The sequence below is a fragment of the Peromyscus leucopus genome, chromosome 12 (assembly GCF_004664715.2).
Source record: "Peromyscus leucopus breed LL Stock chromosome 12, UCI_PerLeu_2.1, whole genome shotgun sequence".
Taxonomy (NCBI): domain Eukaryota; kingdom Metazoa; phylum Chordata; class Mammalia; order Rodentia; family Cricetidae; genus Peromyscus; species Peromyscus leucopus.
Genome location: NC_051073.1, coordinates 35,810,924 through 35,955,102, shown reverse-complemented (window position 1 = coordinate 35,955,102; position 144,179 = coordinate 35,810,924).

Sequence of the window (144,179 nt, the reverse complement as noted above, 5' to 3'; positions counted from 1 at the left end):
TGTAGTGATGGAAGAAATCAGGATGCAAGTTCTCTCTTTTTAATTTGGCTGAAGATTAATTTTCATTACTATAAGTAGTTGAAGTAGAACTTTGAAAAGTAGAAAACATATACAGCCTTACATTTATATCTTTATTTTCTATGTGTAAATTTCTATTCACAGTACATTAACTCAAAAGTCAAAATCTAAATTAAAAAAAAAAAACCATAATATATTAAATGAATCCTTTTAGGAAAAATTCTATAAGTGGTTATTTTATAAAAATTCCATAAAATATTTTATTTGTTTGCTCAATAATAAAAGAATTAAAATGGGCCAGAGGTATAGCTCAGTGGCAGAGCAATAACATAACATTTGCAAATGCCCTAAGCTAAATAGCAGCTCTACAAAAAATGAGGGAAAAAAATATAAAAGGAAAATGTGTGACTTAAATCTCTAATCCAAGCACTCTAGAATGTGAAGGAGGTGGATCTTCACAAGTTAGAGAAATGTGACTCATATTGAATTCCAGGCAACCCTTCACTGTAGAGTGGAATGTTGTCCCAATAAAAGTAAAAAGAAATAATATTTACATACATGTCGCAATGTAATGAGTCATGCAAATCCATGTGAGAACACTAAAAGGTAAGAGTAACTGCCAAATATTGATATTATCAAACTACTTTTTATGGAATTTGCAAATGTTTCACTTCATTAATTAAGAATGGTTGACGTCATTTATAATCACTAAACCAGATTATAATTGTAATATAATATTAATAACAACAAAAATTAAATAATGGACTATACTTAACAAGAAATTAAAATAACTTAAAAGGAAATTTCAATTTTCTCTCAATAGCTAATCTTCTCACAGCTTATTTACTGAACGTCAAAAATCCAAATTAAGTAACATGATATGTTACTGAAATTTACTTTTTGGAAAAAATTACAGGCCGGAATTTTGTGTATGCTACTATACACCATTTGAAATCCCCAAATATTTTATTTATCCTCTCCTTTCCAACAAATTATCTTCAAGCTCTTTAATGCACAAGGAACACACTTTCTCAAGTAATTATGTCTAATAAACTGGGTCTTGAATATAAACTTAGAATTTTAAATTGTTTAAAAAAAATTATTTTCACTAACACTAAAATCATTATTTAGGTTTTTATAATATCATTCTTTAATTCAAATGTCTCTGATATACCCACACAGTTTCAGACAGAACCTGGTGAGAGGAAGCAGGATCTCTCATGGCACATTGCCCATGCCATGAAATGTCTTCATCAGACCTTGCCTCAAGGTTTTAACTTTCTAGAGCTACAGTCGTTATTTACTATCCTTCAGAGAATTGAAAATTAGAACTATGACAAAGCAGCTGTTCACAGAAACCAGGGGTTATTACTGACATTCTCAGTGCAATAATTACGGTATCATGTGCTGAATTGTGATAAAAAATGGGAAATTCTCTGCTGGGTAGGGAGGGGTGACGTGATATTTGTTTTGAAGAATTCAGTTCTACCATATGGTAGGTTGGATAGAAACAGAGATATGAGAATGATTATTGCAATCAAGGTAAAAGACATTAAATCCCATTGCAGGCGATCAAGTTTGACATTCATTTATCAACCTAATGATAAAACCTTTAGTCTTAAAAAAATGAAACATACAAAGGATTGACCTTAAATCTCTACTATTTTCAAAGATATATTGTTATCATTACTAAGCATGTATTAACTGTTTTTATTTTGACAAAGAAGAGAGAGTTGAATTAACTCATCCTATGTATTAAAGAGCTAAGTTCAAGTTTGTTTTCTATTATTCAAATTGTATTTCAAATATATGATGAAAATAAAGAACATAAATTATTGTAGTTTCAAGTTATTTTGAAGTTCTAAATGCTACATGCAATGAAAATAAAGACAATAATGTAATATGTATTTGGTCATGTAATATTTGTAATTATATTCTACAAATTCATATTTTATATGTGCTTTCTAAAATATGATTAAACAAATAGCATTACTAAAATGATTAATGTGATTGTATGTATTAATACAGATTAATTCTATATAATACTTCAAATTAATCAAGGGGTTGTTTTTATTTGGTGGTTAACATTTTCATTATATCAAAATATATAATCAAGTTTCACTGGTGGTCTCTGGATCATCCTAAATTTTTTCTTTGACATATTATTACACAGCACATCTTATACTGCAGAAAGTGAAATAAAATAAAATCCATATGCTACATTCTATTAATGATCAGCTTTTTAATATATTAATTCTTGATTCATAAATTCATAAAATAATATCACCAAGGTCATTTCCCAGCATACATTACAGGGAACAGATTCCCATAAGACATTTTAAAAATAAATCATAGTAATATAAAGTACAAAGTAGTTCTACATGAGTGCAAAGGTTAAGAAAGCCAACCCTTTAATGACTATAGACATTTAGGACTGACCAACATATATGCTATTTAAAGGAAAGATATGTGTCACTAATTTCTAACAGTCTTCCCACTATTTCAAAGTACTCAAAGGTAAATGATGGAATACAGCCACTGCCAATTCAAGACAACTAAATGTCTCTCGTTAACTTTCAGCTGGTATAGAAAAATGCTTATGTGTCTTGTGTCTTCCAACTGTCTCCTGACTTCATTTCATTGAAAATTCACAAAACACATCCAGAAACTGAGTGGCAAAGGAATCTGGCATGTATATTACTGGTGATCTGTTCTAAATTGTTTTATGTCAACCAGAAACACATTATAATCATCTGAGAGAGGGAACCTTGATTAAGAAAATGCCTCCCGCTGGGCAGTAGTGGTACAAGCCTAATTAATCCCAGCACTTGGGAGGCAGAGGCAGGAGAATTTCCATGAGTTTGAGGCCAAATTGGTCTACAGAGCAAGTTCCAGGACAGCCAAGGCTAGACAACCTGTCTCAAAAAAAGAAAGAAAGAAAGCAGGAAGAGGAGGAGGAGAGGGAGAGAGGGAAAGGAACAGGAAGAGAAGGGGGAGAAGGAGGAGGAGGGGAGAGGGAAGAAGAGGAGGAAGAGAAGATGAGAAGGAGAAGGAGAAGATGCATCCCAAATAATAGCCTGTGGACTAGCTGTAGAAAATTGTCTTAATTGGCGATTGACGGGAGAGGGCTTTGTCCACTGAGGATGGTGTCATCACTTGACTGATAGTTGTGGGTTCATTTAAAAAAAAAAAAAAAACAGGCTGATCAAGCCATGAGGAGTAAACTAGTAAGTAGTACTCTTTCATGGGCTCTGCACCAGCTCCTGCATCCAGGTACTTGCCCTGCTTGAGTTACTGTCCTGGATTCCTTCAGTGATGAAAGTGATTCAGAATACTTTCCTCACCAAGGTGCTTTTGTCATAGTGTTTAATTGCAGCAACCGAATCCTTAACTAGGACAGGCCCCTGCCCTGGTCAATCGGGTGACCACAGAGAATATGAGGCATCAACAAGAAAGGGAAAAATAAAGAAATCATAATTAAATGTGTCATTAATTCTCCCTTGTTGCAGTGATTTAAGAAACCCATCACAGAAGGATTAGTTCTTGTTTTTGCTTGAGGCATTACTAGGAGTGAACACTTTCCAAGTCAGTGGAATCACAGGAAAACAAATGGTCGACACATCCCAGCAATGAGCGATCATTGCCCAGTAACTAGTTCATTGTACAGGACTGAAAAATCATATGTCATGGGCAAGACAAGGAAGAGCAGTATTAGAGAGCCACACTAATCTGTACCCATAGTGATAAGAATCTAAAGGGAAGTTTGACATTATGTCCTTTTAGCCAAATAGCTGTAGCAGGTCTATCCCTGGAGATGATTACTTCTCAAAGCATGGTCCTTGAACAGATTTAAAGTAAGGTCTTCCTCTGCTTTAACAGGACTTAAATCCAGTCAGAAAGAGGTTCAATATAGCTATAATGTTCTTGTCAGTCTTGCACCCATGGGCATACAACTATCAGTGATATGAGAGCTAGCCAACAAGGGAGCTCCCTTGTTTTCTCCACTGTAGCTAGAGTTTTCCTGCCTTGCCCACAGTCAGGAGAAATCTTTGTCACCCACCAGTCTCACAGCCGCTCAGACCCAACCAAGTAAACACAGAGACTTATATTGCTTCAAACTGTATGGCCATGGCAGGCATCTTGTTAACTGTTCTTATAGCTTAAATTAATCCATTCCCACAAATCTATACCCTGCCATGCGTCTTGTGGCTTACTGGCATCTTTTCATGCTGCTTGTCAGGGTGGCAGCTGGCAGTGTCTCCTTCTGTCTTCCTGTTCTTTTATTTCTCCTCTCTGTTAGTCCTGCCTATACTTCCTGCCTAGCCACGGGCCAATCAGTGTTTTATTCATTGACCAATCAGAGCAATTTGACATACAGACCATCTCTCAGCACAGCCAAGTGCAGACCATCTCAGACACCTGCACTCAGGACCGTGGTCCTAATCATCCTCTATGTGGACCTGCTGGGTAAAGCCACCAGGAACCCGAGAATGGGCTCTCACAGGACATACAGAACATCCCACATCACTCCACGTCCTATGAAAAAAGTTTATGATGTCTTCAGAAATGGGGCCTTACCTCCAAAATCTGGTTGGCAGCCATTTGATAACATGGGTTTTACTTGTAGGGATAATAGGGAAATAACTACTATAACCAGAATATTCAGAAAGCATGCAATCACATATATATCTCAAGATTATAATCTGTCTTCCTTCACATTCAATCTGTATCTATTGCTTTTTCTGCAGATGTATAGTGCTTTCCTCAATGATTTTAAATTTACTTATTCAATGAAAAGTTTAGAATATTAAGTATTAAAAACACTGTGTTTTCTGAACATTTCATTTTTTCTTTCATGCATACACTTCAAATCCTGCCTGTGTCAGTTTACGGAATAAAAGAAACTTGCTTAAATTAAATTGTTAAACTGAATGGCACTGAAATGTTTGAGTAACCAATGCATTTTTAGCTAGTTTGAAATAAAAATGAATATTTAGAACTTGTTAAAAAGCAGTAGGGAAATGTAGCATGATTTTTATTTGTGTGAGATGGCAAAGAATTAGCCCACAGCAAACAAACATAAGTATAATCCTAACCAGAAATAATTGCTCACAGACTTATCCCTCTTGGAAATTTAAACAACTCTTTTAATAATGGAGAGAAAAATTTTGGTGCTCTATGATGCTGTATAGAATAAATAAGTCTATGCCTATAATATTATCATTTTGCTTCTTGATCACCATTACTGAAGATACATGTGACGCTGCCCTATAGAAATACTGACTAATTCTAGTTTCTCCAGCTTATAGGAGAAAATCATGATTGAATGTTCTGAATAATATGGCTTAAGAACCAGACAGTGTCACACTGTAGAACCCAGGCTGGCCTTCAACACTTTATTGCCCTGCTCAAATGTATAGAGTGCTGGAATGAAAGAGATGCATGCTCCATTATGCAAGGCTTTTGTGTGGGATGTTTTGGGTTACTGTTTAGAAAATGGCTAGCATGCCAGATCCTGCATCTATTACCATGTTAGCAGTCTTACTCGGATTGTGATATAGCAGCATGCACAAGGATGAAGGCACGGTAAGAGTTATTCAGTGTGTTGAACTCTTGCAGGGAAATTTCTCCCCTTTAATTCTCCACAAGCATGGGTGAGAACCATGGCACTTTTCTATCTTGGCTCTTTGGTGAGTGTTTGGTAGTTCTTCAATCCTGTTGGAATTCATGGCTATGTAAATGTTAATTATAATTTTTTCTCATAAGACAATTGACTATTTGTAAATTTTCAAATATTTTCTCTAGTTTTTAACTGCATTCTTCCATTTATTCATGATCTCTTTACCGTTATTTATGTACTTATTCTCTAATTATTCGCAATATTAATTTTGGAAATGTGTGGTTTCATTGTATTGAATAAGTCTCTGGATTTGTAATTAATCACATGATAAATGGACACCTAAATGGATTAGACTACTTTCCAAAATAATGGTCAAGAACACTCCCTCTGGGATTTCTGTATTGTTTTCTAGCAGTAACACTGATGATTTTTTTTTCAACAATAAAATGGGAAAGTAACACTGAACCTTTATCTTCTCATGTAAAGCCACACTCTCCCAGTTCTGGCAGATAAGTGACTCACTTACAATAGTCCATAATTTGGACAGTATTAATTAATCTCTCGTCTCACTCAGATTCACTGTTTAATTTCTAATGGAGCTATATCATGTAAGAAATTGTAAATGGAAAATTTACTTTCATTTATACCTTATTGTTTTACTCCCATACTTTATTTCTTGCATGGCTCCAGACATGATACATAGTAATACTCTCACCATTATGTATACTAACACCTTAAAATTTATTTATTTCCATATATTAAGATTAGATGCTAGAGTTTTGTATATTTTTATCCATATTTGGTTATATTTTTAGTTTTCTTATCAAATATTGTGAAACATTTAGCATACTTCTTTTTTATTTAAAACTCATTTTTAATTTAAAATAGTTTTTTTCATACAATATACTCTGATTCCCCCACACACTCCAAGATCACACCTATTCCCCACACACCTAAATCCATACAATTTCTCCATCAGTTAGCTTGCGTTTAGAAGAAACCTTCTGCCTCCTCTCAATTTGGGAGTTACAGGCATACATTATTATGCCTATCTTTTAAATGATGTGTGTTTAATCCCTTTTGCTTTCACAGTAAACAAGCATTCTTGCTTACTGAATCATCTCTGCAGTCCATATTGAGTATATATATATATATATTACATTGATCCTCACCTCCTAAAACTCAGTAAAGAATAAAATTCATAAATCAGTTTTAACAATGTCTGCCTTGGAGCTGTTTTCGGGGATATATTATAAATGTGATAAGGAGAAATTAAAGAAAAGACACATAACTCTCCATTATTATTATTTAAAAAATTAAATGGTATACTCAATCAAATGGCCATGTCAAAATGATTACAATGAAGGGAATTTTTAAAAGAAAACATTATGCAAAATGAGAGTAAAGCATGAGTAATTTTGAACAGCTAAATCTGTTTAATATGCAAAGAGTATTGGAAATGAGGCTGCATATTAGAAAATTACAAAGGAGAGAGATCACTCTATGAAATCATTTTTATGTATAACATTAGAAAATGATTCTATAACCGGGCGGTGGTGGTGCACACCTTTAATCTCAGCCCTCGGGAGGCAGAGCCAGCAGATCTCTGTGAGTTCGAGACCAACCTGGTCTACAGATTGAGATCCAGGACAGGCACCAAAACTACACAGTGAAACCCTGTCTCGAAAAACCAAAATGATTCTATGATATACATTGAAGAATGAAGTTCTTTTTATTCTTAATTTTTTTTTTAAAAAAAAAGGCATTTGCTTTGAAATATCTCATAAATGCCAAGAGCCATCATGTGTATTATGTATCAGGTTTTCTCTAGTCTTTAGCAAAGTTTCAGAATGCAGGTAAATATTCATTGAATGAGTGAAAAAATTAAAATTGAACAAAATAATGATTGATATAGGACTTGGAATTTTTCAAAATGATCTATCCCTAACTCTAAAATTAACCATACAAAATGCACAAAAAATCTAATCTAGATAGAAACCATGCCTCATAATTGAATCTTAATGAAATCAGGAATATTATTTGAAACCTTTAAATTAACAATTTGATTAGATACAGAAATTGTCAAGAGAGTCACACTGATCACAACGAACCACAACTCCAAATTGTACACATCAAAGGCAATTTGAGACACAGTTCTGACAGATAAGAAACCAGGGAAACAAAAATGGAGGTGACGATCTCACCCAATTCAGCAAACAGCTCAAAAGGATAAAGTGCATCTTCCCTTCTCCTATTAGGGGTATCCTGTTGGCATTGTAAACATTTTTATAAACATGTCATGGAGTTATGACTCACATTGCCACCAGCTAACCATCAGTGATTCCTGGGGAAAGCTCATAGAAAATTATTATTCACTTAGACAAAAATTGTCAAGGTATATCTATCACTCTCATGCAATATAAAAAGGAAAATTGACACATGTGAACGTGCACATATCCTCAGTGAAAACAGAATGGTGCATAATGATATCTGTCTTTATCTCTCAATATGCTTTTATCTATTAAAAATTAAAAACCACCCAGTTTTGTAATTTAGAGGCTGATTCCATTTTGTAAAAAGAAGTGTGCCTGCCTTATTCTCTAATTCCGTGTTTTAGAATATTGGCACATAAAGGTATTTCAAAAAGCTGACTTTAATTTGGTTAAACAGTAGGACCAGTGGGCTTGTGGTGGTTGTTTATTTTTCATCTTTGTGTTGTAGTAGTTGTTTGGTTTTTTTTTTTTTTTTTTTTTTTTTTTTTTTTTAGAATTATGAGAACCTATAAATGCCACAGGATTATTTAATCATCTTCAGAATTTACTATCCTGAAATGAAAACACCTCCTTGTGTTTTGAAGGGTTACAGTCCCCTCACCTTTTCTTCGTTGTACTGGGTAGATTTCAGGGTTTCACGCATGTTCAGGATGCATTCTTTAACTGAGCTGCATGCCCAGGCAGACCCTTTTTTCTTCCTCAGAAATACTCAACCTCTCCTGCTGGATACCAGCTACATCAGCCTCCTCATAAAACACTCTGCAAAAATAAGCCCCCTTAGGGCTAAGATAACTTATATTTCTAAAAGCTTTAATCACAACATATACCAGAAAGAATGTGCAGTGAAATGATGCCAGGTCATACCATGTTTTTCTCCCCACAGTAAATCACAACTCCTTCCACAAAGGTGTAGATTTTTGCATTTCTTTCATAACGCATTCCCCACCCTGAAATGATTTTCTTAATACCTTGGTCTTGGCAGCTTTAATATAAATGTCACTTTGAGTGTTACCCCTCTCTAAATCTTGACATCACAGATGCCATTAGAAACTATGAACCAAATATTTCTATATACTGAAAGTCATGAAGCAGAAAGGCTATTGCAGGTAGGTAATTTGTTTTTACCTTCCTGTTATGCTCTGTATTTTTTTCCATAATTAACCCTATAAGACTCAGAGTCAGTGACATATTTTAAGATTGGTTTGTTGGTACTTTTATGGTTCAAAGCAACAGAATACATCATACTCCAAAAAGAGTTAAAGAAATATGGTCTATCTATCAGGTATCTGAAAAATACAGTATATTTAAAAAGTCATAGGTTATTGATTTTTTCTTCTACTGCTTTTCTCTCCACCCTTATCTAAGAAATATGAATACTTGTATATCATAAAAAATATATACTTTATTTTCACATATTGATATTTCAGGCTAGTTTTAGTAAACAATGTTTGTTTCTTCTCAGTATATCATTTTTTAAAATTAAGATTTCTAAAGAACCTCAGACTTTCAATGGATTATGTTGGTTTTACTTCACTGTTCCTTGAACAAAAAATATGACAAATAGAGACCTTCTATCATTTTCTATGTTCCTTTCCAGTCAAGCATTATGCATCATGCCAGTTTGTCAGTTTAAAAGACAAAAACAGAACTGTTATAAACATATGGTTGACTAACCAGGGCAGAAAATTTTTACATGCTATTAATTACCCCATGATTTTAGGTACCAACATACTTTCTTCTACAAGTTTTACCTATTAACTTTATTCCCACAAGAAATATGTGAAATTATTTGCTTAGTATTAAATAAAATCACTTTGAAAGACAAAATACTTCACAGAACTATTTCCTTCCATTTCTCAAAGATGAGGTCATCATGTAACTTTTAAATGTTTATATTTATTATTCATTCATAATTCCTCTCATCACATCACTTCTGAATTCAGGTCCATCTCTGATCCTTTATTTACCAGTTAATTTGCGGAGATTATCTTTAAAATTTTGAACAGCTTAGTCACTAAAATATTAGAAATCATCCATCTATCATGGACTATTGAGCCTTCCCACTTTTGCTACCATATCATTCACCACATCTTCATCCCACTATAATTTCCAAATCAGATACCAAAATTTCCAGTGGAAAATTTTAATGATATGAACTCCTTAATTCTCTCAATATTATTTTTCTCTATGACATCATGGTGGTGAGCTGTATTAGTTTGCTCTAATGTCTATAACAAAGTGCCACATATTGTGTGACTTAAATAATGAATTTTTGGTATTAGAAGTGAAAGATCAAAAGGTCAGAAGTTGGGATCCTACCAAGGCTATGTTCTCACTAGCTCTTTCTATGGCACCAAATTTATACTAATACTTTCTCGATGCCTGATTTGCATACCTAAATTTCCTCTTCTTCTAAGTTCCCTTGCAGCTTTTTATAATCTTTCTCTGTTGGTTTAGTGTTGATTATTATGTGCCAATGTGAACCTATTTTCTGGCCCAGTCTATTTGATGTTCTATATGATTCTTGTATTTTGAGAGGTATCTCCTTCTTTAGGTTAGAATTTCTGGGCTGGATAGATGGCTCAGAGGTGGGCTGGAGATGGCTCAGAGGTTAAAAGCACTGGTTATTCTTCCAGAAGGTCCTGAGTTCAATTCCCAGCAGCCACATGATGGTTTACAACCATCTGTAATGAAATCTGGTGCCTTCTTCTGGCCTGCAGAGACGCAGGCAGAACACTGTATGCATAATAAATAAATAAAATATTTTAAAAAATAATTTTTTTCTTCTATGAGTTTATTGGAAATCGTTTTTGTGCCTTGATATGGGTTCTTCTCCTTTCTCTATTCATATCCCTAGATTTAGTCTGTACATAGTGTCAAGGATATCCTGAATGTTTTGTGCCAAGAGATTTTTGTTTTGTTTGGTTTGGTTTTTATTTTTTTGTTTTGTTTGTTTACATTCAACATTTTCTTTGACCAAGGTATCTATTTCTTCTATTGTGTCTTCAATACTTGGGATTATCTCTTCCATTTCTTATATTCTATTGGTGAAGTATGCAACTGAAATTCTTGTTCAAATTCATAACCTTTTCATTTTCAAGTTTCCTTAAATTTGGGTTTTCTTTTTAAATTCTATGTCCACTTTCAAGTCTTGAACTATTTTATTTCCTTCCATGGTTTGCTTGTGTTTACAAGGTTTATTCAAGAGATGTATTTTTCTTTGATGATGTCTATAATATTTTAAAGGCTATTTTATGGTGTTTGTTTTGTGCTTCAACTACATTGCAATTCTGAGGAATTACTGTGGTAGTTTTCATGAGCTCTAATGGAGACATTTTTGCCCTGGCTTTTATTTTTGTCTTTTTATGCTAATGGCTATGCATCTGGTTTTGGGATGATTGTAATTTTTTTGGTCAGTGCTGATACCTGGTGTTTTCCTACTGGGTGGGTGTTTTGTTATCTGATTTCCTTTGCCCTGTCTTTTTCTTAGGAGGGTAGAGTAGTTGAGTGTCATCTGGTAGAGATTTTTTGGGGAAATCTGCTTGATGTAGACACTAGGGTTTCAGGTAAAATATTGAGAGCATACATTTAGGAATGAGCGTGGGCTGGATGGGAGGGGGTGGGAATATTAGGTTGTCCACAGGCGAGAGGGCAATGGGGTATTCCACCAAGATCTACTTAGTCTTCTGGGAATGGAGGCAAAGAATGCAGAGAGGTCACAACACAAAATCTGCTACAAAGTTGGGGATGAGACTGGAATGTTGGATTTGGAGTTGGAGGCTGGGATAACTGGATGAGTGTGGAGGAAGTTGGAAAAGAAGTGCTCTGTGATCCTCTGAAGAATGGGACAGATATGAGCAGAGGTCACAGCAAGTGGTCTGCTACAGAGTTGGGGGTAATACAGAGTGGATTCCACATGGTGGTAGAAGGAAGAAGTGAAAATCCATAGTTAGGCTACCTACTTCCCTGGCTGGAGTAGCCTGCAGGTTCCCAGGAATGCCTGCGGGATTTGAGGATGATATCAAGGAATGAGTAGAGGGAAGGAGGTTAAAAGGGAAGATCTCTCAGATCCCATGGAGATCAGAGTTGGGGTTGCTCTAACTGAGCCTGCTATAGAACTTGGGGATAAGAATCAGAGGAGAGGAGGGAGACGTGAAGATCTGAAGGTAAGCTGCATACTTCTTTAGCTGGTGTTGTACTGAGTTCTCCGGGAATCATTAGATAATGTTAAAATGACACACCTGTCTCCAAATACAATCATGTACTCTGTTGCATTGAGAAGTAATGCTAAACATATGAATTTTGAGTGATACATTTCATCCTCATAACACCATTTTATTAACCTTTCTACAACTATATGTTATCTTCTTGTTCCAAAGAAAAATACATTATTTCAGAAATATTTCTGATTCAAATTTCAAGTTAGTTTTAAACCACAAACAAAAATCTCTGAAAAAAAAGGGTAAAAAAAAAACACACAAAATAATCTTGGTGACAATAGTGATTGGGCAATAATTATTGCTTGCTAAGTGATCTCTTGTATTAAAACCTGAAGAAAGGAGATAATATTGGTATATTTTAAATAGATATAACAGAAGTGAGTTAGTGTTGTGGAATGTTTAACCCTGTAAAGTGGTGTTACATTTGTTTATACTGTGAAATAATACTTTAACTGTGTAAAGGTATGATATATTTGTTTCTGCTGCATTTTTTTTTATTATGAAAAGATGTGTTGCTGTTTTACCTTGCCTGCCTAGGGCTTCTGACAGGTCTAAATGAAGGCTGAACACACAATAACTAGGCAGAGCAAGGATAGGCAGGGCTGGCAGGCAATGAGAATAAGTAGGAGAAGAAATCTAGCCTCAAAAGGAACAAGAGGAGAAGAATACAAGGGAGAAAGAGAGGGAGATACTCAGGGCCAGCCAGACAGACAAGACTGAAGAAGCATAAAAGTAGGACATACAGAAAGAAAAGGTAAAAATCCCCAAAGCAAAACATAGATGAAGAGAAACTGCTTAAGTATAAGAGCTAGCAAGAAAAGAGTTAAGCTAAGGTCAAGCATTCCTAACTAATAATAATTCTCCATGCCATGTTTTTGGGCTGGTTAGTGGCCTGAAAAAGAAAAAAAAAACAAAAACAAAGTCTGGTACAAGTTAGTGATAGAGAGATGGTTCAGTGGCTGAGTGTGGTTATATATTATTTGTGCTCTAACAAATAAAGCTTGCCTGGAGATCAGAGGAAGAAGCCAGCCACTATACTAAACATAGAGGTCAGGCAGTGGTAGCACATGCTGATAATCCTAACATTTGGGAGTTAGAGATGCATTCAGATATCTGTGAGTTCAAAGCCACACTGGGAACAGAGCCAGGAGTGGTGGCACATGCCTTTAATCCCAGAACTAGTTAACCATAGAGGTCTGGAGGTCCGTACAGACAGATAGAAATTGATAGAGCTGGGCAGAAAGAGGAAGTGATGTGGCTGGGCAGAGAGAGGAAGTAAGACGGCAGGGCACAGAAAGGTATATAAGGTGTGGGTAAACAAGAAGCAGCTCTCTTGGGCTGAGGATTTCCTAGTAGTAAGAACTTGTAGCTGGCTTGTTCTACCCCTCTGATCTTTCAGCTTTCACCCCGATATCTGGCTCTGGGTTTTTTATTATAAGACCTGTAGCTTGAGTTTTCCTGCCTGGCCCACAGTCAGGACAATTCTCTGTCACCCGCCAGTCCCACAGCTGCTCAGGCCCAACCAAGTAAACATAGAGACTTATATTGCTTACAAACTTCTTGCTAACTGTTCTTATACCCTAAATTAATCCATTTCTATAAATCTATACCTTGTCACGTGGCTTGTGGCTTACCAGCATCTTCACATGCTGCTTGTCATGTCGAAGCCTGGCAGTATCTTCCTCTGCTTTCCTGTTGTCTCAATTTTCCTCTCTGTTAGTCCCGCCTATACTTCCTGCCTGGCCTGACCAATCAGAGCAATTTGGCACACAGACCATCCCACAGCAAAGACCTTTTAAGATTTGTGTTATAGCTGAGTATTAGTTTTACAATCATGGAGCCCTAAATTCTAATCCCCAGCATTTGTATAATGCTGGTCCTGGTATCACACATCTGTAACTCCTCCACTGGGAAGCAGATCCATGAAGCCAATTGCTATTCAGCCTACCCAAATCAATGCACTTCAGGTCAGTGAGAAACCCTCAAAATAAATAAACATTCAAACAATAAACCTAACAATAACATGTAGATCTTTGAAGGTAGATGTCCATTATCAGTTCATTGTCTCCTGTAAATGAATGTACACATACATCTGAGGGGTAAACAAGCATGCAATTCAAGTACGTGCACATGCACACATAGTACACATACACAAAGGGAGATTTATAAATGTGAAAAAAGTAGCTTAAGTTCATGTACTATACTTAAGTGAATTAAATGAAGTAAGCAAAACCAATCATGTTCCATGTGTCAATGAGATAAAAATGATAAACAAGATATCTATTTCATAATGTGAAGTTCTTTTTCATTGATGTTAGTAAGGACTGTAAGAAGATTTGGAGTATGGAAACACTTGCCAGCAATTCTGCAATAAGAAAAAAAAAAAAGAAATTGCTAAGTTTTGGAATTAAACTTAAATAATTTGAGAATGAACTCTGCCTCCAATTTACACTCTTCTAAAATTTCTTTCATAATAACTTTGATCTAAAACTCACATGGTATTACTACATTCTACAGCCACATACGTAAATGTCCTAATTCAATTATTCTTTTTCTATCTTTCGAAACCCTTTTGTTTGTATGGATACATGTGTCTGAGTGTATGCAAGTATCTACTGTTCATGTGTGCATGGAGTCAGTGGTCAGCCTTGTATCCTGATCTCATATGGTTTCTACTTTGTTTGAATGATATAATGTTTTTCATTGGATGGAAGCTTGTCAAGTGAACTATGTTGACATCCCAGAGAGCCCCGAGATCTGCCTGTATCTGCCTCCTCGATGTCAAGATTACAGTATGCACCACCATACCTAAGTTTTCATATAGATTCCTAATATTGAATGAAGATCTTCAAGTTTATAAGGCAAGCATTTTATCAATGAAGCATTCTCTTCCAGCCTTTCCTCTTACTTTGGATGTATATTAATTTCTTTCTGGGACTGGCTGAACGTTGAATTAGAATATGCCTCTAATTTTATCATTAAAATTCATTTGACAAAACAAATATGCAATTGTTTCAGCAGTAACCTTAGCATTACAATAGCCTAATATGATCCTTATCAACTCTTGGAGTAGTAATAAGAAAGTAATCGAAAAATGGCATATGTTAATTCAGTAGTCTGTTTTTACTGTCAGGCCTCTCCATGATTCTGAACTCCACACTAGATGTTCATTGTTAAAAGGAGGGAGATATCAAATCCAATAAGTGACACTTTCTCTTGACATGTGTGCCTCGGAGCACTATACAGTGCTTTTTATTTTAACTGAACAGTTTCTTCAGTCTCAATACTAGTGACCCTATTTTCACAGGGGATGCACACTAATCAAGAACTCCCCCTGGTACGTCTCCATGTGCTCCTACACTAAGTCTGGTATATGTATTGGTAAGAACTTCTACTCACTCAGATGAAGTTCACTGATCATCAAGAAGACGTAAACAAAAGTAATAAATCATCTGTGGAACTTCCCAGGGGAACTCTAGAGTGGGAGAGAGGCAACACATCTACCAAACAACTCAGAGAAATGAAAAATATTACAACCAGATCTCCCTTTGTGTTTTGAAGGTATTTCAGGTGAATTTTATGAAAGAGAAAGAGAAAAACCTCAACAGACTCTCAGCTTTGCGTGCGCGCGCGCGCGCGCGCGCACACACACACACACACACACACACACACACACCTCACTCCCTTTATACATTTTAAACCTGCTAAAGTTTAAATCCTTAGAAATGGTCGTGTTCAATCATCACCAACGTTCCTCTGGTTGCTCTTTGATCCTTTAGAATATTTGTGGTAAAAAGGTTCTCCTCTTATATTAAGTGTAAATGTTATTCTTCCCTCACATCAACCCCTGAGCATAACATCCTACATATCTGTTAGTACTTCTTTCCATCATTGTTCCCTTTTACCAAACCAAGGTTTTAGATACTAAGAATCACTCAGCATCCTCATCAAATATCATAGCCCTTTCTTACTGCTGCAACCATAATTGACCGAACTTAATACATAAATATAATTCTATATCCATTAAATATTCGTCTATATCATTGTCATAGGCAGAGAATGTGTGAACGATTTGCTCAAATATTAGCATTTTTGACTAACATTTATCACTTTTTTTTCCTTCTTTAGAAATCATATTCAGTTACATCATTTCTGTCTCTCTTTCCTAGGTCCAAATCATCCTATGTACCCACCCCTTGTTGTTGTCTTTCAAATCCTTGGCATTTTTCTTTCATTAATTGTTGTTACATATAATTATGTGTGTGTATATGTATATATATATATATATATATACATTTATTACATAGGTATGTATGTAATTTTATATCACTTTTAATATACATGGATATGTCTTTTCTTACCTACAAAACATATAAGAAATACTATAATTTTCTTTATTTCATTACTTATAATTCTTTATTTTATTACATTTATTTATTTGTTTGTTTGTTTGTTTATATGACTATTTATATATATATATGGTGTGTGTGTGTGTGTGTGTTATAGTGTGACAAAGCTCATGAGTAGATGTCAGAGAGAAATTGGAAATTTGCAGGAGTCATGCTTTCCCATCTTCTCTTTGAATGTTGGAAATTAAAATTGGAATGTCAAGCATGGCTTCAAGCACATTTACCCACTGAGTTGTCTCAACTACTGCCTGGATACTTCATTTTTGTTGAACAACCTTTTAATCCCTGACTTATTTATTTCTGTGAGTCATATTTCTTTCTGTAAATTATGTAAGCATCACCAAAATTATATCTATGATATTAATAGTAATCTTTTCATTTTTTATTTTCATGTATCCAATTCCAGAACTAAAATAAAAGAGAGGTACAAGTAATACATTCAGCCTTTATATTAAATGCAAATGTATTGATGCTAGTATTTTAGTATTTTCCTACCCTGTGACTTTTCCCCAGCACACATGGAATTTATATATTTAATAATGATTTTTTTCCAAGAAAAAGAAAGTTTTTGCAAAAATATACGCTAATTTGATTTCCTTGAGGTAGTCTCAATGTACCTGACAAGACTAGAAGTCTATGATTACATAGGGGAAGACAATGTGAATTAAAATTGCATATTTAATTTAATCTTACTAAAACCAGGAGCATATGAATCTAACATGATGATATTTAATATTTTAATTCAATGTTTAATTTTTATTGGAAATTTAAGTAAATGAACTTTCATTTTACTGGCAGTAGAAACAAATTAGATAGAGTATAGAAAATTTAATGAAATTTCTAAAAATGTTAAAAATTAAAATATTCCTTGAATTTTATAATGCTTTATTTACATTCACAGGAAGTTTATAGGCAAGATGTATCAAAGATGTTAAAAATTAACCATTTATATTTTGTGTGTTTTAAGGTAATAACTGCCATAAATTACAGAGCTGTTTAAAAACTCTTTTATAGTAATTGAAAATGATTTTTTCCTTCTTGTGTTTTAACAGCCAGGAATTCTGTAGGTGTGTTCATACCCACTGACAGCACATCACAGGAAGCAAAGGCCAAGTCATGCTAAAATGAATTCTAACAAAACATCACTGAGCTCCCACGCTGAAAATGTCAACACTGAATAATATAGTCAACTGCAAAAAAAAATTTGTATTTATTAATACAGGCTTGAGAAAATCTCACAGTTCTTGCTTTTTTTTTAAAAAAAAAATATTCTTAGTAACCATATCTGCAGGATTTTATTAAAAACACTGGAGCAAGAGATGCCTCTCCCTGAAAAGTCTGCATTTATTTCTTCTAAAAAAGGCAACATTTAGCAACTCTGGATTTTTAGATGAAATATGCTAAGAAAATCAGGTAATTTGCTGTTTATTAAATAAATCCCAGTTTTATCAAGACAGATGAGAATGTTGTCAAATTTTGTAAAACATACAAACTGTGGGAGGTGGTTTTGAAACACCTTGAATCTGAGCAAAGAGTTAGTTTTACCAAAAACTAGAAATAAAAAAAAAAGAAACTCAATGTCTCTGCTCGATCATGATATTTTTTAGACAAATTTTAAGTTGAGTTTTCAAACTCTTGTTCAAAGAAAACAGGACAGATGTATAATCCATATTTCAACCCTACATTCAGTAATTGCTTTTTATACACAAAGACAGAAACTCAATTAAATGGGAAAGTGAAAAGAGGTATCACTTCATAGCTAAAAAAATGTAGTTCTTGGGCAGGAATGCCACAAATGCATTTTTTGAGTTACTGGATCCTTTCCGGTACTGTGAGGAGTTTTCAAGCCTGTACACAGACAGATGAAGATGCAAACTTTCCACTTAACATGTAAGGTATAACTAAATATCTTAAAAAAGAGAAAAAAAATCTAAAGCTCATTTTCAACAGAGTTCAAACCAGTAGTATTTTCTGTAGTAATTTGATTGTAGTTAGCAGTGATATAAAAGATGGCATTTAATAATGGATATTTTATACTTATAAGTATATTTTAAGTGAAAAGACAGTAAAGTGTGATTTCATATATACCATTTTTTCTTTTAAAGTATTCATTCTGATAGTGGTATTCAGGGGGGATATTCATATATCTAAAAATACTGCACTGATTATTGTACAGTGAATTATGACCAGGATGAGACATTAATTTGAGGGAAAGATCATTTATTTAGTATACAATGCACTTGTTTTTCTTTGTCCCACTATTATTGAACAATCAACACATTAATCATATTATTTTAGAAATCTTTTACCATTTTCTAACATTTTCCTATATAGTACAGGGCTGTTATTAAGGTCTCACAAATCATTTGGCTAAGGGGAACCATTCATGAGGATGCAGTCAGTTACCATGAGTCTTTTTTGAGTTAGTACATTTTTATTTTCTCTTTGGAGTTCTCTCAGTAATTGGCATGTGTTCAGGACTTTGAAAAAAATAAAATGATAAGATAAAAAGGTAGAATATTGAATCTAGTTTTAAAAAGCAACTACTAGTTTTAAATATTTTACATTGGATTGGATTTTCATGTATTGTATACATATTCTGTATATTAATACAAATTTGAGATTAATTTTGTTGGAACATACTGTATATACACTTCTAATCTTATTCAAGTTCATCTTATATAGTTCATTTAACAATGTCATGCAAATTTCTAGTCTTTTAAAGTTATTATTATCAACTAATTAGGTTGTAAATAAATGCAAGTTAGTATTTAGTCACCTATTACAATCAAACTTTTAGTCAGGTTAAGTATGTCTTTAAGGTCAAACAGATATGTATCTTAGATAGACAGGTCATCTTCAAACACTTGAGGAATCTACAAAATATGGCATTTAAATGTTTTAATAACATAGTCTTATGTTTTTGTGACAATGAAACATGTCTGCTCTTGGCAGCACCAATCTACTTTAGAGAAGATGATGGGCAGCAAAGAAACTCCATAAAGAGTTTACTTTCTTTGTGGCATAAATTAGCCACTGGGCAAGAAAGTGTCCTTGCCTTGACTGCTGACAGTATATTGTCAAAATGGACAAGCAGGGCATAAAAGAAAGGACTGCTGAACCTTACTAAGGCAAGGTAGAAATGCCCTTTAGAAAAATCTAGCCTCAGAGATAAATCTGTCAAATACGCTAGGCCTATAGGCCAAAAATAGATGCCCCAATTTTGCAGGAGAACCTCGGGTGGCTGTCCAGGCAGCTAGCTGTTTCTGTCATTTCTTACATTTTTGGAGGTCAGTTGCTCACACTTTCTGCTTACTTAGGTAATATTATTTCCTTCTTGAATCTCTAAGGGAGTTGAAGACTAGATAGTTATAGTTATAGTTTTCCTTGTTAACAAATTTAGAAAAGAAACTCACTAAAGAGGTGTAAAGTATGTAAGTATGAAAGACACTAAAAGACAGTTTTCAGTTGGCAATACAAGATAGGATAAAAAGTGAATTAGGTACATTTTGGACTCATGAAAAAAGGATAAATAATGGAGTTTTTGTCTGAATTTGTTAAATGTTAATGGACTAGACATTATTAATGTAATTCTTGACTGTATATATTGGATATACTTACTGTATATAGTTTTTCTTATATTAGTTGTAACCTTTTATTATTTTAGACAAAAGAAGGGAAATGTGATGATACATTGTGTACCCTATTTTTTCTTATTATTAGATCAGAGAACAGAACAAGCCACTAGATAAAAAAAAAAAAAAAAAAAAAAAAAAAAAAAAAAGCCAGGCAGTGGTGGCACACACCTTTAATCCTAGCACTTGGGAGGCAGAGATGTCTGAATCTCTGTGAGTTCAAAGCCAACCTGGATTACATGAGATTGACTCTTTCTAGGACAGAAAAAGAGCCAGGAAGTGGTGGCACACACTTTTAATCTTAGTACTTGGGAATCACATGCCTTTAATTCCAGCACTTGAAATCTTATGCTTTTGCTTAGGAAGCACATACACCTTTAATCCTGGGAAGTAATATGGCAGGGCAAAGAAAGGTATATAAGGTGTGAGGAGACGGGAACAAAGGCTTTTAGGCAGAAGCATCCCTTTCAACTAGAAAAACTTTTCAGTGGAGGAACTCCTTTCAGCTAGAAGCCTTTTGGTTAGAAAGTTTTTCAGAATGAAGAGTCCTAGAGGTAAGACATGCCTTGTTCCTTTGTCTCTCTGATTTTTCAGCATTCACCCCATTATCAGGCTCTGGACTTTTTATTAATAAGACCTTTAATAGCTCTTTGGCTGAAGAAGCTCATTCAGCTAGAGAGGCATTTCAACAGTGGCTCTTTCAGGCTGAGGAGTTGGCGAGGTAGGAGGTGGTGGCTGTGGCTTGATCTGCTCCTCTGATTTTTCAGCATTTGCCCCAGAATCTGGCTCCAGGTTTTTTATTAAAAGACAATTTAGAATTTGTGTTACAATTAAACTCTATCTGAATGAATAATTGCTTTGCCTGTTCTTTGTCAAACCAACAAACAATTCAGACATTTTTTCACAAAGTTCTGCATTGGTTTTCAGATATCTCTCCCACCTCACAAAATATGATCATGGTTAGAGTCAAACCTAATTGGAATTGATTAACATATGTAACATTTGAAAAATAAAAGAGATCAATAGATAATTTAAAGTTATGAAAAATGGACTGGCCTTCTTATTTACAATTACAATGTTAATTAATATACTTTAAAATGAGAATCCCATGAATTAAAAAAAAATGGTAGGCAAGAGAGTAAATAACAACCATAACTAAGCCTGAGAGAGTGTAGAGGTGAGGAAAGTTGAGCCAGATAGAGAAGCAAGCTGTGGATAAATCCAGTTCCCTTGGTCATGTTAAACCACAGAAGATAAACTGGCTTCTAAGATGCTTCTGAGATTTGGGTAGTTTCTAAGTGAATCTGAATACTGGGCACAAAAGGATTCAAATTTTTCCCTCCTTATAACCATTTCTTTAATAATTTTGCATATAAGCTGTTTCACAATTTGCAATTTGAACCAAATGAAATATTGTCAAAAATAAGCATTCTGTAATTGTAGTTTTGTCAATGAACTGTGCAACTTTAATAACATACACATGAAAACACCACTCATTTTCAATCAATACACATTTTGTAAGCAATCTGAAAGAAAAGATTTGTGGATTCTCTGAAAATCTAATTTCTTAGCTTTACCAGGTATAAATAACTTTAATTCCTGCCTTTATCATTCTGATTCTTTTCATTATATTTAATCATCTAATTAATATTGATTTATAGTTTATCCTCACTTGGCCTGCTGGGTAGACAACTCAAATCTTTATTTAAAGAATTTTGCCCATCAGCTCAAAACACAATAACAAAATGATAATAAAAACAATAATAGTAAGTAGTATTTGCCAGATAGATACGGATTTCCTTATTAACTAATAGATTTGATTCAACTTAAAACTATTTGGTCTGAATACTACCTTAAGTACAGACAAAGGACTCTATTAATAGACAAATATTTGAGCCTATTCTTCTTTTGAAAGTATAGAGACAAAAATGAGCTCTCATGAGATCCATTGAGAATAGACACTGAGCCTGGTCAAGTGTCCTGAAAAGTAGTTTCACATGAAAAAGTCCCCACAGAAAATAGACATCAATTTGGGGTAATTGTCTTGGAAACAACTTGCATAAAATTAAAAAAAAAAAAAACTCAATATTATGGGTAAGCCATATCTGACCTTGTAGAAATACATCTGCAACTAGATTTTTGATTTCAAAATTCCCAAAGGCTATTTGCTCCTCCTGGGTAATTTTTGGCTCTTCTTAGATAAATGATTCCAATTTCCCTGCTCAAAACTCAAGTGCTTTTGCTCTTCTGAGAAAGATCTTGTTAAGCCTTTAGAGTTGATACACCCTCTCTTTTTGCTCAAATTCCAAAGTTTGTTTTGTTTTAGTAACAATAGTCACATTTTGTGTCCATTGTTCCTAACATACTCTTGTCAGAAAATTGTTGTGAAATATTAGTTTAAAATATATTATATTCATTTATGCTGTAGAATATTTGTTTAATGATGCAAAGATGTGTTGCACCTTTTATGTTGCATTTGTTTAACTCTGTAAAGCTGTATTAATTTGCCTGTATAAAACACCTGATTAGTATAATTAAAAAGCTGAATGGTCAATATCTAGACAGGAGAAAGGATAGGAAGGGTTGCCAGGTAAAGAGAATAAATAAGAGGAGAAATATAGGCTTGTGAGAAGAGGAAAAAAGAGATGAGTGAGAAAAGGAGAGAGGAAGCCAGGGGCCTAATCACCTAGCCATAGAACCAGCCAAAGAGTAAGAAGAAAAGAAAAGTATATAGAATAGAGAAAGGCAAAAGCCCAGAGGCAAAAGGTAGATTGATAATTTAAGAAAAGCTGGCTAGAAACAAGCCAAGCTAAGGCTGGACATTCATAAGTAAGAGTAAGTCTCCATGTGTTTAGAGTGGGCAGCAGGCCCTCAAAGAGCAATAAGTAAAGAAAATCTCCAGAAAAATCTTCTTTATGTTTTATTGTACATATAAACAGAATATCCTCATCCGGTCTAGATGGTTAGATATGGTGGAATATGGAGTTTCACATATTCCTTCAAGTGTCAGCTTTTCTATATTAGAAACGTGGTATCTAATACTCAACTCTATTATATACTTTTCTCATTCGTCTATATGCCTGTCTTCCATAAGCATTTTTACTCAATGCTGTCTTTAGCCATAACCATTATAATGGATGCAATGTGTCCATCAATCTTAACTCCAGGGAAATCATCTCTACCCTATACCCAGTTGTCAAAATCAATTTATATCAACATGAATGTTAAAACTTTTGTATTACCTTCAAAATGAACCTTCAAAAGAACTTTAAAAATTTTCTCCTACTTTCTTCCCTTCCCTTCTCCCACCTGTTGTGAAATCAGGTTTCATCAATTATGGCCCATTTTACATCTAATTTGAATTCATCACCAACTAATTTAAAAGTTTATATTTTGAAACTTTATGAAAACATGCATGTCAAACTTTTCTGGCATATACATCCCTGTATATATTTAAATTGTTAGGATTAGTTTTTAAATGCTATATAAAGACAGTCATCACAGGCCTCAACATAGAAAAGCTCAGAGGTAATTCAATCTCTTCTTCAGAAGGAACTAAATCTGGCAGAGGCAGGTGGAGCTTTGTGAGTTTGAGACCAGCCTGGGCTACAGAGTGAGTTCCAAGAAAGGCACAAAACTACACAGAGAAACCTTGTCGAGAAAAAAAAAAAAAGGAAAAAAAAAAAGAAACTTAATCTAATCTTAGTAATGATAGTTCTACTGAGTTAGTATTGGTCTCAAAAATGTCAATAATTGGTTCATCAAAATGTACTTTAGTGAGGGATTATCCACAGACACAGTAGTTATTTTTCTTTAAGTACCAATGACAATAACAACTTGCCTATTAGAAATCACTATGTACTTACTATATGGAAAGTTCCATTATGTTTATATTTATCATAAATGAAGATCAGAATAAATATAAAAGTGGTACATTACTGTCTACAAATATAACAGATTCATCATGGAAAATTCAACATCCAATGAAAAAGTTTTCATTCTAGTTACTCTTCTATGATATGGTTTTATTTCATGAATTTTAAATTGGATTTAAACAGATAAGTTTATTAGCAAAAACTACATCTCTCCTTGTTTTAACATATCACATTCAGAGTTTGTGCATTTTGCTTTTAAATTACCCTCATTCCAAACACTATCCCAAAGCATTAATTACATGAATCAGTTTCTTTGTGAAAATACAGTTTCTACTGCCCAGCTGTGTTTCTAAACACAGCTTATTTTTTCTGCTACAGTCATTTGAAAATTAATACTACAACCTTCATCTTACTACTCTCCTGTTAACTCTGTTCAAACTGTTATTGATGACTGATTTTCAAGTCTTTGTCTGCTAAAGGTAAAATTCTGAAATGAGATAGTAAGGAAATGTTATACTACAAAGTATTAAATGTTTAGTAATAATCTTTGGTGCTATGGTAGGCAGACACATTTCTTTCTACTACTATAAAAATAGAGTTTGAATCTGTTATACTCAAAAAAGATTTTGAAAGTTAAAAACAGAAATGTTATCAATAGTCAATGGATTTAAGTCATGAGGTGAAAACAAACATACTGTTTATTCCTTATCTTTAATAACAAAAATATAATTAAATGAGCTGATTTCTTTCTAGAGATAGTCAACAATTCCTTTAGATAGTCTGAAGTGTTAATCCCCACTTCTATGACATTGAATAATTGCTGTGGATATTGCTTTATATAAATAAAACACTGATGGTCAGTGACCAGACAGAAAATATAGCCAGGACAAGGAGAGAGGAGAATTGGAGAAACAAAAAGAAGGAGTGAGACACTGCAGCCACAGCCAGGACAAGCAGCATGTAAAGACACTGGTAAGCCACAAGCGACGTGGCAAGGTATAAATTTATAGAAATGGGTTAATTTAAGATACAAGAACAGTTGGCAAGAAGCCTGCCACATCCATACAGCTTATAAGTAATATAAGCGTCTGAGTGATTATTTTAATACGTGAATTGTGGGACTGTGGGGCTTGGTGGAACCTGGAGACAAGCCCTCCAGCAAAAAATGGCACCCAACGGCTCAAGTTTCCATCTTAAACCTGAGAATATTTAATAACCAATTCTAAACAGAGCCAAAACCAGGTTCCTGCTTCTTGTCTCATACGGGCAGGTAGAGGCCACAAAATGCAGGTTTGAACACTGGCGGGTTCCTGGCGTGTGTGTTTGACCAGCAGTATGGCGGGAATGAGGTGTCTGCCAGAGACACATTACGCTGTGTGGTAGATTTAGTCTTTACTAGTATTAAAAAAAAAAAAAAAGAGGTTTCTGGGCTACACACTGCTTTGATAAGAAGCATAGACCCACTATTTCTGAGAATTGATGGCTCCCAGAGCTGGTGGAAAACTTACCACCACCATGTTGGGAAGCTGAAGTGGGCAGAGCCAGCAGCCACAGTGCTGTTTCAGGCTTAGAAGGCTACAGTTTAAAGCAATAGGTTCGCAATAAGAATGATTCAGATGAAATAGTTTATAATGCATGTAAAAATGTGCGTAGCTTAAAAAAAATATATATATAATATATGTTATATAAACAAATAGTATCTAAAAATAAAGTATTTAAAAAACAGTAAAGGTAATAAGCAAGGTAAAGATGGCTATCACACATAAAATCTCGATTATGTTGTCTTTGATATTCGTAACTAAAGAAAAACATTTGATTGTAAAAGCTGTTCAGTTATGCCAAAATGTAAATTTTAAATGTACCTTGACTTCAAAATTTGGATATAAGGATATGTTACTTTGGAAAAGAGGTTCTGCTTTTGTTTCCACAGAAAGCCAGAGGCTATGGATTTGTTCCAGATTAAGATACATCAGGTTTGACCAGCCAAGACCACCTGAAAGGTCTCTGATGACACCATGGCCCAGATGATCCAATATCCAGAATCGTTTCAAGGCAACTGGCTCACACAATACAGCCTCAAGGACTACCCCATAGGCCTAAAATTTTCTTTGTGTCCCCATAAGATACAGCGCCCCCCTCCAGCAGGAAGTAGTAAGATGATATGCCCAAATTCCCAAATATACCAAGCTGGCTTTAGAGGTGGAATTGGCTAACTCCCCCTCAAAACCCAGACATATTGCTTTAAAAAAATGGTTAAGAGATTCTTATGTCCCAAATCAGAAGAGCTCTCTGATGTGGGGAAGAGAAAAACCAATATTTTTATTTAAAACAGGTTGATTATAAATGCAATTTCTTTTAAAAAAGAAAGGGGGATATGATATAGATATATAATATATAGAGATGATAAGATAAAAAGATAAACGAACCTACTTTTAAAGAACAACTTGTTTAAAATGTTTTACACTGGTATAGATTTTAGTTTATGTTTAAAATGTTTTACATTGGTATAAATTTTAGTTTATTGATACAAACATGAAGTTAATTTTGTTATACTGTATATATATTTCTATTCTTATTTGAGGTATTATGTTTATGTAACTCATTTAAAATTGTAATGGATAATTAAAAATAGATTAATAATTAGTCATCTATGATACTCATATTTGTAGCCATGTTAGTTAAGTCTTCTAGGTATACACAGATATATTTCAGACAGATAGGTAATCTTCAAACACTTCATAGACCTAGAGAATATGGCATTTAAATAACTTAGAATTCTGTTGACATGAGACACAATTGCTCCTGGCTGCACCAATTTGATCCCGAGAGAATGTTGACTCCTAAGACATTTCCACTTGGAAGTTTGTCTTCTTGGCACAAAATGGCCTACTGGGCAAAGAACTGCCCTTGCCTTGATGGCTGACAGTACGAATACAATGCTGTCCTTTCTGGACAAGTGGGACACAAGAAAAGTGACCACTGTACTCTGCCAAGACAGGGTAAGATGGTCTTTCAGAATTCCTGCTTATGAAAATGGTCTGTCAGATACTCTAGGCCTGTAGCCAATTTAAATGCACCAACAATGCTGAGAAACATTAGGTGACTGTCCAGGCTACCAGCTGTCTTGGTCTACTCTTACAAGACTCCTGAAAGTTGCTTGCATCCACCTACCATTTCTCAGGTACCATTATGTTCCTTCTCAGGTCTTTGACATGGTTAAAGACTAGATAGTTGTAATTTCCTTAGTTATGATAAAACATAAGTTAGATATAAAACCTTAAACTCATAAATATAAGATAGATAGGACATCTTTAATATTGTAACTGTAATTCTTGCTCAATAATTGTTTTGTTATATGTAATTTTACCATGTTAAAGTTAAAATCTTCCTTTTTAAAAAAAAGAAGAAAAGGAGAAGTGCTGTGGATATTGCTCTATATAAATAAGACACTGATGACCAGTGACAGACAGAAAATATAGGTGGGACAAGGAGAGAGGAGAATTGGAGAAACAAAAAGAAGGAGGGAGAAACACTGCAGCCACAGCCAGGACAAGCAGCATGTAAAGACACATGTAAGCCACAAGCGATGTTGCAAGGTATAGATTTATAGAAATGGGTTAATTTAAGATATATGAACAGTTAGCAAGAAGCCTGCCATGGCCATACAGTTTATAAGTAATATAAGCAATTATTTTATACGTGGATTGTGGGACTGTGGTGCTTGATGGAACCTGGTGAGAAGCCCTTCAGCAACAAATAATTGTTTGACAATTTTCACTTTTTATGGACTCTACATAGTGAAATAATCATACAAACCCAGGAGTAAGCTCCTCTCTTTCTACCCAGGTTAGGAAAAGGTGCTGTCTGCTCATTGTATCCTGTGATAACAGCACATGGATCCTGAGAGGCACACCTGCAGCACCCTGTGTTCACCATGTGGATGATGAAGAAGCCCAACCCATACAGTGCCTCACACAGTTTGCTTAGCAATTTCTCAATGGGAATGTACAGATTCTCAGAAGTAACTACTAATAATTCAATGAAATTTCCTGGCAAGATATTGAGAAATATTACACAAGTTTGGCTATTGCTTGCCATTAAATAAAATACAAATAAATTAAGAAATCACAGCTTCAAGTCCTCTAACCAACTCATAGTATGTTAGAATCTGAGGTTCAAAAATTTCAGCTGTGCTTAATGAGCTTTTATATTTAAATTTTAAATATTATATGAAGACTGGGCAGTTTGTGATCCAATGATTAAAACAAAACTTCAAAGATATGAAAAACTTCAGAATGTGTGTCAAAATTTCTAAAACTATTATTTTTATTCAAACATTCACTATCATTATTTTAACACATAACTTCATTTCCTAATATTCTTATTTGCTCCTTCTGTTAGCTTGCTGTATTAAAGTATACTTTATTGTATGAAAGAGTAGTTTGATAAGTACAAAATATATAGAAATAAAGGTGTAACTCGGTACCCTTCATTAGCACGTTTTTATGTGTTAATACTGTAACAGAAGTATTGATTTCTTATGAAATAATTTGAAATACATGTTTTATTCAAATTCTGTGATGTTGTCACACAATAGAAACATTTCCAGTCAAATCAGTTAATTTTTCTCTTATGAAATTAGAATACTGTCATCATTCCCGTTCCTGTATGCCTTTTGACACGTATCATATGACTTTGATTGAAAGCTATTACCTGTCAAACAAAACTGATGGAAATAGAATTGAAACAAAGAAAAAAATGTTCCACTTTAACAAATTGGCACAGATCTTAACTAAGACCAAAAAGAAAACAGACAGCTATTTAGATGAAGTTCTCCAGAAGCTGGTGAGATGGCACAAAGAGCACTTACTGCTCTCTCATAGGACCAGAGTTGGATTCCCAAGACCCACCACAAGTCAGTCACAACCCCTGAATCTCCAGCTTCAGGATAGCCACTACTTTCTGGCCTCTGCAGAATCCTGCACTGATGAGTGCATAACTACACACAGGCACACATGCACACACATAATTTTAAATAAGATAAATCTTTGAAAACATCAATAAAACAAAAACTTCTCATTTGAATTCCAAACTGATAATTATTTTTCCTAAATTATGAAATGCTAAAATAAAACAGCAAAAAAAGCCACACAAAACTATTGAAGAATATTGCTAAGAAAATGAGCAGGGAGTCATATTTCATAACCAATGAATATTGAAGTTTTTAAATTAGATTTTGATTGCTTGAACATTATTTGGCGTATGTTACATGAAATAAGGGCAAGCACCTACAGAAGAATTATGGGGAAAATATTATATACAAACAAAAATTTGCAGTAGATAGAGAACCAAATCAAAGTTTATGGATGCAGCAGAGCCTTTGAGGGTATTGTGCAAAATTAGGTCTTCTATCACCCTTACATTTTCATTGATGTTCTGCTAATTTTGCATTTCATTCTTTATAGATGTACTTTGCTGTGGATATTGTTCTATATAAATAAAACACTGATGGCCAGTGACCAGACATGAAGTGGAGGTGGTACAAGGAGAGAGTAGAATTGGGAAAACAGGAAAAAGGAGAGAGAGACACTGCAGCCACCACCGGTAAGCCACCAGCCACGTGGCAAGGTATAGATTTATAGAAATGGGTTAATTTAAGATATAAGAAGAGTTAGCAAGAAGCCTGCCATGGCCATACAGTTTGTAAGTAATATAAGCGTCTGAGTGATTATTTTATACGTGGATTGTGGGACTGTGGGGATTGGTGGAACCTGGAGAGAAGCCCTCTAGCAACAAATGGTGCCCAACGGCTCGAGTTTCCACCTTAAACCTGAGAATATTTAATAACCAATTCTAAACAGAGCCAAAACCAGGTTCCTGCTTCATGTCCCATAAGGGCAGCTAGACACCACAAAACACGGGTTTGAACTACTGGCGGGTTCCTGGCATTTGCATTTGACCAGCAGTATGGCGGGAATGAGGCGTCTGGCAGCGGCACATTATGCTGTGTGGTAGATTTAGTCTTTACTAGTATTTTTAAAAAAAAAAGTTTTCTAGGCTACACGCTGCTTTGATAAGAAGCATAGACCCACTATTTCTGAGACTTGATGGCTCCTAGAACTGGCAGAAAATGCCATGTTGGTAAGCTGAAATGGGTGGAGCCAGCAGCCACACAGCCTTTTCAGTCTTAGAATGGTGCAGTTTAAAACAATAGGCTCAAGGTAATATAAAAAATAAGCTACGTAAACATGGCTACTACACAGAGAAACTGGATTATGTTCTCTTTGATATTCCTAACTGAAGAAAAACATTTGATTGTAAAAACTGTTGAGTTATGCTAAAATGTATATTTTAAAGGTACCTTGACTTCAAAATTTGGATTTAAGGTTATGTTGCTTTGGAAAAGAGGTTCTGCTTTTGTTTCCACAGAAAGCCAGAGGCTTTTGATTTGTTCCAGATTAAGATACATCAGGTTTCACCAGCCAAGACCCCCTGAAAAGTCACCATGGCCCAGATAATCTAACATCCAGGGCAGCAGTTTCAAGCTACTGGCTCACACAATACAGCCTCAAGGACTACCCCATAGGCCTAAAATTTTCTTTGTGTCCCCATAAGATACAGTGCCCCCCTCCAGCAGGAAGTAGTAAGAGATGCTACGCCCAAATTCCCAAATATACCAAGCTGGCTTTAGAGGTGGAATTGGCTCACTAACCCTCAAAACCCAGACATATTTTTTAAAAAAAAATGGTTAAAAGATTTTTATGTTCCAAATCAGAAGAGCCCTCTGGTGTGAGACAGAGAATAACCAATATTTTTATTTAAAATAGGTTGATTATAAATGCCATCTCTTTCTAAAAAAGAAAATGGGATATGATATAGCTATATAAGATATAAAGATGATAAGATAAAAGGGGAGATTAATGAACCTACTTTTAAAGAACAACTTGTTTAAAATGTTCTACATTGGTATAGTTTTTAGTTTATGTTTAAAATGTTTTACATTGGTATAAATTTTAGTTTATTAATACAAATTTTGAAGTTAATTATACTATATATATATATATATACAGTTTGAGGTATTATGTTTATGTAACTCATCTAAAATTGTAATGCATAATTAAAAAGTAGATTAATAATTAGTCATCTATGATAATCATATTTGTAGCCATGTTAGTTAAGTCTTCTAGGTATACACAGATATATTTCAGACAGATAGGTAATGTTCAAACACTTCATAGACCTAGAGAATATGGCATTTAAATAACTTAGAATTCTGTTGACGTGAGACACAATTCCTCCTGGCTGCATCAATTTGATCCCGAGAGAATGTTGGGCTTCTAAGACATTTCCATTTGGAAGTTTGTCTTCTTGGCACAAAATGGCCTACTGGGCAAAGAACTGCCCTTGCCTTGACGGCTGACAGTACAAATGCAATGCTGTTCTTTCTGGACAAGCGGGACATAAGAAAAGTGACCACTGTACTCTGCCAAGACAGGGTAAGATGGTCTTTCAGAATTCCTGCTTATGAAAATGGTCTGTCAGATACTCTAGGCCTGTAGCCAATTTGAATGCACCAACAATGCTGAGAAACATTAGGTGACTGTCCAGGCTGCCAGCTGTCTTGGTCTACTTTTGCAAGATTCCTGAAAGTTGCTTGCATCCATCTACCATTTCTCAGGTACCATCATGTTCCTTCTCAGGTCTTTGATGTGGTTAAAGAGTAGATAGCTATAATTTCCTCAGTTATTATAAAACATAAGTTAGATATAAAACCTTAAACCCCACAAATATAAGATAGACAGGACATCTTCTTTAATATTGTAACTGTAATTCATGCTCAATAATTGTTTGGTTATATGTAATTTTACCATGTTAAAGTTAAAACCTTCCTTTTTAAAAAAAGAAGAAAAGGAGAAGTGCTGTGGATATCATTCTATATAAATAAAACAGTGATGGCCAGTGACCAGACAGAAAATATAGGCGGGACAAGGAGAGAGGAGAATTGGGAAAACAGGAAGAAGGAGGGAGGGACACTGCAGCCACCGCCAGGACAAGCAGCATGTAAAGATGCCGGTAAGCCACCAGCCACATGGCAAGGTATAGATTTGTAGAAATGGGTTAATTTAAGATATAAGAACAGTTAGCAAGAAGCCTGCCACGGCCATACAGTTTGTAAGTAATATAAGCGTCTGAGTGATTATTTTATACATGGATTGTGGGACTGTAGGGCTTGGTGGAACCTAGAGAGAAGCCCTCAAGCAACAGTAGTTAGTATCACTACAGGTCCACAGACAAGCAAATCATTTGTATTACAATGTGAAATGTTGACTACAATAGAGTCAGGCAGAATCTGAGTAGCATAAATCCAGCTCTAGTGAGAAAAATTTATGTTAAGCACAACACTGATCCTATACCTTGCAAACCAACATTCATTCTCCTCATGCTGATCTAGGATAAAATGGTTATGAATAACATAGTAAATGTGAATATTTCAATATCTCTAATAAGTCTAGTCAGCATCATTTTCATTTAAATGTCATCTTTTCCTTGAGTCTTTATTTTTATTTATTTATTTATTTATTTATTTATTTTTTTTTATTTATTTATTTATTTTTTTTTTTTTTTTTTCGAGACAGGTTTCTCTGTGTAGCTTTGCGCCTTTCCTGGACTCACTTGGTAGCCAGGCTGCCTCGAACTCACAGAGATCCGCCTGGCTCTGCTCCGAGTGCTGGATTAAAGGCGTGCACCACCACCGCCCGGCTACTTGAGTCTTTATACCTAGAGAACAGCACTTTATTTTTTTTTTTTGTATTTTAAAATTTAATTTAATTTTACATATCAGCCACAGAATCCCTTGTTCTCCGCACCCCCCCCCCGGCTTCCCTCCAGCCCACCCCCTATTCCCACCTCCTCCAGGGCAAAGACTCCCCTGAGGATTGAGTTCAACCTGGTAGATTCAGTCCAGGCAAGTCCAGTCCCCTCCTTCCAGGCTGAGCCAAGTGTTCCTGTATAAGCCCCAGGTTTCAAACAGCCAATTCATGCACTGAGTTCATGACCCAGTCCCACTGCCTGGATGCCTCCCAAACAGATCAAGCTAATCAACTGTCTCTCTTATCCAGAGGGCCTGATCCCGTTGGGGGCTCCTCAGCTATTAGTTCATAGTTCATGTGTTTCCTTTCATTTGGTTTTCTCCCTGTGCTTTATCCAACCTTGGTCTCAACAATTCTTGCTCATACAGACCCTCCTCTTTCTCACCAATGACGTTATGACTCAAATGAACTTAATCAATATCTACAGAACAGCACTTTCTTAACAACCACAGAATCATATTGCCAGCCACAGTCATAGTATGGCTCAAACAGTTTAGGATGGATATTTAGATGCAAACCAGTATCTGGAACAAAATGAAAGTATGAGCTTACTTATTAGAGAATCAGGGAAAAACTGTGGTTAAAGGTAACTGACCTGGGTGTTTTGCCAGCTTTTCTGACGTGTGTCACGCTATAATTCTGTTTTTATTTGCATTTAATATCATTTTAGTTAAAGAATGTAATTGAGACCTTTGCAATGAATTTTACCATAATCGTGTTTTAAAATTTTCATTTCAAAAACCAAGACATAAGACACTGTGTTTTGTGGTTCTCAGAAGCATATCTTTTGTGAAGAGGGGAACTTTTCAGAAATCTAACACAAGGGCTTACATATTTTTGAATATATGCACATTATACTAGCATTCTCTGTCCCTACTTGAAAGTCAAGAAAAGAGGAAAATAAACATGATTGCTGTCTTTCATTTTTTCTTAATTACCCAAAGAAAGGGGATGATAATGAGTAAAATCATGAATTAAGTAATGCTAGTTTAATATTTTGTTGTTATTGGTGCTTGTTGAAATATTGTGGTGTTCCTTTGGTATTCAAAATTAACTCTGTCCTAAAATGTAGCTCTCAGGAAAATCTTTGCTCCTACTAACTCCACCATAGACGTGGCATACTTAGCATGTACCTGGTTTGCTTCTCACAGAACTGCCGCAAATCTCTAATTATTTTTGGAATCTTATGTTTAGAAACATTATAAACTATACATGAATAATGTAATTGCTAGGATCCTGGAGAAGCCCCAAAGAAGACTACCATCCATGTATGCAATCAACTAGAGCATTTTTATTATTCCAGCATGTGGGGTCTGCCATCCCACACAAAGACAAGATGGCAAAGTCCATGAGAGGAAAATGAGGGCTCTTTTTAAGCCTAGCTAAAGAGGAATGTCCAAGGAAGTTAGCTCATCTTAGAATGATTGGCTTATGTGAGTGGCAATTTTGTTATTAACTTCTAGTGGCTATGGTTAGCTAGGGTTTTGCTAGAGCTATAGTTTCCCATTTGGGAGCAGGCCTGGACAAGTCCCAGGTGTTTTCCTTACTTGGTTATCACCTTGAGCTTGTTAAATATGATTCAGGCCTGGTATGTACCTGGCCTCTTCATCCTTGCTGTCTGGGGTGTTGGAGACTGATTGTCCTTTTTTCTTCCTCAGGAAACTGCTTGCTCAGTCACAAAAAGCAGGGACTGAGGCCTAGTTCTTAACTGAGTTATTAGGGCAAACTGTCCTGATATTTACCTGACCCTCCCAGTCACAAGGAAGGAGAGGATGTGGAGCAAGGGGAACACTCCTCCACTGTTGGTGGGAGTGCAAACTTGTACAGCCACTTTGGAAATCAGTATAGCCACTTCTCAGAAATTGGAAATCAAACTACCCCAAGACCTAATGATACCACTTTTGGGCATACATCCAAAGGATGCTCAACCATACCACAAGGACACTTGCTCAACTATGTTCATAGCAGCATTATTCATAATAGCCAGAATCTGGAAACAACCTACATGGTCCTCAACTGAAGAATGAATAAAGAAAATGTGGTACATATATACAATGGACTATTACTCTGCTGTAATAAACCATGAAATTTGCAGGCAAATTGATGGAACTAGAAAATATCACTCTGAGTGAGGTAACCCAGACTCAGAAAGGCAAACATGGTATATACTCACTCATAAGTGGATAGTAGCTATAAAGCAAAAGATAATAAGACTATAACCCACATCTCCAGAGAATCTAGGAAATAAGAAGGACCCAAAGAGGGATGCATGGATCACCTTGGGAAGGGGAAAGAGAGGAGATCTCCATGAGTAAACTGGGGATGGGGAGGCAATAGAGTGGACGGTATGGGGGATGAGAACATGAAGAACCTGGATAGTTAAACTGGGGGAGGGATGGAGTGGGAGAGCAATGAAAGAGAGGGAGGCATTGTGGGGTAAGGTAGAAACTGGTGCTGGGGAAATTCCCAGGAATTCACAGGAATGACCCCAGATTAGACTACTAGCAATAGTGGAGAAGGTGCCTGTACTGGCTTAACCCAGTAATCAGATTGGTGACTACTCTAACTGTCATCCTAAAACCTTCATCCAGTAACTGATGGAAGCAGATGCAGAGGTCCATATCCAAGCACCAGGCTGAGCTCTAGGAGTCCAGTCGAAGAGAGAGAAAGATTATATGAGCAAAGGGAGGTCAAGAACATCATGGGGAAATCTACAGAGACAATGGAACTAAGCTCATAGGAACTCATGAACTTTAAACTGATAGCTGTGGAACCTGCACGGGACCAGACTAGACCCTCTGCATATGGGAGACAGTTGTGTATTATAGTCTCTTTGAGATGCCCCTGGCAGTGTGATCGGGATCTATCCCTGGTGCATAAGCTGGTGTACTGAATCCTATTACTTGTGGTGGGACCTCTTGCTCATCCTTGATGCATGGGGGAGGGGCTTGGTCCTGCCTCAGCTGAATGTAGCAGGCTTTGCTATCCCCCCCTGGGAGGACTTACCTTCTTGGAGGTGGGGTGGCGGGATGGGTCAGGAGGGGAGGCAGGAGGAGCAACTGGGGGAGGGATTAGAGGGGGATCTGTGGTTGGTATGTAAAATAATTAAAAAAAAATTGTAAATAAAAAGTAACAACAATTTTTTTTTAAAAGGAATTTCAGAATGGTAGCAGTAGAGCACTAACTCTGTGTCAGGATCCTTCTTTAGAATAGGCTAGATGACTATGAATCTGGTTTGGTCTCATGATAATTCTTCCCCAAATATTTTCCAGTGGTTTTCCATCTCATTTCATGTGGAGTCTTTATCTTTCTGAACTCTGGGTATGAATACTACAATTTCAGGACTCTAAAGAGTTGAATTTTATTTATATTTTAATTTTTTTCTTTAATACATATTGTTTTCATTTTGGTTTTTATTGCTGTGAAGAGACACCATGACCATGGCAACTCTTTTAAAGAAAACATTAAATTGAAGGTGGTTTCTTAAAATTTTAAAGGTTCAGTCCATTATGATCATTAAGAGGAACATGGCAGCATGCAGGCAAACATGGTGCTGGAGCTGAGACTGCTATATTTTGCAGGCAACAGGAAGTCAACTGACTCACACTGAAAAAAGCTTGAGAAATAGATACCTCAAATCCCACCCCTAGAGTGACACATCTCCTCCAATAAGACCACATCCCCTAATAGTGCCACTCTCTTTGAGGAGCCATTTTCTTTCAAACCACAACCACACACACACACACACACACAAACACACAAATACATATATATATATATATAGTCATATCATGTATATTTAATATATTATATATAGATTAATATATACTTGTGTACTTGTAATTGTATACAATTAATTCTTATATATTGATATGTATATATAATGGTATATATAATATATTATATGTGAGTGGTTTTTTGAAATGAAAATATAATATTAATTTCCCTCTTTCCCATTCCTTTCTATAGGACTTATCATATATACCCTTCTTATTCTTCCTCACATTTACAGACTCTATGCAACCTGCTCAGTACATATAATGTACTTCTTTGTATATTATTTCAGGGCTGATCACTTGATATTGGATAAGCAAGTAGAGAGTTCTTCCCTGGAAAGGACTACTTATCCTGTACTCAGCATTCATTTGTTGCCTGCAGTTCTTTGTCTAGGGTTGGGTCCCTTTGAGAATTCACTTTTCCATGCTAGCATGTATAATTATGGCGTCCATGTTAGGTTGCTGCACTCAGGTGACTAGACCCGCTTAAAGATGTCTAGGATCTGACTACACACAGAGTCCCTGTGGTTTAATGTTCAAATAATACTTATGGTAGATGGCCTAAGCTCCAAATGTCTGACTCTTGTCCAAAAGGCCCTGCCTCCATCACAGATGGTTATAAAATTTTTAATCCAATATTATGGGATCTCACATTTAAGATATTGCCTTGAATCTCAGAAAACATTAGTACAATGGTATTGGAAATGTTAAAGAAAGTGGTTACTTTGAAATTGGACTAAATACATTTGGCATTATGAGCAAGCCATGAGCCTATGGTCACAAGTGAAATACAATGGCCTAAAAGGGAAGTATTTGAGCATTTAGTTGACAAGTGTTGGGATTTCAATATTATATACTGTCAGTAGGACTGGGTGTAGACTCACCTAGGAGACAACCTCAGGGCATACCTGTGGAGGTTGCCAACTTTAGGAACATTGGAAAAGTCTTTAGCGAATATACAGATTAGGTTAATTAAGTTATAAAAACCTATCCTGAGTGTTGGCCCTACCATTCTCATCTAGGACTGGGGTGCTGAACATCATAAAATGGAAGAAGTGAACAGAAGAGGAGGATTTACTTTCCTCTTATTTTAAAAAAAGATATGAACCCCACAGAGTCACTAGGTGATTGTGAGGAGGTGAACATAATTTCTTTGTACAGTATGTGTGGAGAATTATGGCCAATATGGTAAGCTAAGTATGTTTTATCTTTCTGCCCTGTATGTGGTAAAACTCTTTTCTGAAAACACTATACTCTTGAGTCATAGAACATGGAAAAATCAAACTGATACTGCTTCAGAAACTTCTTCCCCATCGCCTAGCTGCCATAGTGCAGAAAGGACCTAATCCTAGAGGATGAGAAAAATAATACTGAATCGTAACTACCTATAAAGGCATGACTACTTGTTCAATAATGACAAAACATCATGAGAGTAACCAAAAACTTTCTGATTACTTTTAACACCTACTTCACACATGGAATCCATATCATGCTCTATTATCTGAGCCACGACCTGTACCTAGACAGGACATAAGGCACTTTATGAGATCTTACTATTACTTGTGGAAGCCCACAAAGACTCCTACTTGTGGTTTGACTCAAGGTCAGAGAGTCATAGTTTATCTTGCTCTCCAACTACATAATAGGGCACAAAGGCATGGTTACCAGGTGTCTTATACTTCAAGGCCTAATGACAAGATGCTTTGCTGTTGGGCATGTTTACCAGGTGTTTTGAAGGGTCTACACATGGGTGTATGTTGTGTTTTTGATCTTGAAAGGGGGAGGTCTTTTGCTCCTCCCTTTGCTAGTGTATAACAAGCCCATTTGAAATAAACTCAAGGTCTCGAGGCTACTGGGCCTTCCAGAAGCTATCCTGTGTCTAAGTCTTTCTCTCCATCTCCTTCTATATTTTCTATCTATCATTTTTCAGTTCCTCACTCCTCCCTTCAAAGGACCCTTTGATAGGGGCTGGATCCCAACACTGGGATCCGACAAATAATCTGCTAATGGTACACAGTGTTAACATGATTCCATGACTTATTCTACCCATGTATCAATGTACTTCTTAACTCTCACCAGAAAAGCTTTGAATTTTAGTAGATGACAGTAAACACATAGTCTCAAAAGTGGCCAAAGTGCAGAGAATAAGAAATTTTGAAGTTCTCAGTTCTAAATGGGACATGTGTCACACCCTTCCTCTGAAGGCTCTGGGATAAGTATCTAACAGAGAGAAGAAAGATTTTAAGAGCCAGAGAAGGCATATGACTACAATGAAGCAGTGTTTCTGGACACAATTAGACAGTTATACACACGATATCACAATGATTGTGAAAGCTTTCACAAGACCTGTCCAAACTCAAGCCAAAGTCCAAGCATAGAGAGAGGAGTTAATGAAAATGTCCTAACACATGGAGAGCAATTATAGAAAATTTACAGCTGTTGGGAGAGGGAGTTTCTTTAAGAACATAGATTTTTTTTCACTACCTTTGTTAAAAAATAATGTTCCTTTATTTCTTTGGAAAGTAATGGGCACTGCCCTACAGATTTCCAGGTGAAGCTTGGTAAGTGAATGTTCCCCTAGTCTTTGGGTTGGAGTATTATGGTCCCAGGTTCCCAGGGGCCCATGAGCAATACTGGGCCCCAAATCATCTGAAGGCTCATATGAGGCCTTCTCTCCTGACCACCCACTTTCCAGATCTCTCCTGGCTCTCCCTCTGTGTGGGGAATGTCCCTGGTCTTGTCCTCACTTGTGAACAGAACAGGTTCCAGCACTGGTATGGGAAAAAAGAACATAGATTTTTGGTAGTTCTGGCTACATTTGATGGCAACACACACATAAATCACTAACTAGATAATGGACTAAAAAAATGAGAACACGAAATTTTGTGTGTGCAGAATGACAAGTGGATCTGAAAGCAGTTAGAGAAGGGAATGTTTATGAACAAAATACAATGTATAAATTCTCTATGAATTAATAAAAGTGTCTGTTAAAATATTCTATTTTATTGTAAGCATTTATAAAAACATATGGTAATGAATTTTGAAATAAATAATACATATGTCATTTCAGAAATTCTCATGACTGTCCCTAAAATTATATACATATATTAGTCACAGTTTATTAGTCACCTACTGCTACAGCAATATGGTTAACTGCCAACTTACTCATTGGAATTGTATTATTTTCTTGCCCAAATTCTTATCTGTGAGTTTGCTGGTCCTGTGTCTTGGATGCATGATTCCTATTTGTTCTTGTGTCTTTTTCCAGTCATTTCTACTATGAATGTTGTCATGGTAAAATGCATGTGAAGCTTCTCTTCTAACTATACTCTGCATCATTCTTTGAACAAAATAAATTAGATGTTGTGGTATAAGGCAGTTCAGTCCTTCATTTTCCATGGTAAGTGGAAGTGAGCAGAGACTGCAGATGAATTGAACCTATCACATGAAGGAAATTGTACACATATATTATCACTTATTTACATGGAAAAGAGGATTTTAAAGTGAAAATTAGTTAAATTTGCACATACCTAATATATTAAGTCTTTAGATATTTAGATAGTTAAATGATAAAGAAATGTATTTTCAAACTCTGAAATATTTTGAGCACATGCCAGAGAATCATGTGGGCTCTACAAATAATGGTAATTTAATCACCAGTTTGTCACTATTAGAAAAATATCAAAATATAAAATTGTAGCTAGAGTTTTTCTGCCTTGACCACAGTCAGGACAAATCTTTGTCACCAGCCAGTCCCACAGCCACTCAGACCCAACCAAGTAAACACAGAGACTTATATTGCTTTCAAACTGTATGGCCATGGCAGGCTTCTTGCTAACTTTTCTTATAGCTTAAATTAATCCATTTCCACAAATCTATACCCTGCCATGCGGCTTGTGGCTTACCGGCATCTTTACATGCTGCTTGTCCTGGCAGTGGCTGGCAGTGAGTCCTTCTGCCTTCCTGTTCTTTTATTTCTCTTCTCTGTTAGTCCTGCCTATATTTCCTGCCTAGCCATGGCCAATCAGGTTTTATTTATTGACCAATCAGAGCAACTTGACATACAGACCATTCCCCAGCACAGCCAAGTGCAGACCATCTCAGACACCTACACACAGGCTTGTGGTCCTAATTATCCTCTATGGGGACCTGTTGGGTAAAGCCACGATGAACCCAAGAATGGGCTCCCACAGGACATACAGAACATCCCACAGCACTTCCTCCCCCTTTTTCTTTTTTTTAAAAAAAGGAAGGTTTGAACCTTAACAAAGTAAAATTACATATAATTTGGGAATTTTGGTGTAGCTTCTCTTACTACTTCCTGTTGGAGGGGGAGCTGTATCTTATGGGGATATAAAGAAAATTTTAGGATTATGGAATAGTCCATGAGGCTGTATTGTCTGAGCCATTTGCGTTCAAACCATTCTGGATGTTGAATCATCTGGGCCATGGTGTCATCGGAGCCCTTTCAGGGGGTCTTGGCTGGTCAAACCTGATGTATCTTAATCTGGAACAAATCAATAGCCTCTGGCTTTATGTGGGAACAAAAGCAGAGTCTCCTTTCCAAAGCAACACATCCTTAGACATAAATTTCGAAACTGAAATATCTTTAAAATATACACATTGATTTAACTGAGCAGTCTTTATAATCAAATGTCTTTCTGCAGTTAAAAATCTCAAAGACAATATAATCCAGACTCTCTCTGTAATATCCATCTTTATGTGGCTTATTTTTTATATTAATTTTAGTGTCTCTTTAAAGACTTTATTTTTTAAAAACTATTATTTTTATATATATATATATATATATATATATATATATATATATATCCCACAGGATAAAATGAAAACATTACAATGACTTATTTACTATTTTTGTTTTACTAAATCCTAAAACAGAGCTTTTACTTCTAGAGCATTATAGAATGAAATGCTGAAAACAGGTTTTTATTCTTTTTTAAATTTTTTTTATTATTAAGAAATTTTCTATTCATTTTACATACCAACCTCAGATTCCCCTCTCTTCCTTCCTCCAGCCCTCCAACCTTCACAACCCAACCAACCCACAATTCCCACCTCCTCCAAGGCAAGGCTTCCCATGGCGAGTCAGCAGAGCCTGGTACATTCAGTTGAGACAGGTCCAAACCCATTCCCCCTGCACCAGGGACGGATCCTGATCCCACTACCAGGGGACCTCCTAAACAGTTCAAACTAAACAACTGTCTTGCTTTTGCAGAGGGCCTAGCCCAGTCCCATGGGGACTCCACAGCTATTGCTCCACAGTTCATGAGTTCCCACTAGTATGGCCTGACCTTCCTTTATGTTTCTCCATCTCTATGTCCCTTGCTCATAGATTCCTGCCTCTCTCTCATTGATTGGACTCCTGGAGCTAGGCCTGGCACCTGGCCATGGATCTCTGCATCTGTTTCGATCAGTTACTGGATGAAGGCTCACATAAGCAACACAGTTGTTTAGCTTGAACTGTTTAGGAGGCCCCCTTACAGTGGGATGCGGATCCATCCCTGGTGCGTGAACAGGCTTCATTCTTATAAGAGAAATCAAGATTGGATCCCAGTGGAGTTTGTCTATGTCTGCATTGTTCCGTGTGGTTTCAAACAAATTCATTTGATGATTATAGTCAGTATGATGTCCAAGGTGCATAATTTAGTGTCCAAATTCTATTATATACTGTGAAACATTATGGTCGAAGATCTTAATAATAACTATATGAGACTAGGAAAAAAATTCAATCGACTCTGTGATCCATAATGAACATGAGTGAAAAACAATTACAGATATATTTTCATTGAGGAAAATTAAATGTTCAGTATAATTGGTTCTTTAAGACTTACTACTTAGTGAACATCGATAGGCAACTATATCCAACCAAAAATATTCATGGGATAAGTTTTACTAAGATGTGTTCATGGTGACTGATCCTTGCTGATAAATATCAGTAATTAATTATCCAGGTGTGGGTAATTTACTAGACATAGAGAAGTTTATCTACTCAAGCATTCAATCAGCATAAATCATACTCCTTTTAGAAATTTGTTTTCAAAACAGTCTGAAATGCCAATTTATGGATTTATTATTTTTCTACAATCTAAAGTATCCAAAAGTAAAAGTAGCTCAGAATATTTTTAAAGTTTAAAAAAAATAAGGTGTAGTACAAAGCCATATAAACAAGGTCAGCAGGATAGCGCCAGAAGTAAAGGCACTTCCTGTTCAGGGCTGACCACCTGAGTTCTATCTGTGGGAACTAAACAAGGGTAGATGAAAACTGAGTTAACCAATTACCTTTTGACTTCTGCATATGATGTGGCATATGTTCCCTGTGTCTTCTATGTGTCTCTGTCCTCACTGATGACTATCATACACACACACACACACACACACACACACACACACACACACACACACACACAAACACAAACACTGAAGTGGAAATCTAGTTAAATAATTTCAATTATTTAAATCATGAAATGCTTATAATTCATATGCTAGGAAAAGAAACAGCCTCTTATCTCACCCACACCAACGTGAGGGTTGAGTGCTCTTACGAAAAATTCTTTACAGACAAAAGCACATTAATTCACTATAAAGTTCTGTCTCTGATTCCAGTAAATAAAATTTTGGTGTGATACTCTCCTAAGGTCTGTTTTCCAAATTATTAAACTAAATTATACAGACAAAGCTTCTAATTATAAATTTACTGTCATTGGTTCATGTGAAAATTTAATGTATTTTATAAAGAGAAATGTAATATAATATTCTGATATATATATATATATATATATATGTATATATATATGTATGTATGTATATATGCATGTAGCTAGTGTTTTCCTGCCTGGCCCACAGTCAGGACAAATCTTTGTCACCCACCAGTCCCACAGCTGCTCAGACCCAACCAAGTAAACACAGAGACTTATTTTGCTTACAAACTGTATGACCGTGGCAGGCTTCTTGCTAATTGTTCTTATAGCTTAAATTAATCCATTTCTATAAATCTATACCTTGCCACGTGGCTCATGGCTTACCAGTACTTTACATCTTCCTTGTCCTGGTGGCTGCTGCAGGCAGTGACTTTCTGCCTTCCTGTTCTTTTATTTCTCCTCTCTGTTAGTCCCTCCTATACTTCCTGCCTAGCCACGGCCAATCAGGTTTTATTCATTGACCAATCAGAGCAATTTGACATACAGACCATCTCTCAGCACAGCCAAGTACAGACCATCTCAGACACCTGCACTCAGGCCCGAAATCCTAATCATCCTCTATGCGGACCTGCTGGGTAAAGCCACTAGGAACCCAAGAACAGACTCCCACAGGACATACAGAACACCCCACAGCTATTATGGATTCTTATATGTTGATACAAATGTAAACTATTTTTATATTCCTGTTTAAGATAATTTGTATATTGATACAAATACAGAACTATATTTGTTATAATGTACATATATCTCTACTCTTATTTGAAATATTTGTATATTGATACAAATGTAAATTTATATCTGTCATACTTTATGTATGTTCTACTTCTGTTTAGGATATTTGGTATATTGATATATATTTAAGATTATTGTCATACTGCATATCGCACTATATATTCCTACCTCTGTTATAAATATCTTGTGTATTGTCACAATTTTGAAGTCATCGTTCCTTACCATACATTTGCTTATAGACTGTTTACCTTGTTTACATGAAACCTTAGTCCTTAGGTTGTTTCGGTAGATAAGACTTATAGATTTATAGTCACCTATGCTTGTCATCTCTATAGTTACGTTAATTAGGTTATCCAGATTTACAGATACATAGGTCAGATGGACAGATAATCTTCAAACACTTCATAGACCCAGAGAATATGGCATTTAAATAACTTAGAATTCTATTGATGTGAGACACAGTTGCTCCTGGCAGCACCAATGTGATCCTGAGAGAATGTTGAGCTTCTAGACATTTCCATTTGGAAGTTTGTCTTCTTGGTACAAAATGGACTACTGGGCAAAGAACTGCCCTTGCCTCAACTGTTGACAGTACGAATGCAATGCTATCCTTCCTAGACAAGCTGGACACAAAGAAAGCGACCACTGTATTCTGCCAAGACAGGGTAAGATGCTCTTTCAGAATTCCTGCTTCTGAAAATGGTCTGTCAGATACTCTAGGCTTGTAGCCAATTTGAATACACCAACAATGCTGGGAAACATTAGATGACTGTCCAGGCTGCCAGCTGTCTCGGACTACTCTTGCAAGATTCCCAAAGTTGCTTGCATCCATCTAACATTTCTCAGGTACCATTATATTCCTTCTCAGGTCTTTGATGGGATTGAAGATTAGCAGTTATAGTTACAACTTAGTATATATATATATATATATATATATATATATATATCTTAGAAAGAACATATTAAGTATTAGATTTGGGTTCTTTGGGATAGGACACCCTTTGGAATGATCTTTGTAACATACCATTTACCTACACTTTAGACTTCTCTGCATTTTAGTATGTGTTTTTTTGCTTGATATTGTTCGCATTGATTGTAGTTCCATCTTATCTAGGTCATTATCCCTCATTACTTCTGGACAATATTTAATAATCATTCCTTTGTATATAGTCTTGTATTAAGTTAGAATCTTCTTATTTAGACAAAAAGAGGGACATGTAGTGGGTAGCCATTCCAGCTTTGGTCTGGAAGTTCCAATCCCCACTGAGGTTTTGGTAACTATCATGCCCACAAGGCGGGGCCAAGGGAGGGTCTGAAGACCCAAGATTGGGATGTGCTGTGCTCTCTTGCTGCTGGGAGCCCAGACGCTAGAGGTGGACAGAGGAGAGTTCTCCAGAGAACATCACTGAACTACTGCTGCGTCTTTCCCAGAACCCTCGACCTACCTATTCCTTCATTTGTAAGTTATGCCATTAAATAAATCTCCTTTTAACTACGTGGAGTGGCCTTAATAATTATACCAATATATGCATGTATATATATGTGTGTGTATGTATGTATGTATATGTATACATGTGTGTGTGTGTGTGTGTGTGTGTGTGTGTATAAAATCAGCAATGCCTAATTTTCTAAACTGAACATTAACACTTCACATTTAGAATGTTCTGTCTTTTGTTTTGTAAATTTGCTTTTCATTTACACCCTTCAAAACAACTGAATTTAGGACAAAGCTATTCTTTATAAAAAAATAAATAAGACATATTAATTCATATGAATTAAACAAGGATACTAAATAAATTCTGAATAATGTTAACTGTTCAGCCATTCTCTGAAGCACATGGTCACATGACACACAGCTTTACATTTCTGAAATCAGCTCTGTAATAGTAAGCTGTTCCTCCATGATCAGCTGAATGATGAATGTGCAGATTTCTTCACTGCCCAAGTACTGATGTATGTCAATAAACAAGTAAAGCAGATGTGATTCAAGTTGTCTCTAGAGGCAGGAACAGATGGGCTCTGTGCTCTGTGAGAGTACAAACACACCAAGGGCGTGACTCAAAGAAGGACTTCGCTGTCCAAATTTATTGTAAATTAAGACGAAAAATTAATACATAAAATGTAAAAAGGAACCCTAGGATTGAAAAAGCTTTGTAAACAAGAAAAGTAAAATAACTGGTGCACTGTACAAAACCTACCATGTCACAAGGATAAAACAACATGCAAATCTACATATGGCATCAGTACTAAATAGTCACAAAATATTAATACCATCTTTTACTCATTATTATGTGCTTTGTGCCAATGAAGATCCTACTTTCAAAAGGTTAACAGCAAATACCAAGCTCTTAATTTTAATTAACCCAATGTATGATGTCCCAAACTGAATTTACACTAAACACATGCAAAAATTTAAGTAGCATACTGTCTCTAAGTACCCAATCCAAAAATCAGAGAGAGAGACAGAGACAGAGACAGAGAGACAGAGAGAAAATATGGCCAACATACAAAATCTTTTACAGAAATAAACCTACCAGTGTATAAGTCTCAATTTTTTCTTTAATTACTTTAGCATTTCACATATTAAAGTACACATAAATTAGGAATCAAGGAAACAACCTGTGATTTTTTTCCATCTCGGTCATTTCTCTTTATGTTGCCCAATCTAGACGTAAATGCTATGGTGTTCCTGCCTCCACACTGACAGTGTTGAAGTTACAAACACTGTGCATCTTGGATGGAATTGGTTTGTGCTTTCAGAGCTCTCTGTCCTCCTGCCTCATCTGTCTACAGTTTATAGTCTGTGATCTCTCCTCAGTTTCTTAGGCTTCATCTGAGGCAACATCATCTCCTTTTAGACCAATTCAATTTCTTTATGAGGTCTTGTCAAGACTCTCTAAGCATTGTTGTCTTCTTTAATAAGGATCAGAAGGTTAAAAGGATTCAAAGCCAACAACTCAAAGCACAGAGAATCCCTGATGCGCTAACCTGAGAAAACTGTACTGAGAAAAAATATTTTCATCTAAAATAATAGTTGATATTGAGAAATATTGAATTATTTCTCAAATATATTTCTAGTGCAAAGGAAAATTTTATTATTCTTAGTTATTTTCTAACCTTACTAATGATATTCTGCTTTATTAAATTTGGATAATTTTATATCATTGGATAATTTATATAGTTTGTTTCCAAATAACATTTTATTAGTTTGCTACTTATATTGTAAAGTGTGTATGGTCCAAAATGGGAGGAGAGTTCAATACATATAAAATTATGTACAATTGAATTTCAATACGATAAATATTTTTTCTTGACAATTTAGATACATATTTAAAGAATATTATAGCCAGCTAAATAGCCAAAAATGAATTTGTAAATAAAGGGAAACTTAAAAAGCCATTGTGTACCATGGCATAATTAAATAAAATGGAAAATATCCTAACTTTATAGTGATATAAAAAGCAAGTTGTTGGGGAATATTATTTTAAGGTGTGTTATTTACTTGTATTTGTTTAATTCTGTGAAGTTGTGTTACTGTGCCTGTCTAAAACACCTGATGGTCTAATAAAGAACTAAACAGCCAGTAGCAAGTCAAGAGAAAGGGTAGTCGAGGCAGGCAGGCAGAGAGAATATATAGAAGGAGAAATCTGAAAGAAAGGAGTAGCCAGAGAAGGAGGAGGACATCAGGGGCTAGCTACACAGCTATACAGCAATCCATGGAGTAAGAAATAATTAAAAGCATACAGAAATGGAGAAAGGTAAAATCCCAAAGGCGAAATCTAGATGGGACAATTTAAATTAAGTAAAGCTAGCTAGCAACAAGCCAAGCTAAGGCCAGACATTTAAAATTAAAAATAAACCCCTCTGTGTGATTTATTTGGGAGCTGGGTGGCAGGTTCCTCAAAAGAGTAAAAACAAACAATAACACAACTGAGTTTTAAGAAGTTGACACATTTATTATGACTCTATTCTATTAATTTATATGAGAAATAGACAAACTAACAATAAAATATTCCTTAGTTCTTTTACTATATGAAATTACATTGCTAAAATGATATTTGGAGCACAAGTAAAGCCCATGATTTGTGTACATACACCAAAATTTACAAAATGGTGCATCTATAAAAATGTATTATAGCTGAACTGTGGTTGTGCACACCTTTAATTCCAGCACATGGGAATCAGAGGCACATAGATATCTGTGAGCTCAAGGCCAGCCTGGTCTATAGCATGAATTCCAGGACAACTAGAGCTATTCTGAGATATCATGTCTTGAAAATGAAATAAAAGTATTAAAGAGTTGAAGGCTCTTTCAATACTTTTAATTAGATCATACTGTAGATCTTGTGTACTTAGTATACTTTATTCTTAGGATCACTGGTTGTCAACTCATCAGGAATTGATGCTAAACTGTAATTTGCTCAAAAACACTCTTATCTCTAGAAAAAAATTAATAGTTATTACATAAAACCTGATAATTAGCAACTACTACATGTATCTTATTTTTTTTCTTGAATGACATACATACAACTTTCCTGTTTTAAGAGGTTTAAATAGCATAATGAAATATATAAGGCAAAACTAGAAAAAAGGAGAGAAAGCTAAGAAGTGTAGAGAAAAAAACAAGGAAGGGTTGAAGAAACGTTACAGTTTTATCTTTCAGGATGTGTATTTCATACTCTTAAGGGAATGAGTGTTTAAAATAAAGTTATTGTTTGTAGCTAATACTAGCCCACTCAGATAATGTGCTGTCATCAGAAAAATACATGTTTTGTTTCTTCCATTGTATTTTGAATAAGTTGAAGTGACGACAGATTAAAGGAAGAAAGGCCTCTTCAGTGGTTAGCCAGTTAGTCACTGTTTGTTTCTTTCGATTTAACAATTAATCTGAATGCCTGGGAAAGCAAGCATTTGTGTCTGTCATCCAGAATTGAGCTGGAAAGAGATTATACCTTCTCTTTACCTTTGAAACAGTATTAAATTTGGTTCCCTAAGGTTTTCAATGAGCTGAATACATGTTAAGCCAGAGTTGAATACCATTTAGAAGACAGTTGAAAGTGCAAGTTGCACACAGCATGTTGCCTAAATAAATCCGTAACCTTATAATCAGGCACCACTTGCAGTCTTCAAAGGCCAAATATCACTGCTTCACAATTGGTATGATTTTCCTCTCCAGTAAAATTCATGATTTTTTTTTCAAGTGCAGATTTGTAAGAGCACTTAGAAAGACAATGTTCAAGTCTGCTTCCCACCATATAATCTTCTTGATTGTAGGTTCTATTTAGCTCTTTCCAAGTCCTTGTCTTGAGAGATTTAGTTGTTAGGAAGGTGTGGAAACCTTTTAAAATTTAATTTGTCAGGATGAAGCACTGATTATTTTTCCATCACACAATGCCCCCTTTAATTTTTAAAAATTGTCAAAAAAATCTACCTTAATGCAAGCAATTTGAGTTCATTAGGGTGGTGTAAATCTGTTGGTAAACTATTCTCTTATGATCTGTATACAAAGCTGGGACAAATGTTAAATAAGTGATAATTCCCAATAGTCATTTTGCTGAGATCCTGTTCACAAAAGTATTTCCATAGCCTCACCAACTCTCCTAAAGAAACATGATTGTCCATTTCACCTACTGCTCTCTCATAATAGAGATTAAATTGAAAACTGTGTTCACCTCTTTCTAGGCCCAAATATTTTGTATCACGAAAGAAAATAGACATACTCGTGATTGGTTTTACAGTTTAATGAAATAAATTCCAGTTATACTTGTTGAAAAATTCTCTCAATAAATAAACTCTAACATTTTATTATCCTTGAAATTAAAGATAACTATAACAGAATGATGAACCAACCCATGTCCTTCTACCTAAATTCATGGAATATTTATAAAATTAAAATTTTTATAGTAAGAAGCAAGGTCCTCAAAATTTTATTTTCTTTCTATTCTACTGTATATTTTCGTACATTCCAAATAAAATATTCCTATTAAAAATACAGAAATGATTTAAAATAATATTGGTATATTCAGATATTATAATTTATTCTAGTATTAAGTTAATGTCCCAAATGCAAAAAAATAATTTCTGTGAGTAATGGTTCACACGATCTTATATGTGCTCTCTGTAAGAAAATAATGTTAATAAAGTAGGTAATGTAAATCAGACTTTTAATGTTTATAAAACAATATTGTTTGCCTAAAATCAATAATAATTAGAAATATTTTAAATTAATTCCTTATGTGTGTCTTTACTACTGATTTAATATTAATCAGAAATTGTACTTTATATATTTTTAGATTTATCCAGTTTATTTTAAATCTATCAAAGTATTGGTTTCCTGTATGTCTGTGCAACACTTATGGTATGCCTGGTACTTGTGGTTTTCGGAAGAGGGTGTCAGCACGTTTGGAACTGGAATCAAAGATGGTTTTAAATACCTACATGTGTACTGAGAACTGAAGCCAAGTCACCTCAAAGAACAAGTGCTCTTAACTGCCAAGCCAGCTCTTTATGAATTTACTCTTAAATCCATTTACTTCACTGATATCTGACATTAAACCAGAAACAATGAAAAAGTAGGCAAGATGAAAGCAGTATTCTTCCTAGGAAAGTAAAGATGGTGAGTAAAAATGGCAAGAAGGTAAAATCAAATGAATTTTTGTCTTATGTCCAGATTCCTCAAAGTGTTATAAAGAGCTACCGTTTTTCATAAAATCAGCTCTGACAAAAATATTCAAAAATATTGAAAAACATACTTATACACTATTTATTTGAGCATTACTAACAATAGGGAAGATGTAGATACAAGCTGTTCTCATAGACTGATGAATGGATTTCAGAAATATGTGTTGTATATAGGGAACATAATATAAATAGCCTGTTAAGAAAAGAACACAGTGAGGAAGGTGAGGGGAGTGTAGCAGAGGGAGTGGGAATTGTTGTAGGTATGTAAAATGGAAAGAAACTTTTAAGTAAAAAAGAAATATTTCAATAATTAATCAGGAATGATTTTCTCAACACATTTGATCTTTTTCAGTGCATCTAAAAGATTAGAATAAATCTTTGTATCATGTCTAGATTAGAAGAAAGAAGAAGAGGAAGAGGAAGAGGAAGAGGAAGAGGAAGAAGAAGAAGAAGAAGAAGAAGAAGAAGAAGAAGAAGAAGAAGAAGAAGAAGAAGAAGAAGAAGAAGAAGAAGAGAAACAATACTGCATGCTTTGTAGCTGGAGAACTTCTCTCCAGGTCCCACCAAGCCCCTGCAGTCCCACAACCCACGTATAAAATAATCACTCAGAATCTTTTATTATTATGAACTGTATGGCCATGGCAGGCTTTTTGTTATCTACTTTTTCTATTTTAAATTAAACCATTTCAATTAATCTATAAGTTGTCACGTGGCTCGTGGCTTACTGGTACCTTACATCTTGCTTGTCATGGTGGTGGCTGGCAGGTCTCTCTCCCTCAGCCTTACTGTTCCCTCAGTTCTCCTCTCTGTTAATCCCGCCTATACTTCCTGCCTGGCTACTGGCCAATCAGTGTTTTATTTATTAATCAATCAGAGCAACACATTTGCAACACAGAACATCCCACAGCAGCATGCAATACTGGACTTTTTTATTTTAATGTGGATGACATTGTACAAAATAAAGCATTTTCATCACAGGACAAATATTGCTTATTTTACTTTCATGTGAAGCACAAATATTTGAAACATTTATAATTACATGTAGAATAATGGTTTCCAGAAGCCAGAGTTGGAGAAAATGACAAGTCAAGGTCCAATGTATAAACACAGCTTTAGTTACACAAAATGGTAACTTGTAAGGATTTGATGAACAACACAATGATTATTCTTAAAATTCTGTTTAATAACAACTTGTAGTAAGGGTAGTGCCCTACGCTGTGTGTTCTTAGAGTCAAAACAGACAGAGAAAGAACATGTCATCCAGATACCTGTGTTAACACCTGGTAATTATCACGCTGCATGTATAATTACTGCTTCACTATTCACTGTAGCTTGCCCCACCTGCTCTGCCCGGGGCTTTATTAGTCTCTTGATTTGTGCTTGATTTCTGTCTTTCTTCTTATGCATACACATGTGCATAAATTGAAACATATATATATATATATATATATATATATATATATATATATATATGGAAGCAAAACTCACACCAATATGCTCATTTTTCAATAAATATATCTTTTAGTTTAGTAGCTAAAGCTGGTAGATTTACAGTGTGGTCCTTGTTTCAAATGGAATGCTAGCTTTGCTCCAAATGCAGTAAGTTTTATTACTCTATTGTTTTTTTTTTTTTCCCTGAGGTTGCTTTGACTCTGTATTCATTTCTAATCCAGTGTGATCAATTGTACTGTTAATGAATCCTAATACCACATTTAGTAATGATTAGCTTAGAGACTGGAATAAATATGATGGCAATAAAACTCAAAAGTTGGGATCTTGGAGAGCTTGGTCAGTGGTTATTAGGACCTGTTGCTTTTGAAGCAGACCAGAATTTGTCTCTCGGCACTCCACAGAGTGGCTTACAGCTAACAGTAACCTCAGTTCCAGGGAAGCCACCACCCTCTTCGTTCTCTGCAGGTGTCAGGCCTGTGCATGGTACACTTGCATATATGCAGACCAAACATGCATACATGTAAAATAACAAATAAATAAATCTAAAAACCTTTTAGAAATGAAACTTCCTTTCTTTCTTACTATGTCTGCATTCTATAAGCCTGACACCATTCAGTCATTTTAAGTGTCCAAAGATGATCATTTAACTTATTATTTGATTGACTATGATATTTTAGTAGATTAGGATCCTCTGGGAATTACAACTAGTCTCCATTTAATCTTAATGGTTGTCTGAGAAAAGACTATGTTCTTAAAATTTAGATCTCAAATAAGCAGAATTTCTAGGTTATTCCTGATACTGCCCCTTCATAATCTGTTGACATTGCTAAATTTAAAGTTATGGCCTTGGGGATGGCCAGATAGGTTACTGGTTAAGAAACTTTATTGTCCTTGTGGACCAGGGTTCTATTATCAACACTTACATGACAATTTACATCCAACTGTAATCCTGGTTACACGGGATGCAATGCCCTCTTCTTGCTTCTGTGGTACCTGACATGCAAGTGGTGCACAGATATACATGTTAGAAAAAAAACTCACTCACATAAAACACATAACTGTAAAAAGGAAGTTCTTATTTTATGTACTAACAAATGCTTGATTCTAGTAGGTTGATAAGATTTAATACCTAGCTGTCCTTTGAAGACTTTGTACCTAATTCTGTTTCAGCATAGCATCACATTTTCTTGCTTTCTACACAAAACTTACTCTATATATCACACTGTTGTGGTGGAACTATTTCATCAAATTGAAACATTTCCTCCTGGAGGGAATGGGAAAGTCATAAAACTTGGAAAGCGTGAAACATGTTCGGGTGAAGGAATTCAAGAAAGTTGTGTGAATCAAGAGACCCCACCCTGAAGTATAGAAGCAGAGAACAATTACTAGGAAAGTGGAGAATATTATCAGTGGTGTTCTCTGCAACTTTATCAGGGGCCTGAATGGATATAGCTTCATGAACTGTCACCCATAGTGATGTGGGCCTTCATGTTAATGTGGGCTTTTAGTGAGTAACCCATGCTCATGCATATAAGCCCTCATCCATGATCCTGTATATAACCACATTTAACTTATTGATTCACTAAATAATTTGAGTGAGACTCTATCTTTGGTCTGAAATGGTGGTTCCAAATTTGAGGTGAATAGTCTTTCCTTCATGTCTTTCTGGGGGTCTTTTGAAGTTATCATCTTAAAAATCAACAGAGGAAAAGCAGAGGATTTGCCTATATGGGCAGTTTTGAATGTTAGTAGCAATAGCTTCAGCATCATAAACAGTCATAATACTACTGGGTACAGAATTTGAAATCCTAATTAGCAATGTTTTAAACAAGGAACCCACAAATTATCATAGCTCCAAGATTGTGTCACAATTAGAAAAAAAGATATTATTGGCTCAGGTTATAGAAGTGAGACTTATGAAGAGGTAACTTCTTATCAAAGCCTTGAACAAAACTATAACATATTATATAGCTTTTCCCCCATGCTGTTGGAATATTTTTTGTCAAGAGTGCAATGACATTCATGAGGTTTGAAAGAGCAGAGACAAAGGTGTTATTGTCTCTATCTGACTCATAAGAAGTCAGTGAACACAGTCAACAGCTGTGAGTGATTACTGATGATGAAAGAATTATTTTCATCCTTCCCATCACAGTTGTATATCCAAATATTAGCACAATGCCAATCACAGCAAAATTGAGTTACATGCTCACAGATTTTCTAAATAATCATTAACAGGATAATTTGTTAGAAGTACTTCAGTCACATGAAGTTTTCTAGCATTCTCCCACACATCTAAGATCCAGAATTCAGAGAATATATAATGCCTTTGTGTAATATGATTAATTGCAGTGACCATCTCAACAGTCTAACTTTATTTTAAAAACTTGAATTTGTTATCTAAAACTATTTGCACCAAAATTTTCTTTATTGCTGTTTACTAAAGACAACTACTATCTATCTATCTATCTGTCTATCTATCTATCTATCTATCTATCTATCTATCTATATATATATATATTCATAAATACTTTTATATTAATATAGCTTTAAATAGTAATGATTAAATATTTGAATGATGATTCCACAATATTAGAAATTTTCTATGGAAAAACAAATTAAAGCAATTATCAATACTGGTTATATTTGAAAATATAAATATTTAGATAATTAATTTTTCATTATTTTATACTTTTTATTAATATAACATAACACTTTAAGAGTCACACATGTGATATTTGAATTTCATTATTTTGCCAAAATATAGCTACTTGTGAAAGGTTCAGATGAAATAATTTTTGCTTTCATGAAAATTATTTGATTTTCATTGACTTTCAATTATTTTCTTTCTTTCTTTTTTTTTTTTTTTTTTGGTTTTTCAAGACAGGGTTTCTCTGTGTAGCTTTGCGCCTCTCCTGGAACTCACTTGGTAGCCCAGGCTGGCCTCCTGGCTCTGCCTCCCAAGTGCTGGGATTAAAGGCGTGCGCCACCACCGCCCGGCAGACTTTCAATTATTTTCTTAAGCCCTAAACTATTGATATTTCCTTCAAAATTATAACATGTCCAATAGCACTATCAAATTATACCATATATTTAGTATGATGATAATACATTTTCACACTAAAACATTATCATACTGAGTTCTAGGAAAATACACATGCCGACAGGAGAGTAAAAAAAAAATGTATGTAAGTATTGACAGAGTGAGTAGAAAATTTCTTAATAAAGAAAAATAAAATAAAATAAACAGTAGACATAGTGATCTGGTGGGAGCCTACAAAGCCTCAAACACAAAAAACCACTAGCAACTAAGGAATTGTGGGAGTGAAAGAAATAGCCTTTTCCAGGGAAGAACCCACATTAAGTGTTGAGACACAAAAACATACTTAAGCAGACCAAGCAGGTTTTAGTTTCATTTGGAATATATTTGTACTATATATATATATATTAAAACAATTGATAAAAAGAAAGAAAATTACTCTGAAAGAGAGAAAAGAGGGATGTGACAGTTTAAAGAGAAGAGGGCTTGATATTCTGATAATCTCATAAAATAAAGATGTGATAAAATAAAAGCATTTAACAATATAAAAAAAGTATTGATATTAGGAGCCTGTACTTGTCAGTTGTAACTTTAAGAAATTTCAAAGATTTTCAAAGCATTATATATTACATTGATGTATATGGCTTGAATTTTAAAAAAAAAAATATTTTAGTGAAATAAAACAATTGCTTTCATAGTATCAATTCCTGTGAAATCCATACTGAGATAAGAACATAATTTATTTTTATAAAAATGTTTGATGGGTGAGACATAAAATTTTCATAGAATATTAACAAAGTGATACTGATATCTTCATAAAATTAATATGAAAAGATCTTTATGTAAAATACTTTATAAATATACACTATTATTTGAAAAACTATATTTTAATTCATATCCATGAATAAAAAAATTACAGCTGGTTTCAGTTTTACTCAACAATATTTATCTTATGCCAGAACATTTCTATCAATATTCTAAAATGTATCACCATGTTTGAATTTGACATGAAAAGGTAATAGATGTAAGGACCAACCAGATGTCTCAATGGATGAAGAAATGTCAACAATTTGAGTTCTGTCACTAAAACCTTCACAGTGAAAACAGTGAACTGACTGCCATAAGTTGTCATTGTGATACACACACACACACACACACACACACACACACACACACACACACACTCCCTCTCTCTCTCTCTCTCTCTCTCTCTCTCTCTCTCTCTCTCTCACACACACACACACACACACACACATACACACACAAACACACATCTTCCCACATAGACAATAAATAAGTAAATATGTAATAAATGGTAAAGCACATAAAATTGATAGTCAATTAAGTTAATCATCTTAGTATATTTTCAAGAAACTTACAGCTTTCTTTAGTTGAAACCAAGTGAACTTGAGAAGACAAAATAAAATTGATTACAAACAGATCAAGTGATGTCATCTAGTTGCAAGATGATTTACCTGCCATAAAGGTATTTGACTTATTTTATTTTACTGAGAAGGCTTTTTAATGGTCAGAATGAGATCAATGTATCTAGAAAAATTATCAGTATGGATACTGCACTAAATTACTTTTTGCAGCCAATATCCAGAACATTCTGTGGGAGGTACAACAATCAAATAAACCCATAGACCTGCTGTTAATGGTTTTGCACTCATGCCCCACTAATGAAAATTGACAAAAAGACAGATAGTATGCAAAGGGGGCATAAAGGTTTGAAATCTAAATTGGACAAATTAGCAGAGAAGGTTAATAATCTGGAAACTGCAATCAATGGCCCAGAGGAGCTGACAGCAAACTTCGACTGTGTCATTACATGAACCTCCAAGGAAAGGATACACTCTAAAAATCCCGCACTAGTGGGAGAAAGGCAAAGGTAAAGTTTTGAGATTTTAACTAGAAACCAGTGAGGAGTACACATGTTCCGTAAACAACTTTAGCTCTGGGGAGTACAGACAAACAACCAGCTCAATGAAAAAAAAAAGATGATTCTAAATTAAGTTAAGTGAACACGGAATGAAGTAAGCTGATCTCTCAGGAAAGAACACAATGGGGCACTTGCACTGATATATATATATATCCTAGGTTTCAGCTAACAACCCCAAGCTTTTAAGTCAACCTATTACAAGAACCTGAAAGGCATTTCTAATTGTCTTTCTAGAAGTAGTATTACAATCATTTTCTGCATGGTAGGAGTGTTTTACACAATATTAAAAGCACCTGAAGGACTAGTATCTACAAAGTCAGAAGTCTTTACTAAAATTATTGACCTAAACTTGAAATTATATAAGTTCTCTTAGACATATTTTTCTCTCTGTAGCTTCAGCTGTCCTGTAATTAATGATGACCTAAAACCAGTGTTATTTATTTGCAGCATTATTTACTGGGTGAGAGAGAATACAAGGTATGACAGAACCCACTATAAGAGTTTTATTAGGGAAGAAATGGGGAACATGAATAGGCCTACCAGAAATGAATAGTGTGGAGAGGGTCAGGAAGGAGGTGAAGCCTGCTTTTATAGGTTACCTTGAGTGTGCACATATGGGCTTACACAGCTACACCACGCATGTGCATAGATTACGTGATCATGCTGTGCCAAATTACATGATCATGTGGCACAGATAATGTAGGACTAAGGCCCTGGATTGACTAAGCTTCTTACCTGGCTGCTGGACAGTGCATGCATGGTAACTGTAAAGTGGTAGGAATAATAACATTCCACAATTTTTATTATAAAATGTAGGCGGTTGGGAGGGGCAAGTGAATGGGAATGGAGGTGCCATGTCTCTCAGAACTACTTCCAGACAACTCGTTGGGTGTTGGTTAATTTTTGGGGGTGGAGATAGGAGCCTTTCTTGAGGTAGCTGGATGATTTGAGGTATGATGAATTTTCTTTGTCGCTACTTTTAGCCCTGAAGAATCATCCATTGCCACTTGGAACTGACAACATGAATCTGACAGTTTGGATCAGGCAAGGTGCTGGTGAGACAGAAGAGAAAATTCAGAGAAAAATTTTACCTTGGGGAAAAGGTAAGATGACTGAAATGAAGAGGGGGCATTCCTGAGGGATCCCAGGATGAAAGAGGTAGTCCCAGCACCAGGAAAGTTCAAATGATACTTATATGAAGTGGATCTAACCTGTCAAGGTGGGTCCAAGCTGGCTCTGGACTTCAGAAGAGTTTTTAAGTTTATGAAGGAGACAAATTTTAAACATATTAAGAAGAACTCAAATGGAAATTAAAATCCTGAGCTGGTAGTCATGATATTATAATGTTTAGTACTCTGATATCAGAATTTTATTGGTTAGTGTTAGAGAGAGAGAGAGAGAGAGAGAGAGAGAGAGAGAGAGAGAGAGAGAGAGAGAGAGAGAGAGAGAGAGAGAGAAAGAGAGAGAGAGGGAGGTCTGGAACATCTTTTATTTCTTATTATCATCAATTAGGCTTTCTATATTCACCTAAGAAAAACTTTAAGGCCACCTATTTCCTTTTATTATTTTAGCATCCAGGAAACACAGGTGATTAGTTGCTGGGGGAATTTAACAGTAGTAAATTGTTATATTAAAGTCTTTTTTTTTTTTTTTTGCACAATCTAGAGTCTTTTGAGTCTGGGGGTGTGCATACCTCTGCAGGGTTACTGTTTCTTACCACCTGGGGACATCTGATGGTCCTTGTACCTCCATCTCTACAGCAGATGGTGGTCCTGTAACAGTTAGCTGAGTAATTAACTAGAAATATGAATACATTATTAGAGACACAGAGGGAAACTCATGAAGCAGAATGTGCCTGGTAGAGACAGGAGAATGGAAATGGGGAATCGGAGGGAAAAAAAACATATGAATTTCTCAATCCAGTGGGATTGAGTATGCTTATGGAATAAAACCTTATTCTTCTGGAACTGGAGACAAGGCAGTTGATTCTGGTATCCTCTGGAACTTAAAAGAGCAGGGCCCTATTTTCATCACTGTGTGTGAGAAGGAATTTCCCTTGGTTAGGGGTGGGGTAAAAGGATTCAGGTGAGAAATTTGAATCCAGTAGGGAAAGCTGTGGTGATATAGTATGTACCCTAATTAAATTGGCCTGAAGATCAGAGGACAGAACAAGACATTAGATTAAACATAAAGGCCAGGCAGTAGTGGCACATACCTTTAATCCTAGCACTTGAAAGGCAGAGATCTGTCTGGATCTCTATGAGTTCAAAGCCACCCTGGACTACTTGAGATTGACTCAGTCTAGGAAAGAAACAGAACCAGCCAGTGGTGGCACACACATTTAACCCCAGTACTTGGAAGTCACATGCCTTTAATCCCAGCACTTGAGATCTCACACTTTTAATCCCACTATTTGGGAAGCACAAACGCCATTAATCCTAATACTAGGAAGGAAGTGATGGCTGGGCAGAGAAAGGTATATAAGGTGTGAGGAGACAGGAAGGCTGTTCAGCTGGGGAGCTCTTGGCTCAGAACTCAGAGATATTCAGTCAGAGGATTCATGGAGTTGGCAAGATGAAAGGTGGCAGTGTCTTGTTCCTTTGTCTCTCTGATCTTTCAGCATTTACTCCAATATCTGGCTCCAGGTTTTTTGTTGTTGTTGTTGTTGTTAAAAGACCCATTAGATTTTGTGTTACAGAAAGCCCTCAGGCTTAGCAGCTGTGGGGATTACAAGAATTACCTTGAAAGGTCCCTGCCATTTAGGGGGAAAGGGTTGAGAGGTGCTGCCCTGGAGGGGAAAGAAGGACCTGATCCCCAATGTGGATTGCAGTTGGACAGGAGTTGTCACATGGCTGGGGTAGGGAATGTTCATTAAAATTCCATAGGAGAGAGGGGAGGTGATAGAGTGGGGGGCAGCAGGTGGTCAGGGAGGGGCAAAGGTTTGATAGGAGGCTGGGGGTTAGAGCTGGCCTCCTATACAGCAGTTTGAATGGCATGATTGAATGGGGTTGCTTGGGAAGAGCCCAGAGCCTAAAAAGAGGCAGAGGCAATAATTTTACCCAGTAAAGGTGGAGCTTCTGTGACATCTTAATAAGGATGTTTTTCTAAAGAGTGGTTGGTACATTCCACCTTCCCTGAGGACTGAGGATGGTAAGGTTTATGGAAATGCCAAGGGATGTTAAGAGCTTTAGATAGGGTTTGGGAAATCTGGGAGGTAAACTCCAGGCCATTATCAGACTAGAGATAAGCAGGGAATCCCAATCCAAGGGATTATCTCCCTGTGAAGGAAGTTAGTGACTATCTGGGCCCATTTATTAGAATCTGAAAATACCTCTACTCAGCTCAAAAAAGAGTCCACAATCACGAGAAGATATTTAATTCATCTGACAGTGGGTAAAAATCAAGCTGCCAGTCAGTCCCTAGGAGGAAAGCTCTAGCCTGGTGAGCGGGAAAATGCTGGCTCTGATATTTGGAATTAAACCTAACTTTTGTCAAATTTTACAAGAGGCATTAATAGTTCTTAAGAACTGTACGTCCTGAGAGGTAGGCTGTAGGTGAGCTGTGACAAACTGAGACAGAGCCTGACTATTAGAGTAAAACAGCTGACATAGATAGGACAGAATTTGCTCACTGTCAGGGGCTGACTTTAAGATGTTGATTGTACTGTATGGATTCCCTGTGGTGGGTAGGGTAAGTCTGGGCCCTGCAGGGCCACTGTTCTTGCAGCCTGGTTGGCCCAGTTATTTCCATTAGAGATTATGGAGCTGTTGGTCTGATGGCAGTGGACAATTCCTATAGCTTTGGGAAGATGGGAGGCTTTTAGCATGGCCATTATTGGCCTGAGTTAGATATGGATTCTCTTTTTGCTGTAAGGAGCCTGCACTCTTTCTAGATAGCAGCATGGGATAGAAGGATATGAAAAGCATATTTGGAGTCTGTATAAACATTTAGGGATTGCCCCTGTGCCAATTGGAAGGCATGGGTGAGAGCTGTTAGTTCAGCCTGTTGGTTAGTAGTGTGTGTAGGTAATGCCTGTGCTTCTACTACCCCAGTGTCTGACACTATGGCATAACCCACTTTATGGGTCCCCTCATGTAAAAAGGTGGTGCCATCTGTGTACCAGGTATCAGTGGCCTGAGGCCATGTGCCGTTCTGTATGTGTGAAGGATGGGGCAATAGTTCCTCTAGGGTTTCAGTGCAGAAATGAGATGGAGAATAGTTAGCATTAGGTCAAGGGAGGAAGCTTAAAATATGAAGGGATGGGCAACTCTGGAAAGTAAGTGTGGCATCATCCAGTAATGCCACTTGCAGAGAAAGAACTAGGGAAGAAGGCAGAGTTTGTAAGCCTTAGTAAGATAGGAGATGGGACAGGTTGTGATGGAGGAAGATAGTGGTAGGTGACCAAAAGTTAGTTTCTTTGATTCATGACTAAGGAGCTCATGTATGCAGGGTGCCCATCCCTTAGTGGTGAGGTCTGGTTTTTGACAGGTATGCTACAGGTGCAAAGGAGGGTCCTAGCTGGTACCCTAGGTTCCCAAGGGCATATCCCTATCTTTCTGTTATATAGAGGGGAAAGAGAGGAGTTAAGACTGAGAGGGAAAGTGCTGGGTCCTGGAGGAGAGCCTGTTGGAGCTTCTAGAAGGGTTTAGTAATGGGGTGAAAGGGCGGTTCATGCAGGGAGCCAAGAGCTAACCCATATAAGGGGTGAGCAAGGAGAGAAAAAGATGAAACTCAGGACTGCAAAAAGCCAGCTGTTCTAAGAAATGGTAGAGTCTTCCATTTAGTAGAGGGGGCTGCAAGAGACTGGATTAGATGCTTTCCATCTCCAGTAATAGCCTTGTGGGTTGGGGTAATGGTTAGAACCAAATAGGTGACCTGAGGAGTGGACAGATGGACCTTGCAAGGCAAGACTCTACAACCCCAGCTGGACAAGAAATTTAGGAGAGAAAAATTGTTAGTTTGGCTAAGTTGTAATAACAGGCTACAGAGTAGAATGTCATCTACATACTGTATGAGTTTAAAGCCATGGAGAGACAAAGAGAGCAAGTCAGAGACTAGGGCCTTACCAAATAGGTGTGGGCTGTCTCTGAATCCCTGTGGCAAGATAGTACAGGTCATTTGCATAGACAGGGGAGTGTCAGGGTCAGTATAGGTGAAGGCGATTTATTTTGAAACTGAAGGCTGAGAGGAATAGAGAAGAAAGCACCCTTGAGATCTAGGACTGAGAAATGGGAGGTTCCTGAAGGGATGGTGGGAAGGAATGTATAAGGACTGGGAACCATAGGATAAATGGGGATTAATGAGATGGAGGGCTTGAATCAGGCAGTAGGTTCCATAAAACTTCTTAACTACAAGTACAGGGGTGTTTAAAGGAGAAAAAGTTGGGTGAAGTAGCTTTTTTTCTGAGAAGGTCAGAGATGAAGCTCTGGAGTGAAAGAGGATACTGAACTCAGGTGATGTACTTGGCAGGGTCCTACAACTGGATAACAATTGGGGAATGGTGCCTAGTAATAGAAGGGTACTGGGTGTCCCAGGTTTAGGGGTCCACATGAGAGGCTGGCAAGGGAAATGACATGTTAGAACTAGTGGGCTGGGTGAGTAGCTGGAGGAGGAGAGGAGTTACTGGTGAGTCTGAGGTCAGGTGACTGGGGGAGCAAATGAAACAGTAGCTACTACCTTAGCTAAAAAAATCTCTTCCCATTAGGGGCACAGAGCAGTTTGGCATGACCAAAACTGTGTGAGTAAGAGGGATATCCCTGCCTATTCCAAAACTTCTCTGTGCTCCTTAGGGAGTAGGTATCAGTAAGGATCATATATTTATCATGAAAGGTGAGACTATAGGATTGGGTAATATATTGGGATTGTTTAATAAAGGAAATAGAATTAGATGTATAAGAACCCAGTTTTATTTTTTTTCCTCTGAGAAAGTTCTGCCAGTGAGAAACAAACATGTACCTTAACCAGTCCATCCACCCTGGCTACCTCTCGCAAAGGGAGGATGGCTGCCTGTGTAGTTGGAAGTTTTTCTGTGGACAGGCTGGCTGGTGATCAGCATCCCCCAAGTATACACATAGAGGTTTTTCATTACTTATAACTGCTTGGCCATTAGCTCAGGCTTATTACTGACTAGCTCTTACACTTAAATAAACCCATAATTCTTATTTATCTTTAGCCACAGGGTTTGGTTCCTTTTCTCAGTTCTGCCTTGTCATCCTGCTTCCTCTGTGTCTGGCTGATGACTCCTGACTCAACCTTCCTCTTCCCAGAATCCTCCTCTTCTGCTGTCCCCACCTATATTTCCTGTCTGGCTACTGGTCAACCAGTGTTTTATTAAACCAGTGTACAAGGGCATTATCCCATAGCACACCTGGTTGGCCTAACTGGGGTAAGGTTCCTTAGCAGCATGAGATTGCATGACAGGAGTAAGGGTGGGAGCCAGAGTTGGATTGTTGGAGTGGCTGATATTAGAGAGGGAGAAGGGACTACCTGAGAAGAGGAAGGAGCTGGAGGAGCTGAAAGAGCAGTTGCTGGAGGAGAAAGAGCAGGACATTGGAGAGGCAGGAGTTCATTAGCAGAGTCTAAAGCAGTAGTGAGAAATTCCTCAGGTTTGGGGTGCATAACTAGGAGCATGTGGGCAGGTGAGTAGGAATCAAGGAGAGAGGGTTTGAAGCTGAGAGAGGAAAAAGCTAGGATATAAAGTAATTCTTTCCATTTGCCTATTTGCTGACATAAGTTGGATAATTCCCATAAAATATTGGGGTCCAACGAGCCATTAAGTGGCCTTTTTTTATGGTTAGCTAAGGGATATTTAGGCCATTTTTTAGTGCAGAGATGGATAAGCTTAGAAGTCTTTAAGTAAGGCATTAAGCTGAGGCGTTTGAGTGTTTCCAAAAGGTATCCCAGAGGAGATGTGGGGCCTATGGGATTGGAAGCCTTGTTTCCCATGACTGTGGCAGAGAGGAAATAACTAACTAACTAACTAACTAACTAACTAAATAAATAAATAAATAAATAAATAAATAATAAATAAATAAATAAATAAAATCCAACAGCTACAATATCTTAGGTATTTCAGAGATCAAATGAGGATCCATGAAAGGCACAGTTGCTCAATGCTGTGTCCAGCAAAAGATTGAGGGCCAGGGCAAAGGTCCAAGGCAAGAAATGAATGAGAATGATATCTCTGACCACAGTCATGGGGAATGGCTGAGGGTTATAGCCAGTGATGGGGGCTTATGGCAGACCATAAAGACCATGCACAGGGGTACCCCCAGTCCCAAAGATACCAGAGGAATACCCGATGATCGACGGTTGTTCCTACAGGTCCAGGGAACTGTTTAGGCTGGCTGGTAAAGGGAAAACTCACCAATCATAGCAGCCAGTATTGTGCAAAGTGAGTCAGCAGCTGGGCAGATGGAACATGGGTGGTTGTGAATGAAACAGCCTTGGTTCAGGATCTTGGCCACCAACTCAAGTCATAGCACCAGTGTTACTTATTTGCAGCACTATTTACCAGGCAAGAGAGAACATGGGGTACAATGAAACCCCATATAAGTGTTTTCTTAGAGGAGGGAACGGGGGAACATGAATAGGCCTACCAGAAATGAATAGTGGTGAGAGGGTCAGAGAACAGGTGAAGCCTGCTTTTATAGGTCACTGCATGCACATATGGGTTTACATAGCAATGTCACACATGCACATAGATTATGTGACCATACAACACACAGATTATGTAGGACAAAAGGCCCTGGAGTAACTAGGCATTTTACCTGACTTCTGGACAGTGAATGAATGGTCATTTAGCTGTAAAGTTGCTAAGAATAATGACAACCAGTTTCCAGAATGTTGGAGGTTGGGGCCTATGCCATCATACCTTTCTAAAAGTTTTTGCTTGTTTCAGTACTGAAGACTGTATCAAGAGCCTGGAGCAGGGTAGGTAAGCACACTGCAACTGAGCTATACCAGTAACCCTCTTTTTAAATGTTACTGTTTCAAGATAAATTATACCACATCATTTGACTTCATTTTGATCACATAATCAGCTCTATTTGTTAATGTCCAAATATCCCCAATTTTTCCTGAAACTGCTCAGAGATGTTTACATCATGATTTATTTAAAAATCGACAAACATTAAATAAATGGTGCTTGAGAATGCATTCCTTTCCTTTTTTGTTATTTTTCAGACTATACTTGAAATTAAAAATAAATAAACATCTATGGCTGGTGATATAGTCCTAGTAACTAACATCCTCCTCACCTTCAACATTATAAAAGGAAACCTCAAACAATAATTGGGACCTTTTAGTATCTTTACTCTTGTGTTTTGATGTTCTTTTAAAGTCTATTGTGACCTATGCTATTATTTGCTTTAAACAAAGCAAAGTCTCATTGATACTTTGCAATCTGTGTAGGTTATTATTCATTCTTAAAAAGAAAGGAATCTTGAAACTCTCATCCCAGGCCCTGAACACCAGGAACAGTTTTGTAGGCATGAAAGGTTATTGGATTAAGGGAGTCGTGGAGTTTTACACAATCCACAGGGGATGTGAAGCCAGTCAATGTATGTCAATGTTGGAGTCCCTCCAAGGAATGACTGTGAATCCATGAAGATGAAACAATCAGGACCCAGTCACAGATTATCCAGTGAGGAAGGCTATAGGCATAAAGTGGAGTCACCCCAGGAAAAAATGTGTGCTGAGGAGGCAGAACTGAAGGCGTGGCCAAGCACTTTGAAGGTGAGATACACCAATTAAAGCCCCAAGCGCCAGACATGTGGCTGCAAGGTTTCAATGTTCCTCTGCTCGGCGTTTCTGGTCTTTCCTTGTTATCCACTGATTTATCTTTCTTGAAGAGGAAATCTTTATTATTTCCCATTGTGGGGTGTACATGTAAAATGTGATTTTAAGATTGTGTCGGAATTCATAGATGAGGTTTTGTGTTGTCTTAAAAGACACTTTTGACTATTGAACAGAGGTGAAACTGCTGAGTATTATGGGTTTTTTTTTTCTTTCCTTTTGAATATAATTCCTATTGTTAGATGGTGATTACCCAGTGGAAACAAGATGTAGAATAGAATACCAAAGTAATCTGGGGAGTTCCAAGGTGACAAGGGGTAGAGTTGTGATATCAAGCTCAATTGACAATATAGTCAATTTGATTTAGGATCACCATAGTTGTGTCTGCTAAAATTTTTCTAGATTAGATTATCAGGCATGGGAAGACACACCATAAATTTGGACATCAACATTCTGTGGGATGTAGTCCTAGTGAATAAAATTAGGCAGATGAGTTTAGGCACTTACATTTCGATTTCTTTACTACAGAAACAATGATCCTGCCACTATGGCTTCCATTCAATGGAGGGTTATAACTTCAAAGTGTGAATCAAAATGGATATTTTCTTCATTATATTGTTTTGGTCATGTGTTCTCACTATCAGGAAAACAAAATGATAGTGTTAGTTCTATGGCAGCATGGCAAACTGAAGAGAATCATCTGATGGGATATGAACTCTAATAGCATTCCTGTTTAGTCTTCTGGGTTTTGTTGAACCAAACATCATAATCCAGTAGAGAGAAGGCAAAATATATGGCATGAATAGTATCAACTCCTGAACCAGAAAACTGCACGAAAATGATAGTGGATTTGGAGAAGTGGAAAATACCCAGCCTGACAAATTACAGATACAAAGTAGATAGGCCTGATATTGTATGCGTTTAGTATGCAAGTCAATTTTACCAGCAGGAAGTTCACTAGTAGATTATATTCCACAGGATATTAAAGGCATCGGCTGATCACATTACTATGCTTTTCTTCTTTAATGCAAAATAAGATTTGAAAATAGGCATGATATTAATGCCGAACAATTAAAGCAACGGAGAAGTTTTTTGCACATGAATACTGGGCCTCCTGTGACTGGAACTGCATTTGTCATATTCAGTATATGTCTCCCTTCTAGGAAATTAAGTTACACAAACACATCAATATTTTGAAATCTCCTACATATTTGCATGAAATTAATAATAAACCAGAATATGCATAGACATGATCAATATCAATTGCCTAGAAAGTACATAACTTTGGTACAGTTAAATAAAACAAAGCACACAGAGCAAGTTTCTAGGTCTTCATTTCATGTTAGTTTCAGTGGAGCAGGACATATTTAAAGGGTGGGCTACTGCTACTGTTCTAATTACCATATTATTGCTTTTATGTAAAATGAACATAATGTGTTCATTTATCTCTCATTAAGTAGTTCTACAAAAGTTCTACTACAAAGTGTAACATTATGAAAGATATTAAATGCATAAGGCCTGAAGAAATTACCTTTTTGTAAACACAGGAATCACACACTCTAGAGAATATGTGCTCTTGCAGACTCTGGTTTAAACTTTGATGATTTCCTAATAAATTCAAATAATAAAAGCTCAAATTAAATGTATAAACATAGTTTTGCAGGCAGGAGGCCATTGTTGGGAAGGCAAATGAAAATATATAAGAATTTTAGAACATGGTTTTAATCCTAGGAAGAAGTGGTTAAGGGAATTGTATTGCTTAATTGATGGTTTCTAATTAGTAACACCTCATTAAATATTCATTGTGTTGCATATTCTTTCAACAACAAAAAATACGTTCTATTATTCTGTAAGCACCTTATCTCATTTTATCATGAATATCCCAATCACCTATTAATTTTATTTCTTTTAATTAATCTTGAATGTCAATTGAACTTAAACATATTGAAACAGGTAGAATGATGTGAATGTCAAACTAAAACAAGCTATGAAAACAAGTAATTCCTAGTCTGATTCATCTTCCCCACCAATAAACAAACATTTGAATAGATAAATAGATGATCATAGATTGATATACAGGTACATACATGCATACACACACACAAAAAATTTACATGAAAGAAAGACGGAGACTGCTTGATTTTAAAAGACTTCAAATTTTTTAAATAATATGTGGGGACTTCTTCAGCTCATAGTCTCTATGTGGGTTTTATTATAAAATTTTAGATAGCAAGGCTACACTATGTTGAGTACAGAAATAAGTGTCATGTCTGCTTTAGAGAAGATAAGTGATTTGCTATTTGGAGAACGCTAAGCAGCTTTTAAGTGATATTACTCATAATCATTTGCGAAAGCTTCACATAATATGTATATCTCATTAATTACAAAATTTGATTATATTACTTAAAGAAAATTCCAATGTATTTTTTATTTAAAACAATAAAATGGACACATTGCAGGTAAATTTCAATCTTCCCATTCTTAGACTTGTACATTGTTGCCATAAGAGAAATAATAGAATAGGTATATAGGAATGGTATATAGTTCTTCATTCATAATTAGTTACATATGTATTTGGCTACAACACTACAAATTAACTTGTTATTTCAAGCAAAAAGGCTTTATTTGGCATACAATGGGCCTTTACAATGTTCAGAATAATTTGAAAAATTGAGGAAATTATATCCTGGAGACATATGTAAGAAGCACTAATATACATAAAAAATTCTACGAAGTATGTTATTAATATTAGATCATCATACCTGTCTGTGGTCATTATTTAGCTTGATTTTTACAACTGGAGAGAAAATTACTTGTGAATATTAATAAAATTATGTCACTGGAGGGAAAGATAAATAAATGATAAGCTATTTCCCCATGAAAGAGTGAATGGGGATATGCCATATGGTATGTTGATGAATTCTGACTTTAAAGGCTTTAAATTCTTCTGAGAAAAAACTAATTTACTGTCATAAATGTGTACAGTGCTAGTTATTTAGTTTAACTTGGAAATATATTATAAAACACTAATCATAAAGATTTCATAATTTAGAAATTATTTGATAACTTGAATATAAACAGACTTTATAATTCTTTATTTTTCTACATATTTTTGACATAATCATGCTAAAAAACAAGCATGAGGATATAGATTTCTCATCTTTTTTAATCTAGTTAATACTACTAGTATTATTGTCAAATTCTAATTTTTATAAGTAAAAGTTATTATTTTTAAGATCCTGTCTGTGAATGTATACAAAAAATTACTTTGTAAAAAAGAAAACAAAGAACTCGTGACCATGTTTTTCAGTTATCTAACATTCTGTATTACCTTTCTTAGATTTAATTGGAAAATCAATGATCAGATGATCCCTAATATATGTCTTCCTCCTAATTGTTGAGCAGGGTATTATTACTACTGTCTTGCATAATGAATGAAAGCAATACTAAATTATGATAAAATGCCTTACTGTCTTTTTATAGGAGGGCCATTTAATGTAGATAAACCATTCATGGTTTGTGAAATTATGCCTCGCTGTGAAATGAAATTTTCTAAGTACTTAAATATGCATGTAGACTTTAACTCAGAAATAAAATATAAGTATAATTAAAATATGTGATTGAAGTTTGTAATATATATTGATAGAATTGAGATAATAGTAAGCTGAACAATTAAGAGGTCATTATAGTGATGGTGAATTCATAAGTTCTCTGGTATAAGCGAGAAAACTAATCAAGGGACATATAAGGATAAAATGCTCAGTATTATAAAACACAAAATTTTCAATGAACTTTGATGATCTTATATGGGGAGGAATGCAGTATGACTCATGATCTCAGAAGAAAGGTTGAAGCAGGTAAAGGTAATAATGCCTCTGTTCATTTTTGTTCTTTTATAACCAAGAATACAGGTAGTTCATGTAGAGTTAAGATTTCTCCAGAAGTCATGGAATTTGTATTTTCTTTTTTTGTATACAATTAATGAATTATTTGCCTACTCTATATATTTATATGTCCTGAATTTAAATGTTCTCAATTCAAAGCATTATACTTTTTGACAGTATCATATAATTCTACTTATTCAGGCTCAACTGTACTCTTTTCTCATCCTCTCTAATCTACCCTCCTACTTTCATGTCTTCTTTTTGCATTAAATCAATGAGTTTAATTGGAGTTTATCCAAAAGCCAATCAATGAGCTTGGTTATTATTAGATTAATTCACCCAATTACAACAGCACACATAATCTATACAATTCCACATGACATCCATCAAGATATAATAATTTATTGCCACAATACATACATACATACATACATACATACATACATACATACATCTAAAAATAAATCAGAATTAAAGTATGGTTGAATAACACACAGCTTGAAACATTCAAAGTACTTTAAAATTAGTCATATGAAATAGCTTTTCCAATAATGAAAGACTCTAAACTTCTCAGAACATTTTTAAAAATTCTCAACTGAACTAAAACATAGCCTAATATTTTAGGAATCTAGAGAACTCTTTAGAAGAAAATTCATAGAACTAAATTGCCTCTGTCTTTTCCAGAAAAGAGAAATAAATGAGAGACATTTTCTCAAAGCATTATTATAAAACAATAATTATCCAAATTATATTCGATTTAAACAAAAATTATACAAATAAAGAACAAAACAAGATCACTCCTTGAATCTACCTCATGAACATTCATTTGTAATTATTTTAATTAGCTATTAGGGAATGAAAGTAGTCCATGAAAGAATGAATATATTAAAATCAAAAGGAATGTATTTCACAGTTCAACACTCTGAAATGACCATTACAGTACCTATAATTATTGAAACAGTAAAAACAAAACAAACAAACAAAAGCAGACAAAAACTATGTTGACAAATGGGCAACAATTATTTGACATCTTTCAGTTTTCCTTTATTAAAACATTCTTTGAAAGTTTTAAGCCAAACAAAATAAAGAGAACATGCTAATGAAACAAAACTTTTACTTAATTCATAACTGACATTGAAAACTGAAACACCTCTATCCTAAGACGTAGAAACATAGTGAAACATCTTCTCAATCATGTTTTTAAGCATACTAGAAATCCTTGCTATTAATTTTTATTATTTTTGAAATTATAATATAATTACATTATTTCTTCCTTTTCTTACCACCCTCCAAACTCTCCCATATAGTGCTTCTTATTCTCTTTCAAAATCATGGCTTTTTTCATTAATTGTTGTTATATACATACATGTACATATACCTAAATATAACAAGCTCAATATGTATATTGTTTTTGTACATGTTTCCAGGATTACTGTTGGAAAAATCAGTTGGTCTGCTCTTCCCAGGGAAAGATCAGTTCTCTTCTCTTAACTCTCCTCAATTGTTTCCAGTTTCTTATAGAGTGGTAAGGCCTCTTGAGTTATGCCATCTCATTTGGTTTGTCTGTTGATGCTTTGCTGTATAGCTCATGTTTAAGAAGTCAAGTTGGTGAGACATTATGTGTGTAACTTCTGATATTATGGAAAGACATAGTTAGAGAGCCAACTCTTTGTTCCTCTGATTCTTACAATCTTTGCATGCCCTCTTTTACAATATTCTCTGAGTCTTAGATGCAGGATTTTTTTGTATGTGTGGATATATCCCTTGGGACTGGGTTCCGCATCTCTGCATTTCAATTGTTTATAGTTTTCTGTTATGTTTTCCATCAGTTACCAAGAGAAGTTTCCTTGTCAAGGCTTAAGGCCTACACTTATCTGTGAGTGTGAGGACAAATACTTAGAGTGTAGTTAGGGATCATACATTCATATACATATATATGTATATTATATATATTATTGTATCTTTTCTCATATGACACATATATGTATACTGTATATATTTATATATTATAGTTTCCCTCCCTCTGCTTCTCCCAGTTCTTCCTCACCTCCCTTTCCTCCAGACCCACTCACTTTCTATCTCTCATTAGAAAAGAATAGGCTGCTAAGAAACAAAAACCAAACATGACAAAATGGAATATATTAAGATGAAGTATAAATAATCACATCAAGGCTGGAGAAGTAAACCCAAAAGAAGGTAAAGAGTCCCAAGAACAGGAAAAAGAACCAAATTCTGTGTAGTTCCCTGAGCTCTGAAGGAAGGAATTTAATGGAGCCATCCCATTTAGTCTCTCTCTATGCATAATGTGCGCCTGTGGGTCTCAGCACCTGTTTCCATATCCTGTTGGAGGAACCATCTCTGATGATGACCAAATAAGGCACTGATCTATGAGTACAACACACCGCCATCAGGAGGTTTTGTTTTGTTTTGTTTTGTTTATCAGTAATATTTGGTTTTATCCTAGGTATCTAGGCTATCTATTCTTTTGTCCTTGGTCACCCAAGCAGTGTCAGGTATACAAAGGTGTAATTCCTTGCCGATGACTGGAGTATGAGGGTAAATCTTGCTGGGTGGAATGGTGTTGCTAAAATTTCTGAAGGTTTCTTAATGAAAAGCCTGGAGCCAGATAGTGTGGTAAATGCTGAAAGATCAGCGAGACAAAGGAAAAAGCCACTGCCACGTCTCACCTCTATGACTCCTCAGCCTGAAAAAGCCTTCAGTTCCTGTCTCCTCACACCTATATACCTTTCTCTGCCCAGCCATCACTTCCTTCCTAGTGCTGGGATTAATGGCATGTGTGCTTCCCAAATACTTGGATTAAAGGTGTGTGCCACCACTGCCTGGCTCTGTTTCTCTCCTAGACTGAGTTAATCTTATGTAGTCCAGGGTGGTTTTGAACTCACAGAAATCCAGATGGATCTCGGTGCTAGGATTAAAGGTGTGTAGCACTACTGCCTGGCTTCTATGTTTAATTGAGTGGCTTGATCTGTCCTCAAATCTTCAGGCAAATTTTATTAGGGTACACAATATATCACCACAGAATGGCATTTGTTCAGCTTGTTTTGGGGGGATACATATGATGGAGGAGTCCTAGCAGAGTCCTGGATACCATTAGCAGCATTGGCAATGAGGCCAGATTAGAACTGTACACTGGATGTGGGACATGGGGTAGATCTGCTTTGTTGAGCCGAACACATGGAGAAGTCAGGAAAACTTCCTTGTCTAGATCCTGCAAAAGGAGTTGGGAGATTTGAATGGATGGAGAGGCTGGATGGAGTTCAAAAGGGACCTGTGGATAATGGAAGGAAGTGTCCTTGTTTTTACAATAGAACAGGTAGCATATACATATATCAATATGTGTTTCTATCTATCTAATCTACCATCTCTATCTATCTATCTATCTATCTATCTATCTATCTATCTTTCTATCATCTATCTATCATCTATCTATTTATCTATCTATCTATTATCTATCTATCTATCTTCTATCTCTTATTTCTCTAGGGAGAGAGGGAGAGAGAGAGAGAGAGAGAGAGAGAGAGAGAGAGAGAGAGAGAGAGAGAGAAATTGCTTTTTTCATTTATATAAAAAAATAATATGTATAAAAACCAGAGGATGTAAGTATGAAAATATCAGAGGATGGCTAGCGAGATGGTTCAGAAGCTATTGTCTACTGCTCTTTCAGAGATCCAGTGTTCAAGTCCCAGCAACTATGTCCAGTGGCTCCAGTTCCTGATGATCCAGTTTACTCTACTGACCTATATGGGCAACTGCACTAATACGTTCATATTATGACACAGACAAATAAGTCCATACATAATTAAAAATAAAAACATATTTTTAAAACTTCATAATTACTCAATTGTGAGTTAAGATGTAGGTAACAAAAGTTAATAAACAAAAATTAATTTTTCTTTTCTGTACTAGCAATAAAAAAGAAAAAATTCACAAGTTATTATGTTATAAAATTAAATTAAAATAATTATTTCATCAAACACTTGGATAATTAAATTAAAACACCTAGATAAAATTATCTGTGTTATTCATGTGTAAGATAAATGAAAATTCTATAGAAATGTTGAATTTTATAAAATATCTAATTAGATATATATGAAATTGTTGAGATCATATTTCAAACTGTCATATTTTGAACTGATCTTAATTCTTTAATTCCTAGTATGCCCTCAGCCAAAATGTAAAGAACCACTTTTATAGATAAATAAATATTAGTTCTATACCTGATATAGAACAAGAGAGATAAAAAAGAGCTGAAGAACACGATGAAGGCCATGAGGACATTATACAGAGCTAATAAATATCTAGACACCTACAAACATAGACACTGATTTTTTTTTAAATGATTGTCTTTGAATCCAACATGAATGTAGCTCAATCCAGCTTGATGACAAAGTGCTGGGTAAGCAAGCACAAGTAGAATAGTTCTTTAGTGTCACACAATAAATGAATACATAAGTAAAAAATAAACAACCACATGTAGAAAATTTACAAGTAAATAGACCACATGCATTATACAACTATGTTTAAAATAAAACAAAGGTAATATAAAATATAAGAATTATGAAATGTCTATAAAAGAACATCATGTAAAATCTATAAGACTTTTACATGAAGGTTTTATGTAAAACATCCATATATATCCTTTGGTGAGTTGTAATTAACAATATTGAAAGCATCTTCCTACAAATGCTTACTATGTTAGCTATATAGACAAATCTCTAGGTGAAGAACATGTATGAAATTCATATGTCATATCAAATACTTGACTTTAATATATACAATATATCTTTCTAAAGTAAAAATATAAACATATTCAATAAAAATGACAAAGCCTTTGAATATATATGAAACTAAAAAATAAACATTGCAAATATGCTTATAAAGGCACACTTGCTACTGCCCTTCAGTGAGAGTATGCCACAGAGCAAGATAACCTTCTTGTAAACACAAGTAAATGAAAATCATAGTTAGTGGTGAGAAGACACATCAGAAATTCTCAGTTGTTGCTATTAGGAATACCAAATGGTACAATACTTTTGATAGATTTTCCATGTCATATAGAAATAATTATGGATTTAACATAAAATACAATTATTATACTTAAGATAACTTTTACAGATATATTTTCCATAATAACCTGCATGAAAATTTAGTTATAACACTTCAAAATCACTAAAAACTGGAAATAATTGTGATGAATTTCAGTAAATAGGTTTATAAAGGGATTTCAGTCACAAATATAATAATATAAAAATATAATAGAACATAGAGCCGGGCAGTCTTTAATCCCAGCACTCAGGAGGCAGAGGCAGGCAGATCTCTGCGAGTTCAAGACCAGCCTGGACTACTGAGTGAGTTCCATGAAAGGTGCAAAGTTACACTGAAAAACCCTGTTTCAAAAAACCATGAACATAAAATTACATAGCAGAAGACATAAATGATTTTTAAATGCATATTGCAAAGAAGCCAGTTAAGTAGGGCTATCCCATGCATGCTTCATCTTATGTGATATTCTGAAGTATCAAAGATTTAGAGATGGTAAAATATCTGTAGTTTCCAAGGATTGGAAAAGAAGAACGTTGAAGATGTCAGAAAAATGAGATTTGTTAGAGTGTAAAACTGTTCTAATATCACAACATGGATGTTTAACATTATGTTCTTGTCAAAATCCATAGAACATTATAGCACAATGTGTGAACTTATTGAATGCAAATTAGAAATAAATTACATAAGGAGTTAGGAGAATCCAAAAATGGAATATAGAATCTGACAAAACAATCTGAATTTATCATAAATGTGTGAAACAACTCTCTTGGAAGGAGTTGGGAAAGTGTTCCTTTTGATATTAGTGGAGTCTGTGAAAGTAAATGCAATTGAAAACTTATTTCTCATAAGGATATGAAGGATAGTTTTGAAATCAAGTTAAGCATATTAATAAAATCATTGACTGATGAAGTTAGTAGTTCGTCAGTGCCAGAGCCACTTATCAATGGTAGAGATTAAATTTAGATACAGCAGGATGAAAGTGTAAGAATGTTAACACAGCAGTAGAAGAAAGTTAGAGATATCAACTTGATACCTTGAAGACACTCAAAAAAGTTGGCACTCGTGAGGAAGTAGATTATGAATGCTCTGGTACTGTGAATAGAATCAGTGGAACTGGTGTCCTGTCAGCTTGTGAATAAGACTTTAGGACACTCCCTTGCCATTGCACCATATAAACAGGAATGGACCACTTTAAATCTAGAACCCTCAACAGATGATAATCCCCACCACCACTACCATCACCCCCACTACTACCACCATCCTTCCTGCTATCAACACCACCATCACCACCACACCACCACTATCACCAATAACAACTACAACCACCGACTTGCTTTAGTTAGAAAACAAGAATGAGACTTCTATCAAATCTGTGGTGATTTTAATATTGTGAAAGGGTGTAATGAAACACTGAATTATGATGTTCATTTTACAGAAGTTAATTTTAAAATATATTATGTAACTCTATGGCATCTTTTAAGATAAATTTTGTCTTTCTAAAAGTGTTAAAAATATTTTCCGAAAAAAGTGGGACAAGTAATTTGACAAATGTCATGCATAACATTAATTAAGTGATTCAATTAAATATGGCCAGTAGTGGGATATCTCCAAATCACATTTGATTTGGTCAGAAGTAATGAAAACAGTAGGCATCTCTGTCACATTTCTAGCAAAGACATAAAATAAATCTAACAGAATATTAAATGAGCCTAAATCAAATGCATTCTCTAAAATAATTGGTCTGGAACATTTACCCACATCAATAATGGACATAAATATGACAAAATTGCTCTATTATAGTAAAAGAACCTCAGAAGCCATGGTAGCTGAATAGAATTTGTGGTCTTTAGCTATTCTTATAGGTCTAAAATAAATACCCAACATAGTGGCAGCTTGTACATGCTCTGCAGATGGCATAGTGGTAATCTTCTGCTTTATTTTCCAAATTTTGATCCATTAACTTATGGTAATGAGAAAATGTAGATGTAGATCATTCCATTTATTGCATAAGTAGATGTGATTATTAAATTTTCATCCTGAAATATTTTGCTATGTGTTATACACACAAAATAAATTTAATATCAAAATTCCTTACTACTGTTTGCCATGACCCACAAGTTTTCATTACTCAAAGTCAAACATTGTACTTTCAGAATTATGATGCATAAATAATTTAATCAATTCTTAAGCAATCATTTTTACTGAGCATTGCTTAGTTTTGAAAGAATTAATTTCTATTAATTTAAGATTAGTTACATTTTAAGATTGTAATTTTTTAAATTATTATTTTATTTTAAAAAAATTTAAATTTATTTTACACACCAGCCACAGATCCCCCTCTCATCCCTCCTCCTGCTCCCCCACCCACCTGGCCTAACTCTCTCACCTATCCACCTCTCATCCCCTCCTCCAAAAGAGTAAGTTCTCCCATGGAGGACAGCAAAGCCTGGTAAATTCAATTGAGGCAGGATTCAGCCCCTTCCCCATGCTTCAAGGGTGAGCAAGGTGTCCAACCATGGTAATGGGATCCTGAAAGCCCACTCATGCACCAGGGATAGATGCTCATCACACTTCCAGGGGCCCCTCAAACAGACCCAGCTACACAACTGTCTCCTGTATGCAGAAGGTCTAGTCCAGTCCCATGCAGGTTCCACAGCTGTTGGTGTAAATTTTATGAGTTCCTATGAGCTTTGTCCAATTGTCTCTGTAGATTTCACCATCATGATCTTGACTCCCTTCCCTCATATAATCCCTCTTCCCTCTCTTCAGCTGGACTCCTGGAGCTCAGTCAGGTGCTTGGTTGTGATCGCTGCAACTGCTTCCATCAGTTACTGAATGAAGGCTCTATGATGATAGTTAGGGTATTCACCAATCTAATTACCAGGGTAGGTGAGTTCAGACACCCTCATTACTATTGCTAGTAGTCTAATCTGCAATCATTCTTGTGGATTCTTGGGAATTTCTTAGCACCAGGTTTCTTCCGTACCCCATATTGTCTCCCCATATTGGGATGTCTCTTTCATTGCTCTCCAACTCCATCCCCCCCCAGCTCAACCATTGTATTCCCCAATGTTCTCATTCCACATCCCCTATCCTCTATTGTAACCCATCTCTAGTTTACTCATGGAGATCTCTTCTATTTCCCCTTCCCAAGGTGATCCATACATCCCTCTTAGGGTCCTCCTTGTTGCCTAACTTCTCTGGAGCTGTGGTTGTAGTCTGGTTATGCTTTGCTTTACATCTAGTACCCACTTATGAGTGAGTACATACCATGTTTGTCCTTCTGAGTCTGGGTTGCCTCACTCAGGATGATATTTTCTAATTCCATCCATTTTTCCTGCAAATTTCATGATGCCATTGTTTTTCTGTGCTGAATAGTACTCCATTGTGTATATGTACCACATTTGCTTTATCCATTTTTTTTCAGTTGAGGGGCATCTAGGTTGCTTCCAGGTTCTGGCTATTATGAATAATACTGCTATGAACATAGTTGAGCAAGTGCCCTTGTGGTATGTCTGAGCATCCCTTGGGTATATTTCCAAGAGTGGTAGCACTGGGTCTTGAGGTAGATTGATCACCAATTTTCTGAGAAGTTGCTGAACTTATTTCCATAGTGGCTGTACAAATTTGCACTCCTACCAACAGTGGAGGAGTGTTCACCTTGTTTAACATCCTGTACAACATAAACGGTCATCAGTGTTTTTGATCTTAACCATTCTGACAGGTGTAAGACAATATCTCAGAATCATTTTGATTTGCATTTCCCTGATGACTAAGGATGCTGAGCAAGTCCTTAAATGCCTTTTGACCAATTGGGATTCTTCTGTTGATAATTCTCTGTTTAGATGTGTAGCCCATTTTTTAATTGGATTGTTTGGTATTTTGCTGTCTAGTTTCTTGAGTTCTTTATTTATTTTGGAAATCAGCCCTCTGTCAGATGTTGGGTTGGTGAAGATCTTTCTCCATTCTGTAGGCTGTCATTTTGTCTTATTTACCATGTCCTTTGCCTTACAGAAGTGTCTCAGTTTCAGGAGGTCCCATTTATTAATTGTTACTCTCAGTGTCTGTGCTACTGGTGTTATATTTAGGAAGCAGTCTCCTGTGTGAATGAATTCTAGGCTACTTCCTACTTTCTCCTCTATCAGTATCGCTGGATTTATGTTGAGGTCTTTGATCCACTTGAATTTGAGTTTTGTGCATGGTTATAGATATGGATCCATTTGTGATCTTTCACATGTTGACATCTAGTTATGCTAGCACCATTTGTTGAATATGTTTTCTTTTTTCCATTCTACAGTTTTGGCTTCTTTGTAAAAAAAAATAAAATCTGGTGTTCATCAGAGTGCAGATTAATGTCAGGGTCTTCAATTAAATTCCATTGGTCCACATGTTGGTTTTTATACCAGTACCAATCTGTTTTTATAACTATAGCTCTATAGTAGAACTTGAAGTCAGGTATGGTGATGCCTCCAGAAGTTGCTTAATTGTAAAGGATTGATTTAGATGTTCTAGGTTTTCTGTTTTTCCATATGAAGTTAGTATTGTTCTTTCAAGGTCTGTGAATAATTGTATTGAGATTTTGATGCGGATTGCATTGAATCTGTAGATTGCTTTTGGTAAGATTGCCATTTTTATTATGTTCGTTCTACCTAAATGATGCAATTTTAAAAGGAGTAAATCAATGGGACTCCTTAACATATAGAATAAAATTTTAAGATATTGTGCTGAATTTACAGACTTATTTTTCAAAAGTGCTATCATATCTACTAGCCTTACTATTTTCACTTAATATAAATATTAAAATTCTTAATCACCGTAGCAACATGAGATAAATTTTAATATTGAACAATAAAAAATTAATCTGTATAAACACATTTCAAATACTATTAGCAGGAGTATAACATTCTCTTTTGCATTATAAATTTGTTATATTATATTCTATGCTTTTACACACAGAAATAATGGTTCCATGTATGTGATTGTAATGTTATCTTTGTACGAACGTAAGTATTATTGCCAATTATTACAAATACTTACTAATCTACATGAATAGGTGAAGATAATATAAAATGATTTTTTCAAATACCTGAGTGCTGATTTTTCATAGATTCTAGTCATAATTGTATACATACCACTTGAATATTATTGTTGTCTTATGACTGGACTCACACTACAGGTATGAAATAAAATTATTTAATATAGACTTAGCTTATCAGCTACATATATGTGAGGAATTTCTGCTTACTCCTGATTTCAACAGTTCCTGAAGACTGTAAAAAAAAAAAGTGTCTGATTCCTATAACTACTATCTCTGCCACCAACATCATGTTACTGATTAAGATAAATAACATGTAATCCCAGTGTGAAAAAAAATGTACATTTATGACCTCGGGATGTTGGTAGTGATGGTAATTAAAACAATGAAACATTTTGATTTAAACAATTTTCAGTAGGTATATAATAAAACAACTGCACTGACACTATTTAATTACCTAAATATTTAAAAGTCATATTGATGTGAGTGGCTCTATAAAATGCTGAACAGAGGTAAGCTTATTTTAAGAGTCTTGTAAAACACCATCATAAAGCAACAGATAATACAGGAAGCCTAAATCACAGGGATATGAATAAATGACCCATTTTATTTTTAGTAGCAAAGGCTCAGCGTCTCCAAATCTCATGTTTTAATGATTTGCTAGTAGTTCTGAAGACCCTATGCAATTTCCTACCACTAAATTCATTATTCGTTTTGGCTTTGAGATGCATGGAGCATCCCGGGCATTCTGGGATCTTCTTCCCCTGTTCTGTTGCAGTGGCTGTCCTTTCTTATGGAGATGAGTGTAATATATCCTAAGCAATGAACATATCTCTACACGCCTTCCAACACAGCAACCCAAAAGTCTACGTAAGCACCAGTTACAGTTATCAAATAGGCAACACCTTGATCCTGCCACCCAATTTGAAACAGTGCGTGTTCTCTCCTCACAATCCTCTACGAGCTTCCTGAAGGCTAGTTAATGTGGTCCTTACTTCTGTGCTCTCACCTTGTCCTACTTTGCTCACCCTCTCAGGCTCTGATACCAGGGCCCAATCCTTCTTCACACGCACAGCAAAATTTTTTCCACAGTTCCCTTTCTGTACTTCTTCTCTAGACCCAATATGTTCCTGCCATATTTGTATATGAAAGTTTATGATCTAATTTCCACAAAACTTGATTGGTGCTTGATGAGGCTTCAGCTCACTAACCCATTTATTGTTGCAAAGTACTCTCTTATTACAGTACCTTTTGGGTACCCATTTTCATTTTATTACCGTAAGAGCTTTTATCACCATGAACTATGCAATATGACATAATTACACATATTTTTGTTGGGTCTCACTCATCTCACTATGAGAAATGATGCTTGTGGTGATGTTTGGACAAGGGGTTCTAGAAGAAAAGGCCTTAATTTGTTTTTGTATGATTTTCTGCTTCTATATATTTATATCAAGATTTATTTTAAGATAATCAATGTCAAGGGTTCTAAAACCGGCATACAGATACCACCAACATTATTTAATCATGTGTTATAGAAAAATATAAATTGTCAAACTGACCCACCACTGAATGTCTGTGCTGTGGGCATTGATCTTCTCCAAGGGGCTTTTAAAGAAATAGGTATTTACTGGTACCCAATAACTCCAAAATATTGATGAATCAGTGAATGACATCCCTTTCTCAATTTATTCCTTTCATTTATAGCATGACTCTACTCAGAAAACTTACTGATTTGTATATTAAGTTAATTTTTTTATTAAGTTCAGGCTTACATGATTACAATCACAGCATTGGTTTTAAACATGTTTGTGTAATTTTTTTGTCAAGCTATATCAAATTTTGAAGAGTGTCTAATGTAAGATAGAAAATATGTTCATTTGGATTGAATTCATTCCTTCATAGTAATGAAATTTGCCCTCAGCATTTAATTTTTAGAGACTCACATATGTCATCGATTCATAAGCCATTGCAACTGTATGAGTTATATATCCATTTGTTGAATCATCTTCTATTTCAAGATAATATATGGAATCTATTTATGTTATATATTATTTTGAAATACCTTAAAATTGTCTAAGTTTTTTCTACATAAACAAAAATAACATGAAGCCTTTAGAATGTCCAAACCCACATTCTGCTTTTAGGTAGGGAATAACATAATTAAAGAAATCAACACATGGAGATGATTGGCAGAACATTTAACAAGTGCCTTTTCCTGGGAGGTCATTTCTTAAAATATTCATGTCTTCAGAATAATCAAGAAACTCCCATATATGAGCTAACTAGGATAAAAGTGAGCTTGTTAAAAATATATGTGAAAATAACATTTTTTCCTGATTTCCAATTCCATCATCTTAATGTGTTTTAAATTTTTAAGATCATACAATGCATGCTTGAAATTTAATAATATTTTAAATAACTGACAAATGTAAATTCCTGGCTATAATAATTCTCCCTACTCTTTAAATATTATGGATGGTAGTAATATTTCATTTTTTCTATGGGAAATTTATAAACATTCTAATGTTTTAAACATAAACAGTATAAATTCTCTTGGAGATATTGCTGGGTATTTTAGTAATGAATGACTTTAGTAACATTCATCTTTTTTAAATAATAACTTTTCATCATGAAATTAGTCAATGTCTGTGTTTGTCTGGCTACAATCCCCATATTCGAAGACATTATTTGAATTTACTTCTATATTTCAATATCTGATATGTCTACAAAAGTCTCAAATTCTAGTTGATAATCACTCAGTTTCTAGTTTCATTTATCTGCTGCAAATTTATAATGTAATTCTTTTTTTTTTGTTTTGTTTTGTTTTTTTGAGACAGTGTTTCTCTGTGTAGTTTTGGTGCCTGTCCTGGATCTCACTCTGTAGACCAGGTTGGCCTTGAGCTCACAGAGATCTGCCTGGCTCTGCCTCCCAAGTGCTGATATTAAAAGTGTGCATCACCAACGCCCAGCATAATATAATTCTTTTAAGAGCTGAGTAATACTCCATTGTGCAAACGTAACATATTTATTCATCCATTTTTTTTTTCTTAATGGAAATATAGTTTGTTTCCACTTTCTGGCTATTGTGAAAAAGGCGGCAACAAACATGGTTAAGCAAGTGTCCTTGTGGTAGGATAGAGTTTCCTTTGGATATACATAGACATATTCCAAAGAACAGCTTAACTGGGTCTTGAGGAAGATCAATACCCAGTTTTCTGAAGATCCTTCATATTAATTTCCACAGGAGCCATATGAGTTTGCACTCCCCCATGCAATGGAGGAGTGTTCCTTTTGCTCCACATTCTTGCCACCATGAGCTGTCACTTGTGTTTATAAGATAGGCATTCTCTCTGGTGTAAGATGGAATCTCAACTTAGTTTAAATTTGCATTTCCGGGATGGCTAAGGATGTTGAACATTTCTCTAAGTGTTTCTCAACCACTTAAGATTTCTCTATTTGAGAATTCTATTTGTAGATCTTTACCCCATTTTAAAATTAGATTATTTTGTTTTTTGGTATCTAGTTTATTGAGTTCTTTATATTTTTTAAATATTAATCCTTTATCTGGAGTGAAGAGGGTAAAAATATTTTCCTATCCTGTAGGGATATAATAGTATACATAAGTGACCATAAAAATTCCACTAGGGTAACGCTCCAGCTGATAAACATTTTCAGCAAAGTGACTGGATACAAGATTAAGTCCTAAATCAGTAGCCCTCCTATATACAAATTACTGAGAAATAAATCAGGGAAACCACACTTTTCACAATAGCTCAAAATAATATAAAATATCTTGGGTTAACTCTAGCCAAGCAAGTGAAAGACATCAATGATAAAAACTTCAACTCTTTGAAGAAAGAAATTGAAGAAGTTATCAGAAAATGAAGAGATCTCTCATGCTCATGGATCTGTAGGATTAGCATAGTAAAAATGTCCATCTGATAAAAAGCAATCTATAGATTCAATGCAATCCCCAATAAAACCACAACACAATTCTTTACAAACACTGAAGGATAATTCTCAAAATCCTATGGAAAAACAACAAAACCCAGAAGAGTAAAAAGAATTGTGAACAATAAAAGAACTACTGGAGGTATCACCATCTTTTATTTCATCTGTTATGGTACTATGGAGCTATAGTAATAATAACTGTGTGGTATTGGCATAAAACAGACACAGTGATCATTGGAATCAAACAGAAGATCCAGACATAAATCCAAACACACATGGACACCATATTTTTGGTAAGGAAGCCAGAAATAAACACTGAAGAATATATATCATCTTCAACAAGTGTTGCTGGTCAAACTGGATATCTTACCTGTAGATGAATACAAATAGATCCATAGTTTTCACCCTGCACAAAAATCAAATCCAACTATATCAATGACTTCAACATAAAACAAAATTCACTGAACCCAACAGAAGAGAATAAGTGACGTTAGCCTCAAATGCATTGGCAGAGGCGACACTTTGTGAACAGAACACTGATAGTGCAGGGACTAAAGTCAACAATTAATAAATGGGACTTCATGAAACTGAAAACAATTTATAAGGTAAAGGACACTGACAAAGTAGCAGCCACAGAATGCAAAATGCTGAAATATTTTTTTAAAAAAAAATTCTTTGAAATTTTATAGATGCATGCAACATATCTTAATCACATTGGTCTGACATTTACACCCCTTGGCATCCCTCCACTAAATTTCTTCCTTTGAGGTTCCTCTTTGTTTGTTATTGTTGTTGTTTGTTTATTGTTTTAACCTACTGGGCCCAGTTATTACTGTCTGTAGACAAATTGCTAAATGGTCTTATTAATAAAATACCTGGAGCCAGATATTGGGGTTAAAGCCTGAGGGATCAGATGAATAGGAAAAGCCACAGCCAATCTCCCCTTACTGACACTCAGTCTCCAAAGAGACTTACTTCCTATATGCCCATGCCTATTTGCCTTTCTGTTCTGCCATCTCATTTCCTCTCTTCACCCAGCTACATCACTTCCTCTTTGTGCCCAGCTCTGTCACTTCCTGTCTGTCTGTACAGATCTCCAGACCTTTATGGGTGAGTGCTGGGATTAAAGTTATGTACCACCATGCCTGGCTCTGTTTCCAGTATAGCCTTGAACTCACAGAGATCCAGAGATCTCTGCTTTCCAAGTGATAGGATTAAAGGCATGTGCTACCATTGTCTGACCTCTGTATTTACTATAGTGGCTGGCTTTTTCCTATGATAAACTTCACTGGGGTACACAGATAAAATATCACCACAACTGTCCATACATTAATGGGCATGGAGTTAACAAATGGCTATCACACAAAGAAAAGTAAGTCTTCCCCAGTAGCCATCAACTGCCAGTAGCTCCTCAGCTAAAGGTACAGTCTCAGAATCCCTTCATTTTCCATGTGAGAATTTTAAAATGTCTTGACATTGTCTTAGTAACCACAGTTGCTCCAAATTTATGTGTACAACACATATGTGGTCTAAAGGATAGGATATCAAAATATGCCCTCCTCATCCTGTGGCCCTTAGGTTCTTTTTGCATTTTCTTCCATATTATTTCCTGAGCCTGTGGTAGGGAATTTGATATAGATTTCCATTTACACATGAGCAATCAGGGCATCATATTTTCAGCATTTAAAAAGAGTTATCAATCTCTGTATTAACCACTCCCAGTACAAATAACACCTTTTCTGATCATTTTAGAACAGCACAAAAAATGTGTATATTAACACGGATATTGAGCAGGCAGTTTCACAATACAACCATTTAGCTTTTAAAAAAAAAGTGTTGCTGCCCTATGCCTTTGACTTTCTTAGGCATAGATTCTGACTGTGTGAAACTAAGAATGAATTCCTACTGATAGAGCAGGACTCAGGACTCAAATCCGATCAGAAAGCAGTTAATTTTCCCCATAAACAGGCTTTACACTATTTTACCAGTGAGTATATCTTACCTGGCAGATTTGTACTGTTATCATTCAAGGTCCAGCACTAAGTCCATTGGTGTCTTTTCTTCTACAGCACTTCACATAGCTCCTTCCAGAACTATGAAAGCCAGAGATCAAAGAAGTGTCTTGACCCATGGAGGGTGATTCCTTTGGGTACGGTACCAACAGTGTGTGGTATCATCAGCAATAGTGTTTTGCCATACAGTTATCATGGCCAACAAAGACCTGTGGCCATAGCCTGTGGTATTTTTGGTGCTTCTGGATGGCCCTGACCAAATACATCACAGAGAGGTATTCTGTGCCTCTTACTGATATTTCTATTCAATGATAAGTTTAAATAAATAGAAACTATATATTAGTATTTTAGTGCCATAAAGAACTTTTACAACTAAACTAATATATGACAAAAGAGAATGTATATTAAAATGAAGAGTTTCAATATGAAATGTTGTTATTTTTAAAATAAAATAGAAGTTCATTTTATTAGCATTGGGAATATAATTTCCCTCTGGGCAACTGAAACAATCCAGTTACAATGAAAATGTAAGAGCAGTTATTTTGATACAATATGGTGTTCTATGCAGAAAATGACAAGATTAAGGGGTTTCATAATTTCTTGATATGATTGCCTCAACTAACCAATCCTAAATTAATCCAAATCCACACAGCTTGCTATATTATTACTACATGTGGTAAGCACAGAAGCATACCTGCTTACCTCTTGGGTTCTCTGTCATTTGTATTTCCCACATGTAAACATATATTTATGCTAAATATATGGATATATATGAACAGATACATTTCATGCAAATGTTATTATAAAATATAAAAACTTCAAATTTTGTAATCTGTGGAAATGAAAATATTAATTGTCAAAGTTTTTATTTGCTAAATTAAAAAGTAAAGATTTATTTTATCTTAAATTGTGTACATATTGTTTGCCTGTTTATGGGCATTGTATGTGAGTGCCAGTGCCTGCCAGGCCAGAGGCATCAGATTTCTGTAGAGCTGGCTGGTAATGAAAGTTCTGGAAAATAAACTCAAGTTTTCTGAAAAAATGTTGCATACTGTGAGCCACTGAACCCTCTCTTCAAACACCCTACCTGCAAATTAATTTTAATCCAGGATACTTATAAAAATATATGAAATAATTATTTCAAGTAGTATATAGAATCATTTTAAATTATATCAAATAAAAGAAAAAGTTAAATACAAAAGAAAGTATAGCAATAATATACAAAAGAAGTCCATTTCAATAAATATTGGGGACATGGATAAATGTAAATATTCCTTTCGAAATATTTTAAAGACCAGTGATGAAATACAAATTCTGAATTTCCCTATATTTATGAAATATTTTATAGGAATAATTTTATATATTCCATTAAATTTCTATTCTTAACTCAGAGTGTTGGCTCTCACTTTTAATCTGTGTACTCTTATGGAAAGGATAGGTGGATATCAGTGTTCAAGTCCAGCCTGGTCACAAAGAGACACCATTAACATATCTTAAATGACTTCATCTGTAAACTTTCAGAAATATTATTTTAAATATATTACATGATTTATACAAACTTTTTGAAAATATAGATGACATAACATCCCTGAACTCATTTATGAAATTAACATCCCACCAACAAACTCTGAAAATACTGTAAGTGAAGAAATTATACATCAGCATGCACAAGCAAAATAGACACTGAAATTCAATTAAACTCTATATTAAACCATCAGTTATTACATATCTAGAACTTAGAAATAATTTCCCACATTATCCATATAAATAAAAGATCATTTTAATGTAATATGAAAAATTAATGTATTTTTAAAAATTAACCATGATAAAAATGCTAAAATAAATAGAAACAAACTGAATTATCCTGCTTTGAGTATGTTAAGAAAAATGTTCTGGACAAGTATTCTATTGAATGATAATCTACTGAACACATACCATTCTAACAGTGTCAAGAATCAGTCAGTGTTTCTCTGCATATGACCTCATAGCTTCCAGCCTTTGCAAAAAGATAAAATGCCATCAAAAAATATTTAAAAGGCAATGTTTGATCATGATACTGTATAACATAAAGCCAGTCATACATGATGTCAAGTCATTTGCCATTCATCTTTCTTTTGCCCAGTATCTATCTCTAGGAGTTTTAAATATGAATTCACAGATTGACACTTGGCTGAAATCTAGAGTAGAACCTGGACCAATCTGGGATACCCGACCACTTTGGTTTCTCTCTCTCTCTCTCTCTCTCTCTCTCTCTCTCTCTCTCTCTCTCTCTCTCTCTCTCTCTCTCTCTCTCTCTCGTCTGTGTGTGTGTGTTACTGTCTCATATCTAGTTGTTTTCTTCCTGCAAATTTTAACTTGCCATTGAAGGAAATGGTAAACACTGGTATGAAATTCCTAGAAGATTATTTTGTTGTGGCATGTCATCATTATTGAAACATATTCCGAGTATTTTATTAATCACTCCTGACAGTGGGACTGGGAATGACTCTGATTCTTTCACCTGCTGGGGACACTTTTCCTCCTTCTGGGTTGCTGCACCAACCCTAGATGTGAGGTTTATGTCTCCTCTTATTATATCTCATTGTGCCAGATTTGATTGATGTCCCTTGGGAGGATTACTTTTCTTTTCTGGGGGAAACGAGTGGGGGAATTGATCTGGGGAAGAGGGGAGGTAGAGCTCTGAGAGGAATTGAGTGAGGGGAAGCTGCAGCTGGAACGTATTGCATGAGAGAAGAATTTAAAGAATTCGAAATGTATGAGCAAATACTGTGGATAGGAATGTGCATATTCACAGCAGATACGAGTGGGAGTACAGACCCACAGCCAGACATTATGCAGAGAAAAAGTCTAAATTGAAGGTTCCCCTTGGGTCCTTTCCCTCAGAAATCAGGGAACCCCTTGGAAGAGGGCATGAAGGATACCAGGAGAGCTTGTCCCTCTGAATGAACTAAGCAGAGCTCACGTGGGATCACAGAGACTGAAAGCACAAGCATGGGGCCAGCACGGATCTGCATAAGGTTTTCTGTGTATATGTTGTGGCTGTTAGCTTGGTGTTAAGCGAGACTCCTAACCGTGGGGATGGTTCTATCTCTGACTCTTGCAAATCCTTTCCTCTTATCGGGTGTCTTGTGATGTAAAGTGTTGATAAGGAGGGCTTTTGCCTTGTTATTCTATCTTGTTTCATCTTGTTTGGCTGTGGTCCCTTGGAGGCCTGCTTTTTTATGAAGAGGAAATGGAGGGGGGTGGACATAGGTGAGAGGGGAGGTGGAGGTAGGGCAGGGAGCTAGGGGATGAAACTGTGGTTGGAATGTATTGTATGAGAGAAGACTCTATTTTCAATAAAAAAAAATAAAACAGGAATGCATATTGAAATATTCAAACTTTGGAAAACTATTATTTTTTAGTTTTCATATAGCAAATGAAATTTTGTAGGCTAGAGAATAAAGGACAGAGAAAAGCAACCATCCCCCACATATATCCCATCATCTGAAGTTGAGAAGTCTGAAAGAAAAATCATACAAAGTCCTTCATTATCAAACCTTGTATCTCAATACATATGTGTGACAGTCACTGGTCAAAACATAGGAGTTCAAATAAATTTGTACAATTAAAAGGAAAAATGAGAAGTAAAAAGTGAAGATATCTAATCAATTTAACAGCAATAAATAATAAATACACTTATCATGTTAACATACAACAAAAATCATACTTTAAAAAAAATCTGCATCATAGAAAAGTGGTCTTGTCTCATTTTCAAGAACATGGCTTGGAGGAGTATACTGAATTTATTTTATAGAATAATTCCCTTTTCCTTCTTCCTTATATTAAATGCATCTCATAAATTCTCAGCTCTAATATATACTTTAAATGGTGTCATTGTTTGTGCTTTACTATAAGTGGATTAATGTATTCAAAGTGAGGCTGCATCCATGATGTTCTGGGTGTCTACTAAATGCTATTGCTGCCAATTGCCTATATGGGAAGCCACTGTCCTCACAGTATGTGAGTAAATGTGTGGTGGTATTGTGTTCCCCAAAATATTGTGTACCTTAATAAACTTATCTGGGGCCAGAGAACAGAACAGCCACTAGTTAGGCAGTGATAGCACACGCCTTTAATCCTAGCATTCCAGAGACAGAAATCCCTCTGGATCTCTGTGAGTTCAAGGCCACATTGGAAACAGCCAGGCATGGTGACTCACGCCTTTAATCCCAGGAAGCCAGCCTTTAATCCCAGAGAGTGGTGGTAGAAAGCAGAAAGATATATAAGGCGTGAGGACGAGAAACTAGAGGCATTTGGCTGGTTAAGCATTTGGCTGGTTAAGCTTTCAGGCTTTGGAGCAACACAGTTCAGCTGAGATCCATTCTGGATAAGGACACAGAGGCTTCCAGTCTGAGGAAACAGGACCAGCTGAGGAAATGGCAAGGTGAGATAGCTGTGGTTTGTTCTGTCTCTCTGATCTACCAGCATTGACCCCAATAACTGGCCTCGGGTTTGATTTTATTAATAAGAACCTTTAAGAATCCTTCTACATAAATGTGTGGTAAATCTAGTGCCAGGGCTTTCATTTGTGACTTTCATTTGCAAAACCTTCAAAATTTGTCATCTTCTCTGCTACTGTGTTCTGTAACAAAACTAACATCTAAAAAATGTGCTTTAAGTTAGACAATAAAAATACAATCTCTAAAATATTTGTAATTTAAAACAATAGGTTCTGACTCCCTTAAAATGGAACAAAGATTAAATGATGACTGTATGCACTAATGACAGTCTCGTAGACTTCCTGTCTTCCTATTTCTTCTGAACTTTCCAATTAGGACATAACTGTTTTATATCATCACCCAGACTAACATAGATTTCACTCTTTTTATCATCCATTTCTTTATCAAATTTAGTAGTTTTGTTCACAGTTCTTATATTTGGTGGGGCTTTTTCCAAGGAGAACTATAACATTATGTTTTGTTTTCTGATACATAGATTTCCCCCATTTGTTTCACATTGCCTTGGCTTATGATTAAAATATAGATTTTCATGTGTTTAAATACTCATGCTTTCATAAATAGTAGCACTCTCATGTTGTGGATATCGTTGTGTATGCTGTGAATGTGTCACTTTAATTTAGTTGATAAATAAAATGCTGATTGGCCAGTAGCCAGGAAGGAAGTATAGTATAAGTGGAATAAGCAGAGAGGAGGATTCTGGGAAGAGGAAGGTGGAGTCAGGCCTTGCCAGCCAGATACAGAGGAAGCAAGATGTAAAAATACTGGTAAGCCACAAGCCACATGGCAACTTATAGATTAATAGAAATGGGTTAATTTAAGAACTAGATAGCAAGAAGCCTGCCATGGCCATACAGTTTATAAGTAATATACGTCTCTGTGTGTTTACTTTGGTCTGAATGGCTGCAGGAGCTGGGTGGACACAGGAAAACTTCAGCTATATTCTCATTTAATTATTTTGATCTTTGAAGTGAGGCATATCCATATACAAACTTTCACTCACTAAGTTTCTATTGCTGAATTCGTTTTGATTATAATGTTTTAAAACACAATTTCATAACCCATTGACCTGCAATTGAACATTTGCTGCCACCAGCCCAGTGGATTTTGCTATTAAAACATTGCTGTAATGAATATTCACAGATATCAGTATACAGCAACATCTCAAGAAATGTTTTCTAAAGTTGCTCTATAACCAATTTGTGAATTATTAAATCAATGTACTAGTTATAATCATAAATTAATCGAACAAATAAAATAAAGAAAATTAGAGTAATAAAATATGAGAATGAAATGTCAGTAAGATTTCTTTAAATTTTATTTTAATCATACACACACATTTGGTGGCTGATTTACATTTATTGATAGAAACAATTTCATCAGAGTTCTGACAGTATTCAGCCATTAGAACATCAGTACTAGACAAAAACACAGAAGTCTAATAAATGGTCTAATAGAAGTCTAATATCTTTGTTTCACAAACTCAATAACTGTATTTAATTGCAATATTTATGTAAACTTACTATTTCACTAAAATATGTAAGATTTGGGATTACTCCCTGCTTTCTTTACCACTTAATATTGATGATTTTTTGCTATATTGATGACTAGAAATACTAATGGATTGTAGTATTTGATTAGTATACACTTTTTTACTAAAATGCAAATTTATACTTATATTTGCCACATTATATTTCTTATGAAATTCATGTTATTTTATACTCCCAAGCAAAAATTATTTGAATACATATGTAATAGATTTAGAAATGGACACTATAATAATGTAAGTTAAAATTATAACTAGTCTTTTAAAAATAAGATTAAACCATATGATCAAAGAATTAGACATTTATCATGTGTCATAGAGAGATAAAGAGTTGAGTATATTAAAGAAAGGTCAAGAGGCATGGAGGAAAGATGTTGAAGTCCACAATACATCAAATAAATGTGAGAATGAACATCTAAAACTAAACTTAAAAAGAATACACATCTCTCAATGACTATGAACTTGCGTGTCTCTTTCTTAAGATGCAAAAGACTAGCTGAAAAAGAGAATTTTCTTATTCAAAAGACATCAAAGACAAAATGAAAAGATAAACCACAAATGGGAAAATTATTTGAAAAAATATCAGTGATATTATGATAAATGATAGAATTTAAGAAACTGTAAAACCAGCATACTTAAAAAACAATTAGAAAATTTGACAATGAAATTTGAATAATTAATTATAAAACAATTAAAATTATAATATATTGATTATTCAAGTTTTACAAGTAACCAGTGTTACTGGTAATATAATGACAAGAAGACAATTGGTCACTAGATTAGTATTTTTTTATGTTTGTAGTATATCAACTGAGCATGGTGACATATGACTTGAATTCTACCTCTTGAGAGGCAGAGATAGGTAAATCTCTGTGGCTTCATAGTTAGCCTGGTCTACTTAGCAAGTTCCAAGTCAGCTAAAGATAAACAGTGAGAACCTGTCTCAAAATAAGTTTGTTGAGCTATGTCAACCTAATATGAGCGATAAATGCTTTAATGTGCTTACAGTAAGAGCTGCTATAATCTATCCTATGAGCTACTTAGCGTCACTATAAAAAGTTCAGTATGCAGACACTACTTAATAATTGTATTTTGATGTCTAAATGGTCATGTAAAATACTTTTAGTGTGGTTAGAGCATAGAAAGAAAGACTTATTCAAGTGGTGGTTATTAGTAGCAACTGCAGCAAGGTCTTACTGTCAAAGAAAGGAAATGGTATCAACTTAGAATGACATGGGCCACTGAGAAATTTAAGTCAAAGAATAGAGCAAAGGTCAGTGAATATAAGAATAAAGGAATTTTAACTAAACAACTAAACAGAATTGTTGCTGAAGGTAGGCAAGTAAGAGTTGGAGTTTTATCACTTGTGGAATGGGAAGAGATCAGAAATATAACCTATATGAAGGTATTTGGATTTAAATAAAACATTCCTTATTATGGATTTATATAGTATAAAATTATGTTTTCCTGTTATTGAAAGTTGTAGCTAGGGTTTTCCTGCCTTGCCCACAGTCAGGACAAATCTTTGTCATCTACCAGTCCCACAGCTATTCAAACCCAACCAAGTAAACACAGAGACTAATATTGCTTACAAACTGTATGGCCACGGCAGGCTTCTTGCTAACTGTTCTTATAGATTAAATTAATCCATTTCCATAAATCTATACTTGCCACATGTGGGGAGAAATATGATGGAGATATATCATTAGGCTTACGTGTTGAAAGATCTTTCACTCTGCACATTGTCTGGCTGTGGGTCTCTGTATTTGATCTAATCTACTGCAGGAAGAAGCTTCTCTGATAATGGCTGAGGAAGACATTGATGTCTAAATGTAGTAGCAGAATGCCACTAGGAATTATCCTATTGCTACATTCTTTTAGCAGAGCAGTAGTATTTGGTTTTCCCATAGGTCCCTGCTCTGTCCTGTCTTAAGTTCTTTGACACCCAAGCAATGTCCAGTATGGGTTACTCATGATGGAGAAGGCATTAAGTCTAATCAGATATTGTTTGCTTTCTCCCATGAGTTTTGTGTCAATACTAAGCTAACACTTCTAACAAGCAAATCACCATTGAAGATTGAAGGCTTTGTGGCACATTTGGTGTTTACCTCCCTCCTCTGTTCACACACAGAATACCTTTGAGTCCATAGGAGTGAAGGCTCTAGGTAGGCAGCACCTTGTCTTCTCCGTGCTCATTGAGTTATGTAGGTGTCTTCAGCCATAGAACCTTGATATCAGCGTGTGGAATTGAATATATAGGCTCAGCAACAGCCTAGGTTGTTTGAGTGTTTCAATGGAACTTCTTTGGCCAATAATTCAATTAGATTCAACCCACTCTCAGTATTGGAAACTTCTTTGGTGACAAAAAATGGCCATTTGGGGATCTAGCTTCCCCATTGTTACATTTTTTTATATCACCTTCAATATATATATATATGTATATATATATACATATATATACATAGATATATATATATATATGTGTGTGTGTGTGTGTGTGTGTGTGTGTGTGTGTGTGTTAGGAATCTTCTACTGTATTAGGTTTCCATACTAATCCCAAAATAAAACCCCTTTATTTTAGTGTTGTCTTCCTGTATTCCCTAGTTGCCTTCTTCCCTCTGTATTCACAGTTGCTCATTCCTCTCCAGCCCCTACCAATCTATCTGCAGCTATGTATTAGAGAGACCTATTTGCCCCTCTAGCCTCTTACTCTAAATCAAAGTTATACTGTTGTTCATAGTGTAGCTGGATTGTCACCAGTTGAATGGCTAATATCCACATTTAATTGATTACATATCATAGTTTTCTATCTGGGACTGGGATACCTCACTTAGGATGATCTTTCTCCAGTTCTATCAATCAATTTACCTGCAGGTTTAATGGTATCATTCATTTTAATGGCTGATTAATAGTCTGTTGTGTAAATGTACCACATTTTCTTTATCCATTCTCCTGTTGAGGGACTTCTAGGTTGTTTCCAATTTCTGGCTACTATGAATATAGGAACAATGACTATGGTTGGACATTGTTTTTGTGGTAGGATGAAGCATCCTTTGGAACTGCCGCAGTGATTTACATAGTGGCTGTATGCATTTGCACTCCCACCAGCAACAGAGGACTGTTTGGCTTGTTCTGCATAATTGCCAGCATGAGCTGTCATTTGTGTTACTGATCTTAACCATTGCTACAGGTATAAAAAGACATCTCAAAGTGTTTTGATTTGCATTTCCTTGATGACTAAAGATGTTGGACATTTGTTTACATGTTCTCAACCATTTGAGTTTTTCTTTTGAGAATTCTCTATTTAGATCTATATTACATTTTAAAAATTGTGTTGTTTTTTTTTTAACCTGGTTTTTTAAAGTTCTTCATATATTGTAGATATTAGCCATTATTAGATATGTAGTTGATAAAAAATCTTTTCCCATTCTGTAGGCTGCCTCTTTTCTAAATGATGGTGCATGCGAAAGCTTCTCAGTTTCATAAAATCCCATTTATCAACTGTTTTCTTAGAGCCTAGGCTAATTGTGTTCTGTTCAGACAGTCTTTTCTTGTGTAAATAAGTTCAAATTATTCCCCAATTTCTCTTATATCAGGTTTAGTATTTCTCGTTTGTTGTTGTTGTTGTTGTTGAGGTCTTTGATCCACTTAAAGTTAGGTGATCTCTTAATACATTCTGCCTCCATTTCACAAATACTCAGTTTAGCATGTATTGAGTATTGCTTTTTGACTTGTGCATGAACCATTTAGTTAACACAGCAATGTCTGTCTACTAAACATATGAATCATCTGTCATGATTTTCTAGAAAGAATGCAGTTTAACAAATTATGCTTCATTTATATTTTATTGAGATTATGAATAATCTAAATATGATGTTAAAGTATATTGGAGAAGGCTTATAAGTTATATGCATATGTGCTATTTTACATGTAGTGTAGCATGAATCTTCAAAGTTCTTATTAATAAAATCAAACCTGAGGCCAGTTATTGGGGTGAATACTGGAAGGTCAGAGAGACAGAATAAGCCACAGCTATCTCACCTCGCCAGATCCTCAGCTGGTCTTGTCTCCTCAGACTGGAGGCCTCTGCGTCCTCATCCGAATGGTCTCAGCTGAATTACTGCTCAAAAGCCTGAAGCTTAACCAGCCACATGCTTACCACCAAATGCCTCTAGTTTCTGGTCTCACGCCTTATATATCTTTCTACTTTCTACACCACTCCTGGATTAAAGACTGCTTTCTGGATTAAAGGTGTGTGTCACCATGCTTGGCTATTTCCAATGTGGCCTTGAACTCACAGAGATCCAGAGGGATTTCTATCTCTGGAATGCTAGGATTAAAGGCGTGTGCTATCACTGACTAACTAGTGGCTTGTCTGTTCTCTGACCCCAGGTAAGTTTATTAAGGTACACAATATTTTGGGGAACACAATACCACCCATCTCTTCTCTTTTTGTCTAAAATTAAAAAAGCTTATAACTAATATAAGAAAAACTATCCAATAAGCATATACAATATATACAGCCAAAAATTACATTAATGATGTCTAGTCCATTAACATTTGACAGATTCAGATAAAAACTCCATTATATATATTAACAATGTCCAGTCCAGTAACATCTGATAAACTCAGAACAAAAATTTTCATTACTTATCTTATTTAAAACAAGTAGTTCCTTTTTAAAAGTAGATTCCACAATCTCCCTTTTTATCTTATCATATCCATAATGTAGAGACTATCTATGGACTGTAGTATCCAAGTGTAGGGTTTACCTGAAAGCAATTTACAAAGGAGACCAAAGGACAACTGAATATAAATATTGAGAGACAAACCTTTCAATATACTTTAATAAAACATTAATTTTATATTTCAATCACACTTCTTGTCTTTAATTTTGAAACTGATTATTTGTAGAAACATGGAATGATCAATATTGAAAAGAAGAGATTACTAAATACATTACACAAACACAGGCATTAATTCTCACTTCACAGTCAATTTTTTTATTAAGAATTTTTTTTATTCATTCCACAGATCCTCCCTCATCTCTCCTCCCTCTCTTCTTCAGCCTTCCCCACCCCCTGCAGCATACTCCCTATCCTCTCTCTGAAAAGATATGGCCTCCCATGGGAAGTCAGGAAAGCCCCTTCCCCTGCATCGAGGCTGTACAAGGTGTCCCACCATAGGAGATGGGCTCCAAAAAGCCAGCTCATGCACCAGGGATGGATCCTAGTCCCACTGTCATGGGCCCCTCAAACAGACCAAGCTATATAACTGTCTCACCCATGCAGAGGGCCCAGTGCAGTCCCATCCAGGCTCCACAGCTGTCTGTTCAAGCTTCATGAGTTCCCACTAGCTTGGTTCGGTTGTCTCTGTAAATTTAACCATCATGGTCTTGGTGCCCCTTTCTCATAGAATCCCTCTTCCCTCTCTTTGACTCACAGTCAATTTTTACCAGTAAAACCCCTTTATTTTCCTCTTATAAGAAATATGTTTACTTCAAGCACACTCTGTTTTGTTTAAATTTTGTTGGGAAATTTAAAATTTCTGGAAATTGTATACTAATCTGTATTTTATTACACAATAAACTAATCTGTATTTTAATATATAATAACTTCAGAATATATAAAAGAAATCAAAAAGAGAAAAAATAAAGCTTATTAAAGCTTCCTGAACACAAATTGAAACGGAAAACTAATCATAGCAAGGAATATTCTACATAGTCAGAATTTAAGTGGCTTTAAATAATTATTTTATTAAATTTCATGGGAAAATGAAAATATATAATTACTTTTAGAGATAACAATTAATTGATAAATTCTCATTATCTTAATAAAATTTTACTTCAAGTAATATTATTTTAATTTTTCCTGTTTGTCTAAACTACCAAAGATGGGAAGTATTTAAAAAAATATATATTATAATGTTGTATATTAAATACAGTTTTGTAGAACACTTAATTCTCTTAAAATACATTATGAAATTGACAGCTGAATCTGAGACCTAACATGACATCAAAAAAAAAAAAAAATGACTTTCACTAACCTAGAAATGAGTCTTTTGATTTTACGACTGTAAATCCACTTCAAACATTTTAAAAGATATTTGTTGTATATCATTCATTTCGAGGCAAAAGGCAGCACACCATTTTACCCTTTATATAAAAGACATATTCTACAGTGGAAAAGAGAAGAAAGAATAATAGATTTGGTGGAATGTCGGCCAATGCTAACTATTCTCTGCTGATTTCTCATACAGGGTCCTTTTCATCTGCTGAACAAGTAGCCAGTTGTTGGCAAAGCTATTCAACTGTGCCAGCTCCTACCACCTGCTGCAACTAATTAGGTGTGATTATAAGGTAGTAAAGAGGTGGCAACATTGTTATTGCCACCTGAGATGCCTAGTTTGTGAGAATGCCCAGAATTCTAGGGCATTCAATCAACAAAAGAAAAAAAATGGTCAATTGTTACACAAGGTCTCTGAAGTCATTTGTTTAGACAGTGTTTTTCAGCTACCTATAACATCCTGTCAGCAAGTAAATTAACTGTATTTGTGATAATATCAGACAATGAGTCAACATATAAATTATTTCAAGTGCTATATACAGCTGACTTTTTTTCTATGAAAAGAATTTGTTTTCTATTAAACAATAAGTCATTGTATTTCAAGCGGTAATTAATTTCCTGAAATTGTCTACATATGACATTTATCCACATACCTCAATGATCTGCAAACCCTGTCTAGTAATGACAATTATTTCTAATTTTACTTTTAAGAAGAAAACTGCTAATTCCTGTAATGTAACACAGCAGTCTATTAAACTAGTAAATCAATTAATTTGTGAGCATTATCCAATGTGACTTATTTATGGCAATCCTCAAAGAAACATAAAATGGAGATAAGCCACAAATAGCAAATTAGGTCTTAAGGCTCCCAAACCCTTCCCTGCATATGTGGACTTAATACTTCTAATGCCTGAATTGGGGATTGCCAAAGCAATATTTAATGTAGCAAATGCATAAAATGTAAGAGAAATAAGGGAGATTTTATATGAATTCAAATTAAGCATTTCATTTTAATGATAATATTTTAAAAAACAGAAACCAAATCTTTTTAAATTATCCAGTAAATTTTCTCACTTTTTGTGAAGTAGTCAAAAGGTGAGGTGTACATATTGAATCTGAAAGGAGTATTAATATTATGGGCAATAGAAGTAAGCAACATAAATATATGAAGAAAGGTATAAGTAATATTATAAAAATAAAGCCTGCTACAAAGATTTATTGATAAAATTAAAATTTATTTTCTTTTATAATACTAAACTACATGGTTGCTTTCTTTACAGTCTTCACTTTGTAATTTTTTTTGCAAATATTTTATTTATTATTATTTTTAAGTTAGTAAGCATAATATTTTTCTATTATAATAGTAAATATTGAATTTATATAACTATGAAAATACACAAAACTAGCTAATAAGAAAAAGCATTATTTTGTTTTCAAATAAGAGCATTTGTATATTGAGCTCTCAATATGTACTTGGCTTCCTATCTGCCACACATACACATTTACTATGGATAAAATTTGAATTCTAAAATTTTTAAAAGATGATATCCATTTATTTTGTGCCCCTTCACAGCCTATAAAATCTCTTTCTTCAACCACAAAGCCCCAAAATTTTGATCATTCTTTCCTCCTGGGGTGGTAATAACTACTATTAGGTAAAATCTACATTTGAACATTGACATTATAGCTTATTTTCTTAGGCTACCATTTCCCCTAAAATAAAACATAAATGTATTGTGTTCCTTACTGATCCATATTTCATGTTTAGATATACCTATGTAATTATTTCAGTTAGGCATGTGTATATGAAGGTGTTAAAATTAAGAAACCTGCTGTCACTGGGGTCCATATTAACTGCTTGTAGGAACCTGGAAAGAGAGTTATAGAAGAAAGTACTATAAAGCTTGTGCTCAGCAATGGTTGACCACCAGAGCTCAGTACTAGAAATAGTATTTCACTGATACTGTAGTATACCAAGGAGCACAGATATCAGGCTATGACAAGTAGGAGAAACAGCTTTCCTGTCCTAGTGGAAAGCAGAAGCAGATATTCATTGAAAAGACACAATCACTACCACGTTTCAAGGGCACTTGATAAAGTTACTCACAGTGTTGTTAATTAAAAACATGAGCTCATAAGCAACAAGAAGCATGGAGAAAACACCTAAAAGTACAATATGCCTTATGACCCAGAACACACACTGATGTGGGATGTACAATTACCTCTGTGTATGGATTTTACCTATCATGTACTTTTGTTTGTTTGTTTTTTCTGTTACCTATTTCCTCCTTTCTCTTCCTCCTTCTCTGCTCCTCCTCCTAATCCTCCTCCACTCCTCCCCCTCCTCTTCTTCTTCTTTTTTTTTGGAGAAATAATCTTCAAAATACTTCACAAACTATTAACAAATTATTTTAGGGTTTGAATTTGAGCAGTAAATGAGTTAAAAATTATCACCAAAACAATAGAAGGTGCAGATATTCAGATGCAATATTCTCTGAGAAAGGCAGCGGGCCATTAAGAGTGTAGAGAGCTCTTCTTTTTTTTCTGTTTTTTGATTTTTTATTTTATTATAATTCATTCATTCTTCTCTCACGCAATACATCCCATCTGCCATCTGCCTTCCTTCATCTTCTTCCAATCAACCCCACCCCCCTCTTCATCAGATCCACTGTTCCTCTCTTTCCTTTAAGAAAATAACAGACCTTCCAGTGATGTCAACCAAACTTGGCATAAAGATATACATTAAGACTAGGCATATACCTTCATATCAAGACTGGATGAGGCAACCCAATAGAAGAAATAGGACCCATAAGCAGGCAATAGAGAGAGAGAGACACCCTTACTCCCACTGATTAGGAGTCCAATAAAAACACTTACCATGTTTTCCTTGATTGTTCTGGGTTTCTGGAGACAAGACAATTTTTTTTTTCCACTTCTGCCCATTGATAACAACTTCAGCGATGTAGCTGGATATATAATTAATTTTAAAAAATCAGTAGCTTTAAAATATTCAAATGGCAAAAGGACTGAGAAAGAAATCAGAGAAACAACACCTTTCACAATAGCAACAAACAATATAATCTAGAGGCAACCTTAACCAAGCAAGTGCAACACTTGTATGAAAAACTTCAAGTATTTGAAGAAATATCAAAAGATGGAAAGACCTCCTATGCTCATGGATCAGAAGGAATAGTAAAGTAAAAATGGCCATCCTCAATTTCATATGCTAAAGCAAAACAAAAGAAGAAAAACAAAATTGATAGTTTTAAAAAAAATCCTGAAAAATAAAAGAACTGCTGGAGGTATCACCATCTCTTATTTCATGTCGTACTGCAGAATTATAATAATAAAAAACCACAATGCAAAGAACATGGTTAATCTGACAAAGCAGGAGCCACAGAATGGGAAGTTTTGAAATATTTTTTTAAAAATTTCTTGGAAATATTATAGAGGCATGCATGTATATTAACCATAACTGCCCCACATTTACTCTCCTTGGTAACTCCCCCAAATATTTTCTTTCCAAGTTCCTGTTTTTGTTGTTGATGGTGTTGGTTAGATTTTTAAACAACTGAGTCCAATTAGTGCTGCCCATACTTTAATGGGCATGGGGTTAACAAATGGCTGTCACACAAAGAAAAATGATTCTTCCTAGGTAGCTATAAACTACCAGTAGCTCCTCAGCTAAGGGTCGTCTCAGAAACCCTTCCTTCTCCATGTGAGAATTTTAAAATGGCTTGACCTTGTATTGGTAACCAGAGTGGCTATGAGTTTAGGTGTGCAACACACATGTTGTCTAAAGGATAGGACACCATCCCTCCTCATCCTCTGGCTCTTATCTTTTTTCATCTTCTTCCATATTATTTCCTGAGCCTGTGGTGAGGAATTTGATATAGATGTCCCATTTACAGCCAAGCACTCATGGCATCATATTTTCAGCATTTAAGCACTCCCACTGCAAATAACACCATTTCTGATCAAGGTTTAGAAAAGCACAAAAACATGGACATAAATACAGATATTTAGCAGGGAGTTTTGTATTATACACAACCATTTAGCTTTAAAAAAAAAATCAAAAGGTTCCTGCCCTGTGCCTATGACTTCCCTAGGCATGGATTCTGACTGTGTGATTTTCCACTGGTGAAGCCGGACTCAAACCCAATTAGAAAGCAGCTAATTTCCCCCATAATCAATCTTCCTAATACTGCATTAGTGAGTATATCTTGCCTGGCAGATTTGTACTGTACCATGCAAGGTCCAACACTAAGTCCACTGTTGTTTCTTTCTCAGCATCCACATAGCACCTCACAGAACTATGAAATCAAGAGATCAAAGAAGAAGGAAGTTTCCTGACCCATGGAGGTTGATTTCTCTGTGTCCTGTACCTGCAGTGTGTGGTATCATCAGCAACAGCGTTTTGTCATACAGTTACCATTGCCAACAAAGAGCAATGGAAATAGCCTGTGTTGTTTTTGATGCTTCTTGATGGCTCGAACCAGTGCATCATAGAGAGGTATCCTGTGCCTATTACTGATATTTTTATTCAGTGATAAGTTTAAATAAACAGAGATTATACACTAATATTTAAGTGCTATGTGGTACTTTTATAACTAAACTAATAATATATGACAAGACAGACAATGTATATTAAAGTGAAGACTTTTAATATGAAATGTTATTTTTAAAATTAAATAAAAGTTCATTTTATTAGCATTTGGAATGTAATTTCCCTCTGGGCAACAAGAACAATCCAGTTACAATAAAAATGTAAAAGCCGTTATTTTGACAGCATATGAGTCTCTGATTTGATTTCATTGATCAAGCTGTCTGTGTTGTTAGAACTAATATAGGAAAAATAGCTGCCCTAACAAAACAATATACAGATTTAATGGAATACCCATCAAAATTCCAACACAATTCTTTACAGACCTTGAAAGGACAATACTCAACTTCATATGGAAAAAGAAAAAAACTCAGGATAGCTAAAAAAGTCATAAACAATAAAAAAATCACTGGAGGTATGACCACCACTTATTTCATATTGTACTACAGAAGTATAATAGTAAAAATCATATGCTGTTTGCATAAAGACAGACAGATAGATCAGTGGAATCAAACTGAAGACCCAGACATAAACCCTATAGACACCTGATATTTGGTAAAGAAACCAGAAATACACTGGAAAAATGACAGCCTTTTAATCATATGGTGCTGGTCAAACTGGATGTATGCATGTGGAAGAATGCAATTAGGTCCACACTTATCACCCTGCACAAACTCAAGTCCAAGTGGATCAAAGACATAACATAAAACAAGTTACTCAACCTGATAGAAGAGAAAGTGCGGATAGCCATGAACGGAACACCAATAGCACAGGTACTAATATCAACAATTAATTCATGGGACCTCATGAAACTAAGAAGTGTCTGTCAGGCAAAGGACACAGTCTTAAGGACAAAATGCCAGCCTACAAATGGGAACAGACTTTCATCAACTTCTTATCTGATAGAGGGCTAATATCCAAAATATTTAAAGAACTCAAGAACTAGACATCAGTACCCCAATTTTAAAAAATGGGATACAGGTCTAAGCAAAGAATTCTCACAAGAGGAATCTCAAATGGCTGAGAGAAACTTAAATGAATGTTACATTAGCCATCAGGGCAATGCAAATATATATATATATATATATATATATATATATATATATTATATATATAGTGATTCCATCTTACAACTCTCAGAATGGCTACGATGAACAACACAAATGACAGTCTATGCTGGTGAGGATGTGGAGCAAAGGGAACATGCCTCCATTGCTGATGGGTGTGCAAACTCAAAGATCCACTATGAAAATCAAAATGCCATATTGATTTCCAAAGTGGTTGTACCAGCCGTGGAGGAGAGTTCCCCTAGCTCCACATCGTCTCCAGCATAAGGTGTCTTCAGTGTTTTTGATCTTAGCCACTCTGACAGGCATAAGGTAGTATCTCAGAGTTGTTTTGATTTGCATTTCCATGATGATTAGGGATGTTGAGCAATTCCTAAATGTCTTTCAGCCATTTGGGTTTCCTCTGTTGAGAATTCTCTGTTTAATTCTAAAGCTCATTTCTCAATTGGACTGTTGGTCTTTTTGATGTCTAATCTCTTGAGTTCCTTATATATTCTGGATATCAGTCCTCTGTCACATGTGGGGTTGGTGAAGATCTTTTCCCATTCTGTAGGCTGTTGCTTTGCCTTGTTGACCGTATCCTTTGCTCTACAAAAGCTTCTCAGTTTCAAGAGGTCCCATTGATTGATTGTTTGTCTCAGTGTCTGCGCTACTGGTGTTATATTTAGGAAGTGATATCCTATGCCAATGCGTTCAAGACCCCGGTCCTCGGGGGAGACCTTGATCTGGAGGAGGTGGGAATGGGGGGGGGGGCTAGGGGGAGGGGGGGCGAGAGGGGGAGAACAGGGGAATCTGTGACTATTATGTTGAACTGAATGGTGTTGTAAAATAATAAAAAAATTGTTAATTAAAAAATAGTACATCAAAAAAAATTATACAACACATCAGTTATACAGAGTTATTTGTGGAGACACTTTTCAGACACCACAAATACCTTTTCCAATATCACTGAGCTCCAAAGTCTTTTATTCTGTCCTTTCTTCTGCTTCTTCTTTACTTAATAAACCAGGAAAATTAAGACTACTGAAAATAAGTTATTAAAAGTTATTTATTAAATAATTTAAAAATTAAAAAAATAAATAAAAAATAAAAATAATAAATAAATAAATAAATAAAAAGAAAATCAAAATGATGGTTCCTCATAAAACCGAGAATGTATCTACCTCAAGACCAAGCTATATCATTTCTGAGCATATACACAAAGGATGCTCCATCCCACCACAAAGATTCTTGTTAACTGATGACTGGATAAAAAAGTGTTATGTTTACACAATGAAGTATTACTCAGCTGTTAGAAAAAAATGAGAGCCTTACTAAACAAATTGGCCAAACTGAGGTTAGGACTCTGAGGAATTCTCCAGAGCACTTAAAAGACTTTCTCTTGTTAAAGTTATATATTTTGAGAGGAAAATATTAAAACTAAAAACTTAAAACTTGTTTGCATTTATGACATTATACTTCAGTAACTAAGTCTTATTTAATAAAAATGGGCAATGAAGATCCTGATTTACCCCAGTCTCAATGTTAATTAGAATCCTAAGAGAAAGCATGGGTTGCTCTATCTGATGTAGATCCTAGGCAAAGAGACTCCAATTTCCCCAGGCTTATAGGTTCCCTGAGGTTTGATGAAATTTAGAAAGTTCTAAAGTAGCCAGTAACTGAGTTTAAAACATACATTACATTGCTTTTAAAATAAATTTTCTAAGTATAGTCATATATTGACATAGTCTGAATCTTTCTTCTTTAACACAATATTATATTTGTGACATCCCCATGTGTTGTTATATGTAACAGCCATTGATGTTCCTCTTTTGTTGTATTGTTTTCCACTACATGAAGATGGCATGCTACATTTCACTATTAAATGAAAGAAGTCCAGGGTAATTAATATTATTTTGTGAGATTATTTATTATTTGAGCTAGTTTTCAAGAGTAGTCATAATAAATTTCAGTGGATTATAAATAATAAAATTTATTATTCACAGTCTGTAGGCTCAGATCCTAGATCACAATATCAGTAGTTTGGCTCTTCATAACACCTCAGTTTTATATGTGTCCTCTGATTAAAATCTTTGATGGATCCCTTCCCATAGGATACCAGTCATTCTGGATTTCCTAAGTTATACCCTTATGATTTTATTTACATATGATTGCATTTTCAAGGGTCTAAACTATAAATGCTATCTTACTTGAAGTTAACTTTGAAAATGTTTCTGTGGGGACACTTCCTCATAAGTCATTACGGCAGCCTCTATGGCAGTAATTTAATTTTCCTTTTCTGAAACATTTTAAATTTTTACAAATGACATTATATAATATGTAATTTTCCATCTTTATTTTTGTTTTTTTCTGTCTTTATTTCCTCAATACAATTATGTTAAATTTTGTTAAGTATATTATCCTAACTTGCTGCTTCATTTTTATTGAACAGTAGCATTATGTTATAGGAATGAACCACAGTCGTTCACCTGTTCCTAGACTCTTGGTTGTACAACAAAAGGAATGATCCCCTCCACTCCACCCCCGCTCTGGCTCTATCAGTAGTTAATAGGGCAGCAGTGTAGAAACTCTGATCCTGGCTTCATCTTATTTTTATCCTTTGAGATAAACATACACGTAATATTACAAAATATGATCACAACCACCTTCCATCTTCCTCACAGCATTTTTTGTTTTGGTTTTGAGATAGATCTTTCACTGTTGATTCAGCTAGAATTACATAGCCAGGCAGCCCAGCTCTCCTTGTGTACTTGCCTCCCCAGCACTGAGGTGACTGGTGTAAAATGCTACTCCTTATATTTAGGTGTGTGCTAGAGATAGAACTCAGGTCACATGTTTGTGTGGCAAGCATATAATCAATCTGTTTTAAGCTCCCAAATCCCAGTTCTTTGCAGTCATTAAAACTGTTTGCATACAATACATTTTGATCTTGCTTTCTCCTCCCCCAACACTTCCCAGATCCCCCTATCCTACACACTCTAACCACCCATAATTTATTCTCTCCCTCCCTCCCTCCCTCTCTCTCCCATCCTCTCTCTCTTTTCCTATCTCTCTCTCATACTCTTAAAAAAATGAATATCAAAACTAATGACAAAAGAAGAAAACAATACAAAACAAATTACCCGAACAAACAAATTAAATGAAAAGAAAGAGTCCACAAATAAACCATGGATTTCATTTTGTGCTGACCAACTACTCCTGCTCCAGGGGCCTACCATGGAGTGTGGTTGATATATCTAATGGGTGAGACCTTGGGTCACTATTAAAATTAATTAATATCAGTAAAATGCTCTTGTTTGTATACTTCATTCATTACTAGCTTCAGCTCTTATAAATCTATGGTAAACTATTAGACAATTTTTAAACAAGGCATTTTTTACTGAAAATATATAATAGTGAACATGTTTGAATTGCACAGTGCAACCATTGCAATATTATATGAAGTTGATAAGACACTTTAAAAGGTTGTGCCTTCTTATATTTCCACAAGTAACAGAAATGAGAACCCCAATTTAAACACATCCTTGTCACATTTTCCTATGGTGCAAACACTCTCTTTGAAATCTCCATTCTTGTAAGGATGTGCTAACACTTGGAATGGTGTGAATTTGAATTTTCCTAATTACTGTGGCACCTTAACTTTTACAGGTATGCACACCTGAAACAGAAAAGCCTCCACCACTCTCAGGTACACCCCACTTTTCATGTTTCAAAATTAGACCTTAAAGGAGATTTATGAAGCACACATAGCTTCAATTCATGTGTGTTTGGAATGAAAATGTCACATGCTACTCAACGTGTTTGATAAAAGATAGCATAAGAAAGGAAAGAAATATAAACATGGGCACGTGCTAATATGCATTAAAACCTTGCAAGTTATGACAAGGGCAAAACAATCATAAAAGCTAGTAAAGTATTGTTTGTTTGCTTCTTTATAATTTCTTTAAATTATTTTACATACCAACCACAGTTTTTCCTCCCTTCTCTCATCTTGGTCCCTACCACCTCCTCTCCACACCCCCTCCAATGCCCACTCTTCAGAAAGGGTAAGGCCTCCCATGGTTGTCAACAAAGCATGGCATACCAAGTTGAGGCAGGACCAAACTCCTCCTCCCTATATCAAGGCTAAGAGGAGCATCTCACCACAGGAAATAGGTTCTAATAAGCCTGCTCGTGCTCCAGGAACAGATCCTGGTCCCACTGCAAGGGGCCAAAACAGACCAAGCTTCACAACTGTCACCTACATGCAGAGGACTTAGGTCAGTCCCATACAGGTTGCCTAGCTGTCAGTCTAGAGTCTGTGAGCTCCTATGATCTGAGTCAGCTCTCTCTATCAGTTTCAAAATCATGATCTTGACCCCACTTGCTCATATAATGCCTACTAACTATCTTCAACTTGACTCCCTGAGCTCAGCCCAGTGCTTGGCTATGGATCTCTGTTTCCATCAGTTACTGGATGAAGGTTCTATGATGACAATTAGGGTAGTCACCAATCTTATTGCAGGAGGCAGCCAATTCAGGCACCATCCCCACTACTGCTAAGAGTCTTAGCTGGGGTCATCATTGTGGGTTCCTGGGAGTTTCTCAGGCATCAGATTTCTCACTAACCTAATAATAGCCCCTTATATCAAGATATCTCTTTCATTTCTCTCCCTCTCTGCCCCTCCAACTTGGCCATCAAGATTTCTCATGTTCTCATTCCCCATCTCCTCCCTATAACACCTCATCCCCAGTTTACACAGGAGATCTCATTTATTTCCCCTTTCCGTGGCAACCTATGCATCCCTCTCAAGGTCCTCCTTGTTACCTAGTGTCTCTGGGGCTGTGGATTGTAGACTAGTTATCATTTTCTTTACATCTAATATCCACTTATGAGTGATTATATACCATGTCCATCTTTCTAGGTCTGGGTTACCTCAGTCAGGCTCATTTTATTCTAGAGCTCTCCCTTTACCTGCAGATTTCATGAATTAGTTTTTTACCATTGAGTAATACTCCATTGTGTGTATGTACCACATTTTCTTTATACATTTTTCAGTTGAGGGGCATCTAGGTTGTTTCCATGTTCTGGCTATTATGAATAATGATGCTATGAACATAGTTGAACTAGTGTCCTTGTGGTATGATTGAGCATCCTTTAGCTATATGCCCAAGAGTGGTATCTCTGGATCTTGAGGTACATTGTTTTCCAATTTTCTGAGAAACTGCCATACTGATTTTCAAAGTGGCTGTGCAAGCTTGCACTCCCACCAACAGTGGAGGAGTGTTCACTTTGCTCTACATCCTCTCCAACATAAGCCGTCATCAGTGTTTTTTATCTTAGCCATTTTGTCAGGTGTAAGATGGTATCTTAGAGTCTTTTTTATTTCCATTTCTCTGATGACTAGAGATGTTGAGCAATCCATTAAATGTCTTATGGACATTCAATTGTTCTGTTGAGAATTCTCTGTTTAGATTTGTACCTCATTGTTTAATTTGATTATTTGGAATTTTGATATCTAGTGTCTTGAGTTCTTTATATATTTTGGAGATTAGCCCTCTCTGTCAGAGGTGGAGGTTGGTGAAAATCTTCTCCCATTCTGTAGTACGCTATTTTATCAATGCAACCCTCAACAAAATCTTACACAATTCTTCACAGATCTCAAAAGAACAATACTCAACTTCATATGGTAAAACAAAAAAACCCAGGATAGCTAAAACAATTTTGTACAATAAAGGAACTTCTGGAGGCATCATCATTTCTGACTTCAAGCTTTAGAGCTACGGTAATAAAAACAGCTTGGTTTGGGCATGAAAACAGACATGTGGAACAATGTAATTGAATCAAAGACCCTGACATAAAGCCACACACCTATAAATACCAAATTATTTTGGCAAAGAAGCCAAAATTGTACAAAGGAAAAAAGGAAGCCACTTTAACAAATGGTGCTTGCATAACTGGATGTCGACATGCAGAAGAATGCAGATAGATGCATACCTATTGCCATGCATAAAAAGTCCAAATGGACCAAAGATGTCAACATAAATCCAGTTACACTGAACCTGATAGAAAAGAAAGTGGGAAGTAGTCTTGAATGCATTGACACAGGAGACTACTTCCTGAATATAACATCAGTGACACACACACTGAGATCTGCAATTAACAAATGGGACTTCCTGAAATGGAGTAGCTTCTGTAAATAATTGTTTTAGCTGGGTGGTGGTGGCTCGCACCTTTAATCCCAGCACTCGGGAGGCAGAGGCAGGTGGATCTCTGTGAGTTCATGGCTCACTTGAACTACATTCACAGTGAGTTCCAGGAAAGGCGCAACGCTACATGGAGCAACCCTGTCTTGAAAAACAAAAAGCAAACCAATAAAAAATTATTTTAAAGGAGGATCAGAACTGTGTCTCCATCAATTACCACCCTTCAGAGCTCAAGGAACTCCATAGATGAGGACACAGAAAGTGTTAGAGCTAGAGGGAATGAAGGACACTTGTAGAACAAGTCCCTCTACATAAATGCAGCAAAGCTCATATAACTCACAAGCGTCTGAGGGTGCATGCACAGGGTCTGCACAGGTCTACATTAGGTCTTTTTTTACATATATTATACCTTTCAGTTTAGTATTTTTTCCTTCTTTTTCTTTCATTTTTCTTTATTATGAAATTTTCTACTCACTCCATATACTATCCACAGATCCCCACATTCCCCAAATAGAGGTCTCCCAAGGGGACTCAGCAGAACCCAGCACACTGAGCCTAGGCAGGTCCACGCCTTTAGTATTTTTATAGGATTTTGTGTGTGTGAATGTGTCTAACTCTTCTGCCTTGTCTTGGGCTCTTTTCTTTCTGATGGTCTGTTTGTCTTATCTAATTTCAGTGCAGTGGGTTTTGATTAATCTTATTATATTCTATCATGTTATTATCTCTTTTTAATGAGGGACAGAAATGGAGTGGGTCTGGATGGCAGGGGAGGTGAGGAAGAAATGGGAGGAGTTGAGGGACACTGAATTGCATTCAGGATATATTGTATTAGAAAAGAATCTCCCTTTCAATAAAAGGGATAAATTAAAAGAAAAAAATTGAAAGATGATCAGATCTACAGAAGACTTTATTGGGAAGATTACAGGTTAGCTTCAAATTTTCTAAATGGTCTATTTCAATTATTTTCTGTCAATTCTTATGATGCAAAACAATAATCTACACAAATAAACTAAGGTATTTGGCATCTATGGAAATAAAAAAAACATAGATGAAGCAATGGATAAAATCACTTTTATGCCATTTTTATAAATAATCATGAGAGATGGTTTATATTAATTTAGAAAGTAATGTAAATGAACATACATGTAATTATGCATTAAGTAACCACCCATAGATGAGGCAAGGCTGTCAGAAGCCTTCAGTTTTTGAGGTACACCTTCTTGCAATTAGAATTTAAGTTGTAACTGAAAGAATTACTTTAATATATTGAGCAATGTAAAAACTGTCACTTAAAGGAAGTTATTGCCATAATTTCTATCCTCACCCAGGGTTTTCTGTATGTAACTGAACATGTATTTTTTTTTTTATATCCAAGTTTGCGAATTTACATTAGCTACCTAAAAATAACTTCCTTGGATTAAGATTACTAGTAACTTTTGTGTAGTAACAATTTTGAATGATTCATGGTGGCATTTAGTGAGGAGACTAAAATAATGCATATCACACAGTTTATATTTCACCAAATTGAAGCAGAAACTCTAGGAGGCAGACATTTTTGACATGTTGATAGCTGTTATCTTGATAATATCTGGAAGGTACTTCCTTTTTAACTGTAAATTTTCATGCAATAGAAAAATCTACAGCATTGTAATGACTTTCAACCAAATATTTGGCCGCTTTCCATATGAAACTTACCAGGGTGATGGCTGACAATCAAGAGCAACTGACAGACATTTTCTTCCCTAATTAAAACACTGACCCCCATTCTGAATGAGATCTTTTCAGTACATTCATAATATGATGAGAACAGACTTAATTGGATACTAGACCAGGTAAAATGAGCAGGATAAACAAAGACTAGTGTACAAGTCATTTAAAATTTACTGTCCCTCAGCACTTAGCTCACATCCCCTCTGGCACACTGAGCCTTAGCAGAAGATCATGAGTGCAATCAGGACATTAACAGAGACTTCAGAGAGTAAATTTTAATTGACCATTGACAGAATGCTTACTGCATAGGTAGCACTAACCACATGTATCCATAGATTTTTATTAGCCAATTGAGAATAAAATGGGCAGTGAAATGGCTGTTGAATCTTACTGACATGATAAAATGTTCTTAAAACTAGTTCATATTGTATGTACACCAAGTATAAAAAAAGGATACTTCTTAATTCCTAACTTTGTATTTTACTCAAAAAAGGAAATAGCAAAGGTTTCTCAGTTATGTTCCTCATGTAATGTCCATTACACAATGAATTGTGTTTATAACTCTAGTTCCTATGTAAAAAAAATCCAAAACATGCTGGCAAGTATAATTCCCAAGGATGCCAAGATAGGTAGATCCTTGGTGCTCTTTATATTGATTTAAATTTAGTACCTTTAATATGCAGTCTTTATTACATAGTGTATAATAAAATACTTCATTAATTAAGGCAATTTCTGTGTTATAGACTTCCATAAAGGCCATTTTGCATGGTAGTTCCATTTAGGTAGCAATTTAATCCCCCCAAGAATAACATGATTTAAAAATATAGTAAAAATATGAAAACTTTGACACTGTGTATTGTTCTAATGTATTCTATGTCCAGTTAAAAACATGTGTTGTCTACCTGAAATGCATTTCAAAGGAACTAATTCCTGTCCTACTTTTCCTGAATATCCACTTGTAGATGTAACCAACCGTCTTATTAAATAAGAAACACAGAACCAATGTAAAAGAGAAAGCCAAGAGGTCAGAGCTCAGAGCTAAAATCTCACCCTTCCTCCTGCAGTGGTACTAGCTCTCCGACGAGAGCTACTTCCTGTGTGTATGTGTTTTCATTGTCTTTCTGTTCTGCCTTCTCATTGGTTGTAAACCCAAACACATGACTGCCTCATCACTGCCTGTATGTACAGCCCCCCAGGTCTTAAAGGCATATGTCTCCAATGCTGGCTGTATTCCTGAACATACAGAGATCTACCTAGCTCTTCTACCAAGTGCTGGGATTAAAGGCGTGTACCACCACCGCCACACTCTTGCTATGGCTCTAATAGCTCTGAACTCCAGGCAACTTTATTTATTAACAAACAATCAAAATCACATTTCAGTACAATTAGAATACTACCACATCCACTGACCTTGAAGATCAAATAAATATTATTGGAATTTTATATTACTTTAAATCTTTTTATTCCTGAAGACTTCCATTGCTTTTACCAAGGCCATATTATTCCATTCTCTCAGAGGGTAGCTTCCTCATATCACTACATATTATTCCTACATTATTACAGTCAGATAATTTTTTAGTAAAGTTGATGCACCATTTTTCTTCATTTGAGCTCCTAAGTTGAACAGCACACAAACTTTATCATTTCTACTTTAATTCCTCTGCATTATATTCCTAAAAATATCTTTTACATGAATAATTTCCAAAGCCTCCAGAATTATTGATTTTGCATAATTATAATTGAGGCTTGTGTCTTGATTTTCTGTGGCTAGTACACATTCAGGACATTATCTTTTATGCACTATCAAAGGAACCACTGTGAACACCTCTTTATATGCATGCCTCTTTTACCTAAACTGTGATTATAACACAAACATGAAGGAATTTAAGTTAGAAGGAAAACATACAAAAATGGGTGAAGTAGTAGAAGTAGGTAAAATGTGAATATTTTGTAAAACATCCAAGATAAAATTCAAAACTGACTTTAAAAGCTGAGAATATTGCTATTAAGAGGGCTCACTCAGAAAATGCTATGAGTAAAGCACGAAAACCTGTACTCTGATCCCTGAACCCGTAGAAAATTTCATTGTTTCCAAAATAGGGAACTCAAGATTCTGGGAGAGGGATTAAAAAATAAAAACTTTGGAAAGTGTTTGAAGAAAATATCACATGCACACCCATGTGCATGACTGAAATTTGGTCACATGGTATTTTCATTTCTTGTCTTACTTCTTATTTATATTTAATGTTGCACTTATTTGTTTATAAATTTTACAAAAAGTAATGTTCTGTGAAGAACAGCAAGCACATACTTAAATTTCATATTATTTTCCCCCTAGAGGCACAGACTACATGAGCATTCTGTTTCTCTCTCTCTTAATCTTCTTCAGGAAAGAAAACACTAATAATGCATCCAGAGGTGAAAATAACTCTGTATCCTATGTGGTGATGCATAAGCAATATTTTTATACTTATTTTGCATTTGTTTCTGTCAAATCAAGTAAGATACAATAAGGCACTCTTCTAGAATAAAATTTTTCAGGAGCATCATCACTTGATAATTTTATAATAATAATAATAATATTAATTATGATAATAGTAGTAATATAATTATTGCTTTTAATGTAAACAGTAAACAAAATGTGTTGTCTTTTCAGCATTTTTATTTATGAGTAGGAATGAATATCTCATTCTTATTTAAAGTGAAACGTGCAAATTCACGTTCATTCTAACCTATCACAGCTGGGAAAGCCAGTACTTGCTCTAAAACTTTACAAACAAGCACTCTATCAACATATTTTCTGTGCATTTGTGATTACTTTTTAATTCTAGCATTATATTTCTTTTCCTCTTGAAACCTATGTTCTTTCTTTTATAAAATTTTTGTTTTAGGGCATTTGAAGGAGAACTTGAGTGATTTTTCTAGAGGGAATGACCTTGTGAACTATCTCACCATGAAGAGATTCAACAGTCTTATTAGGAACAGATGAATACTCTAGTCATTTGTGATATTTGTTCATAATTTTCTGAGACATGTTTCAGTTTGCTTTCAAACAGTTATCAATATGAAGCTAATTGAGTAGGGCCATAAAACTAAGACTTTCAGTGAGCAGTCTGGTTTTCTGAGATTAGAATTTTCAAATAAGCCATGGTAGATGGCAGAGAACATGAAGATTATAACAGAACAAAGGTAAAACAAATGTGTACTACCTGAAGGAATGTGAGTGTGTGTGTGTGTGTGTGTGTGTGTTTTATCGTGTATGACTGAAGGAGACACTTATAAAATGCATTTATATAACATATACATGCATATCTCATATTAATAAACTATTATATGTTAAGAAAAATTAAATGCATTTGATTCATGCTTACTATGTTTCTGACATGTGGTCACAATTTTGGCATAGTATTTATGAAAGGAAGAGAGAAATCTATTACTATATTGCATAGTTGTCATACTCTTGCCACTTCTGTCAGTGAGTAGCTTTAAATTAGCTATCTTTAATATATCTTCAAATATATGTTAATAACAGACCCTACGACTGCTTAAATTGTATAAAAATGAATATTAATCCCTTTGATTTAAGAAATCTTAGCATCATTTAGCATTTCTACGGAATGATTATGGTAAAAAAAATCAGAAGTTATCTTTAAACATAAATGTTTTAGAAAAATACTTTTAATCACAATTTTGGAGAATTATAAAACATTAGGAGAGATATACTTTTGATTAGAACTATAGATATAAATTTTTATTATAGCCAAATCCATGTACTTACCTTTAGTAAGGGTTCACCATGAATGCAGTATAAGTTTTTAGAACACAGAAATAGATTTTTCTAGTATCCTCAAAGACCAGAATATGGAAGACACGCTCCGTGGAAAAGAACAATTTTAACTCAGTGTAAATATCAAACTCTGTTTACTCTGACATGAGACAGAAATCAGAGACTTTGTTCAGGAATGTGTGAGGACGGGGCATTCTCGGTATCTTTCCAGTGAACTGCCAAAGGCCATGTAAAATATGCTAGTTGATGTGCACTACAGAGTCCCCTTCCTCACGGTCTGTTGGCCACCAGTCCACAAGGACAACGCGGCAGAAGCAGTAACAGAAAGCTTTGTATAGAGCCTGTGAACACAGCAGAGATAGCTCTCTGGGCAACAGTTTCAGTGAGTCAGCATAACTTTATTCCAGAGTGACAGGAGATACAAAGAATGGGGACAGAGACTGGGGCATTACCCAATTTGCATTAAACAGCGCATTCCTGTCATAAGGCTCCTAGTACAAGTCTTAGTTACCACATGTGGAAGCACAGTCCCATCATAAAGCTCCTAGCACAATGGCTAACTGTCGTAAGGGAAAGAATCTGCAGGGAACTATGTCAAGGGTCATACTAGAGATAAGTCAGTCATCCAGGCCTAGAAACAGTCTCTAAATAAGGTCAGGTAGAGAAGAGGGCACCTTCTGCCAGGAGCGAGAATTGGAGTAGGGGGGAGGGAGTGTGCTGTGAAGGAGTGGGGGGGGTGGTCCTCTATGCTGCCAAGATCTGATAGAGCTGCCAAGCCATCATAGACTGCAGCCTTTTGACGAGAAGGGCCTCCCAGCAATGCTCAGAATAACAAACTCTGAGCCATCACTAACACTTGAAAATATCAAATTACTCTTTCTATGTCTTTAAAATACAGCTGGAGTTTATAAAAATATTTGTTGAGACTTTTTGATGTTCTTTTGTTGTTTGAATTTGTATATATGAATGCAATATATTTAATTATATTCACACCTACCCAGGTTTCAACTCTTCCTAGAATCTCCTACTTTTTAACTCAGTGGGTTCAGTAAGAGCTGCCCTGATGCAGATGGGTGTACTACCATCCACCAGAGGGTAGGCATCATGTAATATGTCACAGTTACACATTCTCTTGTCTCCAGCAACATTGACTTCCAAAAAATAGTGCCTCACCTTGATGGAGACACAGATCTCTCCCATGTGCTTAGTCTTGTGCAGACCTTGTTCAGGCAGCCACAGGTTCCTATGAGTTCTGTAGCAGTTCTTCCTGACCTGGCTCTCACAGCCTTTCCATCCTATTTTGGGTGATGTTCCCTGAATCTTCAATGGAGAGGGCAGTAGTCATTTGTTATTGCTTGCTCTGCAACTGGGGTCCCACTGTCTCGGACCCCAGGTGGAGGGGTTGAAGAGATGCAGAACCAAACGATACAGGCTCTGGGAGGTTGTAAGCAATCTCGTTTATTAAAAAAAGGACTGAGGTATTTATATGTGTAATTTTTAACTCTGCTTCCAGCTGCCTATGATGTTTCCTGGTTGGCTCTGGGTCATATGTCAACAGTGGTCATCTTGAGGGTCCAGTTTCAGGGTCCTCTGTGTCAGGATATTACTGCATATTTCAGAGCTCTTTGTTAGCTTAAGGCATGGCCCAGGGCTTTAGGCCTTATCTGCCTTAATTTGTGGATGAGCAATCCACAGCGATTTTTTCTATTCACTTTGGATAGTTGTAAGTCTTTTGCTTAACCTGTGAGAGATAAGAATCACATTATATAAAGATAAGTATTTATTAGGAAATTTTAATGCTATATCCATTTTGAAAAATAACAGAAGATTCTTCCCTAAGGCATCTAACTTCTGTTGATACAGGTTCATGGCTGGGTTGACAGTACCAGGTTGAATTCCCACTTGTGCAGTGGGACTGAATTCTAATTAGAAAGCTGTTAGTTAACACTATGCAATTTCTGTGATAAGTTGTACTAGTTTTAATAGGGATTTTACTTTGGTATCATCTCCAGGCTTGAAGATGAGAGAAAGAAAAATAAAATAAGCCAGTGGTGGTGGCACACACCTTTAATCTCAGCACTAGGAAGGAAGATGGCAGGGCACAGAAAGGTATTTAAGGTGTGAGTAAACACAATAGAAAGAGAAGGAACATTGCCAAATTCCTTCTATGATGCTACAAATACCCTGATTCCCAAGCCAAACAAAGATGCAACAAAGAAGGAGAACTACAGATCAATCTCCCTCATGAATGTAGTGGGTAGACATTCCAGCTTTGATCTGGAAGTTCCAACCCCCATTGAGGCTTTGGTAACTGTTATGCCTATAAGGCAGGGCCAAGAGAGGACCCTGAAGACCTGAGATCCAGATACACCGGCTCTCTTGGTTCCTGGACCCAGGACGCTGAAGATAGACCAAGCAGAGTTCTCCAGAGAACACCACGGGACTGCACTACACCTTTCCCAGACACTGCAAACTATTCCTTCACTTGTAAGTTACCCCACAAAATAAACCTCCCTTTTAACTACGTGGAGTGGCCTTAATAATTTCACCAATACATGAACATTAATGGAAGAATACTCAATAAAATACTGGCAAACAGACTCCAATAACACATCAAAACAACTATCCACCATGATTAAGTAGGCTTCATCCCAGGGATGAAAGGGTGGTTCGACACAGGAAAGTCTCAATGCAATACACCACATAAAAAACAGAAAGAAAAAAACACACGATTATATCACTAGATGTTGAAAAGGCCTTTGACAAAATCCAACACCCCTTCATGATAAAGGTCTTGGAGAGGTCAGGAATATAGGGAACATACCTAAACATAATAAAGGCAATTTACAGCAAGCCAACAGCCAACATCAAAGTAAATGGAGAGAAACTCAAAGCAATTCCACTAAAATCAGGAACAAGGCAAGGCTGTCTGCTCTCCCCATACTTATTCAATATAGTACTTGAAGTTCTAGCCAGAGCAATAAGACAACATATGGAGATCAAGGGGATACAAATTGGAAAGGAAGAAGTCAAGTTTTTGCTATTTGTAGATGACATGATAATATACATAAGTGACACCAAAAATTTGATCAAGGAACTCATACAGCTTAAAAACACAATGTAGCAGGATAAAAGATTAACCAAAAAAAAATCAGTAGCCCTCCTATATACAATTGACAAACAGGCTGAGAAGAAAGTCAGAGATACATCACCCTTTACAATAGCCACAAATGATATAAAAATACCTTGGGGTAACTCTAACTAAGCAAGTGAAGGACCTGTATGACAAGAACTTCAAGTCCCTGAAAAAAGGAAATTGAAGAAGATGTCAGAAAATGGAAAGATCTCCCATGCTCATGGATAGGCAGGATTAACATAGTAAAAATGGCAATCTTACCAAAAGCAATCTACATATTCAATGTAATGCCCATCAAAATACCAACACAATTCTTTACAGAAATGGAAAGAACAATACTCAACTTCATATGGAAAAACAAAAATCCCAGGATAGCCAAAAGAATCCTGTACAATAAAACAATCTCTGGAGGCATCATGATCCCTGACTTAAAGCTCTACTATAGAGCTACAGTAATAAAAACAGCTTGGTACTGGCATAAAAACCGACATGTGGACCAATGGAATTGAATTGAAGACCCTGACATTAATCCACGCACCTATGAACATATAATTTTTGGCAAAGAAGCCCAAAGTGTACAATGGCAAAAAGAAAGCATCTTCAAAAAATGGTGCTGGCATAAAAGATGTCAAAATGTGAAGGCTGCAAATAGATCCATATCTGTTACCGTGCACAAAACTTAAGTCCAAGTAGATCAAAGACCTCAGCATAAATTCAGTTACTCTGAACCTGGTAGAAGAGAAAGTAGACTTGAATGCATTGGCACTGGAGATCACTTCCTAAATATAACACCAATAGCACAGACCCTGAGAGAAACAGTTAATAAATGGGACCTCTTGAAACTGGGAAGCTTTTGTAGAGCAAAGGACACGGTCAACAAGACAAAGCGACAGCCTACAGAATGGGAAAAAATCTTCACCAACCCCACATCTGACAGAGAGCTGATATCCAGAATATATAAAGAACTAGAGAAATTAGACATCAAAATGCCCAACAGTCCAATTAAGAAACGGGCTATTGAACTAAACAGAGAATTCTCAACAGAGGAAACTCAAATGGCTGAAAGACATTTAAGGAATTGCTCAACATCCCTAATCATCAGGGAAATGCAAATTAAAATGACTCTGAGATACCACCTTACACCCTTCAGAATGGCAAGGTCAAAAACACTAAAGACAGCTTATGTTGGAGAGGATGTGGAGCAAAGGGAACTCCCCTCCACTGCTGGTGGGAATGCAAGCTTCTACAGCCACTTTAGAAATCAATATGGCACTTTCTTAGAAAATTAGGAGAATCAATCTCCCCCACGATCCAGCTATACCACTCTTGGGCATATACCCAAGGAATGCTCAGTCATACCACAAGGACACATGCTCAGCTATATTCATAGCAGCATTGTTTGTAATAGCCAGAACCTGAAAACAAACTAGAGGCCCTTCAATTGAAGAATGGATAAATAAAATGTACATATACACAATGGAGTACTACTCAGCAGAGGAAAACAATGACATCATGAGGTTTGCAGGCAAATGGATGGATCTAGAAAAAAATATCCTGAGTGAGGTAACCCAGACTCAGAAAGACAAACATGGTATGTACTCAATCATAAGTGGATACTATATGTAAAGCAAAGGATAACAGGACTGCTACTCACAAGTCCAGGGAGGTTACCTAGTAACAAGGACGCTAAGAAAGACACAGGGATCGCCCAATGATGGAGAAATAAATAAGATCTACATGAGTAAACTGGACATGGGGCGGGGGGGGGGGGGGGGGGGGGTGGGTAATGAAGGGCAAGGGTTGAGGAAAAGAGAGCTTGGGGGAGCAGGAGATCCCAGCTGGATCAAGAACAGAGAGGGAGAACAAGGAAAGAGAGAGCATGATAAATGAAGACCCTATGGGAATAGGAAGAAGCAAAGTGCTAGAGAGGTCTCCAAAAATCCACAAAGATACCCCCACAATAGACTGTTAGCAATGGTCAAGAGAAAGCCCGAACTGACCTACTCTGATAATCAGATGGCCAAGCACCCTAACTGTCGTGCTAGAACTCTCATCCAATGACTGATGGAAGCAGATGCAGAGATCCATGGCCTGGCCTCAGGTGGAGCTCCAGGAGTCCAATTGGTGAGAAAGAGGAGGGATTGTATGAGAGAGAGATGTTGAGACCGTGATTGGAAAAAGCACAGGGACAAATAGCCAAACTAATGGAAACACATGAACTATGAACCAATAGCTGAGGAGCTCCCAACTGGATCAGGCCCTCTGGATAACTGAGACAGTTGATTAGCTTGAACTACTTAGGAGGCCCCCAGCAGTGGGACCAGGACCTGTCCTTAGTGCATGAGCTGGCTGTTTGGAACTTAGGGCCTATGCTGGGACACTTTGCTCAGTCTGGGTGAAGGGATGAGGGGACTTGATCTTCCTTAACTGAATCTACCAGACTGAGCTGAATTCCCAGGGGAGACATTGCCCTGGAGGAGGTGGAAGTGGGGGTGAATTGGGGGAAGGGCTGGCGGAGGGGACAGGAGGAGGGAGGGCAGGGGAATCTGTGGCTGATATGTAAAATTAAATTAATTATAAAATTAAAGTCTCTCTCTGGAGGCTTAGAATTTTGGATAGGTAAGCTAGTGGCTGACAGTTCTGATCTTCCAGCTTTCACCCCAATATCTGGCTCTGGGTTTTTTATTATAAGACCTTTTAAGATTTGTGTTACAATTGAATTAAAATATTTCCATCTTGCTCCCTTTTAAGAAAGTGTTTTATGAGATCAGTGAATTTTACCTTAAATTATTATCAGTATGGGTAAAAGATAATGTTATATATACATATATACTTACTTACATGTATATATATATATATGTATATGATAAATGATAGATAAACAGACAGATAGATGTATATGTTTGTGTGTATATGTCTGTGTGTACACATGTATATGTGTGAATATCTTTATTCATTTGGTGTAATATTTTCATTTAGAGGTACAATAGATATATTTTTGAGATCATAATGTAATTACAACATTTCTTCTTTCTGTTTCCTCTGTTCAAACCCTCCCATATACCTTTCTTTTATTTCCTTCTAATTCATGGCCTCTTTTTTCGCTAATTGTTGTTGCATGCTTAAACCAGCCATTTCTAAACAACTAAGAACAGGCACTCCTCCCTGTAGCCCTAAAGCTCATTCTACTGATGATGATAGTTGACAGAATATGCTCAGTTTTGATTAAATATAAATTTTATAGGATTATAAATTGATGTCTATGAAACATAGATGAAATGGCATCCCAGGGCTATGATAACTTTTCTTTTATAACGTTCTTTTTAATGTGTGAAGGGAAACAGCTTGCCACACTTCGGAGATGACAATCACCCTGAATCTTGCCTGCCCGTGCTGGTTTTCACAGTTGTGTTTAACAGATTCTCTTCTGTAAAGTTTACTTGTGAGCAGGTTCTCATATAGAAGTGAGACTAAAAAAATCATCCTCAGGATTTTTCCTTATTTCAGCATATGTTAGAGATGAGTAAGAAAGGCATTTTTTCCCCAAGTGATAAACAGCTCTTTTCTAAACATTCACATAACACTCACTCATCATACATTCATGGATGAAATGAGCTGCTAATTAAAGTGTTATTTATAATTGTATTTTCTCTATGACCCTGAAATATAAACATTATTTAGATTTATTTCATGAAATTTTAGTGTATTATTGATTTGGGATCTTTATTTTCTCTTTCTACCTCCATCTCTCTTTTTCTCTAAATAAATATTAAAAATAATTTTATTAGTTATAAATTGCTTATTTCAAAATGCTCATAAGATTAGTACTGTTTCATATCTACCCCACCTCATGAAAGTGAGACATTTTATTTAGTAAAGTAAAAATCATAATACAGTTTCATTACTCTGAAATATAAAGTGAAGGCAGTTGCCTCTTGGACACTGTGTTGTTCAAAGTCAGCTCACAGTGACAATTTTAAAACTCATGCCTCTGCTTCTAAATATTCCCTTATAATTCATAATTTTTATTTTATAAACTGTTGTGCTTCCTTTATGTAAAATGTAAAGAATAATAGATTTTAATTTTTAATTAAGTATGTTAAATAAGTTGGTTACACTTTTATACAACCCTACACAAAGAACTATAAGCATCTGAGGCAGGGATCAGAAGAAATAGTCTTTCTCAGAGAAGAACACACCAAATGGTTATCCATTGCCAATTGAGCAGTCCAGAAAACCTACATTCAAGCAGCATTTTACTACACAATGGACTGATTATATTTAGGAATATATGTATATGTATATATGCATACAGTAACACTTAGTAAAGATTATGTTATATCTCAAAAGTAATAATAGAAGAATGACTAAGTTCTTACCTTCATCCATTATGTTCCACATCACCAACAAGTTAGTAACATAATAAGTTTTATAATACAAGAGATGCAAGAGAGTCAAGAAAGCTGACTCCATCGTAAAGAGGAACAGCTGTTTTTTTTTCCAGGGGCCCTGGGTTCCATTCCTTGTATCCAAGTGGTGACTCACAACTCTCTATAACTTCAGGCCCAGGGGATCTGATACCCTTTCTGGACTCTATGTTCAGTACATGTGCATGATGCACAGTCATACATGCAGCTGAAGTATCCATATACATAAACCTTAACACAAGCAGATGATTTAAAATTTATAAGAAGAGCTTCAAGATGCAGACCTTTTGAGAAGTACTTAAACAAAGTCTAAGTCAAAACTGAATGACACTAGACCTATGTAAAGTTCCTGACTCTAACATGCACAATATTAAGTGAAGGCCAATCCCTAGCCTGTGAGAAATAAATGATACTGAAGATATGTTTCCCATAGTTTCTACTATATTGTGTAATAATATATCCACTGTTTGCCCATAAATAATAATCATGTTGAAAACAACTGAAAAGAATCTGTAAAGATAAAGTAATTATTAAAGCCATGATAAGGTACTACATGGTTGCTATTATTATAGATTGTTATGGGTCTGGGGTCTCTCAGAGATTCACCATGATCCTGAATACTTATAATAAGAAGATTGCATGCATTCAGCCTATGTGTAGGCAGAGCCTTTTTAAGCACATTTCCTCCAAGTTGTCCTACTCATCTTTTGAGCTGAGTAAACAAGTTTAATTATAAAAGTAGAAATACCAATTAGTCTTATAAACTATTATCTTGCAAGAACAGCAACTTTTACAAGGTCAATCAATTCAAGGATAGTCTTCAATATCTTGGAACAAAAGAAAGATGGGTGCTTGGGTACATCCTGTACAAGCTAGGGACTTAGATGTTAGAGATACTTTTTGCTTTTTGGTCCCTTAAGCATAATAAGTTCAAACACTGTATGTAATTTTAATAAGTTCAAACATTGTAAGTAATGTTAACCATCACAATGGGAAAGTTAAGTAACTGATTAAAATTTGTGAAAATCTCTAAGAAAATATGAAGTAATTATAGGATATTTTAAACAGGCGAACATTTAAGAAGGTTAAAAATTTAGAGACAGAGTTTTAAAAAATATCATTGATTATTAAGAGTACCTATAAGGAGTATAGCAATACATTTTAAATGAATGAGGAAAGACACAATGAACATCAAAATAATAACAGTACAAACTGAAGTTTAGTGTTGTTTGTCTCTATATGTGTATAGGGCTGTAGTGGTTTCTATGAAAATGGACCCCACAGGCTGACAGGACTTTGCACTACTTAAAAGGATTAGGATTTGCAGCTTTTGTTGGAATAGTGTAGCCTTGTTGGATGAAGTGTGTCACTAGAGGAGTAGGCTTTGAGGTTTCAAATGATGAGGCCAGGCCCAGTGTCTTTCTCTCTTCATGATGGCTGGTGATCCAGATGTAGAACTCTCTGCTACCTCTCCAGAACTATATCTGTCTGCATACTGCCATGCTTTCTGCTATGATGACAAGTAACTAAACCTCTGAACTGTAAGTGAGCCCCAATGAAATGTTTTACTTTATAATAGTTGTCATGGTCATGGTGGTTATGGTGTCTCTTCACAGCAATAGAAACCCTAACGAAGACAAGGGCTGACCACTTGGGATTCGATAACCTATCACAAAGCACCCTTTCTCACCATCCATTGATTGCCTGTATTTTTTCCTCTATGTCTAGAAACCTTTGAAATTTATGACAGATACATAGCCTGTCAAATGATGTTATGAGTTTTCATTATGCAGGTCTTGCTTGGGCACTGTTTTGCCAAGATTTCATTGAAGCTTCCCCGCCATGACTTGAAGACATTAGCTAGCAGCAGACACTTGGCCCCGTGCCTCTTGAAGTCTTTCTTTTCCTCTTTGGCAAGATTCTGTGAGTCTTAGGTACAAGCAACAACTGTCATCACACTTTTTAACTGAAGTTAGGAGTCAGTATGTTGATTTAAATGAATAAACAAAAGAAGATATAAAATTATTGTGTAAATCTGCATAAAGATAAAAAAATTTAAATATATATGCATCTACCAGAACATCACACTCTAGGATGATGAGAATAAATTCACTGAGAATTCACCAAATTTACTTATAAAGTGGAAATAAATGAGTGGATTGGAAGCTTGAACTTGAGATTATATTCACATCTCTAGGTTTACTCATTTAGATGCTTTAATAAAAATGAAGCATTCACATTACATAGAGCCTAGATACATTCTTCTACAATTTAGGAAATTGGAGGCATACCATTAACTGCCAAAATCAATGTTTATTCATGATTTCCTGGTTTAGTCCTCTATCTCTCAACCAGGTAATCTGCAAGTTATGTAGATAACTCACAATTGATTAATTAATTTATATACTTAGAAAGAAAATATAAAGTAAATGAATTCTTTTTCTAAACTAGGAATGCTCTTATTGAATAATACAATAAAATGATAAAGAGAAAGTTCTGTCTTCCATAAGTAATAACAATCAGCAACTGAGCACTGTGCTTAGGGGTCACTGCCCAAACTCAGGAGAGTCTGGGAATCAAGCTGATATGTGTTTTTAAAGATAACTTTATTTTATTCTTCATACAATGGACAATGAAGCCATAGAGCATTCCACAATTCTATACAATCTCCTTCTATCATTTAAAATCATGAAAGTATCTTCTAATGTTCTGTCATGATTTTGATATGTCATGTACATGCCTAACTACCAAAAGGTGTGAATTCTTTTTACTAGGAACAATTAGCTTTTCATCAATTCATATATTTAATATATTAATTCTATTTAATATGATCAATTGATTGGTAGTAGATATGAAATAAAATAAGTATGATAAAAAGAATTTTTCAACTTGGAACCTCTATTAGGACAAATATTAATGTTTTATGTGATCATTACCATTATGTATAGAATTTTTAATGTTCCTTGATCATTCTACCAGAAAGCTCACTCAATTTTGTTCTTTATTAGATATAGCTCTGGCAGGAGCTTCTTTTTATATATACTTAAGGAGGCAATATAATTTATAATACTAATTGAGAATACTAAAAGTGAGGTGTTGAAATACCAATGTCAATATAAAGAGTCTACCTCCTACTAATCAATAGAAAGAAGTAAATTATTTTTGTTAATCAGAAGTCAAAAGATGATGACTATACTAAGAAAATTCTGTTTTCTAAAAAAAGTCATCATTCACTTGAATTGAATGTCCCTCAAGTCCCAAGTATTGTGTCTTCTCTTTCTCCTAAACTCATTACCTTTCTGCAAAAAGGCTCAATTTCCTAATTAATGAACAAGTAAAATAAATTATCTGATTCTTTGAGGATCATATTCTCTCTATTCTTATAATTTACTTATTCATTTTACTTGTATTCTGTGCTTCTGTAAGAAGTAACCCTCAAACAAACTGAGTTTACACGCTGTGTTATTTTTTCTAACTTATTCATCTATTTCCCACTATATTTATCATCAAATTATTCTAATGTAGCCCAAGAAATAATATTAATTCCTTTTGCTATAGTATCATTTTCTATTTTATTATAAAATCATTTTCAGCCATATCAAGAGCCACAATAAACAGTAACCAGTTTTGAGCAGAAAGATCTTTGTTCTTGCACAAATTCAATACTCAGGCATTTGTAATGAAGTGTTATTACTGTTCATTATGTCACTATTTTGCCTACCAGAAAGTTATTAATCATTAAAATCTAAGTGAAAGTAGAATTACTTAAATAATTTTTCCCTCAGGAATCTCATAACAGCACACGTACAATAAAAATAGAGCATACTCGTAGAGATGCTAATATGGGCAGAGGGATGTTCTTTAGGTTAGCCCTACACAAAGAACTACAAGCAACTAAGGAATGATAGAAGGAGGGAAATAGTGATTCTATGGAAAAGCACAAAAATTGCTTACCCAATACCAATGGGTCAGCCCTGAAAACACACATACAAGTCACACTACACGAACTGAGTAGGTCTTGCTTATTTATGCATGTACATACACACATATTTAGCAATTAATGGAAAAAGAGGTAACGAATTTGAAGAGAGCAAGGAAGTGTATCTGTAAGGATTTTGAGGGAGAAAATGTAATTGAAAAACAATGTAACTATACTCTCAAACATTAAAAGAGCTATTTTTTTAAAAATCAAGAACAAAAACTTAGCAGCCTTCCCTTGATATTATCTTTCAAGTCTTGGCTTCATTTTCTTCAAGAATTTTAACATTAACTTTGATGTGAGTTATCTGTAACTCCCAACTTAAATTGTCTCTATGGAAGGAGATAATAAAAGAAATGTCAAAGCAACTGAGAGGCAGAGGAAAGGATGTAGGCAGATCAGCAAGAATCTCTGTCATCGGGCAGCAAACACTTATCTTTTAAACACAAGAATAAACAATTCCAGAAAGAACTGGATATGAAAGTGAGAGAGGAATGAGGGACACAAGATCTAAGAGTAGATAGGAGATTGCTTTCACCTGAGGACATAATCGTGGGTTGTCCCCTAGCTCAAATTGAAGATGGGCCAAATTTCAGAGCCCTAGAATTTCAGTCATGTGCAAATCACAAAGTCCTCTCAGTCACTTTTATCTAGCTGTCACAAGGGATGAGCATCTGTCCTAATCTATGTCATTTTTCAATTGCTAAGGGGTACAGAATGAACAGTCTGGGCATATTTTGCAGATCAATATGTTAAAACTGTTTTAAAATCAGACCCAGTGTGTTCTTCCTATGTATAAGTCTTCGTGCTGCTTTGATGACAACGATTTCCCTATAGTCCGAATCAGAAATTCAGCAGTCTACATGACTTCTCCTCTTTCACATAACCATTGCACCTCCATAAACTATCTCCCTGGTAAATATATTTTAATTTAAAATGCTTATGTACACGAATAGCTACTTACTTTCTCTTTTTCAACCATTCTTTTGTCCTCTTGAACTCCTCTTAAATATACTACATCTACCCTTCATCTAATTGTCTTCACAATAGACAGATTAAGATTTAATGCAAACAAATTCATTCATTAAAAATCATCCTTCTTGTGATTTTTTCTTCAGCTTTTGATCAATACGTCCCACATGCTGAAGGCCTTACATAACATAATAACTCTTTTATCTCCATACCCTATCACTTTGCTGTTTGAAACTTTTAACATGTGTACTAAAATATTTCAGCTGATTTCTCCATCTCTTACCATTACCCATCCCTTCATAACAAATGAATTACCTTTGCTGAACTTGTGTCTGTTGCATGCTTATGGCTACTGACCTGTCTTTCCTTGTAAATGACTTACATTTGCATGCAATATTTTGTATGTGAGAATCCCAAATATTTCATTTTTTGCTCCTAGATACCATATAGCTATTATAATGTTTTGTGATTACGTGAAATCATTACACTTGTTCATCATAATACTTAGTGTCAATTTTAAATAGTTTACACTCTAGAGCATAGTGTGAAATAGATATTTAATGAAGTAAACTTTGAATAAAAATAAAGTTTATTAAATATATAAGAAAATATAATGTACAAAAATATATCAGAATATATTATCACATTGAACCTCAATGTGTAGAATTACCATAAAAACCATTTTAAATCATTTAAAAATGTATCAACAATATCAATCATCATATTTGAGGTTGTGTTTGCTGAAAATAAGGCTGTTAAAAAGGGCTAGTCAAACTGGAGAACAGCATGCAGAATAACAAAAACAAACCCATAGCTATTACTCTGCATAAAGCTCAACTCCAAATGGATCAGTTTCCTCACCATAAGCCACACACAATTAATCAGACAGAATAAAAAAAGGGATTTTTAAATCTAATTGGCATGAGAAAAAATCTTCTGAAGAAGACATTGATAGCATAGACATTAAATCCAATCATTAATAAATGGGATCTCTTAAAGCTAAAATGCTCTTATAAAACAAAGGACACAGTTATTTGAGAAAAACAGCAGGTTACAGAGTTAGAAAATACTTTTATCAAATATACATATATTATAAATACTATCCCTCTAGGTGGAGGGTTTGTATCTGTAATATATAAAGATCTAAAAAAAACCTGAATGTTATAAAGACAAATAATCCATTTTTTAAAAATGGGATATAAAACTAAACAAAGAGTTCTCAAATGATGAAACAAAGTATTAAGAAAGAGTTTAAATTGTCAACATCTTTAGCCATCAGGTAAAGGCAGATTAAAGCTGCTGTGAGATTTCATCTTGTCCTAGTCACGATGGCCAAGATTAATTTAAAAATTTAAAGGCCATGCTACTAAGAATGCAGGGAGAAAGGAACACTTGATCATTGCTGATGGGAATACAATATAGTATATCCACTATGGAAATCTTTGTAGATGTTTTTCAAAAAACTCAATCTCAACCTACCACAAGATGCTGGTATATCATTCTTGAGTATATACACAAATGACTTTACATCTCACTATAGAAATACTTGCTCATCTATGTTTATTGCTGCTCAATTAATAATATCCAGAATTTAGAAGTGGTGAGCTGTCCATCAACTGATGAATGGATAATGAAAATGTGGTACATTTACACAATGGAACATTTTTTCATCTGAAATGTAAACACCAAGCCTGCCACAAAGCCTTTATCTACAATGTTGTGCTGGCTCCAAGATCTACTAGGACACAATACTTATGGGAGTAACCAACAAATAAGTGATTTGACTTAAGGCTAACTTATGGGATAGAGCCCATACCTACCATTGCTTGAGTGACCAAGAACATGATATTAGATAGCCCAGAGATAGAGGGTTAAAAACAGTTAATAATGGTATAAAAATGCATAAAGATAAAATCACTTCTAATGATATTCTGACATACTGATAGATCCGTGTCTCATTCAGAGACTTCTCTTTAAGTAGATGGGAACAAATATGTAGACCCACAACCAGAAAATATGGAGAGAATTTGGAACATTCAGATCTAAATGGATTATCTCCATCAAATTCCTCTACTCATAGCTCAGTGAACCCCATGGATGAGGAAGCAGAAAGAGTATAAGATGCAGGAAGGATGGAGAAAGCCAAGAAAACACGATCCTCTAAATCAACATGATCATAGATCATATGAATTCAAAGAACTGGAAGCAGCAAGCAGAGAGCATGTACAGATCTGTACCAGGTCCGTCCTCTGCACAGGTATTATGGCTTCCAGTTTGGTGGGTTGTTTTTTGTTGTTGATGATGTTGATTTGTTTTTTGTTTTGTTTGGAATTCCTGAGTGTGTGAACAAGTGGGTCTCTGGTTTGTATGCTTTCCCTTGGTCTCTTTTCCTTTTGTTGACCTGTCTTGTCTAATAAAACCAAGTGTGGTGTGGTGTGGTGTGGTGTGGTGTGGTGTGTGTGTGTGTGTGTGTGTGTGTGTGTGTGTGTGTGTGTGTATGTGAGAAAGAGAGAGAGAGAGACAGAGAATGCATGCATGCACTTTTATTTGATTACATTTTTGATGGTGCATTTTTATTTAGTTTTCTTGGTTTGGGATAATTTTGTTGTTGTACAGGGTTTTTGTTTGTTTTTTGAGAAAAACTTAAATTTGGGTGAATAAGGAAGGGGATAAGATCTGAAATTTTCAGGTAAATTAATGAATCTAGAACCAGTCATCCTCCTAGACCCCAAAAGATAAATATTGCACATTTCTGTTGATATATGGATGTTAGCTTTTAAGCTTCAGCTATGTGTGTTTCAACTCAAATAACCACAATTTGGGTTGTTGCTAAGGTGGTAGTGGGGAGCAAGGGATCTTCCAAAGGAGAGGAAATAGAAAATTGTGCTTTGAAATGATAAAGGAGAACTAGAATGAATGGACTAAACTGGAAAGGGCAAAGTACAGAAGAAATATGACAAGTGACAATACAGACCTTTTGAAAAGCTATGTGGGAAAGTGCTACTGTAAACACTTTCCTAAACACACACAGATATGAAAGGAATTTAAATGATGTCACCATATAATGAAAATGACAATGCCACAACTGGAAATCTTATGCCGCCAAGTAACAGCCCCAGTGTTAAGTTTGGGTTACAGCTTGTTGAGTAGTTGTTCAAAAGAATTCTATAGACACACTCTCAAATTGATTTATTGGTTACTCTTGACAGTCTGATGGCTAGGGCCTATTGCTTAAAAGACAAGTGACTTTTGTCCTCTAAAATGGAGAAATTGAGCTAGCGCCAATGAGAATCTTGACCCATACTGCTGGCGTTCATTGTACTTGAAGTTACTTTGTACAACACTGGGGGGGGGGATCCTTAATACTACCCAGCTGCAAAGCCTGCAATCCCCAACAGCAAAATACCTATATGCTATACAGGTGCAATAGAGCGATAGATGTTATGGAAGCAACAAAACATTATTCTATTTGACTTAAGGCATTCCCATGAGATGACTGCTAATGTAACCAAAAACCTAAGATATATAGGAAAACCAATTATTATTATTATTATTATTATTATTATTATTATTATTATCATTATAAAAGAATATAACAATAAACGGATGTGTAATGACATATTGCTATACCTTAGATCAGATCATCACTCAACCTTATCACAGAAGCTTCTTCTTGCATTAAATGATAATTAACATAGAGACTCAAACTAGACAATATGTAGAGAATGTAAAACTTTTGAGTATGCATTCTTAAATGGGGATGACTTTATTAAACTCATCCCTAACAGCTCAGTGAGATATGATGAAGAGGAAGTGAAAAAATTCTAGGAGCCAGAGTTGATGTATGAGGGCAAAGAAACTGATTTCCAGACACACCAGATTGACACACATATTTTTAACCTCTCAGAAACTATGACAACATGCACAAGACCTATACATGTTCAAAACAGACAAAATACCAATATTGAGAAGAGGAAGTGTACATGAAGTGCCACTCCTAACCAGGAAACTATTTGCAAGTGAAACCTGGTGGGAAAAGGAAAAACCATTTTCTCAAATGTCTATCAACCACAGTCCAAGTCATGTGAGGCCCCTATCCAGAAATAGTTAGTTTTCACAGAACTGCCACCATGCTTCTCGTTTTCCATTCATTTGGTTGTTGGTGTTTCCTCTGTTTGTTTTTCATGTGCTTTTGGAATATTTTTCTTTGTTTTGGTATTTTTGTCTTATTGAGGATTTTTCTTTGTTTTGAATTCTTTTTTATTTATTTTATAATTTAATTTAATTTTACATATCAGCCATGGATTGCCTTGTTCCCCCCCCCTCCCGCGCCTCCCTGTCTTACCCCCAGCCCACCCCCATTCCCATCTCCTCCAGGGCAAAGACTCCCCTGAGGATTGAGTTCAACCTGGTAGATTCAGTCCAGACAGGTCCAGTCCCCTCCTCCCAGGCTGAATTCTTTATAAGAGAAAAGCTATGTATTTGGCGCATAGAGAGATGGGGATATTTGGGAAGGAATTGAAGAATGGGAAAGATAATATTGCATAAAACTTTTTTAAATAAAAAATACACAGACATATGAAAAGAACAGAAGTCTGTTAAATACAAGCAATTATTCAACAGAAAATGAGGTAATCCAAAAAAATTCTGCTGGTATCCCATCTATAGTTTTAATTATAGTGCCTTGTACAAAATAACAGAAAGGAGTTTGGATTCTGGACACATTATATTTAAGCCTCACAATAATTTATACCTGTGTTTGTGAACCACTGTGAGTGTCTAAAAATTGTGTAGCAAATTTTTCTGAGCAGAAAAAAAAAATCAAGTGTGAGACCAAGGCAAATGCTGAACTTCTGCATAACATCATCTGTAGTCAGTATATTCTCACAGGTTGTTTAGTTCAGAGACTGCCAGTTTGAACACTACACTTTTTGATCAAATGACAGAGCACAAGTCTTCATAGAAATAGTTTATATACAATGAAAAGCAAATAATGTTTATAGTGTTTAAAAGTACACAATAAAATTTACATATAAATGAGTATGCGTGGATATCTTATTAATCCTAAACATTTCTTCAAAGTGTATATGATATACCTACTATTTTATGTAGTGATATTTTTAGATAATCTTCAATTATACATATTACTAAATTATAGCTCTCAAAACTCTAAATTAGAGGAAAATGTTTTTGATTGAAATTTATTCATAGAAAATAAACAAAATTAAGAATGAAGGCTAACTTTATAGTAAGAAGATTTATAATTAGGTTCAAATGTTTCACAAACATACTTGATATAAAGTAATTTTGAATTATATAAGGAGATATGGGTAGTTATAAATGAAAGAATATATGTTAATATGGGCACACAATCATTTCATACTGGCTTCATTTTTAGCTAGCACTGGGTATATGAAATTGTCCACTCAAAACACAGACATGTGCAATTAAAAATAACATGAATTTTAGAGAAATACTTGACATTAACTATATGAGGGTTTATGCTCCCTTTTACCACGAAAAATCAATTTTTTAATAAATGAAATACAAAAATGATTCTCCTAGAATGTCTGCACATGAAAGAATATTTTCCAGGTTATATATAATTTCAAGTTTAATTATTTAGATGATATTTTGGAACTCCATAAGAGTTCCAGACCTGTAGTTATGTATGATCTAAATACACTCAAATAGCAATATACTAACACATACATTTCTTTGTTTTCAAATTTTAAAATCTAATAACCAAATTAAACAAATCTTAAATAGAATGTTCAATCAGTACTTTAAGTTATCAATACATTTATATATTTTTCTCATAGCATATGTAAAGTCTTACCTATTTTGAGAGTTAGAATACATATATAATAAAGACAAATACTTTGTGCTAGCCAACAAATCATTTTGACAAAATAATGTCAGTTTCTTTTTAACAATTTTGATATTGGTAAATATCTTCAAATATATTCTACTTGTTTTCAAAGAAATATAAATGTTATTTCAATGAGATTCATTTTGCCTCTTATTTACTTTTAAACTCATGGCTGAGTTGACATAATATATTTGTAACAACTAGGAATAAATATGTATGACAGTAAATTAGTATTTCTGAATTAATCAGGCAAAGTAAGTTAAGTATATTATATTTCAAATTAATTTATTTCTCTATATAATTATTAATGTATGTTCATTAAATATTTACAGGGGCTTGGGAGATAAATCAGTGGTTCAGAAGACTTGCTGTTTTTGAACAGGACCTGAGTTCCTTCCCCAGAACCCTCATCTGGTTGCTCACAGACAGGACTGGCTCTAACTTCAGGGTATCTAACACCCTCTTCTGCTTTTCAAAGATGCCAACATACATGCAATATACAATGCACACATGTAATTAAACATGAAGTTAATATTTAAGAATATTAAAAACTAAAATGTCTTTGCAAATTTATTGAAGAAAATCCACCATGAACTTTCTTCCAAAGAATCTCAGAACAAACATTGAAAGATCTCTTGGCACATTCTCTGCTTACTTTTAAAATGTATTTTAAACTTTAGTATATATAGTAATATATCTATGGATATATATATATATATATATATATATATATATATATATATATAACATATATACACACAGAGAGTGAAAGAGAGAGAAAGAGGGAGAGAGAGGGGGGGAGAGAAATCAACCACATTCAAAGAATATTCAACTCAATGAACTTCTATAGTTATAATAGTCATTCCAAACAGAAACTGTGGCTCAGGTTTATGATGGTGGGGGTCGACATGGCAGCAGGCCTCAAGTAAGCTGGAGTGAGAAACTTGAGACATTACATTCTAACCATTAGCCCAAAGCAGAGAGAGGGAACAGGGATGGTCCTAGGCTTGTTTGTTCAAAGTCTGCCCCTAATGACACACTTCCTTTTGCTTGGCTGTACCTCCTAAATCTTCCCAAACAGTCCACCAACTGGGTCCAGCTGTTCAAACACCCATCTTGTGGGAGGCACTCGTCATTGAAAGAACTACAACTGATAGGAAAAATTCAAAATGGTTGTTTGTTTTCTGTTTAGGATTTAATCTAAGTAGCAGAATTTTGAGCGAAACATGAGTTAACTTTTGTTCATCTTGTTTCATAGCAAATCAAATACTGGAGCTGATGGCAGTATTTCATATGACGTTTCCAGATACCAAGCCAGGCTCTCCATTTATCTTAGCTTTTGTCTTAATTATTCATATTAACTTTCACTGAACGTGCTTTAAGAGGATTAGCTGTATTATTTACATGAAGTGTCAGAACTTTAGTTCTATGCAAAAGGAGCTTGTCAGAATTAAAAGTTTTATTGCATCCAAATCACATTATAGTATCAATATTATTATTTTCAAAAGTGATAGCTATTATTAGCCCAACAATAAAAATAATGGAGCTTCTTTGTACATTTTACCAATAATAGAGGCTGGAAAGTTTTTGAAGCATATTCATGACAATAGAAAATGAGATGCACTGAAAATCAGTGACTCTTCTTAACTGATCAAAGAATGCAATTTGCACAGTAACCCACTACCCTGAAATCTGAAGAGACAGGCATATCTGCATTCACAATTGAGATACCTGTCACACAGCAGAAGCTGTGGAGTCATAAACTGGAAAGAGATTATAAGAAGATAATTCTTAAAGTAGAATATGAATGTGCAGTAATTTTAAGACTTTAAAGTCATGAGTAGAGGTTTAAAATACTTCCCAGGGCTATATGATGCTACTTGCAAGAATTGGATTAGACTCATATTTATACAAATATAGGAAATTCTCACCATCTCTCTAGTAACAGATAAAGATAGGGTAGATGGCATAGGGTAGATGAGGTAGTGAAAGTACAACTTTTCTGAAATATGTGGAAACATTTTACAGCAAAAACCCACTTTCTAAAGAAAACCCATCAGAAAAAACTTTCCACTCATGGGAAGAGACTTCTCAGTCTATACAACTATTCCTTTATCTCAACAAAGAATAGAGGGAACCAGGAAATCTTTGTGAAGATTTCTTATATCCCAAGAATATATGTCCACAAAATCTTGTAATTGTTGTTAGGAAGAAATTAAACTCTGTGATTTAATTAGTTTGCTCATGTCATCCTTTTCTTTACACCCTCAATGTGACACCACAAAGCTATTATAAGAATAGTAGTGAAGACCTTTGAGAGACAAAGAATAAATCTTTTTGGAAAGAGGAGGATGTGATGATAATGTGTTCCCCAATATATTGTACACCCTAATAAACTCATCTAGGGTCAGATAACAGAACAGCCACTAGACAGACATGGAGGTCAGAAAATGGTGGCACTCACACCTTTAATCCTATCACTTGGAAGGCAGAGATGCATCTGGATCTCTGTGAGTTTTAAGCCACACTGGAAACAGCCAGGCATAGTGACTCACTGTTTAATCCTAGGAAGTGAGCCCTTAATCCCACGAAGTGATGGCAGAAAATAGAAAGGTAATATAAGGCTGAGAACCAGGAACTAGGCTGGTTAAGCTTTTAGGCTTCTAGCAGTAGTTCAGCTGAGATTCATTCTGGATGAGGACTCAGAGGCTTCCAGTCTGAGGAAACAGGATCAGCCAAGGAATTGGCAAGGAGAGGTGGCTGTGGCTTGTTCTGCTTCTCTGATCTTCCAGTGTTCACCCCAATAACTGACCTTGGGTTTGTTTAAATTAATAAGATCCTTTAAGATTTGTGCTACAGGAGGATACTGGAAAACTAAGCTAAAAGACAACAGGGAAAGCTGAACAAAAACATAAGAAGAATTTCAAACATATATGGCATTTTGACAAATTTTAACATACTTCAATTCAGCCAAAATAAAATAAAACTATAAACTAAAATTTTTAACAAAGATTGAAGGCATTCTATAAAGCCATTATCAGAAACAGAAAAAAATTAAAAGGATTGTAATTATTAGACTGAGTATTTAATAAACTATAGTGGTATAGTAGGTTATCTAACAGAGGATAATATGAAATATGCAAGATGGATAGCACATACTAACGTATATATTGTAAAGAACATCAAAAAAGAATCATAGAAATTAAAAGGCCTCCAGCAAAATTAAATACTTTCTATGGCAGACACCAAAACAGGCTTAACAGAAAAAAATAGAATTAATTAAGAACAACAAAAATTAATTTTAAAAAAGCTATACAGATTTCATGAATTATAGGAGTCTGAGAAGCTTTTGTTATCCAAAGGTTGAAAGAAGAAACACCAATGGAAATACATACACACCATAAGATAAATAAAAAGGTCTGAATTATGATAAAATTGGAAAAAAAAGTTCAAAGAGAGAAAACTTTTACTGTGAATGATATTTTTAGACAGTGCCCATTTACATAGTATTTTCTGTAGCTTGGGTCTATTAAAATTAATGACATTGAATGATATTCTCAAATTTAGCTTTCATTCCTATTAACTTAGTTAATAACTCATTCTATGATTAGAAACAAACATCACTTAATGTAGCACAAAAATGTAAAACTTATGAGTAAGTCTATCTGGGCTTTATTACTATTATTATTATTAGAAAAAGTGACAGTTATTGAGCAATATTACTAACACTGGTTTATAGTGAAGACTTACAGTTACAGACTTAAATGTTACAGAGAACTTTATTGTAAGAACAATACTATTTTAATCCATTGAACTTCATGCTACTTTTAACTGTCTTCTAATGTAGTAGTTTCTTTTGCTAGTTTCATTTTGCTAGCTTAATATATTTTCTACATTGAATGCAATTATTGATTTTAATATTTTTCTCCTAACATAACAAGATTGAAAAAACTATACACCAGATATGGTGTCAGGTTTAAGAAGATTTCACTGGATTTCCTGCTCATCTTCCATCATCTCATATCCAGTGTCTTTAGTATAGCATAGACTAGATATGCAGAGACAATGAAAAAAATCCAAGCTCAATTCCTGGAGACAGTGTTGATTATGATGTTGTACATCCTGATTCCAGAAGTCTTGGAAGAATTGTTTCACGTCATTCAATTTATAACCAGTAAGTTAGATCATCAGCCATCTCTACAATTACTATAGCCTCTAAGATAGTGCACTATTACTTTGCCCTTCTTTAAGCGACTAGGTTCTTCCAATAACAAGATCACTGCTATTTCTGAGAACTGACTTTAATTTAGACACAGAAAGGGGAGTATTGTTCTTCACTGCTGTTACAGATAGAATAAATTCTACTCATACAAATTTTGTTTCACTGCTTCTGTGTTTTCAAATGTCAGCGATACTCTTATCCTCTTGTTTATTCATATCAATGGACATGTATGTTCTGTTAACCATATCAATGATTCTTGGTTGTGTTTGCAATCAGGTTGCTATTGTGATAATTATATCTATTTCTGCAATGGTGGTCTATTGCTACCCTCTTGTCTGACATACAAGATTTATCTTGACTAGACTCAGGAGTTGCATACCTTACTATCACATCAAGCCTACAAAAGACATTTATCATTGATTTTAATTTTTTTCTAATTTATTTATTTATTAGGGGCAATGTTTTTGAGACAGGGTCTCTCTGTGCAGTTTTGGTGCCTGTCCTGGATCTCACTCTGTAGAACAGGCTGGCCTCGAACTCACAGAGATCCACCTGGCTCTGCCTCCCAAGTGCTGGGATTAAAGGCATGAGCCACCACCAACCTGGTTATCACTGTTTTTTAATCATATAAGTTAGTTGCCCACTAACATTTTTGTGTGTTTGTCAATACAGCATATTACGGTTACCTCAATTTGAGGTTTTATATAGTAGTACATGTTCATACACATAAAAAGAAGTATTGAAATTTCTTCTTTACTAAACTGGCACAGTGTTATAGGCAAATTAACTGAATTTCATACAAATGTTATTTTTCTAAGCTTCAAATTTCTAGACAAGGCACAGATTAAGACTGGTTTCATGTGCCTTTTAAATTGGTAAAGCAAAGGAATTTAATGAAAAATCTAGATAAGATGACAAGTAATCAAAACTTTCACATAATGATGATGGGATTTTTCAACGTGGGATTTGGAAAAATCTAGAAGTTGCTTGAACATTTAAAAATTGAGTAATCATATTTCTAAGCAATCTAATTTCAATTTGACTCATTTAAATTAATCATGTCAACAACATTATATGAATGCATGTATACTAGAAGCATTTTCTTGAGATTCAAAAGATCGCAATGTAAATTTCCATCACTGGACATAGGCTTTTTAAAACTGGATAAATCATAAGGCATTCACCCATAAAATCAAAAGAAGTACTTATGGATGCATCATACCCCAGTTGAGCCTTTACAATATTAATTAAGAAAACCAACCAGTGACAGACAAACATTCTCATTGCTCCCATTTCTGTACATTTATATAGGCAATGCATGGGTAACAAAAAAAGTCAATATTGTCTTAGGAATCAGGACAAAGTATGGGGACCAGCTGGAATGGAAATTAGATGTTGCATTTTTAATATTGTTAAGGTCATGAAAACATTCCAGAATTTACTGTGCTCATGATTATACATCTGTGCATCAGTGTACATACTAACAAAAATCAGATTAACATTTTAACTTGCATTTACTGCCTTTCCACCTAAAATGTTTTTATGTATTATGTAAATACAGATTATTGTTTGGATTATTTATTTGGCTTGCTGCTACAGTTTGCCTAGGAGTCTCTTTTGATCTTAGGTATGAAGGAAGAGCATGATCTACTGTTTCATCTTATTGGGAAATGAGAAATTCAATCACTGATTCACTACACGATGATGACCATATTTTTTACTTTTAAATTGACAATAATTGAATAGTATTTTATAAAGTCTAATAATCATATTTCATCATTTACTACAAAGATAGTTCCAATATCTTATAGTGAAAACAGGATGTTTTTATAGGTAGAAAATCTTATCAGCAAGAGCCAAAAACATTCTGTATTCCAAGATCCATTTATGAACATCAAAGAGAAAATTTTAAAGATCAGTTCTTGAGAGTTCCTCTTGCTTTATTCATCAGTGTTTAAAATTATTTCCAAGCTATTACACAATGAACACAAGCCATTTTAAGCAAATTACAATATGATATTATGGTTTTAAAAGAAGCAAATTTGCTTAAAAAGCAGTGATTGTGCTTTTTCTGATTTTATTTCTGGTAATTTACCATTTTCGGGTTATAATGTGAGCAGAATAGTGCATGGCAGTTTCACAGAAGTTTGGTCACTGACATTCAGTAGAGCATGACCAGGCTTCTTAGCAGAAGGATTCAGAATGGGCTTTACAATTCTTTGTATTAAGTACAAATTTAAATGTAAAATAGTCACAAAGAACAGAAAGGAAGCAAGATGATGCCAGAAAGATAAATGATGATACCATGAGGTGAATAACTTCAGCAACACCACATTTTATTATTTTATAATTTGTCAAATTATTTATTTTGAGAAAAAATATCATCAAAAAAGAATGATATAAAATTCACTTTAGTCTATATACCAGTTTTTAAATTTTAGAAAAAAACCTGAATTCTAAGTAAATTTTATAAACTTCGATGAATTATCAAAGAATTTAATGAAATATCCATGGTAATTTGAATATAATACATTGTCTAATACCTAATTATAACTTTCTGTGATCAATGTGAACATGTAATGTGAACAAGAATGTTCTGGTGAACAAAAAAATGGGGATATTATATAAGTTCCATGATTGTAATCTTTGAAGAAATAATTAAAAATAAAATTCTGACATAGTTTAAAATATTTCCAGTTCTGAAAGATTAGCTTTGTTAGTTATTGAGACATTCATACAATGTTTGATCATAATCATCCTTCCTCCAATTCCTTCTGTATTGATCTCCTTTTCCTGTATATCTCCTTTGTTTTCTGTCTCTCTCTCTCTCCATAGAAATCACTTTCTGATTCCTAGATATTCTCAGATATGTGATCTTTCAGTGGAGCATTGTTGATTTACCAGGGTCTGCATTCTTTGAGAAATCTGATTTTCACTCTCCCGACAGCTATCAATTGGCAATAGCTTCTCATCTAAAAGTAGGACGTCATGTCCCACGCTCCTATTCATTCTAGGATTTCATCTAGCTTGAGGAAACACACGTTTTGTGCATATTATGACAACTGCCTTGAGTTAGTATGTGCAGCTGCTCTGCTGAATCCGGAAGATGCTATTTCCTTGTGGTCATCTACAGCCTCCCGCTCCTATATTCTTTATACTCATCTCCCACCATGATCCCTGCACCTTGGAAGGAGGAGCACAGTATATGTGTTTCATGGTGGTCTGGGTATTCTGAACCTCTTATTCCAATTTTTTTTTTTAACATTGCAAGAAGTGGTTATGCCTACCTTTGGGGGATTTATGTCTCAGTGTTATAAACATTTTAAAATGACAACACATCATGGAGTAGAAGAGGAATGGCATCAAGAGCTGCTTTTCATAGTGAATAATAAAGAAAAAAAATACTTGACTGTTCTTCAAGGCCACAAAAGTTAAGTCTGCACAAGTTTCCTAATAATTTGTCCTATGAGTAACTGTCATATCCCTAAATGTTTCTCATGTGTAACATCATTTAATCTTCATTACTTTATATAGAAATAAATTTTAGTTCCTTTTAGCAGAGAAATCACCAAGACTGAGCTGGATTGAATAATTCATTTTATGCAAATGAAAGAAAAGTGTTAAATCAAAATTCCTCATTAACGATCCAGTCAACAGGTTTTTAGAAGGAGACGCTTAGAGAAACTAAACTGATCTTATAAAGGGTGGAGAAATTATTTAAGTGGAAACACACTATTTTCAGAGATTTTACTCTGAAGCCAAATTTCTATAAGCGATTTTATAAACTGTCTTCTTTGAAAGCACTACTTCAAAACATGGCATCTACTCACATGTGTATGCTAGTACATATACGAGTATGCCTAAAGAGACCAGAGGAGAAAATCAGATGATGTGTCTCAGATCTAATCTCCATGCCATTTCTTTGAAAACACCATATCAGAAAACTTGAAGCTAGACTGACATCCATCAAACTCTATATCCTTCTGTTTCCACCCACCATTTGACACAGATTTTAAACACGTGAACATGGCTGAATATTTGTACGGATGCTGAAATCTGAACTCAGGTCCTGATGCTTGCACTTTTCATCCTTGCCTGATAAACATTTTTCAAGTTGACAGATTTTTATTCCTTTAAATCGTTTTCTGCCTAAAAAAAAATTATATAAAATTTAAATACAGAAATGCATATTTTGAAATGAGACCGAGTTTTAGAACTTAGCTGCACAAGATGCTAAAGCAGAATAGAATACAGAGCACAACAGTTTTTCTTCAGTAAGCATCAGGGGCAGCAATCCTGATGACAGTTAACCTTGAATCCAGTGAATTCCATGACATGTCACTATGACAAGTTCTGCTAATATAGAGATAAACAGAGGAAATTGTCATAATTTCTTTTTTAGCAAAATGACAGTAATAAGGTGCAGTTTAGAATATTGATTTTTGATTTTTTTGTTGTTTTGTCAGCTAATTAGTCACAGATGCTGACTGCACAACATATTTGGAGTTTATAAAACATGACAAGATTTAAAAGAATGAGAGATTCACATGACAGCAGAGGAGAATTCTATAGCATATCTCTGTAGCAGGTCAGTAGTGAATTTTATCCTTATTTTTATTAGTGTAGTATTCATGATACTACAAAAAAAAAACCTACAAAATCAAAAATGAGATTAGTGTAATATAAACCATTCAGTATTCCTAAATCTAACTGGTATTAATAGAAAGTCAACCTAAAACCTATTGTCTAGAACATCTGTGTGAATGAACCATAAGTAAACAGAGTACTTAAGGGAAATTACTGAATTTGCCTCTTAAAATAATAGTAGATGATAGGTTCAGTGAGTACAGTGTTTCCCCATCATGCACAAAGCTCCAGGTTTGATTTCCAGAACTACATAAAATCAGGTAAATATCTACAATCTAAAAACAGGGGAAGTGGAGCTATGATGCCTGCCTCTGTATGTACTCTTTACATGAAGTTAAATTCTGTATAGAGAATTCTAGACCAGACTGTGAGCTGTAAGCTTGTTTTGAATAAAAAGGAAAAAAAAAAGAAATCAGAGAGAAATAGGAAATATAAGGATGGACTCAGACAAATTATGTATCTTCTCACATTTCAAAGGTATAAAAATAATCTCTCACAATGTAACCAAAAAGGCTAATATAGAATATGACGTCAGTGGTACTGTCTATGGTAGCCAGCACTTAGTTAACCAAAATTTATATTTCAACATCTAAGTTAAATATTCTACTTCTCACATTTCCATGAGAAATATACCTAGGAGTGCATTTGTAAGGTTGGTGCACAAAGATAAATTCTAACTGGTCATGGAAAATGAGTTTTTAACAATGATTTTCAACAATGAGATTTTTTCAAAATATTGTCCTGATTTATGGACTAATTTTAGAGTATGGGAGCATCCCTTACCCTAAACCATTGCTAATGTTCAGAATCATCAGCATAACAAATTGCAACATTTCTGGTAAAAAAGAATCACCACTATTAAGAGGCATACATAAATCTATTTTGTCACTTAATTCACATTTCCCTTTCTTGCTAACAACAAACATACTAATTACTTGGGCTATAATTGATTATAAACCCAATACATTCAATTATAAATCCAATGTTTTATGTTCCTATTTTTCTATGAATTATAGTTTGTTCCATTCATGTATCCAATCATGCCTGTACTAATTATTATGATTGTACAAAAGGCTTTGATATACAGTGAAACAAGTTCCTGTTCTCCATAATTCCTTCAAAAGTGCCACATCAAGATTTGACTTTCTTATTTCACTATAAGTTAGAATCAGCTAGTTACTATCCACAAAAGATTTAAACAAACTTTTACAGTGGATAATGAGGTTGTCAAAGGATTTACAAGAGAATTACAAAAAAAATATTTCAACATGTCAGTTTTAAAATGAAGAATCTGACTACTATAGTTGTTATGTGGTAATTCATTAGTGAGTGCTGTGTGGTGACATGTCTCTAGAGATAGGCTACATTAGATGAACCTAAGCTGCCTTAATCAATTTATCTGTATCCTGACCAGGGTGACTTCTGATAACTCTGGCATCTGAGAACGTGATGGGAAT